Consider the following 144,179-nt stretch of genomic DNA (forward strand, 5'->3'; position numbering starts at 1 on the left):
TCTCAGATTAGAATTTCTCCAAATAGGTTATTTTTGGACGTTTCCTTGCTTTTCTTGAGTAAATTTAGGGACAAATATCTAGATATTTGTGAGTCAATTCATTGGTTTGACCCTTGGAACTTCCCTTAGTTTCACTAACGTTGTCCCCTAACTAGCAACATGCTTTAGTAGGGTCACTAACGCACCTCCAAGCTTGGTAACAAGCTTTATAAAGCAGGTTGTTAGTGTACAACCAGCGTTAGTGTGGAATCAAGGCTTGTAATTGTGGTCTTTGCTTCAGTAATCATGTCTTTCATCTCTGAGTTGATGAAGAGGTCATTTTTTTGTATAATAGTTGCCCATGGGGGATACCAAGTAAGTCTTGAATAATAATGTTGTGACTGTGTTGTAGCAACTAGAACCATCCTCCAAAATTTTTCTTGTGCTTCAATTATGAAGCCTTCCTTCTTATCCATAGGAGATCATCTTGAACTAATCAAGGTATCCATGCTTCGATTGAGGCTTATATTTTTCATTTGTGCTTGTGTTCTATTTTTTTTCACACTTATCTTATCTTTATAAGTCACAGGCTGATCTCCCAACTTGGTCTCAAAGAAATTATGGGATTGCCTCCAGAAGTTGCACAATCCTTGAGCGAAAGCAACCTTGATGATAGAATTGTGCAGTCTTGGCTGGAAGTTAGCTTTAAGCTCATAAACTACACATTCGTGGAAGGCATCCGCACACTGAGCCTAGAAACTGCACAACCCCCACTAAGCTTAGAAACTACGGAGTGCACACTGAGCCAGAAATTTGCCCAATTCCCCAAAACTATGCAGTCTTTCCCGATAGTGTGCATGACAAGTCACCCCCATAAATGAAAGAAAACTAAAGGGAAAAAAGCATCCCCAAGAAGTAGGGATATATTATTAGTTTCCTGAAGATGGCACATTTCTATTTTTAGAAGTTTCTGCCAAGTGTCGCCTTTGTCCTTGATCGGTGGTATGCGCACCATAAAACCTCATTTGCTCAAATATATTTAATAAATGCCTCTAGAGTTCATTTTAACATACAATCTTGGAGCTCTAGCATTCCTGAAGAGATCAAGGAACCTTTGGTGGGGTCATCGTCCCTTTTCCAAGTGAGTTTTGCTTTTATTGCCTTTTGCCGCCTTTATGTCGCTTTTTGTTGTTTTGCATGTGTGAGTGTTGTTTTTCTTTTTCTCTTGATGGTTGTTGGCATTTCAACTTGTCTTAGCTTGTAGAGGTGTTGCTTCAATTTATCACTTTCCTTTTACAAATGTCACATCGGTTTTCTTGTTTTTTCACTAATGGTTGTCATTGCGATGACTCTACTAACATACTTGATTTTCCTTTTGTTTGATCAGTTTTTGCACTTGATCCACATTGATTCATTCACACTTAGTCATTTTTTAGATCAATCTAAAATCATCATTCACTTCTTCTCATTTTTCACACTTCTGCAGGGAAAACATGCACATTCCCTGACTGTTTTGCCTTGCCTAACTTGGAACTACGTAATCCTAAGGTTCAAACCACAAGCATGGACTCTGGAACTAAACAATGCACAGTACATGCTTGCTCCAAATGCAATCTGTGTAGTTCCAAGGCTTAGTCTGTCACCTTAGCCACTGGGACTACACAATGCGCAGTCTCTCCTAGTCTTTGCCCAGGATGGGACTGCACATTGCACAGTCCCAAGCCTCAAGCTTCATCCTTGGCTATTGGGACTATGTAGTGCATAGTTCCCACAGGTAGCTAGTCCCTCTTGCCAATGAAAATTGTGTAATCCTTTATGGGCCTCTAAATTAGACATAAAGTAAGGCACATGCCTCTAATTTAAAACATAAATTAAGGCCTATGACCATCCTTCAGCACATTAAACCTCTCTTTTTGCATTAGATAATTTATTTTTAACTCTAATATATTCATTAGGAAGGTTTATGAATAATAGAATATTTGTGCCTAATATTATTTATTTTTATGGAATATTATGAGAATATTGGGTAGATTATGAAGAGTTGGACGAGGAGATAATTTAGGGACTTGTTCCCTACTATTGGAGGATCAATAATTAATAATAATTCAACAAGATATTATGGAATTATGGCACAAATTGTGGAACTCCAATGATTGAGAAAATCTAGGAATGTGTTCCACTAATCAAGGGAGCAGATCCACCAATCAAGGGAGCATATCCACTAATCAAGGGATTTCAGTGGGGGAATCTTCCTCCATCGATGGGGAATGATTCGTAATCATTTTTTATAAGTACCAAGTCGAATTTGCCTCTAGGGAATGATTGAGAAAATCTAGGAATGCGTTCCCTGCCATTTAATGCAAATTCCTAGTATTGGGGACTAGATCCACTAATCAAGGGATTTTGGTGGGGAAAGCTTCCTCCATTCATAGGGAATGATTCCTAATAATTTTGTATAAGTACCAAGTCGAATTTTCCTCTAGGGAGATTTTTTCATTAGTGTTATTGTGGAGAGAGCTTGTATTTTTGTAGCTCCATTGTATTTTCTTGCAGGGATGCAATGCTATTGATGAAAATATGAAGATTGGTGTCATGTTCAGCTTCTAAATCTTGTTCTCCTCCATAGGTCTATGATTTTTGTTGGGCTTGGCCATCCCAGGAACCTCAGATCTCTTTCATATCATTTTCTTTCCTTCTTTTCATTGCTTATTCACATGCATCTATAGTTTTTATTTCTTTCTACTTCTGCAGTTAGTATTAATGATTTCTTGTTTCAGGATTGAGTTAAATGGTTGATGAAAGTTCTTTTGCAGGATCACAAGCATTATTTCATCCTTGGAAAATCCTTTAAAGTTCAAAGTAATAGTTGAGTTTCTTGGATTAGTCTTCTTTTTCCCAAATCTAGATTGTTGGACCTCCTTTTCAGTGAAGAACGGTAAATTTATGCTATTTTTAAGTGCATCCTAACGAGCTTCAATAAAATTGATTCCACTTCAATTAGATCACAAAAACATTCTATTTCATAACAAAAATTACCCCATTGCATTTTCACTTGATTTGGTTAGGCATTTCTTAGATTTACTAGCTCACTAGTTCTCAAATTTCTAGATTTTCGACTAGTAATGTTTTATTTTTTATTTTTTTGCATGGGTTAACGTAGGTCCTTTTGAGTAATTCCACTTGGAATAGGAACCTAAGACATCCTAGTTAATAAAAAAATTTGTCCCATCCAATTTGGATTTGATTTTCTTGGTCATTAAACCTTCACCAATTTCATCATTTCACAAGGAAACTTCTCCAAGATTTTTTAGCGAATCCATCAATATCCCGACTCTGGTTTTGAGTTCTGAGTGATCCTAGGAATTTTCCCACTCCATTCCACCCATCACACAGCTTTCCTAGGCCTCCCATCACCTCCAAAGCCTCACATTTTTCTCTCGGCTATATCCTGTAGGTTGTTAGAGGATCCAAAATAAATATTATTATAGGTTATTAAGTTAGAATAAAATTATTATTAATTTAAGATATTAAATTAATACTTTTAAATCTAGAATATTTAATTATTAAATGGAGACATTTAGAATTAGTATACAGTTGTAAAATGATATGACTCTACAAATGTGTCGTATCTTAGGCTCTAATTTAGGAGAATTGTTAGCAAGTTGTTTGAATAGCTTTTATTGTAAGTGGACACTTGTTATTTAATAAGTGATCCATAATTAGAGGTAGTTAGGACATTGAGCTTATAAATAGCTCATTGCAAGAGTGTTTTGTTGTTCGGGTGTAAACTCTTTCCAAATTCCTGATGTAATTGTTTTTCTTATTAATAAAATTACATGTCTGAGGACACTTCTTCCATTATTGTGGTATCAGAGCTTCAGTAATGCTGCAGCTGATGTGAGGAGGAGATTCCAACTCTACAAGTTTTTGGAAAACTCCATTGAATTGATCAGCAAATGATTGGTATGGAAATTGTCTAGTTTTGTGTTCAACAGAAAATAAATTTTATTATTTTATTGATTTTAGATTTTTAATCTGAAAATCAATTTTTGTATTATTATAAAAATTGTTGTGTCTTATTTGCTCCGCTTCAACAATTTCTCTGTGTCTTAATCGTTGTTCTATTTATTCACTGCATGGCCTTGCCTTGCCCCAATGCCTCTGAGCGCTAAATCAATCCAACATCTCAACCCCGGACATATTAATTCCCGTTTTTGGTAGGATAAATCATATCAGTGAAGATCCCACACGGTCCTGCCCCACCAGCGCTGCCGTCAAGCTTGACATATCCATCTTCTCCCTAGCTACTACCCTATGAATTCTTTCCAATAAGGACCCCATCGCTGTCATAACCAACTATTAAAATGGCGTGCTTCTCTTCGATTCCACATCTCCGGTGAATGATGACCCGTCACAGTATTTAACTAGAACGCGGTTCCATTTTTTTTAAACAGAAGGGCATTGTTGTGTCTGCAGGATAAATATTTATGCGTCTACTGGGAATCGTATCTGGGTGTATTTTCAAGGTTATTATAAAGGAAATTCTATTAGGAAAATCAATGAATTTGTTCCTGCTTATGATTTCATGGACTCAAACACAAAGAAGTTCAATGTGACTGTCGAGTATAATTCAACATTTAATAATGGGACTGGAAATGCGCCATATGCACTGCTGCGGATACCATGGTCTATGAATCTGGTTTCGAAAGCGTTTCTTCATCTACTAAAAAGAGCATATACAGAGTAAAATGAAGCTTTGGGCTTCAACAGCCGAATTCAATTTAATGTTTTTTTTTGGTTTGATACTTGAAAATCTAAACCGTTGTCATCACCATTTATTTAGCTGACGAGTGCTCCTTCTCCTTCACCTGAAGAAAAGGTCCTGCAGAATTGTTGATTGTGGGGAGCTGATCCATCGTGGTTGCTGAGACAGAGGCTTTAATTGTTTCAATTGAGTGATCGTCTGAGAAAAAATTATGTTTCATCTGAAAAGCGGCTTTAATTATCACAATTTTATTCTAGCTATCTTGATCATTCATGGAAGTCCCGAGAGTCAATTTTCCAAGTATTCCTATTAAAATCTATTGCTCTTAGAATTGATTTAAATGCCTTTATAGGACGCAAACCTGTCTGCAACATATTTTACTTTTGATTTTGAAGTCATGAGTGAAAACAATAAAGGAGGTTTTAATATTCATTAAAAATTTGTATCTTGGAAATAGGAAATTTTTTGTTTGTAACTGGGAGAAATAAGGAAGTTTCTATTAATTTGTAATATTTTTGGATAAATAAGCTGTGAAAGGTGTAAGGCTTATTTTTAAATACTAGGGTAGTAAATTTTGTAAATTTATGGGGTAATAAGAAGATTTTATTTGTAATTTTTTTTTGGAGAGATAAATGTGGTATTGTAACTCAAAGTAATTTTACTTTGAAGGGGTGGGTAATTTTTTTACCAGGATTTGCAAGAGCATTGTAAAAGTCAAATTTTGAAATTTACCTTGTAAATTTTTGAGAAATTGACTAAAGCCAAGTGGAAAGCTCAGTCATTTTTGCTCTTGTTTCAACGACTATACGAGGGTCAAGGCCAAGCCTCGATAGATCATTTCTTTTTGCGTAGTGTGCTGCATGTTTTGTTGCCCATCTTCATATTTTTTTGAGCTTGATTCTTGGTGTGAAGCTTCAACACTACAATGTCAAAATTGATTAATTTGTTTTCTAATTACGACAAACTTGAAGGAACAAAATCTTGCAAAACATGGCAATGCCTCTTCGAAAGCACTCTCATTTATAATGAACTATGGCACGATATGTGTGATGGTGATATTAAGCCAAATAAACCCATAGATGCAGCTGCACTAGCAAAATGGGAAGTTAAGAATGCCAAAGCATTAGCTCTCATTAAATCTTCTGTTAATGATGAAATGTATGTCCATATAGAAAATGTTACAGATGCATGGTCGGCTTTGAGAATTTTTAAAGACTTCTTTGATACTCATCCTGAATCAAAGAAAGTTGATCTACAATTAAAATTGTTGCAACAAAAATTGACTGAAGGAGGTGATGTTCTTGAATATATCTACAGACTTAAAAATATTACGCACGAAATCATTAATCCTAGTTTTCAAGTAGTAGATGACAGTTTTATGGTCATAATTTTAATTGTTGGACTTCCTTCTTCCTACACACATTTTTTGGAAACTCTATGATTAACTAGAAAGTTAGAGAAGCTAAAGTTTGATGAATTCTACGAAATTTTGACCCAACATGATAAAACCTTTGGGAAGAAAAATAAAGTAGGTGAAGATGTCTTTTTCACATAGGCCAGCACTAGTAAATCATCAACTGATAGTTCTAGAAACAGAGGCAGAGGGAATTTCAATCAGAATCAAGCAACACATAATGTACAAAGTCGAGGTCGAAGCCAAAGCAGGGGAAAAATTTTTAATAGTGGAAACAATTCAGGCAGGAGTAATTTTCAAGGTAGAGGAAATAGTCAAATAAGAGGTTATTTTCAAGGTAGAGGAAATAATAATCAAGGTAGAGGACCGCCTCAAAACAGAAGTCAAAGCAGAGGCAGAGGACAGTCTCCAGGAAGAGGAAGAGACTTAAGTAAAATTATGTGTCGAAGGTGTAACAAAGTTGGAAATTATGTTGAAGATTGTCAAACTTCTATTGACAAAATCCCCAAGTTTCATTAGCACTCATCACAATTTTCAAATGATCAAGATGATGGTAGTTCAAAATATGTCTTTACTTCTTCACTGGCATTATAACTTTCATCCCATCTTAAAAGTGATTATGAAGATGCTTGGATCTTGGATTCAGGGGCAACTCAAAACATGACTTGTCGACGTGACTTTTTTTGGAATTTTCAAGATTACCAACTTAATTCCATTTTTCTTGCAGATGATACAAAACATACTCCTTATGGAAAAGGAGCAGTTAAAGTTTTTCTCCCTGGAATTGGAGAAAAAAAATATTTCAAATGTATGGTATGTACCAACATTTAAGAAAAAATTATCTTTAGTCACGATTCGACAAATAGGACATCAAGTAATAATGGAATATGGCCTAGTTAAGATTAATTCAGTCAAAAAGAGCTTGCAAACAGTGATGACAGGTTATGAAGATGGAAAATTGTTAAGGATGAAAGGGACAATTATTCCTAGGCATTCTGACTTTGTAGGGGCAGTGACTATAGGAATTTCATCTATAAGATTATGGCATGTAAGATATGGACATTTAAATTTTCATAGTCTTTCTCAATTGAAAAAACAAGGGATGGCTAAGGGACTTCCAACTTTCAAAAAGGAAAATGAAAAATGTGAAGTTTGCATTTATGGAAAACAAAGTCAAGAAAGTTTTCCAACAAGTTCATGGCGCGCAAACAGGCTGGTACAACTAGTTCACAGTGATGTTTGTGGACCACTACAAACTTCATTCAGTGGTTGCAAATATTTCTTACTATTCATTGATGATTTCACTATAATGACTTGGGTTTATTTCTTAAAGAAAAAGTCAGAAGCATTTGAAAAGTTTAAAATTTTTCGCCAACTTGTTGAAAATGAAGTCAAAGAAAAGATAAGTACTCTTAGGACAGATAATGGGGGAGAATTCACTTCAAATGAATTCAAAACTTATTGCAGTGATCATGGCATAAGAAGACATCTTACAAATGTTTACACTCCACAGCAAAATGGAGTATTAGAAAGAAGGAATCACACTTTGTTAGGAATGGCGAGATCTATGTTAACTTTCAAAAGGTTAAGTCCAACATATTGGGCAGAAGCAATTCATACAGTTGTCTACTTAAGAAACAAATCTCCAACTGCTTCTTTAGACAGAATCACACCTTATGAAGCTTGGTTTGGTTTCAAACATCGAGTTAAGCATCTTAGAGTTTTTGGATCAGTATGTCATGACTTAGTTCCAAAAGAAAAAAGAACTAAGCTTGACTCAAGAAGTTTGAAATGCACAATGATTAGATATTCTGATGAGAAGAAAGGGTACCATCTTTTGATCAATGGAAAATTTATTGTGAGCAGGGATGTCATTTTTGATGCAACAAAGAGTAAGAGTGCTGAAGAAATCGAAAGTCTTCTTCAAAAGTTAGAAACTAAAGGCAGTCAAAGAAAAGGAAATATGCAAAGTCAACCAAATTCACCAAATTGGTATGAACTTGATTTTCCTTCATCTGAAGATGACTCATACAATCCATCTACTTCAATAGCACCATCTGGATCTTCCAACAATTCATCCGCATCTCCAAGCAGCAGCAGTTCTTCTAACAGTGATTCTCCAGAATCTTCATCTGATCGACGAACATCAGTTTACATTAATCCTCTTTACAATGATGGTGACTTTTCAGAATCTCAAACAAGTGAGCATCAACTACCAAAATGGGCAGTTCAACTTTTGAAAGATGTAAAACCTGATGAGCAGAATAAAACAGGAACAAGGAAGTCACACAGAAGTGAAGGAAATTTTTCCTTGATAGCAAATGATTTTACTGAACCTTCCACATACAACGAAGCAGTAAAACATAAAGAATGGCAACAGGCTATGATTGAAGAATATCGAGCAGTAATTGATAACAACACTTGGAAACTTGTTGATTGTCCTCAAAATGTTAAACCCATAGGATGCAAATGGGTTTACAGAATTAAGTACAACCAAAAGGGAGAACTTGAAAAGTATAAAGCAAGACTTGTGGCTAAAGGTTTTGCGCAGCAAGAAGGCATTGATTATGAGGAAACTTTTGCTCCTACAGCTAAATGGAACACCATCTAATTAACACTTGCATTGGCCGCTCAGAAAGGGTGGAAAGTTCATCAAATGGATGTCAAAAGTGCTTTTCTCAATGGGGATTTATAGGAAGAAGTGTATATGACACAACCACCAAGTTTTGAAATTGAAGGGAAGGAACATAAAGTTTGCAAATTGATCAATGTTTTATATGGGTTAAAACAAGCTCCCTGAGCTTGGTATACAAAAATGGATGAATACCTTAGAAAAGGTAGTATTCAACGAAGTGAATCTGATGATACTTTGTATGTGCAACAACAGGGTAAATATCTAGTGATTCTTGTTATGTATGTATATGATTTGATCATTACTAGAAATAATGATGATCATATTGCACAGGTGAAAACAGAGTTACATGTAGGTTTTAAGATGACATATTTGGGATTACTTCACTACTATCTTGGAGTTGAAGTCTTCCAGTGTCCACATCATATTTTCATTTCTCAGAGTAAGTATGCAGTAGAGGTTCTTCAGCGATTTGGAATGCAGGATTGCAAGCCCGTTCTTACCCCCATGGAGCAAAACTTGAAACTTTCAAAATTTGAAGGGGGGAATGGTGGACAGCACTACTTATAGAGAGTTGATTGGCAGCTTGATTTATTTGACAAATACTCACCCTGATCTATCTTATGCAGTCAGTATTATTTCACATTTTATGCAGGAACCACAAGACAGCCACTGGAATGTCGGCAAAAGAGTTCTTCAATATATCCAAGGAATAAAAGATTTTGTTCTTCTTTACACAAAGACTAAAAACTTTGTACTTGGTGGATATTTAGATGCCGACTTTGCTGGAAGTATTGATGATCGAGCATCAACATCAGGTTATTTAATGAACATGGGGTCAACAACAATGTCTTGGAGTTGTAAGAAACAAGCTACAGTGGCCACTTCTTTAGCAGAAGCAGAGTACATTTCATCATGGGAAGCAACATGTGAAATTGTCTGGTTGCGTAGAATTTTGTAGGACTTGGGCATTTCTCAAGCAGAAGCTACATCATTATTCATTGACAACCAGTCAGCCATCAAACTTGCCAAGAACCCAATTTTTCATTCAAAGACAAAGCATGTGGACACCAAGTATCATCATATCAGATCTCTCATTGCCAAAGATGTCCTCGAGCCAGTTTATTGTCCTTCAGAAGATCAGATCTCCGACATTTTCACGAAACCTCTTGGCAGAATAAAATTTACTAAGTTCAGGGATGAACTTGGTATCTGTTGTAATGTATCTTTGGATCATAGGGGGGAATGTTAGATGATCCAAAATAAATATTATCATAGGTTATTAAGTTAGAATAAAATAATTATTAATTTAAGATATTAAATTAATAATTATTAATCTAGAATATTTATTGATTTAATGGAGACATTTAGAATTAGTATATTGTTGTAAAAGGATATGACTCTACAAATGTGTCGTATCTTAGGCTCTAATTTAGGAGAATGTTTAGTAAGTTGTTTGAATAGCTTTTATTGTAAGTGGACACTTGTTATTTAATAAGTGATCCATAATTAGAGGTAGTTAGGACATTGAGCTTATAAATAGCTCATTGCAAGAGTGTTTTGTTGTTTGGGTGTCAGCTCTTGCGAAATTCCTGATGTAATTGTTTTTCTTATTAATAAAATTATGTGTGTGAGGAAACTTCTGCCATTATAGTTTTCTTGTAATTCCTACAGGATCATCTTGTAGGTTTCTAGTACATCCTGCAAGTTTTCCTGAAATGGACTGTTTTGAGGCCGAATTGATGGAAAAATTATAGGAAGTCACCAAAAGCCTCCCAAGGGTCTCCCATACCATCCAACCATCTCCTAACACTTCCATCCAACCTCCAACATCCTGAATTCACCTTCTCACCAAAAGACATTAGTTTGCATACTTGATTTTGCATGAAAAGACAAATAGATTTATTTCAGTCCCTTTACTTGCACATTAGTGATGTTTGATGCTTCTTACTTCCATTCATAGATAGTAGCATTTGTTTCATGATAATTTAGCGTGATTTCAAAGCATAGTTTCTTGGCAGTTAATTAGGACATGGTGTGATTTAGCATTGAATTTCTGTCTCTTTCTTTATACTTTCTTTCTTGCAATAGGTTAAGGTTCCATTTGAAACATTTCATTTTCTGCAATTAGTTTAGGATTTGAATTCAGTACATGCACTTCATTACATCATGACAACAAAGGAAGAACACATTGTATGCCGCACATATAGTGCCGACACCTCTTAATTTTTCATGAACCCCAGGTTGATAATTAAAGTTCGTAGCCTTGGGAGTTTCATCACTTTTGTTGCAATACTGAGGCGCATCACTTTTTGGTGTCGTTGCCGGGGAGGTGTCAAAGTATGCATTGTTTTCTTCCATATTTGATTCATTTCTTTTTAATTTTTGCAAGAAAAAAAAAATCATTAGGCATATATAATTTCAAAAGTGGAAAATTGCATTGCATTATAGTTTTCATTCAACCATAAAAACAAAAACAAAATTCTCCAACACCAACCCACCCCCCCATTTGATCGCATGTTGCAGTAAGAGCCATATCACCATTCACTTTTGCAGGTATAAGAAGAAAATGGTGAATAATGTAGAATAAATTGATGGTGATGATGACAATGAGGAAGATCCTATCGGATTTCCCATTCAAGATACTGATGGAAGTGTGCACATGAAGAACATCCCTCCATCTTTTCTTCCAAAATTTCATGGTCGAAGGTCCCAGAAACCTTCTCTTTGAATTTGAGATTGTTTGTAGATCTTATGGTTACTTATTAAAAACTCAAAAATTGAGATTGTTTCCGGCAACATTGAAGGATAGAGCTCTTAAATGGTTCATGAATTTAGAGACTAATTCAATAAGATCATGGAATGATATGCAAAATATATTCCTAGAAAGATATAAAGAGCATGATCTTAAAGAAGAAATATTTAGAATGAATTAAAGAGAAGATGAGAGCCTTGAGGATATAATATAGAGGTTCATGTATAATGTTAAGAGGGGAGAACTATATCATTTAGGATCTGATACACTAAAAACCCTCTTACTTAGAACAATTAGGGATGGGTGGATTAATCTCCTTAATATCACAAGTAGAGGTGATGTATATCAATTACCATTTGACGAAATTTGTGAAACATTTCAAACACATATCAAGAGAAAAAGCAAGAGTAGGTAAATCAACATCAAGATCGGTAAGTCAAGCTAAACTTGGAAATTTGTTTGACGACTTTAAAACATAAATTCTTAGTAATCTAACAAAACAAGTAGAAATGTTAAGAATACAAAATGAGAAAAAAGAAGATGTTTGTGTTGTCCATGAAGAATCACATGATGTTAAATGTTGCTCCTCGTTACCAAGGTTGAAGGAAGTTCACCAAGAGGACAATGGAGCAAGTCAATTTCCAATGTAGCAATGTTATGTAGATCCAAGAGGACCATGTCAACCTATTCAGCCTAATATGATGCAAGAACCCAATTCACAATTTCAAGATTATGCACATCCACCTCAAAGTAATTGGAACACATCGTTTCCTTGGAAACATTGGCCATCTCAATCCCAAAACCAATATTGGAAACAAGGTTGGAAAGGAACTTGTGGGAGCAATCCACAATATCCTCAATATTTTCCTCAATATCCTCCATGCCAAACTCCATGTTATCCTTACCATTCACCTCCACCACAACCACAACCCCATCCACATCCATCTCAAATATACACTCCCACTAAACTACCTGTACCACCATTTCCAAATCCACACATTGAAGTAGCTCAACCCACTTACAATTCTGAGGTACAACACTTCCAAACAACTCCTATTGAACTCAATGGTATTCACCATAGCTCCGGAAGAGTATTGCAAAAAAGAGATTAGATTGATATTGTTATCACTCAGGTTGTTCCCCAAAAGTTGTAAGAAAAGGGAATACGGCCGAGGTAACCACAGACCAATCTTTTAGATGCAGGTTCTAGCCAATCAACATCCAGAGAGGGCTCTCTCTTTATGATTTAGCTTTGTTTTGTGGTATATTAGGCTAGTTATGAAGCACAAGGGTTTGTTTGGTTTTTGGATGGTGATATTCTGTAGAACAGGGGTGTAAATCTGAGAATTTCAGTCCATTGGGCTAATGGAGTCCATGAGGATGAACTGTTGGATATGGTTTCTTTGACAGAGAGGGTACTACAGAGCAAGGTAATCAACCATGGAACAATTTGTAAGCTGGAATCATATGGTATGGGGTCAGTGGGTGAAGGGCAATTAAGAATCCTTCATCATGCTGACAGAGGGAAAGTGAATGATTATTGCCAGGGAGCAGTTAAGAATTCCCTAGCTAATATTCAAGATGTAAGAACCAGGGGAAACAGGAGCAGTTAAGAATTCCTGCTTATTCTAATTCTGAAGAAAATATTAATAATAACAGAGATTGAACTCAGAGTGCTTTCAAACAAATTCTAATCCATTCTTTTTCCATATCATTCAGATCATGAAACATATATGATATAGTAAACACAAAAATTGAAAACACAAGTAAGAGAGACTTATTGATCCACAAAATGATTCAGGAATTCTGTAACATAGTCCTCTGCCATCAATTCGACATCCAGAGAGTTTAGCAACAACGCATTCCAACAGCTTTTTTATTCAGAAGATTTTCAGAGTTACAACACAGTTCCAGAAATGCATCAACAACCCCTAATACTTCACTTGGGGAGGTATTTGTACAAAAATGTTTACAAAATATCTCAAAGAGATAATATCTAGTAATAACTTCTTCTACCTACTTTACAGCAGAAGTAAATGATCTTGGGAACAGGAAGAAATAAATGCAGAAGTAAACGCTGATGCGCTGGCTACTCAGTTGGTGAGATGCGTTGACTGTTAGCTTAGCGAGCAGGCCAGTGGCTGTTTCTGTTGATATTCCGCGCTACTGGCTCAGCTTTCTCGAGTGCATTTAATTTTGATTTAATACATCACTACCCCGCGAGACTCTCACCCGTTCCTTTTATCCGCTTTATGATATCTGTTGTATTCTGGGAAAAAACAAAAGTTTGAAACCTATCTACAGGATTTCCAACATGCTTTTCCACCACTGCTCTTCTGATAATTGATGTCTCAGTAACTTTCTCAAAGTCTCAGCGGCGTCTGTGTACTTGTAGAAGTTAGGCTAGACTGAAAAAAGATGTTTCACTTCATGTTCTATATAAAATAGATTTTCCAAGTTGCTGTAAAGAGTTTGGCCATATGGAAGGGTCTTCTCTGTTGGAGTACTTGATGATGGATTTAGTTGATCAGCAACATGTTTATTAAACCTGAGTTGGTACTCAGCTTGCCTCAATAGGTGTTCATTGTTTCCCACCAGACATGGCAAGCCCCTCTCATGCAAGACTACAATTCCTTCCATAAAAGAGTCTATCTCCACCTGCATATCCTAGCTCTTCCTTTCCAAATTCGGCATCAAGGTTCTCATGGTCATAACTCTTTTGATTGTTAGAATGGTGGTTGTCCTGTCTCTGATGTCCAGTGCTGCTAGTTCTTCACTGGTCTTAGTGTTCAAAAATTGTATTAACCTGTTGGCCTGTTTGGGCATATGTCCCAATAAATTTCTGGCCCTTTGAATTTCTACTTGGGCTGCTGCTATCAAGTCAATATGCTCATATATAATTTGAATAGATCTCCAGACATTACTAATGGATTCACTGATGTTAGCCCACAAAATGCCCTTGATTTCTCCCAGAGGCTTATCTAAAGAGAGGTCCTTTTCCAATGCTTTCACTTTGTTCTCTAATGCCTTTACCTCTCTTGTCTTTTCTACCACAGTCATTTTAGATTTGTCATAACTTACTTCTAATTTTGCCAATTTCTCTTTGGCCTCTTTTAATTCTCACACTTGGAGTTTTAAATCCTCCATAGCCTTTATCAACTCCTCTGTGGTCATGGTAGTGCTGCTACCTGCTGCTGTTGTTGTTGCTGAAGTACCTAGTGTTGTTGAAGCTGGGACAGTGGGAGGCACTACTGTTGTAACTGTGGGAGGAGCAGTTGTAACTACTGGAGTTACTTCAGGTGGCTGGGAGGTCGACACTCCCTACTTATCTTGTAAAGCTTTCTCCAAAGCCTACTCAGTCTCACTTAGTCTTTGATTCATTCTCCTCAGCAAGTCCATCATGTCCTCCTCTGCTTTTTCCTGCACAACCTCTGTATTTTGTGGGTGCATGGTAATAGGCAGCTTCAACTATTTCTTGAGGGCAGCAATGTCCTCTTCCTTCTTCTTAATCAATGCTTTTATTCCTTTAGCATCCTTGGGATCATGTCCCAGCTCAATGATAATCTCTTCCAAGGACTTTATCCTGTTGTCCTTGGCTAAAGAAGATGCCTTTTCCAAATCTAGTTGGGCAGATGTGTTGTTCAATGAGTTCTGCAATTTGTGAGCTAACATTGCCTTATCTGCCAATGTAGAGTAGACCATCTCTCCAGTTTGCTTATGCAACTCAATCTGGTCCATAGGATGAATGTCTTTGGCAAGGACCTCCAGATTTGTTCTTATGTAGTCAGCTGCTGACTGTGGCTGCTGCACTTTAGGCCTAAAGTGGCTTAAGATCATTTTTCCTTCTTTAATGTCATATGCAGACATTAACCTTTGTTGTTTGGTGGGGGTCATCTTGAGAAACTAATCATAAAGATGCAGTCTTATTGGCTCATTCTGGGCCTTGATGTCCATGAATGTTGTTTTGATATCAGAACCTTTCTTGCTTTGTGGCCTTGTGGAGGAAACTTCCACACTATGCTATTTCTCCAATTCCTACCTATGAAAGCTGGTGGATGTTTCTACCACTGGGGATGTCTGTGGGCTGGTTGCCCTCTCACCTCTTAGACTTTCTACAATTTCCTCAATAATTTCCTCTTCAGGCAGAGGATTTATTCTTTGCCTTTTTGCCCCTGGTTGCTCTGCTAGTCCACTTATAGGTGTGGTCTCTTCTCTGTCCCTTTTCTTTCTCCTTTCCTCATTTAGAGGAGTCTGTAATGCTGGTATTTCTGGTGCTTCGGTTTGGACAGGAGGAATTTTCCCTTGGCCTTGTTGCTTTGATGATGGTGGTTGATCTGTAATTATATGATGCTCTGAATCCAACACTTCTTTGCCCTTTGATGTCCCTGCAGCTAGCGTAGTGCTTTCTTGGGCAGGTTTCTGTGAAGTTCCAGCAGATGATGTGCCCACTCCGATTTGCTGAGGTAGTTTGAAAGACACATGTCCAAAAGAGTCCAGGTCAAGAGTCTTTTCAAGATTTTTCATTGCTTGTTCCATATTTCCTTCCTCAGTGAGTTCTTTAATTAATGTTCCCTCTACCCACTCCTCTTGATTAGCAAACTGCTCTATTTCAGGGATCCTACAATGTTTATGGGCTGATAGCCTGTTTTTTACTTTTCTTTCAGTAATAAAGCCATTTGGGTCATAGGGTACCCACCAAGAGCTCCTCTTTAATTTCAGTTGTTCACCCAATATCTTGTCAGCATCTTGCCATGCTTCCTTTTTGTTAATGATGAAGGGGCCTAACTGGTTTCTCAATTTCGGCTGGGCTTTTTTCTTTGCACCGTAAAAATGAGTCAAATCTGAGTTGATAAATTGCGTAAAATATTCTAGAGCAAACAATCTCATAGGCACATATTTTGGCAGTTTGTAGGGGCACAGCTCACAACCATATATCATGATCTCAGTGTGATTCTGGTAGAAGTACCAGTCACCTATTTTGTAGCTTTTGGAGAGCTGTAAAATTTTCTGCATATCACCAGAGAGTCTAGGAGGAGGAGTTCTCATCAGCAGAGAGGAGACCGGATGTATAAACAAATCAATGAATTCACAGTAAGTGTAAGGAGAGTTATGGACTTCATGGAAGATTGAGGTCCAAAAGATCACAGACCTCCTTTCTCCTTTAGAATCCAATTTTCTGATGGGAAACTGAAAACTGTCTGTTTGATAGTACAAGAACAGATGATATATATATATATATATATATATATATATATATATATATATATATATATATATATATATATATATGATGTGTACTTGAAGACTCCTTCTCTATCTAGATTTATGAATTGGTCATGGATCTTGTTGGCAATGAAAGTAGCAAAGTCATATTTGACAGCAGGAGGATGTCCTGGAATAAACATGGACAACAAAGCTAAAATTGTCTCATCAACATATTCACTTGTCTTAAATCCTAGGACATAGGATATCATATCAATAATGAATCTTCCAGCTTCATTGAACCAGACATGGTGAAAAGGAGGTGGCTCTCTGGGCTGGCAATCTGGTCTCATAAATAACTTGGTAATCCGGCCTATTTCTGCAGTGGATAGTTTAGAGCCTTGCTCTAGCAAATATCCCATGGAAAGAGGAGCCAGAGGTTGAGTATGTTTGAAGTGCAACATCTCATTTATGGACTCAGGAGTTATATGAAAAAGGACAGTTCCAGTTGGGGTCATAACTGCTCTTTTGATAGGTTCATAATTGGCACAACACAGGAAAATTACATCTGGGAATACATTTACTGAGGGGAGATAGTATCTGGGCAGATTGGATTCCCATATCCCATAGAGATCAGTTTTGCTTATGTGACTATTTCTAATTTCACAGAATGCTTGGAGGTGGTTTTTGTCACCAGTTAAGTCCTATATTTGAAAATCCCTATCAGCCAAGGGCAACCACTCCAGGTCCTTATGAGGAGCATTAAGGGGAGCAATGTTTAGGGCCACTGGAGCTTTCATTGCTCATTTTTCTTGTGATTTTCAAATTGAATTTGGGTTTTTGTAGCACAAGTAGGCAAAACAACAGTTCTGGGGATTTTCTTTGGGAATTGCAGACCACGGTGGATTTGAACTTAGCTCGCTGGGTGAATTTATAGAAAAAACGAAGTCTGAAGGGTTTTTTTTTGGGGAAAAATGGGCAAAAACAGTGGTTCTAGTGTGCTTATTTGAAGGTGGTATGGTGAATTGAACTCAAATTTGGGCGCTTTGGACAATTTTGTAGAGGAAAGCTAAAAAACATAGTTTTCGGAGGTGAAACAGGTAAATACTTGTGTTTACAGCGCACTGTGCAGATTGCAGGCTGCAGGACGAGCTGGAAGACTGAATTGTGGACTCTATTTGGCTTGGTGGTGAATTGTATGGTCGAGCGTTGCTTTGGACGTAAACTGCATGCAATGGTCGCACAGAGGAAACAAGTGAAAATGAGTGAAAATTATGTTTTCATGTCCTTTTTAACAAACAATTGGTTTGGCGGGCTTTTGCCACCTTTTTTTAGATGACGTCAGCATGATGTAATGGCTTGTTGTGTAGCGGGGTGACGTGGCGCTGACGCAATGATGAAGAGGAAGTGATGTCACGGATGGGGTGGCGATGACATCAGCGGGGAGGAAGCGGGGGGCGGTAAGCGGTTTTTGACCCCACACTGCTTTTGGACAAAGGTGGTATCGGAGGGGAGGGTAGCGAGCAATGCGGGAGGCCGCCACCTGTCGAAAGGTATGGTGGGAAAACCACCATTCCCCGGGTGCTAAAGGTTGGCATGAAAGGGTGCCACAATATTGATCTGGGCCATTGGATGGGCAGGCCCAGATCCGACGGCAGGCGGTCAACGGAATATGGCAGAGCCTACAGCGCGGTGCCCATCAATTAAATCAACATTTTTTAATGTGGGACCTTTGGTTATTGGGATCACAGATTTGGTTATTTATTTAACCGAAGGTTAAAATAAATCCCATGGTCGCGCACGAGGGTTATTACAAGGTTTATGATAAACCTTTAATTTCCAAAAATATAATAATATGGTTGATATTACAACCGAGGCGGGGAATATTTAAATATTACGGGAGTTTTTATATATTAATATAGTACGGGAAAAGGGAAAGCGCATAGGGATTTACATAATAAAGTTAAAGTGTTAATATGAAAATGAGGTAGGAATTAGCGCTAAGTTTAATGTTTGAGATACTTAGGCTGAGAGGAGAAAAGTATTTTTACACAAGAAATGTGGCTTCTTCTGCCTAAGAAAAAACAGAGTTTCACTTAGTCCTTTTCATGAAATGGAGTGTTTTAGGAACACTAAGCAGATCTCAATATCCTTGGGGGGAGTTTAGTAAGTTATTTGGGAGAAATGTGAGGGGAAGTTAGACATGCATCATTTGATCTGTCACCACATAGTTTCCATGGTATTTATGATATCCATGAGATGAATCACCTTTGAAAGACAAATTTGCTCATAAGCCTGCTTCTGCAACATCAAAACTTCCTACCCAGCCTATTACACCTAACATTTTTTCTTCCTTTTCCTTGGGTGCATGTAAACTAGCAAACCCTTACTCTCTTCTTTTCTTTTACTTGCCATCCTATCTAAGTTTGCCCTTATTTCTGCCAGGGGATCAGATTTAGCTGTTGAGCACCTTTGCTTCTCTACCTAACTACTTATCTGCCAAGCTTGAACTGTTTGGACAGATTTTGTTCTCTATCCCTAAAACAGGAAATTTAAACATGGACTGGCCAAGATTAAGCTGTTTGGCCACCCATCAGGTGTGGCAAGAGCCAACTGATTGCACACAATGAACTTCTTTGCAAAAATAGAATAGTAGTGGCATTTTGAATTAGCACACTTTCCTGGTCTTTTCTTTGGGGTTCACTTTCTTTCTTTTTTAACCATTTCATTCTTTTTGCCCTTTGATCTTTCTTTTAGGGCATACCCTCTTTTCATTTTTTAATTTTTTTGGTTTTTCCAAAATATGGAACGTTTGCAGCATGGAAAGGATGAACATATTTGACATTTTATCAGTCAATCATGAAATATGACACCTATTGGTATAGGAGCATAACACTGGCTCCACTTGGGGATGGCTTTTCCTAGAAAAAATCCAAGAACAGCAGGTTAGATGGCCTTATGTTCAATTCTTGCTGCATTCTGAAATTTCCCATTTGCTGCAAGTAAACAAAATTGTACCTCTGTAACATATATACATTTCTCATAAGCTCATTCAAACAATTGCAGCCCTGTTTTGGATAGTTGTTTGAATGTTTGTCATCATATTTACAGCTCCCAAGTCTTCTTCTTCAATTCTTCTGATAAACTAAAAAGGTAATACAAAAAGGTGGCACAGTTCCTTGAATTTTTCTCAAAATTTCCTACATCTTCCTTCCTATATTATTGCTGTAATAAACTGCAGAAAGTAGACATTTTTATGTACAAGTTAGAGTCCTGACATCTCAACAAATTGGATCAAAATAATGCTTGAGCATATGACCATTGACTGACCCATCTTCTGCTTCAGTGCCATCCAGGTTTTTCAAAAAGTAGGTGTTGTTTCCTTGTGAAGCCTGAATAGTAAAAGGTCCCTTCCATAAGAAGTCAAACTTCCCATGTTTTCCTTTATCTTCCCTTCTGGAATCCCATTTCAGTACCTTGTCTCCTATGAAAAAATACTATGCCTTTGTCCTCTTGTCAAATATCTTCTTAAGTTTCTCTTGTAGAATTTGAGATCTTTGATACACCTCTTCTCTAGTCTACTGTAAATAAATAGTCTGATTGATCCTTCTCTGAATGTCATTGGGTTCTGCCCGCACTTCTTGCAGCAAATTTATCACAGGGACTCCCAAAGATGAAGGGAATACAGCCTCCATGCCATAAACCAATTCATAGGGGCTTGTTCCAATAAATATCTTTGTAGTCAATCTGTCTGCCCAAAGTGCATTGATAAGCTTCTTATGCCAGTTTTTCTTATTTTCCCCCAATATTTTCTTAATGATATTGATCAGGATTTTATTGGATGATTCAGCTAGACCATTACCTTGAGGGTAATAGACTGTGGAGTGGCCTAAGGTAATATGGTATTTGTGATAGAAAATAATCATTCTCTTGGATTTAAAAGCAGCAACATTGTTAGTTATAATCTTTTCCAGACAGCCAAATCTAGACAGGATATTGGTTTCTAGGAATTGCATGATCACTGAATCATTAGCTTGTCTACAAGGGATGGCTTCTATCCACTTGGTGAAGTAGTCTGTGGCAGTCAAAATCCATTTATGCTAGCCAGAAGAGGGAGGGTGAATTTCCCCAATGAAATCTAAACCCCATTGTTGAAATGGTCTTTCAGTGGAAATTGGTTTGAGGGGTAGAGGTAAAAGCTTTCTCTTGCCTTCAAAGATTTGACATTTATGGCAAGAAGTAACAAATTTCTTTACATCAGCAAACAGGGTGGGCCAATAAAATCTAGCCCTTAGGATTTTATCAGCAGTTTATTTCCAATACAAATGCCCACCACAGTCCCCTGGATGAAATTATTTCAGCACTTTGTCAGTTTCATCCTTTGTTAAGCAATTGAGTAAAATGCCTTCATGATTTTTCCAAAATAAAACATTATCTAGAATACAAAATTTTGAAGCTTTCATTTTCATAAATCTCTTTTTAGTTCTGGATAACCCTGGAGGAGCCTACAGTTTGGGCAATACATAAATTATATCAGCATACCAAGGTGATTGTAAACAGTTTTGATTGATCTGTGGAGTCGCCATCTCCTATTCATTATCCAGTTCATTGATATCAAGGGCTTGAAAATTGGTTTCAGTCATAAGTTTAGCTAATCCTTGTCCTTTTATAAGCTTTGTTGGTTTAATTTCAATGTCATATTCCAAAATGTTAGTTATCCATTTGCCTCTTTTACCTTCAATTCCTTCTTGAGTTAGAATATCCTTAACCATAGTACTTGGTACATAAGCTATTACATGCGAGAATAAGATATAAACTCTGAAGTCCTTGATAGCTTTTACAAGGACATAAGCCTGTTTTTTCATGATTTGATATTTTAAAGGTGCATCTCTCAGTGCTTTGCTAAAGAAGGCTATGGGTTTTTCACATCCTTGATCATCTTTCTGTAGCAAAACAACAACAATAGTATGTTCAGATGCAAACGAGAAGATTATGAAGTCTCTGCCAAATTTTGGGCTTGTAAGGACCGGTGTTTTGGTTAGAGCTATTTTGATTTCTTCAAAGGCTTGCTTAGCTTCTATTTTCCATTTTAATTTGAAATCTTTATTTAGCATATTGTTCAGCAATCTTATCAGTTCAGCCAAATTGGGTATGAATCTTCTTAGAAAATTGATTTTCCCTAGGAAAGCTTGAATTTCTTTGATATTTCTAGGGCGAGGAACTTGTAGAATGGCTTGTATTCTATCTGGATCAATTCTAATGCCATATTTTGAGATTATGTGTCCTAACAGTTTGCCCTCTTCTAGGCCAAATAATTATTTCCTTGGGTTTAGTGATATACCATATTTTCTGCAGATTAACAACACATGTCTTAAATGTTCTAAATGCTGCTGATCTGATTTGGAAAATGCAATAAGGTCATCTAGATATATGACCAGAAATCATGAATCTCTTTTGCAAAGGCTATATCCATTGCTTGTCGAAATGTTGTCCCTGCATTCTTGAGTCCGAATGGCATTTTTACATACTTGAAGGTTCCCCAAGGTGTTGTAAAAGAAGTCTTATCTTGATCATCAGGGTGAACTAGGATCTGGTTGTAGCCTGAAAATCAATCTAGCAGTGAAATTCTAGAAGCTCCCACTACCCTTTGTAAAATGTGATCCATCTTAGGTAAGGGGTAGTGATCTTTTAAAGAGACTTTATTCAGATTTCTCAAATCAACACGCAGTCTTATTTCTCCTGTTTTCTTTCTAGTGGGCACTAAATTTGAGACCCATTCGGAAAATCTAATGGGTGCAATTATCACAGCTTCATACATTCTCTTGACTTCTTTTTCAATTAGAGGGAGGAGCACAGGGTTGACCCTTCTAAGTTTCTGTTTGAAATGTTTTTGATTTTCTTTGAGAGGTGTGGTATGCTGAATCACAGAAATTTCATAGGATTTAAGATCTTCATAGCTCCATGCAAAGACATCTTGAAATTCTTTGAACAGTTCAATATATTTCAGCTTTTGGTGAGGAGGCAAAGTTTTAGACAATTTTATCATTTTAGGATTTTGCTGAGTTCCTATCTTACAATCCTCAATTTCTGCATTTAAAGGCTGCATTTTGGGTTTCCTTGGGATGTCATTAAAGTCAAAAATATCTTCCAGAGGAGTTAATCCTGTGGGTAAAAAATTATCCTTTAAATCAATCACTTCAGACTCTCCTTCAGCAGTTTCATCAAAGTCTATTTGTTTCAGCTCTTGCAACTCCTTGTTGGTAAATGTTGTTGGATGTAGTATTTGAGTTGCTGCTTCAGCTGAAATGTGAGTTTCAATTTTGTCTATTTGGTCATCTTCACAAATGGTGCTTGTGTCTATATTTGTGCTGAAAAATTCTTCTTTTAAAGTCAGGAATTTATTAATATGAGTGTCATTGTCAAACACCTGCCAATTCCTTACATTGTCTGGTACGATCGACCTGTGTTTTATTTCAGCTGTAAAATGATGATTAGGCTCAAATGGCAACTTACAAGTGCTGACAAATGTTGCCAAACTATGAGCATGCAAATTGTGGTTCCTTGGAATTTTGGTAAGTTATGATTCTAGAAAGGTATTGAGTATTTCAACTGCTACTCCTCTACAAGCTCTTAACCTGAGGTCATTTGTGAGAAAGTTTCCTTTCATTTGTTGAATAATCAAATCAGAGTCTCCCAAAATTGATATCCTAACGGCCCCTAGGTTTTTGATCAATTTGAGTCCTAGCAAAAGGGTTTCATATTCAGCCATGTTATTTGTGCATCTGAAATTCAGCCTGTATGCATGTCCTTCAGCATGATCATTTTGCATGTTATGTATCCAAATCCCTGCCCCTACTCCTAGTTTATTGACTGATCCATCAAACTCTAGATACCATAAGTTTTCTTGATTACAGCTAGCATCAGGAGTTTTTAAAATTTGCTTAGTAGGCAGATTTGGATTTTCAGTTTTATGTGGTTTCCCTTGTGAGTCTGTTATATCAATTATTTCAGCTATTTCTAGACTTTGAACAATAGATTCTTCATTTATGCTTTTTTCTTATGCTGATGCTAAAACCTTGACATCAGTTGGGGGGCAAATTTTAGCATTGTATAGGATGAAAGAGTCCATATCAAAATGCATGGAATAGATGGGAAAATTTTGGGGTTTCTCTTGACTGCTGACCACATATTTCATCAAAGTTTCCCGGTACAATCTCTTTGGCTGACCAAATACTGAAATGGTAGCATAGGACATGTCCAACTGTAAAGATCCCTGGAGCTTTGCACGCCAAGATCTGGATAATAACATGCCATATTTTGGTGGGATATTAGCTACCACTACATCCATTAAGATTGTCTTGGTAGGGTATTGGACTAGTGATACACATAAATCTTTGATTAGGCCTAGACATCTGACTTGGCTAGAATCAAAAGAGAACAAGTCTTTTTATGGCCTGGTGATATCTAGGTCCAACTTTTCCATCACAGATTTGGGCATTAGATTACGGGAAGCTCTAGAATCAAACATTGCATTGTGAAGTACTTTGTCATGAATGTTTAGACTTACATAGAATGGAGGAACTCCTCCATCTACTGATTTTCCATTTACTTCAGGGTCAAAAATTAATTATGGTTGGTCATCTAGGACATTTACTGCATCTCTATTTTTTGAAATTTGAAGGGATCGACTGATTTTTTCTCTATAGACATCATGTTTAACCAATTCGGATAATGGAATTGCTATTTTTAACTTGCCTATTTCGGTTTCAAGATTGAAAGGTTTTTCTATTTGAATTTTTTCATTTCGGGCAGCAAGATTTTCTTTTAGATATCATTTTTGGGATTCAACTGCGTTAAGTAAGTCATTCAAAGTATGACCATTTCCATGAGAGGTAGTCGTAAAGTGACTAATTTCTCATGATTTTTGAATAGTTCACTTAGCACTCCTCCTGGGAAGTCCTGGTTACCGGGTGCAAGCCCCGGAAGTGATGATTGATGCTATGTGATTCGTTCTCCACATTTCACTAGTTTCAATCCCACTTCTTCACCCTTGTGAGCATCACCCGATGCAATGAGTGCTAAGTGAACTATTCAAAAATCATGAGAAATTAGTCACTTTACGACTACCTCTCATGGAAATGGTCATACTTTGAATGACTTACTTAACACAGTTGAATCCCAAAAATGATATCTAATATAATGCACTGCGAAAATCCCCCATACTTAAATTCAAAAAGAGTCAAGGGATCTCTACCTGAATGGTTCATGAGGCACAATACTTGCTAAGGTTTTGCAAATGGGGTAGCAAGCTAAGTGGGCTTGATTGTGGGGAAAAACTCCACAGTTAAGCGCGCTTGAGCCAAAGGAGTTCTGGGATGGGTGACCTCCTGGGAAGTCCTGGTTACCGGGTGCAAGCCCCGGAAGTGATGATTGATGCTATGTGATTCGTTCTCCACATTTCACTAGTTTCAATCCCACTTCTTCACCCCTGTGAGCATCACCCATGCAATGAGTGCTAAGTGAACTATTCAAAACTCATGAGAAATTAGTCACTTTACGACCACCTCTCATGGAAATGGTCATACTTTGAATGACTTACTTAACACAGTTGAATCCCAAAAATGATATCTAATATAATGCACTGCGAAAATCCCCCATACTTAAATTCAAAAAGAGTCAAGGGATCGAAAATCCCCCATACTTAAATTCAAAAAGAGTCAAGGGATCTCTACTTGAATGGTTCATGAGGCACAATACTTGCTAAGGTTTTGCAAATGGGGTAGCAAGCTAAGTGGGCTTGATTGTGGGGAAAAACTCCACAGTTAAGCGCGCTTGAGCCAGAGGAGTTCTGGGATGGGTGACCTCCTGGGTAGTCCTGGTTACCGGGTGCAAGCCCCGGAAGTGATGATTGATGCTATGTGATTCGTTCTCCACATTTCACTAGTTTCAATCCCACTTCTTCACCCCTGTGAGCATCACCCGATGCAATGAGTGCTAAGTGAACTATTCAAAAATCATGAGAAATTAGTCACTTTATGACTACCTCTCATGGAAATGGTCATACTTTGAATGACTTACTTAACGCAGTTGAATCCCAAAAATGATATCTAATATAATGCACTGCGAAAATCCCCCATACTAAGATTTGCTTTTTCTGCTGTGTTTTCAACGCTTTTTTCTTTATGAGGAGTGTTGTTATGTGTTGAATCTGTTTTAAAATTAATTTCAGGAGATTCCTTTGCATTTTCTTTGGGAGAAAAGGAAGTGGAAGGCTGACTGTTTGATGGTTGTAAGTCTGATATATCATCAACCGTTGGTTCTTTTGGGTTGAAGTCTGTTCTAGCAGGGAGTTGTATGGGGGGGGGTATTAACCTTTGCTTTTTTAGGTTGCTTGGTATCTTTCTGCTTGTTGGTTTCAGGAACATCTATTGTTCTGTTTCTCAACTTATATTGCTTTTGGACCTCGTAAATAGCAACATCATATCCCTCTCTAAAATCGAATGATTCCCCAGATTGGGTTTGGAATTGATTAAACGTATGAGCTTCTTGGTCATCCTGGGTCAAGAAAATTTGTTGTTCACTGTTTAGACCCATTAAGTTGATTTGAGTGTCCTTTGTTGGCTCACTAGAAGTTGAAGCTTTAGCATAGTTTTCCTGGAATTGAGGTCTACTGTTTTGGTCAGGACCAACCTTTCCAGTATTAGGATTCTGATTTTTCCTGAAGTTTGGATTTCTTCCGGTGTTACTTGGTTGACCCTCCCAAGAGGATTTCCTCTCAATTGTCTATACTCTATCACCTAGTCTATCCATTCCTTTAATAATTTCATCTAACTTTTGTTCAAATGCAGAAGGTTATTCTTTGAAAGGTGTTCTCCTTTCAGCTCTAGCTCGAGCTCGTTTAGAAATTAGATTGGCCTCTACACTGATAGCTATACTCTGCATGTCTTCTAAGCTTGGAGGAGCTCTTTCCCTAAGCTGATAAGCCATGTCAGAATCAAATCCATCAGGGAATTTGATCAAGGCCAGGTCTGGTGGGGGTCTAAGATTCTGAGGAATAACATTGTACACATTATTAAATCTGGCACAGTAATCTTGAACAGTTTCTTGTGGGCCTCTTTTCAAGCTTTCATATTCTGATAGGATGTGTAATGGGTCCTTCTTCTTTTCCCATATGTTCAAGAAAGTTTGATAAAGGGCATTTGGGTCAGCAATAGTGTTTACAGGGAGTGCCCTAAACTAGGTCCTTACATCACCAGTTAAACTTTGAACAAAGATTTTCATTCTCACATCATCAGCATCAATCTCATAGTTTTCAAAATAATCTGTCATTTTCTTAGTATGTTGTTGAGCTGTGTAGGTGCCAGTACCATCAAAATAGGTGATTTTGCTTTGATAATCTTGAGGCATAGCCCCTAGATTTGCAAGTAACTGCAAGGGAGCATATCGGTTTGCCATATTTACAGAGAAAAGTGTAACAACTGGAAGAACAGGGATAACAGTGGAAATATATGTTGTGGATGGGGGAGTGGAAAAGATGGTTTGAACTGCTGATGGTGAACTAGGAGAAGCAGCAGTAATGGAAGAAAGGACTTGTGATTTTCTAGCAGTAAGCTCAATTTGGATAGGGTTTTGCTGAGATGTGTCACGGTGTTAATCAGCAGAATTTTCTTGCTTATCTCGGCTTCTAGGGTTTTTAGGGATAAAATTAGGATTTTCAAAAATAGGTGGAGGATTTGGATCTGGATTTGATCTGGTATAACGGATCTTCTTCTTTGGAGCCAGCTTCTAACTCAATTTTTGGTTTTTTTCTCGAAATATTTTGAAGAATACAACTTTTGACAATATTTTGAAGGAAGCTTATGAAATATAGGAGCTTTTAATTTTCCTTTAGATATGTTCAAACAAGGAAACTGATCAAGTCTTTGAGACCGTTGTTCAAAGCCTAAAACTAGGCTAGAGATAGACTGAAGCAACTTTTATTTACTCCTGTAATTGCATAGAAAAACAGTTTCAAAGGCTACCTGGATAACTTCAGGCTCCATCTGTAGCTTTAGAAAATAGACAGCAGTAACAAACAATTATTCAGGTCCCCAGCGGAGTCGCCAATGATGTTATCACTCAGGTTGTTCCCCAAAATTTGTAAGAAAATGGAATACGGCCGAGGTAACCACAGACCAATCTTTTAGATGCAGGTTCTAGCCAATCTACATCCAGAGAGGGCTCTCTCTTTATGATTTAGCTTTGTTTTGCGGTATATTAGACTAGTTATGAAGCACAAGGGTTTGTTTGGTTTTTGGATGGTGATATTTTGTGGAACAGGAGTGTAAATCTGAGAATTTCAGTCCATTGGGCTAATGGAGTCCATGAGGATGAACTGTTGGATATGGTTTCTTTGACAAAGAGGGTACTGCAGAGCAAGGTAATCAATCATGGAACAATTTGTAAACTGGAATCAGATGGTATGGGGTCAGTGGGTGAAGGGAAATTAAGAATCCTTCATCATGCTGACAGAGGGAAAGTGAATGATTATTGCCAGGGAGCAGTTAAGAATTCCCTAGCTAATATTCAAGATGTAAGAACCAGGGGAAACAAGAGTAGTTAAGAATTCCTTCTTATGCTAATTCTGAAGAAAACATTAATAATAACAGAGATTGAACTCAAAGTGCTTTCAAACAAATTCTAAGCTATTCTTTTTCCCTATCATTTAGATCATGAAACATATATGATATAGTAAACACAGAAATTGAAAACACAAGTAAGAGAGACTTATTGATCCACAAAATGATTTAGGAATTCTATAACATAGTCCTCTTCCATCAATTCCACATCCAAAGAGTTTAGCAACAACGCATTCCAACAGCTTTTTTATTCAGAAAATTTTTAGAGTTATAGCGCAGTTCCAGAAATGCATCACCAACCCCTAATACTTCACTTGGGGAGGTATTTGTACAAAAATGTTTACAAAATATCTCAAAGAGATAATATATAGTAATAACTTCTTCTACCTACTTTACAGGAGAAGTAAATGATCTTGGGAACACGGAGAAATAAATGCAGAAGAAAATGCTACTGCGTTGGCCGCTCAGTTGGTGAGATGCGTTAACTGTTATCTTAGCGAGCAGGCCGGTGGCTGTTTCCGCTAATATTCCACGTTTCTGGCTCAGCTTTCCCGGGTGCATTCAATTTTGATTTAATACATCGCTACCCCGTGAGACTCTCACCCATTCCTTTTCTCTGCTTTATGATATCTGTTGTATTCTAGGAAAAAAAAAAAGTTTGAAACCCGTCTACAGGATTTCCAACATGCTTTGCCACCATTGTTCTTCTGGTAACTAATGTCTCAGCAGCTTTCTCAAAGTCTCATCGGCGTCTGTGTACCTGTAGAAGTTAGGTTGGACTGAAAAAAGATGTTTCACTTCATGTTCTATATAAAATAGATTTTCCAAGTTGCTGTAAAGAGTTTGGCCAGATGGAAGGGTCTTCTCTGTTGGAGTACTTGATGATGGATTTAGTTGATTAGCAGCATGTTTATTCAACCTAAGCTGGTACTTAGCTTGCCTCAACAAGCGCTCATTGTTTCCCACCAGACTTGGCAAGCCCCTTTCATGAAAAACTACAAATCTTTCCATAAAAGAGTCTATCTCCACCTGCATATCCTAGCTCTTCCTTTCCAAATTCTGCATCAAGGTTCTCATGGTTAGAACTCTTTTGATTGTTAAAATGGTGGTTGTCTTGTCTCTGATATCCAGTGCTGCTGGTTCTTCACTGGTCTTAGTGTTCAAAAATTGTATTAACCTGTTGGCCTGTTCGAGCATATGTCCCAATAAATTTCGGGCCCTTTGAATTTCTACCTAGGCTGCTGCTATCAAGTCAATCTGCTCATATATAATTTGAATAGATCTCCAGACATTACTAATGGATTCACTGATGTTAGCCCACAAAATGCCCTTGATTTCTCCTAGAGGCTTATCTAAAGAGAGGTCCTTTTCCAATGCTTTCACTTTGTTCTCTAATGCCTTTACCTCTCTTGTCTTTTTTGCCACAGTCATTTTAGATTTGTCATAACTCACTTCTAATTTTGCCAATTTCTCTATGGCCTCTTTTAATTCTAATACTTGGAGTTTTAAATCCTCCATAGCCTTTATCAACTCCTTTGTGGTCATGGTAGTGCTGCTGCCTGCTGCTGTTGTTGTTGCTGAAGTACCTAGTGCTGTTGATCCTGGGACAGTGGGAGGCACTGCTGTTGTAACTGTGGGAGGAGCAGTTGTAACTGTTGAAGTTACTTCAGGTGGCTGGGAGGTCGACACTCCCTACTTATCTTGTAAAGCTTTCTCCAAAGCCTCCTCGGTCTCACTTAGTCTTTGATTCATTCTCATCAGCAAGTCCATCATGTCCTCCTCTACTTTTTCCTGCACAACCTCTGTATTTTGTGGGTGCATGGTAATAGGCAGCTTCAACTATTTCTTGAGGGCAGCGATTTCCTCTTCCTTCTTCTTGATCAACGCTTTTATTCCTTTAGCATCCTTGGGATCATGTCCCAGCTCAAGGATAATCTCTTCCAAGGAATTTATCCTGTTGTCCTTGGCTAAAGAAGATGCCTTTTCCAAATCTAGTTGGGCAGATGTGTTGTTCAATGAGTTCTGAAATTTGTGAGCTAACATTGCCTTATCTGCCAATGTAGAGTAGACCATCTCTCCAGTTTGCTTATGCAACTCAATCTGGTCCATAGGATGAATGTCTTTAGCAAGGACCTCCAGATTTGTTCTTATGTAGTCAGCTGCTGACTGTGGCTGCTGCACTTTAGGCCTAAAGTGGCTTAAGATAATTTTTCCTTCTTTAATGTCATATGCAGACATTAACCTTTGCTGTTTGGTGGGGGTCATCTTGAGAAACTGATCATAAAGCTACAGTCTTATTGGCTCATTCTGGGCTTTGATGTCCATGAATGTTCTTTTGATATCAGAACCTTGCTTGCTTTGTGGCCTTGTGGAGGAAACTTCCACACTATGTTGTTTCTCCAATTCCTGCCTATGAGAGCTGGTGGATGTTTCTACCACTGGGGATGTCTGTGGGCTGGTTGCCCTCTCACCTCTTGGACTTTTTATGATTTCCTCAATAATTTCCTCTTCAGGCAGAGGATTTATTCTTTGCCTTTTTTCCCCTGGTTGCTCTACTGGTCCACTTACAGGTGTGGTCTCTTCTCTGTCCCTTTTCTTGCTCCTTTCCTCATTTAGAGGAGTCTGTAATGCTGGTATTTATGGTGGTTTGGTTTGGACAGGAGGAATTTTTCCTTGGCCTTGTTGCTTTGATAATGGTGGTTGATCTATCATTATGTGCTGCTCTGAATCCAGCACTTCTTTGCCCTTTGATGTCCCTGCAGCTAGCGTAGTGCTTTCTTGGGTAGGTTGTTGTGAAGTTTCAGCAGATGATGTGCCCACTCCGGTTTGCTAAGGTAGTTTGAAAGACACCTGTCCAAAAGAGTCCAGGTCAAGAGTCTTTTCAAGATTTTTCATTGCTTGTTCCATATTTTCTTCCTCAGTGAGTTCTTCAATTATTGTGCCCTCTACCCACTCCTCTTGATTAGCAAACTGCTCTATTTCAGGGATCCTACAATGTTTATAGGCTGATAGCCTGTTTCTTAGTTTTCTTTCAATAAAAAAGCCATTTGGGTCATAGGGTACCCACCAAAAGCTCCTCTTTAATTTCAGTTGTTCACCCAATATCTTGTCAGCATCTTGCCATGCTTCCTTTTTGTTAATGATGAAGGGGCCTAACTGGTTTCTCAATTTCAGCTAGGATTTTTTCTTTGCGCCGTAAAAATGAGTCAAATCTGAGTTGATAAATTTCCTGAAATATTCTAGAGCAAACAGTCTCATAGGCACATATTTTGGCAGTTTGTAGGGGCACAACTCACAGCCATATATCTTGATCTCAGTGTGATTCTGGTAGAAGTACCAGTCACCTATTTTGTAGCTTTTGGAGAGCTGTAAAATTTTCTGCATATCACCAGAGAGGCTAGGAGGAGGAGTTCTCATCAGCAGAGAGGAGACCAGATGTATAAACAAATCAATGAATTCACAGTAAGTGTAAGGAGAATTATAGATTTCATGGAAGACTGAGGTCCAAAAGATCACAGACCTCCTTTCTCCTTTAGAATCCAATTTTCATATGGGAAATTGAAAACTGTCTGTTTGATAGTACAAGAACAGATGATATATATATGATGTGTACTTGAAGACTCATTCTCTGTCTAGATTTATGAATTGGTCATGGATCTTGTTGGAAATTAAAGTAGCCAAGTCATATTTGACAGCAGGAGGATGTCCTGGAATAAACATAGACAATAAAGCTAAATATGTCTCATCAACATATTTACTTGTCTATAATGAATCTTCCAGCTTCATTGAACCAGACATGGTGAAAAGGAGGTGGCTCTCTGGGCTGACAATCTGGTCTCATAAATAACTTGGCAATCTGGCCTATTTCTGCAGTGGATAGTTTAGAGCCTTGCTCCATCAAATATCCCATGGAAAGAGGAGCTAGAGGTTGAGTAGGTTTGAAATGCAACATCTCATTTATGGACTCAGGAGTTATATGAAAAAGAACAGTTCCAGTTGGGGTCATAACTGCTCTTTTGATAGGTTCATAATTGGCACAGCACAGGCAGATTACATCTGGGAATACATTTACTGAGGGGAGATAGTATCTGAGCAGATTGGATTCCCATATCCCATAGAGATCAGTTTTTCTTATGTGACTATTTCTAATTTCGCAAAATGCTTGGAGGTGGTTTTTTTCACCAGTTAAGTCCTGTATTTGAAAATCCCTATCAGCCGAGGGCAACCACTCCATGTCCTTATGAGGAGCATTAAGGGGAGCAATGTTTAGGGCCACTGTAGCTTCCATTGCTCAATTTTATTGTGATTTTCAAATTGAATTTGGGTTTTTGTAGCAAAAGTAGGCAAAACAATAGTTCTGGGGATTTTCTCTGGGAATTGCAGACCACAGTGGATTTGAACTTAGCTCGCTAGGTGAATTTACAGAAAAAACAAAGTCTGGAGGGGTTTTTTTGGAAAAATGGGCAAAAACAGTGGTTTTGGTGCGCTTATTTGAAGGTGGTACAATGAATTGAACTTGAATTTGGGCGCTTTGGACAATTTTGTAGAGGAAAGCTAAAAAACACGGTTTTGGGAGGTGAAACGGGTAAATACCTGTGTTTTACAATGCACTGTGCGGATTGCAGGCTGCGGGATGAGCTGGAAGACCGAACTGTGGACTCTGTTTGGCTTGGTGGCGGACTATATGGTCAAGCGCTGCTTGGACGTAAACCGAATGCAATGCTCGCGCAGAGGAAACAAGTGAAAATGAGTGAAAATGACGTTTTCACGTCCTTTTTAACAAACAATTGGTTTGACGAGCTTTTGGCACCTTTTTTTAGATGATGTCAGCATGATGTAATGGCTTGTCGCATAGCAAGGTGACATGGTGCTGATGCGGTGATGACGAGGAAGTGACATCACAGATGGGGTGGCGATGACGTCAACGGGGAGGCAGCGGGGGGCGATAAGCGGTTTTTGGCCCCGCACCGCTTTTGGACAAAGGTGGTATCGGAGGGGAGGGCAGTGAGCAATGCGGGAGGCCGCCACCTATCCCAAGGTATGGTGGGAAAACCACCATTCCCCAGGCGTTAAAGGTTGGCATGAAAGGGTGCCGCAATATTGATCTGGGCCGTTGGATGGGCGGGCCCAGATCCGACGGCAGGCGGTCAACAGAATATGTCGGAGGCTACGGTGCAGGGCCCATCAATTAAATCAACATTTTTTAATGTGGGACCTTTGGTTATCGGGATCGCGGATTTGGTTATTTATTTAACCGAAGGTTAAAATAAATCCCATGGTCGTGCGCGAGGGTTATTACAAGGTTTATGATAAACCTTTAATTCCCAAAAATATAATAATATGGTTGATATTACAACCGAGGCGGGGAATATTTAAATATTTCGGGAGTTTTTATATATTAATATAGTACGGGAAAAGGGAAAGAGCATAGGGATTTACATAATAAAGTTAAAGTGTTAATATGAAAATGAGGTAGGAATTAGCGCTAATTCTAATGTTTGAGATACTTAGGCTGAGAGGAGAAAAGTATTTTTACACAAGAAATGTGGCTTCTTCTGCCTAAGAAAAAACAGAGTTTCACTTAGTCTTTTTCGTGAAATGGAGTGTTTTAGGAACACTGAGCAGATCTCAATATCCTTGGGGGGAGGTTAGTAAGTGATTTGGGAGAAATGTGAGGGGAAGTTAGACAGGCATCATTTGATCTGTCACCACATAGTTGCCATGGTATTTATGATATCCATGAGATGAATCACCTTTGAAAGAAAAAATTGCTCATAATCCTGCTTCTGCAACATCAAAACTGCCTACCCAGCCTTTTACACATAACATTTTTTTTCCTTTTCCTTAGGTGCATTTAAACTAGCGAACCCTTACTCTCTTCTTTTCTTTTAACTGCCCTCCTATCTAAGTTTGCCCTTATTTCTGCCAGGGGCTCAGATTTAGCTCTTGAGCACCTTTGCTTCTCTACCTAACTACTTATCTGCCAAACTTGAACTGTTTGGATAGATTTTGTTCTCTATCCCTAAAACAGGAAATTTAAACATGGACTAGCCAAGATTAAGTTGTTTGGCCACCCATTATGTGTGGCAAGAGCCAACTGATTGCACACAATGAACTTCTTTGCAAAAATAGAATAGTAGTGGCTTTTTGGACTAGCACACTTTCCTGGTCTTTTCTTTGGGGTTCACTTTCTTTCTTTTTTGACCATTTCATTCTTTTTGCCCTTTGATCTTTCTTTTAGGGCATACCCTCTTTTCATTTTTTAATTTTTTGGTTTTTTCAAAATATGGAACCTTTGCAGCATGGAAAGGATGAACATATTTGACATTTTACGAGTCAATCATGAAATATGACACCTATTGGTATAGAAGCATAACAGATATCACTGAAGGACCACATCCAGAAGAAGAAGATTCAAAAGAGAAGATCAAAGAACCATGGGCTGCATTTGATGAAGAGCAAACAACAAAATTGGAGAGTGAGAAAGCTCCCTCATGGTTACCATCAAATCCTCCATGTATTCAAGAGATCAATCAGAAAAAAGAGGAAGACTTGAAGGTCATGATAGAAGAAGACATACAAGATGATCTAAATCAGCAAGTGGACCAGAGGCATCACAACTATATTGAAATATGGTTCCAGATAGTCACTAAGTTGCAGCATCACTCTCTTCCTCAACTATGCTTGATCCTTTCAAAGTCAAATCATTTGGTCTCTGAAATCCAGGTACATGTCAAAGCATACATTTCAAGCCTCCACATCATTTTGTCTGTCATCTTGATGTGCACATGGCTCCATTAGAAGTATTCTTATACTTGAAAGTGATTTTGTTTTTCAAGTAGGGTAGGGTAAAAGAAAAAAATGAAAAATAAGACGAAAAAATAAAAATCTAAGGTGAAAAACTCCTTCGAGGCACCTCAGATTGGCTCATTGATTGAAAACCTCCATGAGGTAGTCAATGGGTTGGAAAAAAAAAAGAGAGAGAAAAAAAAGAAGATCCTAGGTGAAAGCCTCCTTTGAGGCACCTAGGGAGACCTACTAGTTGAAAACCTCATTGAGGTGACTAGTAGGCCTAGAAGAAAAAAAAGAGAAAAAATAAAAGAATCCTTGCTCCATGCATGTATGTACTCTCCAACATCTGCAAGAAACAAGAACAAAGTTGGTACCAAAAGGAAAATTGGTCAAGCCTAGTCAAAAGAAGTCAAATTTTGACTTTCTCTTTCTTGCTCAAATTCCAACAAGGCCAAGGCCATGCCAATCCATCACCCTCATCTATTTCCACTATCCACCCATCACTTTCAAGCTTCTACCATTCAATTTGCTTGTTGTGCTAAAAAACTACAGGATGCTCTATTTTACTATAGGATACAAAAATACATAGAGAAAAAAATCATTTTTCCCATAACTTGAAAACCATGTATCCATTTGCCACGCCGTTTCAAGGGGAGATGCATATGGATGATGGTAACATACTCAAGCAATTTCAGAAAATTCTAGTGAATGGTTTCCAAAAAATTGGTCTCCATCACCTTTAGCCATTTTTTTCATTTTCTTAATATTCGTGCATCCATTTAAAAACATGTCTCATGGGGAGATGCATATGGATGATGGTAACATGCCTAAGAAATTTCAGAGAATTCCAATGCATTGTTTCCAATAAATCTACCTCCATCACTTTCAGCCATTTTTAGTTTTTCTCGAGATCCGTGCATCCATTGACCAAACATTTTTATGGAGAGGTGCATAATGATGATGGCATTATGCTCAAAACGTTTTAGCTCAATCCAATCTACCGTTTGGGAGATATGGACAAAACAAATCATTGTCCTGTAAACCTACAGGATACAGAACAACACCTACAGGATTGGTGAAAAGTTTTAAAGGAGATCCAAAGGTCAAAGAAGCTCCTCCATAGCTTAGCAGCAACATCAAGATCATCAACATCACCATCCAACACCTGCACATCAACATCAACTCAGTAGCAGCATGCATGTCTCTCCAACAACCATCAGGTAGGTACAGGTATGCAATATTCTTGACCTCTTCTCTTGAGCATATTATAGTTAGAAATTTGTTGTCAATGCATGAGAGATGAGGTTTTATAAGCTAAGGATTGGTCAGTAGTCTCAGCCGCCTTCAGCTAGTTAATTGCAACTCACTCCTTCACTCATGCAATGTTGAAAAGTCAAATTATGAAGAGTGATCATTTCAAGGAATGAGGACAGTAGTTAAAAGAATAAATTTTTGCAAAGCCAAGGCCACCACAACACTCCAAGCCCTCCATCCACTTCATATTCACTATCTATTCATCATTCATCCATCCCATTTCATTCTTGAAAAAAAACAAAGAGAGCATCCTCTCCATTTTCATGAAATTTCCATTTGCAGGTCAGCAAGAAGGACGGCCAAAAAGTGAAGGAGGGTCACAAAGAGACCCCTGTGACTCACATCTTTATTTTACCACTCATTACCATTCATTCATCCACCATTTATGTCATTTTTTCCACTCCTTTACTTTAGTTTAGAAAGGGATTGTGCTTTCTACAGGATGATCCTGTAGGAATTACAGTGAACCAAAAATCCTATAGGAGGTAGTCTTAAGGCAAATAAATGGTGGAACAAGGTAGTAGAATGTTGATAAGGGTGTGGAAGACCTTGCGAAACTGAAAAAAAAAAAAAAAAAAAAAAAAAAACAAAAAATAAATAAATAAATAAATAAATAAATAAATAAATAAATAATAAAAAATAAAAATAAAAATAAAAATAAAAATAACTAAAATAAAATAAAATAAAATAAAAATAAAAAATAAAATAAAATAATAAAATAAAATAAAATAATAAAATAAAATAAATAAATAAAAATTCTTGAATAAGGGGAAGAAGGCAAACTAATGGTCTCAAGAAACAAGGATTTTTCTTTCCACAAATATGTTTTTTAGCTTGTCCTTGCAGAGCTTACAGCCAAGATTCTTAATGCACAAGAGAGAGGCCACCAAAGCTACGGATGATGCACAATGAGGTCACCAAGTTTCTCAGAGGATGAACAACACTTTCAGCAGGGGGTATGATGGGCCTCTAAATTAAACATAAATTAAGGCCCATGTCTCTAATTTAAAACATAAATTAAGGCCCATGTCTCTAATTTAAAACATAAATTAAGGCATATGACCATCCTTCAGCACATTAAACCTCCCTTTTTTCATTAGATAATTTATTTTTAACTTTAATATATTCATTAGGAAGGTTTATGAATAATTGAATATTTGTGCCTAATATAATTTATTTTTGTGGAATATTATGAGAATGCAAATTATGAAGATTTGGAGGAGATAATTTAGGGACTTGTTCCATACTATTGGGGGATCAATAATAAATAATAAGTCAACAAGATATTATGGAATTATGGCACAAATTGTGGAACTCCAATGATTGAGAAAATCTAGGAATGTGTTCCACTAATCAAGGGAGTAGATCCAACAATCAAGGGAGCATAGATCCACCAATCAAGGGAGCATATCTACTAATCAAGGGATTTCGGTGGGGAAATCTTCCTCCATCCATGGGGAATGATTCTTAATCATTTTTTATAAGTACCAAGTCAAATTTTCCTCTAGAGAATGATTGAGAAAATCTAGGAATGTGTTCCCTACCATTTAATGCAAATTCCTAGTATTGGGGACTAGATCCACTAATCAAGGGATTTTGGTGGGGAAAGCTTCCTCGATTCATGGGGAATGATTCATAATCATTTTTTATAAGTACCAAGTCGAATTTTCCTCTAGGGAGATTTTTTCATTAGTGTTATTGTGGAGAGAGCTTGTATTTTTGCAGCTCCATTGTATTTTCTGGTAGGGATGTAATTCTATTCATGAAAATATGAAGATTGGTGTCATGTTCAGCTTATAATTATTGTTCTCCTCCATAGATCTATGATTTTCCTTGGGCTTGACCATCCCAGGAACCTCAGAGTCTTTTTGTATCATTTTCTTTCCTTCTTTTCATTGCTTATTCACATGCATCTCTAGTTTTTATTTCTTTCTACTTCTGCAGTTGGTATTAATGATTTTTTGTTTTAGGATTGAGTTAAATGGTAGATGCAAGTTATTTTGCAGGATCAAAAGCATTATTTAATCCTTGGAAAAGCTTTGGAAGTTCATATTAATAATTGAGTTGCTTGGATTAGTCTTCTTATTCCCAAATCTAGATTGTTGGACCTCCTTTACAGTGAAAAACAATAAATTTATGCTATTTTTTAGAGAATCCTAACGAGCTTCAATCGAATTGATTCCACTTTCATTATATCACAAAAACATTCTAGTTCATAACAAAAATTTCCCCATTGAATTTGCACTTGATTTGGTTAGGCATTTATTAGATTTACTAGCTCACTAGTTCTCAAATTTCTAGATTTTCGACTAGTAATGTTTATTTTTTATTTTTATTTTTTTGCATGGGTTAACATAGTTCTTTTTTAGTAATTCCACTTGGAATAGGGACCTAAGACATCTTATCTAATAAAAAAAATTTGTCCCATCCAATTTGGATTTGATTTTCTTGGTCATTAAACCTTCACCAATTTCATCATTTCAAAGGGAAACTTCTCCAAGCTTTTCGAGTGAATCCATCCATCTCCCGACTTTGGTTTTGACTTCAGAGTGATCCTAGGAATTTTCTCACTCCATTCTACCCATCATAAACCTTTACTAGGCCTCCCATCACCTCCAACACCTCACATTTTTCTATCGGCTATATCCTGTAGGTTTCCTGTAATTCCTACAGGATCATCCTGTAGGTTTCTAGTACATGCTGTAGGTTTTCCTGAAACGGCCTGTTTTGAGGCCAAATTGATGGAAAACCTATAGGAAGTCACCAAAAGCCTACCAAGGGTCTCCCACACCATCCAAACATCTCCTAACACTTCCATCCAACCTCCAACATCCTTAATTCACCTTCCACATCACCAAAAGACATTAGTTTGCATACTTGATTTTGCATGAAAAGACAAATAGATTTATTTTAGTCCCTTTACTTGCACATTAGTGATGTTTGATGCTTCTTACTTCCATTCTTAGATAGTAGAATTTGGTTCATGATAATTTAGCATGATTGCAAAGCATAGTTTCTTGGCAATTAATTAGGACATGGTGTGATTTAGCATTGAATTTCCGTCTCTTTCCTTGTACTTTATTTCTTGCAATAGGTTAAGGTTCCATTTGAAACATTTCATTTTCTGCAATTAGTTTAGGATTTGACTTCAGTACATGCACTCCATTACATCATGACAACAAAGGAAGGACACATTGTATGCCGCACATATAGTGCCGAAAACTCTTAAGTTTGTACGAACCCTAGGTTGATAATTAAAGCCGGTAGCCTTGGGAGTTGCAATACCGAGGCACATCAATCCTTCCCATCAAATGTTCATTTTTCTTCTTGATCATTCTTTGAAGGTAGATTTGTTAAAGCTAATGTTTTCTTGCCATGAGTGTCCTTTTTCTCCCAACATTAATTTTTACCATGACACCAAAGCGAGCTGCTTCAACAAGGACCACTGAAAGAATTACTAGGGAAGAAATTGAGAAAACACTAGTAGACTCTTCAGTATATGTGGAAATTCAATTGTTATAGAAAAGGAGTCAACACTAACATGGCAGCAAATTAATGCAGCTCTTTCAGCAAAGATCATTGGGGAAAATCTAGAGGACAAATCTGGAAGTAACACCAGCAGAAAACAACAATCCCATGCAGGATAAGGGAAAAATAAATGTTGTTGATAGTCTAAAGGGAGAACAAAGATGTAAAGTGAAAGCGGGTGCAAACCGTATGCAAGAAGATTTGGCATCGGAAGTAAAGAGGAAGTAGAGGATACAAAGAGAAGAGTGGAGGAACAGAGAACATAGATCTTGCAGGAAACAAAAATAAGGGCACAGAAAACATAACAAGGACTGGGGAAATAACAGGAATAGAGAAGGAGAGAACAAGAGGAGAAACAAAAGCATGAAGAAGAAGAAAGGCAAGGCACAATGGCAGAAGAAGCAGCGTCGATTCATGTTGAAGAGAAAGAATAGAACCATCCAGCAACAAAAGGAGAGGGCGAATATGTGTAGGATCTAGAGCTTACTTAGTAGATTGAAGACTAGATTGAAGTTGTGGACATGGAGTTGGAACTGGAACTGCAAGATAAAGATGTTGACCTAATGCCTAGTGCACCATAGGTACCATTCAGTCTCCACCACATCCAGTCATAGAGTTAGCCTGATTAAAGAAAGGGACATAGTTACTCTTGACGATGATCCAGTAATGGATGTGTACAATCTGTCATATAATGAACTTTAGAATAGGATTGTACAAGTGTGGAGAGAGAATTTTCCAGATGGTCATGCATCACCTGCATTCATTAGAGAAAGAGCGTAGAGAAAGAGTGATAGTGGAAGACACCAACAGGAATCTAAAATACCAATGCCGAAGTGAAATTGGCCTTCGCGAGTGAAAAAATATCAAACACTCACTATTTGATGGCCAAGAGTAAGAAATTGATACAGAATCTAGAGGTTTCCCAGCAAGAGATAGAACAACTCCACGAAGCAACACAAAATGTAGCTATCGCATAGGTCTGCTTTGGGGAAATGAGAGTAGTGATACCTGGTGAAGTATCAACACCTGGAGACACCACATGGGATGTCTATGAGGAGTTCATGACCATACATAAGGCAATTGTCCACTTTCATATCTTGCAGTTGCAAAGCAAGGAATTTGTTAAGAATCTTAGGAATGTACAAACTGCCATGACCACCATGCAAGAATGGACAATGTGATACAAAGGGGCACCACTTACTTTGGTAAAGAAGATGAAATCATAGACAAAGATAGAGAAAGAATTAGTTTGAATGTTGATTCATAACAACAAGAATCTCGCCTCATTCATTGGAAACATTCAGGCCTCATATGTATGGTTGTACAACAATTTGGATTTAACGATGAGAACCCACAAGATCCCATCAATCATCTCACTCACTGAATATAAACACAAACACTAAGTCAAGAAGGAGATTGAAGAGTACTTGGAGAAGATAATATAGGTTTCCACCAAAGAGTATTTAGAGTTGAACAGATAAGACATGCAAAACTACATCGATGGTCCTATCTAAATCAGAACCATGTTGCTCCTGCTCGAGAAAGAAGTTAAGACTGGTTCCAAATCATTGTACCCGGATGCTATGGAGGCTAGAGTCCACTTCTAGCCTGACACCATCATGTAGTTTAAGGATGTCATCACACAGTACCAAGCTTAGCATTGATACGTGACCAAGAAGCATCAAGTGGAAGTTGTCGAGCTAGAGTGTTCCCAAACTCAAGCATCATAGTGTCTTGTCTTATTAGGCTATCAAGTTGTCTCTACCCTATTTTTTCTTATATGGGTATGAGTGTAAAATGTAATATTATTTGTAATTATGTTGTAAGTGAAATTCCAAGTTCCAATATTGGAATATGAAGAGTCATCTTGTAATTTAATGTGTCATTTTGTAAAGAAGTTGAAGAGTCATGAGGGTAGTCCAAAGGTCACAAAGGGGAGTTGAAGAGTCACCCCCTCTTGTTATAAATAGAACCTCATAACCCACATAAATGGCTTTTGGGAGCCAAGATTTTGGCTAGGCTTAGGCTTAGGTGAAGAACCTTGGCTTCTCCATAGCGTAGAGCTTGTATACTTCTTTGGAGGAGCAGGTGTTCTTGACTATAATGTTCGAATATTAGAGCTAGTGGTCATCAATGATGTATGCATGATTGGAAATCTCACTTATAGTAATAAAGTACGATCCAACATGCTTTCATGCATATGTTGTAAATATATTGGGACTACTCGTGGTATATTTTCAATGTATGTTATTTAACTTACGCCAATGTTTATGAACTATTTCATTTGCATTTGTATGAATATTGTTGAACGTGTGTTGTTGTATTAACTCATCACTTTAACTTGTGGCCTATTCTGCATCTTAGCTTGTGATGTCATTATGCTCGTGTGTTCCTTTCAAGCTGCGTACTATTACAGGATTCCAAGGGGTGCACTACCTCTTCCCTTCGTGTGTTGGAACCTTTTAAGCATCACACTTGACTCTCCATAGGGTCACAACCTTGCTCTCACCCAAAGTTATCATACTTCCCTCTACATGTTTTCGCAGTCAAGGAATAACATTACCACCCACTACTAAGACTCCTACTCCAAATGGTGTGAGGTCTAGTTGGGACTTCATATCAAGGAGATTCGTTGAACGTTGGAAGGTCCAGCACCATCAACACACAATGACAACAACCCTCCAAAAATTTTGCATATGTCAATTTTGGAGCCTACATCAATTTTCATTTCAAGCCCCGTTGAGTTGTCATGTTGTTTGATTTTCTATTCATGTGTTTTCTCCTAGTGTGACATCCTCCTAAGTCAATGTTTCCTAAGCATCATCACTTAACCATTAGAATCACTTGAGTTAGTTATCCCATAGTTAGGTGAACTCATGATCTTTCTTGACTTAGAAACTTGCCTTCTCACCAAGAACAAACTCGAAAAACACTCAAAAATCATAGAAAAATCAAACAAAAGAAATAAAATCACTCAAAAAAGAAAATGTGCACTCCAAGTTTGTGAATACATGCACTGAACTTGAATGCACTCCTTCAAGCTGAAGAAGTGTGCCCTCCTTGAGCACACTCCTTCATGTTGAGAAAGTATGCCCCCATGAGTGCACTTTTTCATGTCAAAAACATTTTCCCTTCCTGGATGCTTGCATGAGCCATCTTGTTGCATGTGGGTGCACTCCTAGAAAATAGGAGCCCACTTATATTCTTTAAACTAACCCATTCATGCGATGACAAGTGGAAATCATGCATGAATTAGTTTTGTATGTAAACTTCTTTAAATCAAATCAGTTAATCATTCTTTTGTATAGTAATTCCATTTGAGTTGGGCACGCAATTATGGATCAAGAAACTCTTCATCAACCAGTGCTGCAAGTAAGTTTTGCATGTCAAATCTCTTCATTATATTTCATGATTTCGTTGTTTTTCTTTCTTTTCTTGTTGTTTGTTATTTGTTTTTCAGTTTGGTTGCTTGTGTTTATGCTTAATCTTGAAGCTGCAAGTGTTAATCTATTGTCACATGTAGAAACTCTTCACCTTCTTCAACCTTTAATATTCCAGCATGAATGTGACAGCAACTATATAACCTTGCAAATATTTCTTCTCCTCATCCTATCATCAAATCATGTTGTTCTTGAGCTTCTAATAGGTAGAGCACACTTCTTGAGCTCGAAGCCCAATCAGTATCAAAAATAGCACTCCCAAAGACTAAGTTTTCCTCTTGAGAACACTTCTTCACCATGAAGAAATGTGCCCTAGATTGATCCCATGAGTGCATCATGAAGACACGAAGCATCCAACCCTTCATAGTGTGACAGTGCACCCTCCTTTCCTTTGAGCACATGAGGGCGTGTGAAGGTCCAAAATATTGTCAAGCCATTAGTTCATCCCTTCAAAGTGTGATAGTGTGTCCTCTTTCTCTCCTTGAGTGCATGGTGAAGGTTTGAATACCCAAAACCTCACCCCTTCTACTCTTAAGAGTGTGACAATGCTCCATTGAGGAATTTCTCCACTTTATTGAGCACATGACTACACTGCAAAGCCCTGAATGACCATGTACATATCTTTGTGCTTTGAAAGTGCACCCTCCTAGTTTTCATGCCTATTTTCTCATGCATGCAAGTTATTTTGGGCTATTGTTCATAGATTTTCATGTCCAATCATAGGTGATGGATATTTGTACATGATTTACAAGTATTTCTACATAAGTGGGTTTCTTTAAGCTAATTTTGTCATTATAAGTGTGTTTCCCCAAATAGGTGTTCGTGCTACAAGTATTGTCACCCATTCGTCATCTGTTGGAGCCATGCTACTTCACAAATTCGCCTCCAAAGGACTATCAAAAAAAAGCATCAATGAACCTATCGAAGTTACAAACCCAAACATTCCCATATATGTAGACACCCTATGATTTATTGATAAGAATATAGAGGTCACATGGAGCAAGATATACAACACATCCATGCAGGAAAGTTTTGCTAAAGACTTAGAATATTTTTATACATACATCAACATCAAGAATTCCATGATACATAGGATCACATGTAGATTCCCGTTCATGCCATGTGTGGAGGTTATTGAATGGATCATTACACATATGGATGACTCTCACCTTGTGCTTCACAATAAGAGTGGCAGGCAACTCACCACTTATTATGGTGAAGACATCAAGACATATTATAAGATGCTCAATGTTGGGTTGTGTTATATCCTTTCCATGACTACCCTACGTAGTGAACCAGGCGGTTAGAGGGCCCCCCCCTTCGTTGCGCTGATTGCACAGTGAGGGATAGGTAGCCCCCCTCTACGGGGTCTGAGGTAGCACCCCAGGAATTTGTTTTTGGACCCTATATTAGGTTGAGCGAACCTACCTATGGTTTTCGGTCCATGGTTTTGGACGTGATGGTTTTCAATCCATGGTATTGGATACTTCGGCATGTATAAATATGTATTGTAACATTGAAAGGAACATAATGAAAAATCAAGCCGGTAGTTCTGGTTTTGGGATCCAGCGGAAAATCTTCATGTATATGTGTTTTATGTGTTATTCTCTTGCATTGTTTATTTTTTGTGTTTTAGAATTCATATGCAGGTAATTTTTGTACAGGGTTAAAACCTACATTTGGTATCGGAGTTGTTTTTGGTTTCAAGGGGACGCCTTTATTGTTGAGGGGTTTTGCTCGGGCCTATGGTAGACCTTGTTCAGTGGGAGATATACAAGATCGATTCTGGTGGTGAAAGAAGATGGCGAGCAAGATAGAGATCGAGAAATTTAATGGTTAGAGTTTTGAGTTGTGGAAACTCAAGATGGAGGATCTGTTGGTGGATAAAGATCAGTGGATCGCGGTAGATCCAGGTACTAAACAAAAGGAAGTGTCTGATGAAGAATGGAAGAATTTAGATCGGAGGGCAAAGAGCATAATATGATTCTATGTCTCAGATTCAGTATTGTTGAATGTATCAGGGGAAGCTACAGCGAAGTCTTTGTGGTACAAGTTAGGGACTTTGTACCAATCTAAGTCTCTAGTGAATAAACTGTTCCTGTGAAAAAAGCTATATAACCTGAGGATGAAAGATGGAGACTCGGTGACAGAGCATCCGAATGCATTTAATACTATGGTAAGTCAGTTAGAATCTATTGATATTAAAATTTCAGATGAATATAAGTGCATCAGTTTGTTGTGTTCTCTACCAGATTCGTGGGATAGTCTAGTTATTGCAATAGGTAGCAATGCAACTGCCTTGCAGTTTGATGAAATAGTCTCAGCCTTCCTGACGGAGAGATGAGACGGAAAAATATGGAGAGCTAGAATGATGACGCCTTGTCTATATGAAGATGGTCCCAGAACATAAACAAAAATAAGTCATCGAGTGGGAGATCTAAATCTCCAGGAAAACCTGTAAAGGTGGTGTGCTGGAAATGCGGAAAGGAAGGGAACTACAAAATGGACTGTAAATCTAAATTTCATGACAAAGGAAAGGGATCTGATGAGGCTCCTTCTATAGAGGTGAAAACCACCTCAGATGAAGGTGGGGATGTGTACTTGGCTTCTTCAAGTACACATGTAGATCAAGAGGCATGGTTGATTGACTCAGGTGCATCCTTTCACTTCACTCCCCATAGAGAGTGGTTCTGCGAGTATGAGAAATACGATGGTGGTGATGTCTTCTTAGGGGATGATAGGAAGGCTAGAATCATTGGTCGTGGAAAAGTAAAGTTGAAGTTGCAAGGTGGAAGGGTTAGAACACTTCCGGGTATTTTGTATATTCCTGCATTAGCTAGAAATCAGATTTCTGTAAGCAAGCTGGATGATGCAGGTGTAAAACCAATGTTTGAGAAGGATACCTGCAAGATGGTTCAAGGAGCACTGGTATGGATGCGGGGAGTCTGAACTGGAACTCTGTACAAGCTGCAAGGTAGCACTGTTGTTGATGGGTGCAACAATTTTGTGGTTCCTAAAAGTGGAGCAGAAAATCTAGTGTTCTCTGGAGAGAAGACCATGTTGTGGCATCAAAGGCTTGGACATATAGGAGAGAAGGGCCTTCAAATACTTCATGGTAAAGGTATGGTAGAAGGTATGAGTAATAGCTCTCTAGATTTTGATTTCTGTGAAAATTGTGTATATGGGAAGCAGAATCGGGTGAGTTTCCTCTTTGGTGGTAAGAGGGCGAAACAAAAATTAGAGCTTGTGCACAGTGATGTGTTTAGACCTGTGAAGGTTCCATCATTGGGTAAGTATGTGTACTATGTATCATTTATAGATCACTTCTCAAGGAGTACATGGATATATTTCCTTCAGAAGAAATATGAAGTCTTTGATAGGTTTAAAGAATTTAAGGCTCTGGTGGAAAACCAGATAGAGAAGAAGATAAAGGTACTGAGGATAGATAACGGTGGAGAGTTTTGCAGTAAGGAATTTGAATAATTCTGTAAGAAGTGTGGTATAGCACAGTAGAAGACTACTCCATATACACCTCAGCAAAATGGAGTTGCAGAAACAATGAACAAGACGTTGATGGAAAGGGCAAGAAGCATGCTCAGTGGTCTCGGGTTAGGATAGGAATTCTGGGCAGAGGTGATGGAGATAGCATGTTACCTGGTCAACAGATCACCTTCATTAGCATTGGAGGATAAGACTCCATAAGAGGTATGGACTAGTAAGAAACCCTCTCTTTCACATCTGAGGGTATTTGGATGTGATGCATATGTACATGTTCCAAAGGAGAAACAAACCAAGTTGGATAGTGTTATAGACATTTTTGTGCCTTACAGTATGAAGCATGAAATGTCCATAATCTAAGGGATCCAAAGTCCCTAAACATGTTGTTCCTACCCCTAGAGGAACAAGGTCAGCAAACCACAGCACTGAATAGCAGTTCTCCACCTGAAAACACTCAAAAACAAGCTAATTCTGGATCATGTCAACTGCTCCACTGAGCATCTGCGTTGAATGTCAACTGCTCCACTGTGTACCTGCGCTGAATGTAAACTGCAAAGAAGGCTACCTGCTCTGGGCGAGTTTGGACAAGTGGCACAGTCATTCCTCAAGGTGTCAATGCCCAGGAAGCTTCCAAAATGACACTTGGATCAGGGAATTCGACTGGTGATGAGTAAGAGGGTCTAGATCTCCAAGTGGAAGCAAGAACCTCCAAGTGGACTCAAGAACTGAAGAATAACTTAAGTGAGAGAGGACACTAGTCAGCTTCATGCCAAGCTCAAGCTGACTCATCCGTTCTCCAAAAATCCTATATATAGATCTCTCTCATGAGGTCTAAGGGGGGCTGGAATCTTGTGAAGGTAAGGAAGTGCTGTTGGTTTGAGTTTAGAACTATTGGGTGATTTGCTTTGAAGGAGGTGAAGAGGAGATTTCTTTCTGCTGGGAGGTGATGCTGGATTGGGCCTTTTATGGTTGTATCATTTCCTGAACTTTACTTCTTCCATTAATAAAGCATTTGAGGTTCTTCTATATGCATGTGTCTCAATGGTGTATTGTTATACTTGTGTATTTGATTTATTCTAATCCTTGAATCAATTATGAATGTATGCTTCTTGTAGTTTCCCTCTCTTACCATTTTGCAGGATCTTGGTGTAGCTGGGCCAGCGAAAGAGCAAGGAGCTGGGAGAAAGCAGCAAGGAGAGAAGATTGGATCAACCATTAGCGAAAGACATCGGTTAGTGGATCTCTTTCTCCCCTCTTTTACATCTCATAAAGAAGTAATCTCAAATAGCTTTGCTTTGATTGTTGCTGAGGTACTATCACCCTTAGATTGGGATAGGGTCATTCCGTATTGGATACTTTTCCCAACAACAAATTGGTGACTCCGCTGGGGATCGTATCTTGTTGGTTGTTTGTGTTTTTGCTATTCATTTCATAAACACAGGGAGTACCGAATCGAACTGCATTTGGAGCTTTCAAATGCAAAGTAGAGGGCAGCTACTCTAGCTCAGTTTCTGGGCATGTTTATGATTTGAAGAGCTGATCCACAAGGACTCTGAATAGCTCTTAGTGATAGCTTTTAATCCTCCTTTTCATCCCTTAGTGTGTACTTGATTGATAGCTTCTGATTTGGCGAAAAACTGTGAATTTTTTAGCAATCTGTAACCCGGAAACTGAGAAAAACGAAAGTTTATCTCTTCATTGCAGACACTGTGAAGGCAGTCTGCATTTCATCGCAGGTCCCAAAGGGGCTACCTGCGCTGAATGTCAAACTGACAGTGTACTACCTGCGCTGAACCAGTTTTGCCTAGTGCTACTGGGGTTCCCTGCTGTTTACTGCCCTGTTTTCATCCTTGTTTTTGCAGCCTGTTGTCAGTCAATGTGCCTATCTGAAACCAACTTTCCTTGCCACTATTCCGCCTCGGTTGTATAAAGAAACTGTATTTGTTCTTTGTGTATTTCTTATATCATTTGCAGTTTCCCATAACGAAAAGTGAACTAGTCTTGTTGTGGCCTCTTAGATCTAGACCTGTGATAAGTGTCGTTTTGATCTTAAGAGTTAGTTTGTTTGCTATTCATAGCTGATTGAGCTTTTGCTTTCGTCATATGGTTTGAATTTATATATTTCTAGTTTTGAAACAAGTAAATCTTAAGGTGTCTTTTGATTTTGGACAAGCTTGTTTGCTTTCACTTGAAATTGAATTCAAAGTTATACAACAGCTTTCTTTTTGTAGTACATCAACATTAAGAAAGAGAAAAGAAATACCTGCATCGTGCATGTGCATTTTGACAGCTTGTATGTTGATTTAGGGAAAAGTGCATTAGTGTGTGCTCTATGATCTGTGTGAAAAGATGATGCCTTTCTTTTCCCTCAGTAGTTAAGATTTTCAAAGTTGAAAGATTGAAAAGCTTGCTTATCATCTTAGACTGCATTTAGGAAGTTGTATTATACATCTCGTGGTGATCCATAAAGGCAAACTGCTAAACAAGATCAACCTTGAAATAAATTGAATTTACATAACAACGCTTTGAAACATAACGCAAACACATAGAGGTCTAAGCTAGAGACGTGTTCCGGCGTCGTTAAACGTGATATCTTAGCGTTGAGTGGTTGGGTGATTCCTCCACGGTGAAGCGATAAGTATCAATACAGACTTGTGCTCCCACGTACCGTCGCGTATATATTGGGAGACCCCTATAGGAACAAAGCCTTTATCCATAGGAAGCCGTGTCGGGCGCCCTACTGATCGCAATGCAGTGAACATAGCATTCACGAAGATCGACCACTCGTACCATAAAACGTATTCTGTGGTTTTGCGAAAAGTTTGGCACACCCTCTGCCTAGAACTCCATAGTAGTTTCTTTTGGCCTTTTTCAAACTCTATAACTGAAAAAGTCCATCCGAGCATTTGTCACTTCGGGCTCGTTAAAACATCGAAGGAGACTAGAGTCATCTTTAGCTTTTTCTCGACTCTTAAAAAGTGAAAAAGCAAGTTGTGTCTAAAGCGTCGTTATAAAATTTATTTTAAACGGAACATAATCACCTCCTATTCCTGCGTTGATCTGTAGGTTGAGAACATGGAACGCACCAACCAAGGAATTCCACATGATGGAAATCCTAGTCCTTTCTCCTCTTGGGGAGAAGTTGGTGCGCCCCACATGGCCACATTGTCGCTTCCAGGACTGAAAATTGGCCTGCCAATTTGGCTTTTCTCAACCAATGTAGTTCAGAACACCATGGTTCCTGAACAGTCGAGTCAACAGTTAGATCAGTCTAGAGCTGCCCACCAGCCTTCTACTTCCTATAAATCTTCCTCCAATCCTTCATCTTCGCAAGGTAGAGCCGGCAAAAGCCAAGCTCCCATGGAGAAGAAGGAGAAGAAGAAGAGAGAGAAGAAGAAGAAGAAGGAGCCTAAGGTGACTGGGGGCAAGCAAAAGACATCTGACAAAAATCCACACACAGCACAGACCGGGCCTAAATCGCCATGTGTCATATGTAGAGGATACCACTTCCATAGAGATTGTCCCTGTATTCCCCGGATACTAAGGGACTGGTCCCCTCGGTTTCACAGTTCGGGAGCATCAACCTCTGATAGCCATGTTGAATGTTTACCGTCAACCAGCGAAAGTGAAGGTTCAAGACAAAGAGGGGGAGCAAGATCCCCCTGCAGACTGTGTGAAGGCGATCACGCCATCCACCGTTGTCCCTTCTTAGACGAAGCGAAGAGAGTTTTGGAAGATCGTCCGGTTTCACCGTTGAGACTTCCTCCTGGATACAAAAAACTCGTGCCAAGTCCTTCGTTGGTTGAAAATACAACTGGCCCGCTCAAGTGGTCAGCTGAAGCGTCAGTCATTGAAAATGAACCTACTGAATCCAGACCGGACGAAAGTCCAAAGTTCGAAACGGCAGTTGACCCGGTTCTCCCTTCAGAAGTTTCATCCTCAAATGACACCGTCACTGAAGATTCATCTTCAAATGACACCCTCACTAAAGAGAATAAGGATGACACCATCCAGATTCTTTTCATCAACACCGACTCTGATGAGCATCAGGGCAATGCGCCCATTCCTTTATCGCAGGAAGGAACATCGCCAGGGTCATATCCGGCCGTATATTCGGTCCCACCACCTGTTGGAAATAATACTGAGAGGGGGGGTGAATCAGTATTATCAAATTCTTTTAATAAATCTTCCTTATTTGTTCTTTGAATTATTTTGCATGTCAGTACCATAAAATAATGAACATGAACAAGGAAAACAGATAGTCACACCAAAGAACACGAGATGTAAGGTGGAAACCCAATGTGGGTGAAAACCACCTGCTGCAATATGTCTCTATCTTCTTTCAAATTAGAAACTCCTTTTACAATGGTTTTGTACTGGTGCAGTCCTTTACCAGTACACAGGCTGCAACCTGCAGAGAGCTACAACTCTCTCTCTCGTTTTCCAGTCTCTCCTGGAAGGGAGCTACAACCCCCTACTTCTTTTCATAAAGCATCAAGTACATAAAAGTTACAGTCCACTACAGTTATCAGATCAGCAATAACAGAACTAACCCAGAACACCTTATCAACAGAAAAATTCAATCAACAGAACATTTTAAGACAGGTACACAGTTTTCCCTTCTGTGGCCTGCGTCGCTACACAGTTCACCTTCTGCTTTCCTGCGTATACCCACAGAGATCCTTCTGTTGCACTGCGTGCCCACGCACTGTTCCTTGAACCGCGTTGCGTACTATTACTGCAGGTACGCACCCAGAGACATTATCGCGCCGCATACTGTTACTGCAGGTACGCACCCAAAAATACTATCGCGCCGCGTACTTTTACTGTAGGTACGCACCTGAACCTTAGTTGCTCTGCGTACCCACGCAGCTCTCCTTCTTCTGCTTTGTGTACCGACGCAAATCTCCTGTTTCTGCTCTGCGTACCGACGCAGATCTCCTGTTTCTGCTCTGCGTACCGACGCAGATCTCCTGTTTCTGCTCTACGTACCGACGCAGATCTCCTGTTTTTTCACTGCGTACCCACGCAGCTCTTCTGTTAAACACCTGCGGCCTTTTGATTAGGGCCGAATAGGCACAGTTGCTTAGATCTGATCATGCGCTCGAGAGATCACCCTTCACAGAGTCGCCTTCAACTTCCCTTTCATATAGATCAAGCTTTTAAGACCATAACCCAATATTTCAGATCTAAAGATATTCAATTGCCAAGGATTCTTAGCCAAGTGATCTCCTTTGCTTTATATAGGCAAGCTCCTCCTAAAATCATGGAACAATACCACGAGCCAACACCGTAATAAAACAAATATCGTCGGCTAAATACTAAGAGTAAAACATAAGAAACCCCACATGTGCTTTTCTCTACCTTGAAATGTGTGCACTGGGGGTACGCACCTCCTGAACGCCTGGCTTGCGTATCTGGACGCGGTCCCTGCATGGTGTACCTGCGGGTACGCACCTTCTGAACTGATTTCCTGCGTACTTTTTAATTTTCAACATATTGAGAGCCTTGCCATGGGAGTTGCCATCAAGTACAACATCTGTAACATATAGCCATACCAGAAACATAATGCCAACAATCTCCCCCTTTGGACTTGATGGCAACCTCACAATCTTCAGCTTTATTCTCCCCCTTTGACATCAAGGGCAAAGGGGTATGCTCCCCCTAAGAACATGCTCTCCCTGAATATGAACCAGATCTGTAACAAAGAACCATAATCCACCATGAAAGAGATAGAGACATATTGCAGCTATTTCCAAGATCTCCTTCTGACCATCCTCCATAATGCCAACAATGCATTATATGCTCCCCCTGAACCTGTACCATCAATCAGAAAAGGTTCAACAATAAGATGATGCATCAACAACCCCCAGTTTTTGCCTGAGGTATTCAAAAGTGTCCCTAGGCAATGGTTTGGTGAGAATATCAACAACTTGTTCCTTAGAAGGAACATACTCCAACTTGACCTTCTGTTCAAGTACTTGTTCCCGGAGAAAATGGTACTTGATTGGTATGTGCTTGGTTTTCGAATGCATAACAGGATTCTTTGAGATGCTGATTGCACTTGTGTTATCACATAAGATGGGGATTGGTGGTGTACAAGTGATTTGAAAATCCTGCAAAGTCTGCATCATCCAAAGGAGTTGGGTGCAACAGGATGCAGCAGCAACATATTCCGCTTCAGTTGTAGACAAGGCAATTGAACTCTGTTTCTTGCTGAACCAAGATACCAGTCTGGAACCCATAAAGAACGCACCACCACTTGTTCTTTTCCTGTCATCCACGCTTCCGGCCCAATCTGCATCTGTATAAGCATGAAGTGTAAGATCTGTATCTCTAGGATACCATAAGCCATAATTTTGAGTCCCTTGAAGATATTTGAAAATTCTCTTCACTGCTTGAAGATGCGTCTCCTTCGGATTTGCCTGAAATCTTCCAACTATTCCAACTGCATGCATGATGTCTGGTCGGGTATCTGTCAAATAAAGTAAACTTCCAATCATAGATCTGTAGGTTGGTTGATGTACTGCTGCAGATTCATCATTTGCACTGAGGCTACATCCTATGACCATGGGTGTACATACTGGTTTTGCATCTTCCATACCATATTTCTTCAAAATCTGTTTGAGATACTTGGTTTGAGATAAAAAGATTCCTCCTTTTTGTTGGATTTGCAAACCAAGGAAATATGTCAGTTCTCCTAGCAAGGACATTTTAAATTCTTTCCGCATGACCAAGGCAAAGCTTTGACTCATAGTTTCTTCATTGCTCCCAAAAATAATGTCATCTACATACACAACAAGTATTAGCAATTTGTCATTTTCAAATTTTATATAAAGATTGCTATCTGCTGATCCTTTTGAAAAACCTTGTTGATGAAGATATTTGTCCAAACGGTAGTACCAAGCCCTTGGAGCTTGTTTGAGACCATAGAGAGCCTTTTTCAATCTGCATACAAGATTTGGATCATTTCCAAGAATGAACCCATCTGGCTGTTCAATGTATACTTCTTCTTCCAAGTCTCCATTTAGAAAAGCTGATTTCATGTCAATTTGAAATACTTTGAAGTTTTGAAAACTTGAGAGAGCAAGGAACATTCAGATGGCCTCAAGTCTTGCAACAGGAGCAAAGGTTTCTTCAAATTCTATTCCTTCTTGCTGCGCATACCCTTTACAAACAAGTCTGCCCTTGTTTCTAATTACTTCTCCATTTTCATTCAATTTGTTTTTGAAGACCCATTTTGTTCCAATAACATTCTTATCCTTTGGTCTAGGAACCAGCTCCCAAGTGTTGTTCTTTTCGATTTGCTCAAGTTCTTCATCCATTGCTTTCACCCAACATTCATCTTTGCATGCCTCTTTCACATTTTGTGGTTCAGTGGAGGAGAGTAATGCCAAATAGCTTGAGGCTTCTGCAACTGTTCTCCTTGTTTGTACACCTGCTTCTTTCTGCCCCACAATCTGAGATTCTGGATGATTCTTCTAAACATATCTGGATGGGGTTTTCTCTTCTATTCTTGTCTGCTCCACTGGTTCTTCTTGAGGTTCTTCTTGAGGTTCTTCTTCTTCATCATTCTGTCTTTGAGGATAGCCTTCATCTTCTCCGATGTCTTCATGATGAACTTGCCTAGGAGTGTATCCCTTCTCATCAACCACTACATCAATGCTGTCAACAATTCTACCAAGTCTTTTATTGTAGCATTTGTATGCTTTGCTATGTGGAGAGTAACCAAGAAGAATGCCTTCATTTGCTCTAGGTTCAAGTTTTCCAAGCTGCTCATCAGTATTCTTGATATAGCATTTGCTCCCAAAGATTTTGAAGTGCTTTACCGAAGGAGTCTTACCACTCCAGAGCTCATGAGGAGTTTGAGTGCTGTTTACCCTGACATTTGTTTTGTTGAGAATAACAACCGCAGCATGTGCAGCTTCACCCTAGAAAGTTGCGGGAGTTCCTGATTCATCAAGAATAGCACGAGCCATTTGTTGGACTGTTCTGTTCATTCTTTCCACAACTCCATTTTGCTGAGGAGTTCTAGCTGTAGAGAATTCTCTTCTTATCCCATGTTCTTCACAGAAATCGAAAAATTCATTTGAGGTAAACTCCCCACCTCTATCGGATCTGAGGCACTTAATTTTGTGACCTAATTCATTTTCAACCAAAGCTTTGAAGGATTTGAATTTTTTGAATGCTTCATCTTTGTGCTTCATAAGTCCTAGCCAGACAAACCTGGAGAAATCGTCAATGAATAATATCAAGTATTCTTCTCCTCTAGGTGTTCTTTTCCTGAATGGACCGCATGTATCTGTATGTACTAGCTCAAGAGGCATGCTAGCTGATCCTTCCTTCTCTGGAAAGTTAGTTCTGGTTTGTTTTCCAAACTGACATGATTTGCATATGGTGTTGTCAGGAATTTTGATATCTGGAAGATCGCGAACTACCTGATATTTGCATGCTTTCCTTATTTGTGAAAAGCTTAGATGCCCCAACCTCCGATGCCATAGCCAGTGCTCATCATCCTTGCTCAGATAGCATTGTTGTTGTCCTTCTTCAAATATGTACAGATTATTTGGAGTTCTTTTGCCTTTGATCACTGTTTTACCTGTATCAAGATCACGAACAAGACATCCATTTGATCTGAATATAACCTCGGTTCTTTGATCACACATCTGGCTGACACTTAGAAGATTATGCTTCAATCCATCAACATACAAAACATTTCCAGCCTTGACCTTTTCTTTTAACTGAGCAATGCCCTTTCCTTTTATAGTTGCAGGAGTATCATTTCCAAAAGAGACTTTCTTTCCCTTTTCTAGAGCAGAATAAGACTCAAGTTTTTCTTTATCACCTGTCATATGCTTCGAACATCCACTGTCAATGTACCATAGATTTCCCTATCCTTCTGCATAAAATGCTATCCCACATCTTTCTGTTTGAGGTTCCTTTATTCTCCATGTTTTGGTGCTTGAGGCTTGTTCCTTTTTCTGCTGAAACCTGCTCCTGCATTCAGAGTCTTCATGACCAAAGTTATTGCAAATAGAACATTCAGCTTCATTTTCAAGAACCGAAAAGTTGTTATAGGTCCTCTTTGTAATCCCTATCATACTTCTTTGTTTTTGAGCTTCCCTAGTCATGATCCTTTTATATGCAACACATTGAGCTGCTTTGTGACCAAAGTTATGGCAAGAAAAGCATTGTCCATTGAAGAAACTTCTACGGTTATCGAATCTACCAGCCAACTGATTGTAATTTCTATTTTCATCTATTCTTGAACCAAATTGAGAAGATTTTACCTGTGGTTGGTTTTAGCTTTTGTTCACCCTCAAGATGGATTGCCCCGGTCTCGGTTGCATCTGTAGGAGTAGCTGAAGGAAAAGCATAGCCTGTCTATACGACGTCCCAAACTTCTGTACCAAGAGATTGAAGATAGGCAGTAACTCTTACCTTCCAATAATTGAAGTTTGTCCCATCAAAAACCGGTGGCCTGATTGATGCTTCTCTCTCATAGTTGCTCATGATGAACGATCTACCTTCAAGCGATCAAGCTTCTCTGAAGGACCTGCTCTGATACCAATTGTTGGAAATAATACTGAGAGGGGGGGTGAATCAGTATTATCAAATTCTTTTAATAAATCTTCCTTATTTGTTCTTTGAATTATTTTTCATGTCAGTACCATAAAATAATGAACATGAACAAGGAAAACAGATAGTCACACCAAAGAACACGAGCTGTAAGGTGGAAACCCAATGTGGGTGAAAACCACCTGCTGCAATATGTCTCTATCTTCTTTCAAATTAGAAACTCCTTTTACAATGGTTTTGTATTGGTGCAGTCCTTTACCAGTACACAGGCTGCAACCTGCAGAGAGCTACAACTCTCTCTCTCGTTTTCCAGTCTCTCTTGGAAGGGAGCTACAACCCCCTACTTCTTTTCATAAAGCATCAATTACATAAAAGTTACAGTCCACTACAGTTATCAGATCAGCAATAACAGAACTAACCCAGAACACCTTATCAACAGAAAAATTCAATCAACAGAACATTTTAAGACAGGTACACAGTTTTCCCTTATGTGGCCTGCGTCGCTACGCAGTTCACCGTCTGCTTTCCCGTGTATACCCGCAGAGATCCTTCTGCTGCACTGCGTGCCCACGCACTGTTCCTTGAACCGCGCTGCGTACTATTACTGTAGGTACGCACCCAGAGACATTATGGCGCCACGTACTGTTACTGCAGGTACGCACCCAAAAATACTATCGCGCCGCGTACTTTTACTACAGGTATGCACCTGAACCTTAGTCGCTCTGCGTACCCACGCAGCTCTCCTTCTTCTTCTCTACGTACCGACGCAGATCTCCTATTTCTGCTCTGCGTACCGACGCAGATCTCCTGTTTCTGCTCTGCGTACCGATGCAGATCTCCTGTTTCTTCTCTGCGTACCGACGCAGATCTCCTGTTTCTGCAATGCGTACCCACGCAGCTCTTCTGTTAAACACCTGCGGCCTTCTGATTAGGGCCGAATAGGCATAATTGCTTAGATCTGATCATGCACTCGAGAGATCACCCTTCACAGATTCGCCTTCAACTTCCCTTTCATATAGATCAAGCTTTTAAGACCATAACCCAATATTTCAGATCTAAAGATATTCAATTGCCAAGGATGCTTAGCCAAGTGATCTCCTTTGCTTTATATAGGCAAGCTCCTCCTAAAATCATGGAACAATACCACGAGCCAACACCGTAATAACACAAATACCGTCGGCTAAATACCAAGAGTAAAACATAAGAAACCCCACATGTGCTTTTCTCTGCCTTGAAATGTGTGCACTGGGGGTACGCACCTCCTGAACGGCTGGCCTGCATATCTGGACGCGGTCCCTGCATGGTGTACCTACAGGTACGCACCTTCTGAACTGATTTCCTGCGTACTTCTTAATTTTCAACATATTGAGAGCCTTTCCACGGGAGTTTCCATCAAGTACAACATCTGTAACATATATCCATACCAGAAACACAATGCCAACACCACCAAGCAACCTAGTTGTATCCTTTGATTGGAACCAACTAGGCAGACCCCGGTTGCCAGCCAGTATACCATTCAGAATTATAGTCCAAATTTATAGAATGGTAATGGCTGGCACTATCATTGATGAAGGGGCATCTGTGAGTATCCTTTCCTCTATTGCTTGGAAAGCACTGGGTTCCTCGGCGCTTTTTCCTGAGATAAGAAATCTCTCGGGTTTCGATAAAGGAACCAGTCGACCATTAGGGATCCTCCCCAATGTGCCTGTTACATTGAAAGGGAAGACCATTCAAATGAACGTGATGGTCGTTCAAGGACCCTTGGATTATAACCTTAGGAAAATTTTAAGGATGGAAAATTTTCTTGAAGTTTAAAACATTGGCGAATCTCACTAATCCCTAATATGCAAATTATAAATGTTTATTGATATATTTGTAAAATTATTCAAATTTATAATTATTTTATATATAGTCTCTATATAATGTTGGCGATTTTTAAGGTAAAATAATTTTATATTCTAAAATTTGGGCGAATCGTCTTTTATAAAATTGGAAATTGGCGAATCTTTTTTGTGGAAAAATCATGGAAAATTAGCCCACTGGGTGAACATTAGCCCCTAAAATTTTCCATAAGGTCCTACTCCTTGGACGAGACTATATATATTGCATGGGAGCAATAGTCTCCTCACTCTTTAGAGTAATGTGTTTTCCACACGAAGGAAGGATGGTCAAGCTCGTAGACCAACTTTCATTTCCGGGATAACGCATCACAAATAGTCACATACCAACCCTGAATGGTCTATTCAATCAAGAAATGTCTCCACCCCCAATCCTCCTTCCCGATGAGTGCGAGTGATTCAGAAAGATGGGACTGGAACCCAGGGGGCATGCATCCTAGTCTGCTTCGGGCAGAGAAAACCTTGGATATAAGATAGAATTTCCGCGAGAGAATATGACCAGTCTGTACCCCGTCCGTGGATGGAAGAGGGGTTGTTCTGGAATAAGATTCTTTTGTCAAAGTTACGTGTTTGACAAGAGTCATTCACCCTTTTCTATTTCGGTAGACAGTGCCGAAGAAATGTTTTCGTTTGAAGAAGTTAACAAAACAATCTTTGGGTAACCAGAAAGAGGCAAGCCTCCCTCAATAACACAAATGTTTTGTCTTTGAGTAGTGTTCTTCTCTTGTCGCAAGTAGCTGCTCTCTTGTCGCAAGTAGTTGTTCTCTTGCGATCTTGCAAAAGATCTGTTAAAAGTTGGGCTGATGGGAAGACAAGTACCGCATAAGACCCGTTAAAAATAACGAGAAGACAAGTATCGTTAACATTAGACTGGCAAGACGACAAGTAGCTGTGAACACCCAAAGAAAAGCAGAGGTGGGGGAGAGGAGGGGCAGCCTTGAAATTGTATTTTATACCTGGGGGCATGCAAACCTTTTGGAGTGCAAGCTAAGAGCGGTTATTTATCTGTTTTTGGGATTAGCCGTTTCCGAACTTGCATAAAGAAAGGATATGGAGTAAAGCTTAGTGAAGATGAAACTCCTTAAAAAATAGAGATCTCACAGGGGACATTTCTTATCTTATGACTGGTATATTGAGCAGTTTTACCGCGGAATTTATGCTTCTTAAAAAATAGAAAAGCGAGATCCGAGCAGTTTTAGCACATAGTTCATGCTCGTTAAAAAATAAACATAAGATTGAGCAGTGTTTTGGCGCATTCAAGCTCGTTAAATAAAAAATGAACCTATCCCGGTAAATAACCACTGTGATCGTAAATTTATCAGCCATAAAAAGCCTTGGTCGTGTTTTGCACCTGCCACCTCCACTGTCATTTGGCCGATCGTTCACTTCCATATGATTGTTTACCCATTTTGAGGAACAGCTGCGAAGAGTGATTTCACCTAGCCATCCTTGTGACACTGCCGTGATTGGAAAATTCCAACCTGTACCTGGAATCTGTTGCTATCCCTGTTTATCACTCGTTCCTCAAAAGACGAGTCTTCTTTGAGCTCTTTTCAACTGACTCGTAAAATATGAAAATTTTGCCGAGTTTTGGCCTTCCAGCTCGTTAAAAGGACCGGAAGAGCTATCCCTCCTCTAGATTTTAATCTTTTTGGACCTGAGGGATTATTGCACAAAAAGGTCGAGCGCTTGTTTTATTCGGCTCGTTAAAATTATCGAAAACTCATCCCTTCTGTATTGTTTTATACTTTTTCGGACTTAAGGAATTAGATGACGAAAAAGGAATTTTGGAGTTAAATTTCTGTACCTTTTCAGACTCTCTAAAAATGAAAAGGACCGAGTTTTCCTTGTCGTTAGACTCGTTAAAATGATTAAATAGCGACAAACTTGTCTTTAGACGAGAACGAGTTTCCCTATCGCTAGGCTCGTTAAAACATAGTGATGGGCTTGCCCGAAGGGCAGGTTATAGAACAAGCATATGTTATCCTCCTCAAGCTTGACAAAAATAAAGAGGTACTGGTCAGAAATGACTGGGGAAAAATTGGGAGAACCTCAAAGCTTTAATGGTAGCAAGTCGCTCTTGAACATGACACTTTTCCTCCGTATCACATCGGGTTGGGTTGTTTCATTCACCGGTCTCATCACCATGGTCTCGCCAAACCATCCACATTTGGGGTAATGCTACCGATCCATCGCATTAGTGTCGTTATATGTTCAAGAGATGTTGTTCAGAAAGAGTCAACCATGTCCCATCCACTGCCATGCATTATCCTTCATCCATCCATGATCGCCACCCTGAATCATATGTCACAGATTGTTTTCACCTCCATTAAAATCATTAGCTCCGTTCCGTGTCACTGATGAGGGATTCATTAAGGCCCTCCTTTGACAGATCGCTTCTTGTCGACTTCAGCTCATTATCCAAGAAGTTGATCTAGGAACACCCCCCTCAGTACTTTGAAGCTTGCATGCCTCAATGGCAAGTTTCTCACTTCTGGCGACAGGTATACATCAATGACCTTCGACTAGAAGATTTTGCGTGGTGTTCGACGCCAAGTCCTATATTCACACCACGTGAATTGTACTGCAGTACCTTGAGGGTCATTATCATTATCGGTGATTCCTCTCGCGCTTGTTAACGGTTTACATCATTGACCGGTAATCAAGCGATGTATGTCCATGTTCGACTTCAGCGCAATTCTCACATGGATCGACTTGTACTTAGAGTGAAGATCGAACGAGTTTGAAGACCCCGGATCTAGTTTCATCCATCCGGGCTGCGATATATATTCAGGAAATATAAAAACATTTGACATGTACATCATTGCAGCAGATGATCATCCTATTCAAAGGATGATAATTTCAGCAGAGAATTATCAGTCTACCATCAGACGATCGTCTGTTCTATGTACTAAAATGAATTTATAAAGCTGAGCATGGGAATGCCCGCCTCAGCTAGATCATGAAAGCAGAATGAAAAATAATGTATTGTATTGTATTTTATTACAGGTCACCTCTCAGCGATTGAATGAACTTCGGATCCTCCTGATAAAGCATTTCACCCGATAAACGACCTCATACTTTAGGGGGCAACTGTTATAGACATTTTTGTGCCTTACAGTATGAAGCATGAAATGTCCATAATCTAAGGGATCCAAAGTCCCTAAACATGTTGTTCCTACCCCTAGAGGAACAAGGTCAGCAAACCACAGCACTGAATAGCAGTTCTCCACCTGAAAACACTCAAAAACAAGCTAATTCTGGATCATGTCAACTGCTCCACTGAGCATCTGCGCTGAATGTCAATTGCTCCACTGTGTACCTGCGCTGAATGTCAACTGCAAAGAAGGCTACCTGCGCTGGGCGAGTTTGGACAAGTGGCATAGTCATTCCTCAAGGTGTCAATGCCCAGGAAGCTTCCAAAATGACACTTGGATCAGGGAATTCGACTGGTGATGAGTAAGAGGGTCTAGATCTCCAAGTGGAAGCAAGAACCTCCAAGTGGACTCAAGAACTGAAGAATAACTTAAGTGAGAGAGGATACTAGTCAGCTTCATGCCAAGCTCAAGCTGACTCATCCTTTCTCCAAAAATCCTATATATAGATCTCTCTCATGAGGTCTAAGGGGGGCTGGAATCTTGTGAAGGTAAGGAAGTGTTGTTGGTTTGAGTTTAGAATTATTGGGTGATTTGCTTTGAAGGAGGTGAAGAGGAGATTTCTTTCTGCTGGGAGGTGATGCTGGATTGGGCCTTTTATGGTTGTATCATTTCCTGAACTTTACTTCTTCCATTAATAAAGCATTTGAGGTTCTTCTATATGCATGTGTCTCAATGGTGTATTGTTATACTTGTGTATTTGATTTATTCTAATCCTTGAATCAATTATGAATGTATGCTTCTTGTAGTTTCCCTCTCTTTCCATTTTGCAGGATCTTGGTGTAGCTGGGCCAGCGAAAGAGCAAGGAGCTGGGAGCAAGCAGCAAGGAGAGAAGATTGGATCAACCATTAGCGGAAGACATCGGTTAGTGGATCTCTTTCTCCCCTCTTTTACATCTCATAAAGAAGTAATCTCAAATAGCTTTTCTTTGATTGTTGCTGAGGTACTATCACCCTTAGAGTGGGATAGGGTCATTCCGTATTGGATACTTTTCCCAACAACAGATAGTAAATCTGAAAAGTGCATCTTTATTGGGTATAAGGATGGTTTAAAGGGTTAGAAGCTTTGGAACCCAACAATAAGAAAGGTTATGTACAGCCGAGATGTGGTGTTCAGAGAGGTGAAATATGTTATTAAACATGAATTCCAACCAAAGGAACCTGAGAAGATAGAGTTTGAGCTAAAGGAGAAAGAATCAGACTCTACAGCAGAGGAGGAATTATAAGATGAAGAGCCACAAACTCCGGGTATAAGAAGATCAGTTCGAGAAACAAGGCATCCAGAAAGGTATAGTCCATCTTCTTTCTGTTCAAATTTTGCTTTATCTATTACTAATGATGATCCTAGAACTGTGAAGGAAGCAGTAGATTCAGAGGATGGAAAACTCTAGAAAGAGGCCATGGTTGATGAAATGGCATCTTTGCACAAAAGTGAGGCTTGGGATCTGGTGGAGTTGTCGACTGGAAGGAAACCCATTAGCAACAAATGGGTGTTCAAGAAGAAGAAAAATGCAGAAGGAAAGGTGGAGAAATACAAAGCTCAGTTGGTAGAAAAAGGTTATTCCCAGGTGCCGGGAATTGATTTTGGTGATATTTTTTCCCCTGTTGCCAAGGTAACTTCTATTAGATTACTTTTATCTATTGTTGCTGCTTTTGATTTTGAGGTAGAATAGATGGATGTGAAGACAACATTTCTTCACGGGGATCTGGAAGAGGAGATCTACATGAAGCAACCTGAAGGCTTTGCGGTGAAGGGTAATAAAGAACTGGTATGAAAGTTAAATAAGTCTCTGTATGGGTTAAAACAGTCACCAAGGATATGGTATCATAAATTTGATACATTTATACGGGGACTTGGCTTCACCAGAAGCAAAGAAGATCACTGTGTGTATTTTAAATTAATTGGTGACCATGTTATTTATCTGGTCTTGTATGTGGATGATATGTTGCTGGTTGGAAATGACAAAGAAATTATCCAGGATTTGAAGACCCAATTATCCTCCAAATTCGACATGAAAGATCTTGGTGCTGCAAACTATATTTTGGGCATGGAAGTTAAAAGAGATCGGGCAAAGAGGAAGCTCTAGTTAAACCAGAGGAAGTATGTCGAGACAATATTGCAGAGGTTTAATATCCAAGATAGTAAACCGGTGAAGGTTCCTATTCCTGTAGGTGTAAAGTTATCTGCTAAATAGTGTCCCAATACACAAGAAGAGGAAGAGGATATGTCTCGTGCTCCATATGCAAGTGCAATCGGTAGCTTGATGTATGTAATGGTCTGTACTAGACCAGACATTGCACATGTAGTGGGAGTATTGAGCAGGTTTATGTCAAAACCAGGGAAGGAGCATTGGACAGCAGTGAAGCAGGTTTTCAGGTATTTGCGTGGCACTAGAGATTATGGTTTGTGCTGCCAAGGAAGACCAGGATTGGACAGAGTTTTGGATATCCATGGCTTTTTTGATGCAGACTGGGCTGGAGATTTGGATCAGAGAAGATCTACAAGTGGGTATGTGTTTAACCTATTTGGAGGTGCAGTCAGTTGGATGAGGAAGAAATAATCTGTAGTGGCACTATCAACTACAGAGGCAGAATACATGGCAACCACTCATGCAAGCAAGGAAGTAGTTTGGTTGCAGAGATTGTGTTCAAGTATGGGGTTAGTACAGGGAGCTATAAGGATAGACTGTGACAGCCAAAGTGCAATTTTCTTGGCAAAGAACCCTGCTTATCATTCAAATACAAAGAACATTGATTTTCAGTATCACTTTGTGAGGGATATGATAGAAGACAAAAAGGTGTCGCTGGTAAACGTGGACACTTTGAAGAATATTGAAAATGCATTGACAAAATCTGTGAGCTCTAAGAAGTTCTCTTGGTGTAGAGAAACAATGGGTATTTTAGGGCTGAAAAAATGACTAAGCTCTCCTGTGGCCCCTAGTGGAAAGAAAACAACAAGTGGGAGAATGTTGGGTTATGTTATATTCTTTCCATGACTAACCTACGTAGTGAACCGACTGGTTAGAGAGGGGGCGGAGCCCCCCCATTCGTTGCGTCGATTGCACGGGAGGGGGGGCGACAACCCCCCCTTCATTGCATCGATTGCGTAGCGGGGGGGTGGAAGCCCCCCCTTTCCGGGGGGTTTGAGGGGGGCGGGTAGCCCCCCTCTACAGGGTCTAGGGCAGCGCCTCAGGAAAAAAAAATTTGGACCCTATATTAGGTTGGGCGAAACTACCTATGGTTTTCGGTCCATGGTTTTGGACGCGATGGTTTTCAATCCATGGTATTGGATGCTTCGACATGTATAAATATGTATTGTAACATTGAAAGGAACATAATGAAAAATCAAGCTGGTAGTCCCGGTTTTGGGATCTAGGGGAAAATCTCTATGTATATGTGTTTTATGTGTTATGCTCTCGCATTGTTTATTTTCTGTGTTTTAGAATTCGTATGCAAGTAATTTCTGTACGAGGTTAAAAGATATTGGTGGCCACCCGCTAGTTTCACACCACCCGCCAATTGCACTTGGACCCCCACCATTGTTTATTTCAATTTTTCAGTTTCCTTAATTGTAGCACAATTTACTATTTCTAGCAATTTTTCGGGTCCTAAACTTCCGGAGCCATTTTGAGGCCCTAAACAACGTTTTTTTGGCAATCTACCACCAACAATTTGTTGTTAAAATCGTATTTTCCATCATAGTCCTCGGAGATATCTTTCCAATAGGATATCATGCACGTAAAACAAAGATAATATGACCAAGTCACGACCCCGAGAATTTTTTCATCCAACTAACCCCAACGGGGCCCATAAAATCTTGGTGTTATATCTCCTCGGGTTAGGGTTTTGGTTGTTTAGGGTTTCCTCTTATTGTTCAATAATAAAAAGGCCCTTAAGCCTCATCATAAGGTAGTTCAAAGGCATGTAGCCGCCACATCTCTTCTCAGGGATAAGCTACCATTGCCCGAGCTAGTTTATTTCCATTTCTATTACTAGGCCTATTTTAGTATTTTATATTAACGAAATGAAGCATTATTTCTGCCGCATCTCTGTATTTATGGTTATATCTGTAATTTTTTGTGTTCCTGTTTAAATCTGGATTCTATCAGAAGGGTCTTCTCTTTCTCTGTTTTTCTTTGCATGTCCCCGACGAGGTCGGGATATAACAATTTAGGGCTTGAACTAGTCGAACCTTTGCAAGACCCGCCTCGCAAATCCCGGCATCCTCCGATGGCAGATGAAAAGAAAGACGAGGGGGCAGGATATCCTATCAAAATATTGCTCGAAGAGGCCCTCAAGCAACAAAGGAATGCGATGATGGACAACTCTGCCCAGATCCTTTAGCAGCTACCCAGAGGCGACACATCTACTTCCAGCAGCTACTCTGGAAGCACCACACCCTTTAAGGTACAAGTTAACGTTGACATTCCCACATTTGAGGGTCAGATAGATGCAGACGTTGTAGATAAATGGTTAAATCTGCTAGAAGGGTATTTTTTTGTTCATGATTTTTCCGGATGGGAAAATATTAATTTCTCTCTTCTCAAAGCCACCCCCCACGTCAAGGACTGGTGGGAAACCTACGGCAAGCAGAAGGATGAAAGTACAACCTCACTGTTTTCATCCACACCCACTTGGAATTCATTCCGAGATGCCATCAAGGAGAAGTACTACCATGTTGGAAGCTATGAGGATAAATACTTAAATTGGACCATGATATAGCAGGGAATGGACCAAGACGTGCCAGAGTTTACCAATATTTTTCATACCCTTCGCACAAAGTTAGGTATCAAGGACACTGAGCAACATTTGGTACCAAAATATTGTGGTTGCCTAAACAGGTACATTCAGGATGAGATGGAGTTCCTATACATCTTCTCGCTCAGCACAGCGTACCGATAAGCTGTCAAGATCAAGCAGAAGTTTAAATAGAAGAAGTGAGAAATTGGATTTGCGAATCCAAAGCAAGGGAAAAATGCCCCCAAACCGCAGAACAAAAGACAAAGCCAAGGTGGGGTGCCCAAGGAAAACCTACCAAATCCACAAGAAAAGAACAACACCTCAATGTCAAAGAAGGACATAGGAAAGTGTTGTGAGTTCCATAAGAGCTCCACTCACAATACAAGTGAGTGTCGGGCCAACCAGTCACTGGTTGCTGAGCTAAGGGCTTTGGAATCATATGCATGTTCCAACTCTGAGTCAGAACTCAACAAGGGGAATGTCAAAAGGAAGCAAATTATTGATGCGGAGCCCAACGCCACTGTTGCCACCACCAAGATCCAGAACGAGGAACCTGAAGATCTAGAGGAGGAGGAGCGCCTCTTCCACTCCCAGATGTGGGTAAAGGTTTCCCTGATATAGTTCATTGTCAACAGCGGGAGCCAAAAGAACCTCATTTCGGTAGAGGTCATGAAGAAGCTAGGCTTACCGACCACAACACATCCCCAACCATACACCATCGGGTGGCTTCACCAAGGATGAGATCTTCGCATGAGCCAACAGTGTCACCTTCCATACAACATCAAGCCCTTCATGGATGAGGTATTATGTGACGTTGCTTCCCTTGATGTTTCTTATGTATTTTTTAGGAAAACCATACTTGTTGAAGCGACATGTTGTGTATGAATCAAGGCCTCGTGCTATTAGTGTTACTTTGGGAAATAATTTGTATAGGATACCAGAGGTAGCACCACCTACTGCCATCTCTTTTGTCACTACAAAACAATGCAGTAAGCTCATTTCCAAAACCAGGAAATTTGTTTTCCTGATGATACACCATCAAGGAAAGAAGAAGAAGGTGGCCATGACCTCCAGACAAGGCCCCTCCACATGACAACTACAGATGGACAAGGTCATGGAGGAGTACAAGGATATCTTAAACTCCCCCATAGGGGTTCCTCTGTGCTACCAGTTCAAGCACTCCATCGATCTGACCCCAGGTGCGTAGTTTCCCAATGAACCAATCTATCAGCACTCCATTCTAGAGAACGATGAAATCAAGAGGCAAATTCAGGAGATGATGCAGAAAGGTCACATTCAACCGAGTTCATCACCCTGTGGGAGCCTAATCATGTTGGTACAGAAGAAGGGAAGGACTTGGAGACTCTGTATTGACTATCGCGTGTTGAACAAGATCATTGTCTGGAATAGGTACCCGATCCCACAGATTGATGACCTTCTGGACCAACTAAAGGAGGCAAAATATTTTAGCAAGATCGACTTGAAGTCAGGATATCACCAGGTACCAATCAAACCCTCTGATGTGTGGAAGACTGCCTTCAAAGCCAAGGAGGGCCTTTTCGAATGGTTGGTTATGCCTTTCAGGTTGACGAATGCTCCTACAACCTTCATGAGGCTGATGGATGACATCTTGCGTCCATTCACCAACTCATTTGTAGTGGTATACTTGGATGACATCCTGATCTTTAGCTAGAGTTGGGAAGAGCACCTCCACCACATCCGACAGGTTCTCCAAACACTGCGGCAACAAAAACTATGTGCCAATTTGGAGAAATGCACTTTTGGCATGACCCAAATATAGTATCTTGGATACATTATTAATGAATGGGGGGTGCATGTGGATCCAGCCAAGATCCAAATCATTCGAGATTGGACATCAACAACCACTGTGACAAAGCTCTGCAGCTTTATGGGTCTTTCCAATTTCTACCACAAGTTTGTGTTGGGATTTTCTCATATCACTTGGCCCTTGAGTCAAGTCACCAAGGGAGGAACGAAAGAAAAATTCTTTTGGTCTGAATCTCAATAGAAGGGATTCACAGAGTTGAAACATTGCCTCTGCTTGGCACCAGTGCTCTCATGACCAGACTTGCAACAACCATTTGAGATCGAGACAGATGCCTCTAACTATGCTATTGGGGCAGTCCTTACTCAACACAGGCATCCAATGGCATATCACAGTGAGACACTTTCAGACACATTTTGGAAGTATCCCACTTATGACAAACAGATGTATTCCATAGTGCAAGCCTCTCAATAATGGAAGCACTACATTTTGGGGAAGGAAACGGTCATCCACACAAACCACCAACCCCTGCAGTTCATACAGATGCAAGGGAAGTTGCAAAATGATTGCCATCAGAAGTGGTCCACATACCTGCAACAGTTCCATTTGAGTATCAAGTATAAGAAGGTTAGCACCAATAATGTTGTAGATTGTCTCAGTCAACCACTAATTGTTGAAAATGCAACAAGATGATGGAGCTTAGTGGAAAGGAGTCGCCTTCACTAAGTGTGCCCGTAGGCTATTTTTGGTGCAAAGTCTATTTTTACACTATGTCTATTTTTAGACATATGGATCATGGTCTATGAGTTGCAAGATGCTATTTGTGGATGATTGGTCATGTTGGTAAAAATAGATGGACTTCTATTTTTAGAAATATGGGCGGAGTCTATTTTTAGACTGCCAGTCTAAAAATAGAACAGTCGAATATTATTAGCTCTTAATAATATTTGGACTATAAACATTATCTTATCCTCTTGGAGCACTTCAATTCGAGCTACAGACGTGGCACATGCAGCTGTCAGAAGGAAATACGCTTTTCTTATGGGTCAGTTGAGCTATTGCATGATGGACTTCAGTTAGAACTCAAGTGGTTGAGTTTGGTGGAGTTGATTGTGGAGTTGATGGAGTTGTGTTCAGCTTGACTTGGTTAAACTAGTTGTATTTAGTCTAACTGCAAATACACTAGTGATGAGTGATGTGAATTAATCATTAAATTAATTCACTAATTATTAACTCATAAAGCAACTAAAGAATACATCAGTTAACTCAGTGCATGGACAGTTCAGTGGAGACAGGTGTTAGAGGTTGAGATTGCTATCAGTTGTGACTATAGTTGTGCATGAGATCTTGCACAATCAGTGGGATTGAGTATTGCCAATAAGGATTGTGTGGTTCAGCCAAGGGAAATATAGTTTGCTTCAGCCATTCATCATTATTCTCTTGCAGGATTGCGCAGTGGAGGCAGGCAAACAGTGGAGGAGATTTGAGGCATCAGATCTGAGCTAGTTTGTGTGTAACAGGTGGAGATAGTACTGAGTACTTGTGAGGAGTATTGTACTATGTATTGTTACATGTTCTTAATCATTATAATATATAGATATTGTGGGGTTTTCAGCTGTATGCTTTCCTCGGGTTACATACTGTGTTAATGTGCGCATGAAATTGATGTTTCATTGTTTTTAATTTCGCAAAATTGATGATCAACGTAGAGGAGGTTATGTATTATGCATGTATTCCGCAATAGTGTATAATCGGGATAATATCTGTGAGTAAGTGTCATATTATTCAAAATTTCTACATGGTATCAGAGCTGTTGATCATCATATCTATTATTCAGAAAGTGTTTACATTTTATTTCTTCAGGCAGAGTCTGTAATCGGGCCAGGTAGCCTCTGGATTCATCCTTCCTTTGGAAGGTGAGATATCCGGTAAAATCCCATACAGTCAATCTCTGTACAAGAAATAATTTGTTCTCACAAATTTTAGATCAGAGGCGGTTGAGTTTTGAGCTGGTGGAATTCGAATTTGCAGCAGTGTTTTCTTGGTGTCAAATTTGAAATGTCTTTCAACGGATTGCGATTGGAGTATGCTCTTGAAGGTAGCTCAAATTATATTGCATGGAAAGATAGGATGGAGGCGGTGTTAGATGACAATGGGTTGAAGGAGTTCATAGAGGTTGAGGTCCCAAAGCCTACTGACGCTGCTAAAGCTGTGGTTTGGCAAAAGAAGACATCAAAGTGTCGAAGGATTCTGTTGGAGGGTGTGAAGGATCACATTGTATCTAACCTGCATGGAAAGGATTCTCCATACTTGATGTGGAAAGCATTGACAGATCTATTCCAAAGCAAGAGCGACCAGAGGAAGTTGGCACTCAAGGATAAACTGAGAAACATTAAGTGTGAGAATCGAGACAGTATGCCCAGGTGTTGTGGGGAAAAGTATCCAACACGGAATGACCCTATCCCACTCTAAGGGTGATAGTTCCTTAGCAACAGCTGAAGCAAAGCTATCTAAAGTTACTTCTTTATGACATGCAAGAGATGAAAGGAAGAGATCCACTTACCGATGTCTTGCGCAAATGGTCGATCCAATCTCCTCTATTTGCCGCTCGCTCCCAGCTCCAAGTCTTCTCACGGGCCCAGCTACATGAGATCCTGCGAACAAGACAAGAAAAGGAGACTACAAGAAGCATGCATTCATAATTGATTCAAGTATTAGCATAAATCAAATACGCAAGTAAGACAATACACCATTGAAACACATGCGGATAGAAGAACCTCAAACGCTTTATTAATATAAGGAAGTAAGGTTCAGGCGGTGATACAACCGTGAGAGGTCCAATCCAGCATCACCTTCCTGACGGAAAGAAATCTCCTCTTCACCTCCCTCAAGCAATCACCCAATACTCTCAACTGTAAACCAACAGCAATTCTTTGAACCAAATTCCAGCCTCTTAGATCCCATGGGATGAGATCCTTATATAGAGTTTTGGAGTGAAGATAAGTCAGCTCGATGTGTGACTTGTTGTCCTCTTCAACTCCAGTTGTTCTTCAGTCCTTGAGTCCACTCGGAGTTTCTACCTTCCACTTGGAGTTTTAGAAGCTCTTAACTCATCATTAGGCGAATATTTTGATCCAAGTGTCATTTTGGAAGCTTCCTGGGCACTGGCACATTGAGAAAAGATTCCTCCACATGTCAAAGTACGCCCAACGCAGGTAGCCTTTGTTGCACTTGCTATGCAGCGCAGATACACCATAGAGCTTTTGACATTCAACGCAGATGCTTAGTGGAGCAGCTGCTTTGATCCAAAATTGACCTGTTTTTGAGTGTTTTTCAGTGGAGAACTGATCTGAAGTGCTGTGGTTTGCTGACCTTGTTCCTCTAGGGGTAGGAACAACATGTTTAGGGACTTTGGATCCCTTAGATTATTGACATTTCATGCTCTATGCTGTAAGGCACAAAAATGTCTATAACAGTTTCCCCCTAAAGTATGAGGTCGTTTATCGGGTGAAATGCTTTATTAGGAGGATCCGAAGTTCATTCAATCGTCGGGAGGTGACCTGTAACAAAATACAATACAATACATTATCTTTTCATACTTTCTTTTCATGATCTAGCTGATGCGGGCATTTCCCATGCTCAGCTTTATAAATACATTTGTTGTACATAAACAGACGATCGTTTGATAATAGACTGATAATTCTCTGCTTTTAACTATCATCCTTTTAGTAGGATGATCATCTGCTGCACATGTCTATGTTTTTATCTCCTGAATATATATCGCAACCTGGAGGGATGAAACTAGATCCGGGGTCTTCAAACTTGTCCGATCTTCACTCTAGTACAAGTCGATCCATGTGAGAATTTCTTGAAGTCGAACATGGAAAGACATCGCTTGATTACCAGTCAATAATGTAAACTGTTAACAAGCGCGAGAGGAATCACCGATAATGATGATGAACCTCAAGGTACTGCAGCACAATTCACGTGGCGTGAATATAGGATCTGACGTCGAACACCACGCAAAGTCTCCTGGTCGAAGGTCATTAATGTATACCTATCGCCGGAAGTGAGAAACTTGCCATTGAGGTATGCAAGCTTCAAAGTACTGAGGGGGTGTTCCTAGATCAACTTCTTGGATAATGAGCTGATGTCGACAAGAAGTGATCCGTCAAAGGAGGGCCTTAATGAATCCCACATCAGTGACACGGAACGGAGCTAGTGATGATGGTGAAAACGATCTCTGAAATATGATTCAGGGTGGCGGTCATGGAAGGATGAAAGATGATGTATGGTAGTGGATGGGACCCGATTGACACTTTCTGAATGACATCTCTTGAACATATAACGACACTGATGTGATGGATTGGTAGCATTACCCCATGTATGGATGGTATGGTGAGACCATGGTGAAGGGACCGGTGAATGATAATAACCCAACCCGATATTTACGGAGGCAAAAGTGTCATGTTCAAGAGCGACTTGCTACCATTAAGCTTTGAGGTTCTCCCAATTTTTCCCTAGTCATTTCTGACCAGTACCTCTTTATTTTTGTCAAGCTTGAGGAGGATAACATATGCTTGTTCTATAACCTGCCCTTCGGGCAAGCCCATCGCTATGTTTTAACGAGCCAAGCGATAGGGAAACTCGTTCTCATCTAAAGACAAGTTTGTCGCTATTTAATGTTTTTAACGAGTCTAGTGACAAAGACAACTCAGTCCTTTTCATTTTTAGAGAGTCTAAAAAGGTACATAAAGTTAACTCCAAAGGCCCTTTTTCGTCATCTAATCCCTTAAGTCCGAAAAAGTATAAAACAATACAAAAGGGATGAATGTTCGATAGCTTTATCGAGCCGAACAAGACAAGCGCTCGATCTTTTTGTGCAATAATCCCTCAGGTCCAAAAAGATTAAAATCTAGAGGAGGGATAGCTCTTCCGGTATTTTTAACGAGCTGGAAGGCCAAAACTCGGCAAACTTTTCATATTTTACGAGTCAGTGAAAAGAGCTCAAAGAAGACTCGTATTTTGAGGAACGAGTGATAAACAGGGATAGCAGCAGATTCCAGGTACAGGTTGGAATTTTCCAATCATGGCAGTATTACAAGGATGGCTAGGTGGGATCACTCTTCGCAGTTGTTCCTCAAAATAGGTAAATAATCAAGTGGATGTGAATGATCGGCCAAATGAAAAGTGGAGGTGACGGTGCACAAACACGACCAAGGCTTTTATGGCTGATGAATTTACGGTCTCAAATGGTTATTTACCAGTTCATTTTTCTAGATGAGCTTGAACTCTGGGGGGAAGCTTGCTCACATGCTTATGTTTATTTTTTAACGAGCATGAAGTCCGCGTTAAAACTGCTCGGTTTTGCGTTTATTTTTTAACGAGCATGAACTATGCCAAAACTGCTCGTTTTTACCAGTCATAAAGTAGGAAGGTCTCCTGGAAGATTGCTATTTTTTAAGGAGCTTCATCTCCCTACGCTTTGCTCCATATCCTCTCTTTATGCAAGCTGGGTATCGGCTAATCCTACGAGTTTAACGGGTTAGACCTACAGGTTTAAAGGGGGGGACCTAAAAAACTAAAAAACAAAATAGCCGCCCGTGCTTGCATTCCAAGAGGTTTGCATGCCCCCAGGTGTAAGTCTAATTTCAAGGTCACCCCTACTTGTCCGTCAAAAACCCTTGTTTTCAACGGGTGAGGCTTACCTCTTTCTGGTTACCCAAAGAATGGTTTTGTTTGCTGCCGCAAATGAAACTCTTTCTTCGGCGATGTCTATCATTAGGTTACACAAAGATGGTTACAATTTGTTGCAGCAATAGAATCTCTTTCTTTGGGGGCTGCCCCTACTTATCCTTTAAAACATTTGTTTTAATGGGTGAGGCTTGCCTTTTACCCAAAGATGGTTACTACTTGCTGCCGCAAACGGATCCCCTTCTTTGGCAGAGCCTACTTATTTAGACAAAGGTGAATGACCTTTGTCAAACAAGAAACCTTGACAAAAGAATCATTTTCCAGAACAACCCCATTCCTAACTGCCCCTTCTTCTGCATGAGAGCTCTTGCCGGCTCTTCTGTTTTACGAAGATGAAGGAGGGGACGGGGTACGGACTAGTCATATTCTCCCGCGGAAATTCTACTTTACACCCAAGGTTTTCTCTGACCCCAGCAGACCAGGATGCATGCCCCCTGGGTTCCGGCCCTACTTTCCCAAATCACTCGCACTCATCAGGAAGAAGAACCAGAGGTAGAGACCTTTCTTGATCAAATAGACCATTCAGGATAGGTATGTGACTATTTGCGATGCGTGATCCCGGAAATGAAAGTTGGTCTACGAGCTTGACCATTCTTCCTTCGTATGGAAAACACATTATTCGAAAGAGTGAGGAGACTATTGCTTCCATGCAATATATGTAGTCTCGTCCAAGGAGTAGGTTATAATCCAAGGGTCCTTGGATGACCATCAAGTTCATCTTGACAGCCTTCCCTTTCAAGGTAATAGGCACATTAGGTAGAATCCCTAATGGTCGACTGGTTCCTTTGTCAAAACCCGAGAGATTCCTTATCTCGGGCAAAAGCGTCGGGCAACCCAGTGCTTTCCAAGCAATAGAGGACAGGATACTCACAGATGCCCCTTCATCAATGATAGTTCCAGCCATCACCATTTTGTATATTTGGACTATAATTCTAAATGGTATACTGGCTGGTAACCGGGGTCTGCCTAGTTGGTTCCAATCAAAGGACACAACCAGGTTTCTTGGTGGTGGGACCGAATATACGGCCAGGTATGACCCTGACGATGCTCCTTCCTGCGATAAAGGAGTGGGCACATTGCCCTGATGTTCATCAGAATCGGTGTTGACGAAAAGAATCTGGACGGTGTCATCCTTACTCTCTTCGGTGGGGGTGTCAGCTGAAGATGAATCCTCAGTGACTGTGGTATTTGAAGATGAATCCTCAGTGACTGTGGTATTTGAAGATGAAACTTCTGAAGGGAGAACCGGGTCAACTGCCGTTTCAACCTTTGGAATTTCATCCAGTCTGGATTCAGTAGGTTCACTTTCAGTGACTGACACTTCAGCTGGCCCTATGAGCGGGGCAGCTGTATTTTCGACCAACGAAGGACTTGGCGCGAGTTTTTGATATCCAGGAGGAAGTAGCAACGGTGCAACCGGTTGATCTTCCAAAACTCTCTTTGCTTCGTCTAAAAAGGGACAACGGCGGAGGGTGTGATTGCCTTCACACAGTTCGCAGGGGAATGTCATTCCCTTTCGTTGTCTAGAACCTTCACGTTCGCTGGTCGACGGTAAGCATTCAACCTGGCTGTCAGAGGTTGACGCTTCCGAACTGTGCAAGCGAGGGGACCAGTCCCTTAGTATCCGGGGAATACTGGGACAATCACGGTGGAAGTGGTCTCCTCTACATATGACACATGGCGACTTGGGCCCGGTCCGTGCTGTGTGTGGATTTCCGTTAGATGTCTTTTGCTTGCCCCCAGCTGCTTTAGGCTCCTTCTGCTTCTTTTCTTTCTTCTTCTTCTCCTTCTTCTTCTCTATGGGAGCTCCGCCTTCGGCGGCTCGACCTTTCGAAGAGGAAGGATCGGAGGAAGATCCATAAGAAGTGGAAGGCTGGAGGGTAGCTCTAGACTGGTCTAACTGTTGACTCGACTGTTCAGGAACCGTGGTGTTCTGAACTACAGTGGTTGAGAATAGCCAAACTGGCAGGCCAATTGTCAGCCCTGGAAGCGACAATGTGGCCATGTGGGGCGCACCAACTTCTCCCCAAGAGGAGAAAGGGCTAGGGGTCCCATCATGTGGAATCCCTTGGTTGGTGTGTTCCATGTTCTCAACCTTAAGATCAACGTAGGAATTAGGGGTAATTATGTTCCGTTTAAGATGAATTTTATATGACGACGCTTTAGACACAACTTGCTTTTTCAATTTTTAAGAGTCGAGAAAAAGCTAAAGATGACTCTAGTCTCCTTTGATGTATTAATGAGCCCGAAGTGACAAATGCTCGGATGGACTTTTTCAGTTATAGAGTTTGAAAAAGGCCAAAAGAAACTACTCTGGAGTTCTAGGCACAGGGTGTGCCACACCTTTCGCGAAACCACAGAATATGTTTTACGGTACGAGTGGTCGATCTTCGTGAATGTTGTGTTCACTGCATCGCGATCAGTAGGGCGGCCAACATGGCTTCCTATGGATAAAGGCTTTGTTCCTATAGGGGTCCCCCAATATACGCGACGGTACGCGGGGGCACAAATCCGTATTAGCGCTATCGTCCCTCAGGAGGAATCACCCACCTTCGTAGAGATCGACAGTCACTATGTTTAACGACACCGGTTCACGTCTCTACCTAGACCTCTACTGTGTTTCGTTATGTTTAAAAGTGTTGTTAGATAAATTCAGTTCTTTTTAGGTTGATCTTGCTTAGCAGTTTGCCTTGATGGATCACCACGTGATGTATGATACAACTCCTAAATGTAGTCTAAGAATGATAAGCAAGCTTTTTTCAATTCTTTCAACTTTATGAAAATCCTAACTACTGAAGGAAAAGAAAGACATCATCTTTTCAAACAGATCATGGAGCACACACTAATGCACTTTTCCTAAATCGACATGCAAACTGTCAATATGCACATGCACAATGCAAGTATTTCTTTTCTTCTCTCTTAATGTTGGTGTATTACAAAAAGAAAGCTGTTGTACGATTTCGAATTCAATTTCAAGCGAAAGCAAACAAGTATTTGTCCAATAATCAAAAGAACACCTTAAGATTTACTCGTTTCTACACAAGAAATACTGAAATTCGAACCATATAACGAAAGCAAATGCTCAAGCAGCTATGAACAGCAATAAACTAGCTCTTAGAATCACAACGACACTTTCTTACAGGCCTAGATCCAAGAGGTCACAGCAAGACTAGTTCACTTTCGCTACGGGAAACTGTGAATGAAAGCAAGAAATACAATAAGAACAATCACGGTTTCTACATACAACTGAGGTGGAATGAAGGCAAAGAAAGTTAGTTTCAGCTGGGTATACAGGTTGACAGCAGGCTGCAAAAACAATATTGAAAACTGGGCAACAGACGGTAGGGAACCCCGGTTGCACAAGGCAAAATTGGATTAGCGCAGGTACTGCACTGTCAATTTGACATGCAACGCAGGTAGCCCCTTCGGGACCTGCGTTGCAGCGCAGGTAGCCTTTGCTGTAGCTGCACTGATGAGACAACTCTCGTCTCTCTCAGATTCCGGGTCACAGTTTGCTCAAAAATCAATGGTTTTTGGCCAAATCAGAAGCTATCAATCAAGTATACTCTAGAGGGTGATTAAGGAAGATGAACACTATCACAAAGAGCTTAAAAGAGTCCTTGTGGATCAGCTCTTCAAATCATGAACATGCCCAACACTGGGCTAGAGTAGCTGCCCTCTACTTTTCATTCGAAGGATTCGAATGCAGTTCGATTCGGTACTCCCTTTGTTCAAGAGATGAATAGCAAGAAACACAAGCTACCAACAAGACACGATCCCCAGCGGAGTCGCCAGTCTGTTGTGGGGAAAAGTATCCAACACGGAATGACCCTATCCCACTCTAAGGGTGATAGTTCCTTAGCAATAGCTGAAGCAAAGCTATCTAAAGTTACTTCTTTATGACATGCAAGAGATGAAAGGAAGAGATCCACTTACCGATGTCTTGCGCAAATGGTCGATCCAATCTCCTCTATTTGCCGCTCGCTCCCAGCTCCAAGTCTTCTCACGGGCCCAGCTACACGAGATCCTGCGAACAAGACAAGAAAAGGAGACTACAAGAAGCATGCATTCATAATTGATTCAAGGATTAGCATAAATCAAATACGCAAGTAAGACAATACACCATTGAAACACATGCGGATAGAAGAACCTCAAACACTTTATTAATATAAGGAAGTAAGGTTCAGGCGGTGATACAACCGTGAGAGGTCCAATCCAGCATCACCTTCCCGACGGAAAGAAATCTCCTCTTCACCTCCCTCAAGTAATCACCCAATACTCTCAACTGTAAACCAACAGCAATTCTTTGAACCAAATTCCGGCCTCTTAGATCCCATGGGATGAGATCCTTATATAGAGTTTTGGAGTGAAGATAAGTCAGCTCGATGTGTGACTTGTTGTCCGCTTCAACTCCAATTGTTCTTCAGTCCTTGAGTCCACTCGGAGTTTCTACCTTCCACTTGGAGTTTTAGAAGCTCTTAACTCATCATTAGGCGAATCTTTTGATCCAAGTGTCATTTTGGAAGCTTCCTGGGCACTGGCACATTGAGAAAAGATTCCTCCGCATGTCAAAGTACGCCCAGCGCAGGTAGCCTTTGTTGCACTTGCTATGCAGCGCAGGTACACCATAGAGCTTTTGACATTCAGTGCAGGTGCTTAGTGGAGCAGCTGCTTTGATCCAAAATTGACCTGTTTTTGAGTGTTTTTCAGTGGAGAACTGATCTGAAGTGCTGTGGTTTGCTGACCTTGTTCCTCTAGGGGTAGGAACAACATGTTTAGGGACTTTGGATCCCTTAGATTATTGACATTTCATGCTCTATGCTGTAAGGCACAAAAATGTCTATAACACCAGGTATCTCACGAAGTTCACCCAGTGCAGGGATGAGTTGGGAAGTGTGGGGATGATTGTCGATGATGAGGACATGGTGAGCTTGGCTCTCCTTGGTCTTCCGAAGAGTTGGCATTCCTATCAGGACTCTGTCAATGGTCGGGAGAAATTGCCAAGATGGGAGAGACTTTGGTCGAATCTTGTGCAAGAGGAGATCAGACGGAGCACCAGAGACAGTTCTTCATCCATGCATGATGAGGAGAATTGTGCCTTAGCGAGTAAGGTGAAGAAGGGGAAGGAGAAGGGTTCTCTTTTCGAATCTAGTTCTTCCAATAATGGGAAGAAGGTTGACAAGTTGAAGGTGAGATGCTTTCATTGTCATGAGTTGGGCCATTATACGACTAATTGCCCAAAGAGGAAATCCAAGAAGGGATCCGGGGAAGGATCTGAAGGTGAGGCACTTGCTTCACAATTTGAGTTGGATTTCACACTCTTCGCATGCATGGTTTCATCCATGGTGGGAAGTGGTTGGTTTCTTGACAGTGGAGCTTCTTTCCACATGACCGGTGACAAGAGTTTGTTCAGTACTTTGGAGGAGAAAGATCTCCAGATACTGATAGGGATGGGTAATGATGAGAAGTATAGTGTCTCAGGTGTAGGCACGGTTATTTTTCAGAGGGAGCATGGAGATCGCCTTACCTTGACCGATGTCAAGTATGTACCAGGACTGAAGAGAAACTTGGTGTCGATTGCAATGCTGGAAGACAGAGGCTATGATGTAGTCTTCAGTAAGGGAAAGGTTTTCCTTAGACACATCATCACTAGACAGGTGAAGCAGATTGGTTCACAGGTCAAGAACTTGTATGCTCTTGAGGTTCAAGATGCATGCAAAGCCTTAAGCAGCGAGGCAACTGATGGAGACTTGGTGGTTGAGAGGGAGCGTATATTGCCTCTCAACATGCAGAGCCAGAAGAAGTCTCAAACGATTATGGAGGAGCCACGATTGGTGCAACAGCTTCAGGAGGTTGTGGAGCAGCCACAACAAGGGAAGCTAAGAGGAGATCGAGTAGAGACATCTACTCATGCAGAGACCTCCAGTAGGGGGAAACTTCAAGCCAAGTGGGCTGAGGGATCACATGTAGCCATACCTCCAGGTAGGAGGTGGGGCAATATAGAGTGATCGTCCCAAGGAGGAGGGGCAGGATCCTTGAGGTACCCATCCTCTTGGATGAGACCTTGCTACAGGAGCCCCGATGTGGAGTAGCAGGAACTGACTGATTAGGTAGGGACAGATGCGGATGGAGCAGCAGAGAGAGAAACATTGTAGGGAATCCCAGGACAGCGCATAGCTAGCAGGCTGCAACAATGCGAGAGGCACAAGTGTTTTGCATAGTGCTAGGTGGCACAGAGAAGTGTGCAATGGTGTGAGATGCATGGAGATGTTGCAGTAGCGCAGATGTCAGAGAGGGAGCACTTTTCAGCAACAGGTAGAGCTTCAGCATCAGAGTGTGTTCCTAGCCCAATAGAGTGGTTAGTTGGGAGTGTTTTTGTTCCAAGTGTTGTTGGAGCAAGTGGACCAAACAAATGAGTTGCATGCTGAACATTCTAGAGTTGCAGGATAGGGGTTGCTGATAATCCATATCTTTTTGAGAGGGAGTGTTGAAAATGCAACAAGATGATGGAGCTTAGTGGAAAGAGTTGCCTTCACTAAGTGGGCCCGCAGGCTATTTTTGGTGCAAAGTCTATTTTTAGACTATGTCTATTTTTAGACATATGGATCATGGTCTATGAGTTGCAAGATGCTATTTGTGGATGATTGGTCATGTTGGTAAAAATAGACGGGCTTCTATTTTTAGACATATGGGCGGAGTCTATTTTTAGACTGCCAGTCTAAAAATAGAACAGTCGAATATTATTAGCTCTTAATAATATTTGGCCTATAAACATTATCTTATCCTCTTGGAGCACTTCAGTTCGAGCTACAGATGTGGCACATGCAGCTGTCAGAAGGAAATACGCTTTTCTTATAGGCCAGTTGAGCTATTGCATGATGGACTTTAGTTAGAACTCAAGTGGTTGAGTTTGGTGGAGTTGATTGTGGAGTTGATTGAGTTGTGTTCAGTTTGACTTGGTTAAACTAGTTGTATTTAGTCTAACTGCAAATACACTAGTGATGAGTGATGTGAATTAATTGTTAAATTAATTAACTAATTATTAACTCATAAAGCAACTAAAGAATACATCAGTTAACTCAGTGCATGGACAGTTCAGTGGAGACAGGTGTTAGAGGTTGAGATTGCTATCAGTTGTGACTATAGTTGTGCATGAGATCTTGCACAATCAGTGGGATTGAGTATTGCCAATGAGGATTTCGTGGTTCAACCAAAGGAAATATGAGTTTGCTTCAGCCATTCATCATTATTCTCTTGCAGAATTGCACAGTGGAGGCAGGCAAACAGTGGAGGAGATTTGAGGCTTCAGATCTGAGCTAGTTTGTGTGTAACAGGTGGAGATAGTACTGAGTACTTGTGAGGAGCATTGTACTATGTATTGTTACATGTTCTCAATCATTATAATATATAGATAGTGTGGGGTTTTCAGCTGTATGCTTTCCCTGGGTTACATACTGTGTTAATGTGCGCATGCGATTGATGTTTCATTGTTTTTAATTCCGCAAAATTGATGATCAACGTAGAGGAGGTTATGTATTGTGCATGTATTCCACAATAGTGTATAATCGGGATAATCTCTGTGAATAAGTGTCATATTATTCAAAATTTCTACACTAATCATGGCATTAACCACCGTACTCAACTCTTGTGGGCACGAGACTTCTAATTCACCACTTCTCTACAAAAGCAACCCGAAATTTGGCCACACATACCAGACACTCTTGGAGGGTCAGCATGTTCCATACTTTACCTCCAAGATGCCCTATTATGCCACCTAGGTCACCTTTGTGTTCCTTCAAGCAAACGTAGATGATTTGGGAAGCACACTACAGTCGAGCTGCTGGGAATTTTGAGGTCGAGAAAACGGTGGCAGTGCTACAAAAGTATTTCTATTTGCCGAATACTCAACAGGATTTTGGGAAGTACATTAGAGCCTACATTCCTATGCCATTGCCAAACCAACCATCAAGAAGCAAGGCCTCTATACTCCGTTTCCTACCCCTAGTAGATCTTGGGAATCCATATCCATGGATTACATGTCAGGCCTTCCTTCTACTAAGCATGGAGACGATTATGTTTTTTTGGTTGTCAATAGGTTCTCGAAGATGGCCATTATGATGGCCTGCAAGAAGAATATCATAGCAAAAGCCACTGCTAAACTTTTATTTGAACGAGTGTGGGTACACTTTGGGATCCCAAAGTCTATCGTCTCAAATCAAGACAACAGGTTCCTCAGTACATTTTGGTCTAGTCTCTGGTCGATGCTGGACACCAAAGTCACTAAGTCCACAACCTCCCATCCCCAAATTGATGGCGAGGAAGAGGTTGTCAACAGGATGATCGTACACATTCTGCACATGTACAACTAAAAGCATCCATGCACATGGGATGAGAGCCTCCCCTATGTTCAAAATAGCTATAACTGGGCTCTCCATAGCTCGACTGGCCACAATCATTTTCAGGTGGGCTTGGGATTCCAGTCACTATGTCCCATTGATGTGGCCATGCCATTTGCAGCTACTCAGTGAGATTCAACACATGTCCAGTCCGAAACAGGTAAGGCAAACAACTTCATTGAGCACATCCAACATATCTACCAATGGGTCCATGACATTCTGGAGAAATCAAATGCCAAGTACAAGCAGCGACATGATCAACATCGGGTGCCACACAAGTTTTAGGTGGGCGACAAAGTCTGGTTGCATTTGCAAAAGGAATGCCTTACCGGAGCCTATCAGAAACTCAGACCACTCTAATATGGTCCTTACACCATTACCAAGGCTGTGGGAGATAATTCATTTGAGCTCGGTATTCCCCCATTCCTTGGCCTACACACAGTGTTTAATGTGTACTGACTTAGGCCATACTTTCCACCATTACTAGACACATCTGACATTGCAGAACAACTCACACCAATAGAGTTAAATCCAGATTGCATGGAACAAGCTACAACTGATTGGATCATGGACATGCAGATCAAGCACACTTGCCAGCAGAAGATCCAACTGTATCGAGTTGTCAAAGTAGTCCAACTCCTTCACTAGGGCAAGTGGCTCACCAGGGACCAAGTTCAGCAAAAGTTTCCTCATCTCATGAAGGAACTCAACGCAATGGGGACCACTACTTCCTAAGGGGGGAGGAATGATCCAGGTGGATATTGGTGGCCACCCACCAATTCCACTTGGACCCCCACCATTGTTTCTTTCAGTTTTTTAGTTTCCTTAATTGTAGCACAATTTACTATTTTTAGTAGTTTTTTGGGTCCCAAACTTCTGGAGCCGTTTTGAGGCCCTAAATGGTGTTTTTTTGGCAATCTACCGCCAATAATTTATTCAAAAAATCATATTTTCCTTCGTAGTCCTCTGAGAGATCTTTCCAATGGGGTATCATGCACATCAAATGGAGATAATATGACTAAGTCACGATCCCTGGAAGTTGGCTGTCCAACTAACCCCAACGGGGCCATAAGCTCTTAGTGTTACATATCCTCAGGTTAGGGTTTTGGTTGTTTAGGGTTTGCTCTTATTGTTCAATAAAAAAAAGGTGCTTGAGCCTCATTGTAAGGTAGTTCAAAGGCATGTAGCCGCCACATCTCTTCTCAGGGATAAGCTACCATCATCCGAGCTAGTTTATTTCCATTTCTGTTACTAGGCATATTTCAATATTTTACATTAATGAAATGAAGTATTATTTCTGCTACATCTCTATATTTATGGTTATATCTGTAATTTGTTGCATTCCTGTTTAAATCTAGATCAGTGGTATCAGAGGGGTGTTCTCTTTCTCTGTTTTTCTTTGCATGTCCCCAATGAGGTTGGGATAGAAAGAGTTAGGGCTTGAGCTGGTCGAACCTTTGCAAGACTAGCCTCACAAATCCTGACGGCCTCCCATGGAAAATGAAAAGAAAAATGAGGGAGCAGGAGATACTATCAAAATCTTGCTCGAAGAGGCCCTCGAGCGACAAAGGAATGTGAAGATAGATAACTTTGCCCAGATCCTTCAACGGCTACCCAGGGGTGACACATCTACTTCCAGCAGCTACTCTGGAAGTGCCACACCCTTTAAGGTACAAGTTAACTTTGACATTACCACATTTGAGGGTCAGATAGACGCAGACATTGTAGATAAATGGTTAAATATTCTAGAAGGGTATTTTTTCATTCATGATTATTCCAAACAGGAAAATATTACCTTCGCTCTTCTTAAAGCCGCCCCCCATGGCAAGGATTGGTGGGAAACCTGCTGCAAGCAAAAGAATGAAAGTACAACCTCACTGTTTTCAGCTGCACCCACTTGGAATTCATTCTGGGATGCAATCAAGGAGAAGTACTACCGTGTCGGAAGCTATGAGGATAAATACATAAAGTGGACCACGTTGCGGCAGGGAAGGGACCAAGACGTCTGAAGTGTATGTTTTAAACCCATACAAAAATTAGCTACATACGAATTCTAAAACACAAAAAGTAAACAATGTGAGAGCATAACTCATAAAACACATATACACAGAGATTTTCCCCTAGATCCCAAAATTGGTACTACTAGATTGATTTTTCATTATGTTCCCTTCAATGTTACAATACATATTTATATATGCAAGCATCCAATACCCTGGACTGAAAACCATTGAATCCAAAACCATGGACCGAAAACCATTGCATCCAAAACCATGGACCGAAAACCATCGTGTCTAAAACCATGTGCGAAAATCATGCGAAAAACCATAGGTAGGTCCACCCAACCTAATATCGGGTCCAAAAAGCAAAATTTTCCGAGGCGCTGCCCCGGACCCTATAGAGGGGGGTTACTTGCACTCATCAAACCCCCTGTGACCTCCCCGCTACGCATTCGGTGCAACGAATGGGGGGCTCCACCCCCCTTCTAACCCCACGGTTAACTACGTGGGCTAGTCGTGGAAAGAATATAACACAACCCAACATTCTCCCACTTGTTGTTTTCTTTCCACAGGGGGCCACAAGAGAGCTTAGTCATTTATCCATCCCTGCAACGCCCATTGTTTCTCTACACCAAGAGAACTTCTTAGAGCTCACAGATTTTGTTAATGCATCTACAGTATTCTTCAAAGTGTCCACCTTTACCAGAAACATATTTTTGTCTTCTATCATAACCCCCACAAAGTGATAATGAACTTCAATGTGATTTGTCTTTGAATGATATGCAGGGTTCTTTGTCAAGAAAATTGTACTTTGGCTGTCTCAGTCTATCCTTATAGCTCCCTTTACTAACCCCATACTTGAACACAATCTCTGCAACCAAACTACTTCCTTGCTTGCATGAGTGGCTGCCATGTATTCTGCCTCTATAGTTGATAGTTCCACTACAGATTGTTTCTTACTCATTCAACTAACTGCACCTCCAAATAGGTTAAAACACATACCCACTTGTAGATATTCTTTGACCCAGATCTCTAGCTCAGTCTGCATCAACAAAGCCACAAATATCCAACACTCTGTCCAATTCTGGTCTTCCTTGGTAGCAAAAACCATAATCACTAGTGCCACACAAATAATTGAAAACCTGCTTCACTGATGTCCAGTGTTCCTTCCCTGTTTTTGACATAAACCTGCTCAATACTCCCATTGCATGTGCAATGTTTGGTCTAGTACAGACCATCGCATGCATCAGGATACTAACTACACTTGCATATGGAACACGGGACATGTCCTCTTCCTCTTCTTGTGTCTTGGGACACTATTCAGCAGATAACCTCACACCTACAGGAATAGGAACCTTCACCGGTTTACTATCCTGCATATTTAACCTCTGCAGTATTGCCTCAACATACTTCCTCTGGTTCAACCAGAGCTTCCTCTTTTCCCGATCTCTTTTATTTCCATGCCCAAAGTATAGTTTGCAGCACGAAGATATTTCATGTCGAATTTGGAGGAAAATTGGGTCTTCAAATCCTGGATAAATTCTTTGTCATTTCCAACTAGCAATATATCACCCACATACAAAACCAGATAAATAACACGATCACCAATTAATTTGAAATACACATAGTGATCTGCTTTGCTTCTAGTGAAGCCAAGTCCCTGTATAAATGTATCAAATTTCTGATACCACATCCTTGGTGACTATTTTAACCTATTCAGAGACTTCTTTAACTTGCATACCAGTTCTTTCTTACCCTTCACCGCAAAACCTTCAGGTTTCTTCATGTAGATCTCCTTTTCCAAATCCCCATGAAGAAATGTTTCCTTCACATCCATATGTTCTACCTCAAAATCAAAAGCAGCAGCAACAAATAAAAGTAATCTAATAGAAGTTACCTTGGCAACAGGAGAAAAAATATCACCAAAATCAATTCCCGGCACCTGGCAATAACCTTTTGCTACCAACCGAGATTTGTATTTCTCCACCTTTCCTTCTGCATTTGTCTTCTTCTTGAACACCAATTTGTTTCCAATGGGTTTCATTCCAGCTGGCAACTCCACCAGGTCCCAAGCCTCATTTTTGTGCAAATATGCCATTTCATCAACCATGGCCTCTTTCCAGAGTTCTCCATCCTCTGAATCTATTGCTTCCTTCACAGTTCTGGGATCATCATTAGTAATAGATAAAACAAAATTTGAACAGAAAGCAGATGGACTATACCTTTCTGGCTACCTTCTTTCTCGAACTAATCTTCTCACACCCGGAGTTTTTGGCTCTTCATCTTCTAATTCCTCTTCTGTTGTAGAGTCTGATTCTTCCTACTTAAGCTCAAACTCTATCTTCTCAGGTCCCTTTGGTTGGACTTCATGTTTAATAAAATCTTTCACCTCTCCGTACACCACATCTCGACTGTACACAACCTTCCTTGTTACTGGGTTCCAAAGCTTATAACCCTTTAAACCATCCTTATACCCAATAAAGATGCACTTTTCATATTTACTATCCAACTTGGTTCTTTTCTCGTTTGGAACATTTACATATGCATCACATCTAAATACCTTCAGATGTGAAAGAGAGGGTTTCTTAACAGTCCATACCTCTTGTGGAGTCTTATCCTCCAATGCTAATGAAGGTGATATGTTGACCAGGTAACATGCTGTCTCCACCGCCTCTGCCTAGAATTCTTGTCCTAACTTGGCACCACTGAGCATGCTTCTTTCCCTTTCCATCAATGTCTTGTTCATTCTTTATACAACTCCATTTTTCTCAGGTGTGTATGGAGTAGTCTTCTGTCGTGCTATACCACACTTCTTACAGAATTCTTCAAATTCCTTACTGCAAAAATCTCCACCGTTATCTGTCCTCAACACCTTTATCTTCTTCTTTGTCTGGTTTTCCACTAGAGCCTTAAATTCTTTAAACCTGTCAAAGACTTCAGATTTCTTCTTAAGGAAATATATCCATGTATTCCTTGAGAACTCATCTATAAATGATACATAGTACACAGACTTACCCAGTGATGGATCCTTCACAGGTCCAAACACATCACTATGCATAAGTTCTAATATATGTTTTGCCCTCTTACCACCAGAGGGGAAACTCACCTGATTCTTCTTCCCATAAACTTTTCACAGAAATCAAAATCCAGAGAGTTATTACTCATACCTTCTACCATACCCTTACCATGAAGTATTTGAAGGCCCTTCTCTCCAATATGTCCAAGCCTTTGATGCCATAGCATGGTCTTCTCTCCAGAAACCACTAGATTTTCTGCTCCACTTTCAGGAACCACAGAACTGTTGCACCCATCAACAAAATTGCTACCTTGCAGCTTGTATAGAGTTCCAATTCGAACTCTCCGCATCAATACTAGTTCCCCCCAAACTATCTTGTAGGTATCCTTCTTGAACACTATTTTTACACCTGCATCATCCAGCTTACTTATAGAAATCAGATTTCTGGCTAATGAAGGAATATGCAGAACACCCGGAAGTGTTCTAACTCTTCCACCTTGCAACTTCAACTTTACTTTTCTGCGACCAACAATTCTAGCCTTCTTGTCATCCCCCAAGAAGACATTACCACCATCATATTTCTCATATTCGCAGAACCACTCTCTATGGGGAGTGAAGTGAAAGGATGCACCTGAGTCAATAAACCATGCCTCATGATCTACATGTGTACTTGAAGAAGCCAAGTACACATCCCCACCTTCATCTGAGGTGGTTTTCACCTCTACAGAAGGAGCATCATCAGACCCCTTTCCTTTATCAGGAGCTTTAGATTTACAGTCCCTTTTGTAGTGCCCTTCCTTTCCACATTTCCAACACACCACCTTTACAGGTTTTCCTGGAGATTGAGATCTCCCACTCGATGACTTATTTTTGTTTCTGTTCTAAGATTGTCCTCATAAAGACCTCATAAAGACAAGGCATCACCATTCTGGCTCTCCATATTTTTCTGTCTCATCTCCTCCGTCAGCAAGGATGAGTCTATTTCATCAAACTGCAAGGCAGTTGCATTGCTACCTATTGCAATAACCAAACTATCCCACAAATCTAGTAGAGATCACGACAAACTGATGCACTTATCTTCATCTAAAATTTTAATATCAATAGATAATAACTGACATACCATAGTATTAAATGCGTCCAGATGCTCTGTCACCGAGTCTCCATCTTTCATCCTCAGGTTATACAGCTTTTTCCGTACGTGTTATAGCTCCAAATATCACTCTTGATATTTGTGATGTTGCACTTATGGCCTAGGGAAACCCCTCCTTCCAGACCTGGTCCAAATACTTAAAAAACAGTTTTTTACTCCCTATATGCGATATTACCCTGAGCTAAACACGTGTGTACACGGGTCTGTGTATACCCAACCCGCATATATGTCTTAAAACACTTAAAAAAATTAAATCTCCTTAATTTTGGGCAGAGATCATGGGTTTTACATGTTGATTACCTATTAGTGCCCATGGCCCAACTGTTCCCAACGAATTCCCAACTAAAAAACTACTTTGGGAGAAGTATAAAAATGCTTCAATGGGAAGGCCTAAAGGAGGAGAGAATAGACAGAAAATTACTCTGCTGAGATTATCCCTGATCAGGTTTGAAGATACTTGTGCTTCCAATACTCCCCCCATTACAGGAAGCCCTTGTTTCTTTGATCTTTGATGTTATTTCATTAGTTGAGATATCTTTGTATGAGTCATGGAAGGAGCCTTTTGAAGACTTGGGATTGGACGGATCCGAAGGACGATTCCACTTGGAGCCACCAAGAGGAAGATTCAGGTGATATCATTCCTTGCTTTGTTTTAGTTATCTGCAATAAAGAAACATTTGTCTTGTTCCCGAAAATAATCTTCTTCATGCATATGATGTTAATTTTATGGTTTGCGTATGAATAATTGTTTCAATTATATATCTAACTACCTTTCAATATGTTATGAAGTTGATTTCTATATGATACTTGGTCTATATATTTCTATGCTTATTTGAATTGGTTTTATTGCAGGTCTAAGGATCAAACATAACTCCAAGAGGGTTTGGACCCTGGCTGGATCTACCCGAACGAAGGACCCCCAGGTGCACCTCTCTTCACCTAGTTTTCTTATTTAAGTATCATGGCTCTGTGGAATGCTTGTTTTTTACTATAGATAACCCTCGCTCTGCTAGGGTGTTGACCCAAAGCCCTAGGGGATTTAATCCGTCAACAATAGGAACAGTTTATTCACCAGAGACTTAGATTGGTACAAAGTCCCTAACTTGTCCCACAAAGCCTTCGTCGTAGCTTCCCCTGATACATTCAGCAATACTGAATCTGAGACACATAATCGTATTGTGCTCTTTGCCTTCCGATCTAACTTCTTCCATTCTTCATTGGACACTCTCATTTGTTTAGTACCTAGATCTACCGTGATCCACTGATATTTATCCACCAAAAGATCCTCCATCTTGAGTTTCCATAACTCAAAACTCTGACCATTAAATTTCTCAATCTCTATCTTTCCACTACTCGCCATCCTCTTTCACCACCAAAATCGATCCTGCGGATCTCCCACTGAACAAGTTCTACCACAGGCCCGAGTGAAACCCCTCAGCAGCAAAGGCGTCCCCTTGAATCCAAAACATCTCTAAGACCAAATGTAGGTCTTAACCCCGTACAAAAATGACCTACATACAAATTGTAAAACACAAAAAATAAACAATGCGAGAGCATAACACATAAAACACATATACACAGAGATTTTCCCCTGGATCCCAAAACCGGGACTACCAGATTGATTTTTCATTATGTTCCTTTCAATGTTACAATACATATTTATACATGCCAAAGCATCCAATACCATGGACCGAAAACCATCGCGTCCAAAACCATGTGCGAAAATCATGCACAAAACCATAGGTAGGTCTGCCCAACCTAATATAGGGTCCAAAAAACAAAATTTTCTGGGGCACTGCCCTGAACCCCATAGAGGGGGGTTACCTACACCCCTCAAACCCCCTGTGACCCCCCTACTATGCAATCAGCACAACGAGGGGGGGCTCCACCCCCCTTCTAACCCCCCAGTTAACTACATGAGCTAGTTGTGGAAAGAATATAACAAAACCCAATAGTTTACAAATATTTTTCATACCCTTCGCACAAACTTGGGTATCAAGGATACTGAGCATCATTTGTTACTCAAATACCATAGCTGCCTACACAGGTACATCCACGACAAGATGGAGTTCCACGACATCTCCTCGCTCGACACGACGTACGATACACTATCAAGATCAAGCAGAAGTTTAAACAGAAGAAGTGAGAATTTGGATCTGCGAATCCAAAGCAAGGGAAAGGTGCCCCCAAACCATAGAACAAAGGACAAAGCCAAGGTGGGCTGACCCAGGACAACCCGCCAAAGTTGCAAGCAAAGAAAAACAATGTGAAGTCGAAGAAGGACATGGGAAAGTGGTGTGAGTTCCATAAGAGCTCCACTCAAATACAAGTGAGTGTCAGGCCAAGCAGTCACTGGTGGCCAAGCTAAAGGCTTCGGAATCAGATGCCTGTTCTGAATCCAAATCAAAACTCAACAAGGGGAATGTCAAAGGGAAATAGATTATCAATGCGGAGCCAAACGCCACCATTGCCACCATGAATATCCAGAAGGAGGAACCCAAAGATCCAGAGGAGGAGGAGCACCTCTTCCACTCCTAGAAGTGGGTAAAGGTTTCCCCGCTATAGTTCATTGTCGACAACGGGAGCCAAAATAACCTCATTTCGGCAGAGGTCATGAAGCAGCTACGCTTACCGACCACAGCACATCCCCAATCGTACACCATCAGGTGGCTTCGCCAAGGACGAGATCTTCATGTGAGCTAGTAGTTTCAACTTCCATATAACATCAAGCCCTTCATGTATGAGGTATTATGTGACGTTGCTCCCCTTGATGTTTGCGATGTATTATTAGTCCACCCATACTTGTGCAAGTGACATGTTGTGTATGAATCAAGGCCTCGTGCTGTTATTTTTACTTTGGGAAATAAGTTGTACAGGATACTGGAGGTACCACCACCTACTGCCATCTCTTTGGTTACTACAAAACAATGCAGTAAGCTCATTTCCGAAACTGGGAAATTTTTTTTCCTGATGGTATGCCCTCAGAGAAGGAAGAAGCCGGTGGCCATGACCTCCAGACATGGCCCCTCTACATGAAAACTATAGATGGACAAGGTTGTGGAGGAGTACGAGAACATCTTCACCTCCCCCGTAGGGGTTCCTCTGCACTACCAAGTCAAGCACTCCATCGATCTGACCCCGGGTGCGCCGCTACCCAATGGACCAATATATCGATGCTCCATTCTAGAGAATGATGAAATCAAGAGGCAAATTCAGGAGCTTTTGCAGAAAGGTCACATCTGATTGAGTTCATCACCCTGTGGGAGCCTGATCGTGTTGGTACAGAAGAAGGATGGGACTTGGAGACTCTATATTGACTATCGGGTGCTGAACAAGATCACTATCTAGAATAGGTACCCGATCCCACGAATTGATGACCTTCTGGACCAACTGAAGGGGGGAAAATATTTCAGAAATATTGACTTGAAGTCAGGATATCACCAGGTAACAATCGAATCCTCCGATGTGTGGAAGACTACCTTCAAAGCCAAGGAGGGCCTTTTCGAATGGTTGGTTATGCCTTTTGGGTTGACGAATGCTCCTGCAACCTTCATGAGGCTAATGGATGACATCTTGCATCCATTCACCAACTCATTTGTAGTGGTATACTTGGATGACATCCTGATCTTTAGCCGGAGTTGGGAAGAGCACCTCCACCACATCTGACAAGTTCTCCAAACACTGCGGCAACACAAGCTATGTGCCAATTTGGAGAAATGCACTTTTGGCATGACCCAAGTTCACTATCTTGGATACATTATTAATGAACATGGGGTGCATGTGGATCCAGCCAAGATCCAAGTCATTTAGGATTGGCCATCTCCAACCACTCTGATAGAGCTCCATAGCTTTCTGGGTCTTGCCAATTTCTACCGTAGGTTCGTGTTGGGATTTTCTCATATCACTTGGCCCTTAAGTCAAGTCACCAAGGGAGGAGCGAAAGAAAAATTCTTTTGGTATGAATCTCAATAGAAGGCATTCACAGAGTTGAAACAACACCTCTGTGCTGCACCAGTTCTCGCATTACCAGACTTGCAACAACCATTTGAGACCAAGACAGATGCCTTTGATTATGCTATTTGGGTAGTCCTTATTCAACACAAGCATCCAGTGGTATATCACAACGAGACACTTTCAGACACAGTTCATAAGTGTCCCACTTATGACAAAGAGATATATTCATTATGGAGGCCTACCGCTAATGGAAGCATTACATTTTGGGGAAGGAAATAGTCATCCACACAGACCACCAGCCCCTGCAGTTCATACAAACACAAGGGAAGTTGTCGAATGATCACCATCATAAGTGGTCCTCATACCTGTAAGAATTCCATTTGAATATCAAGTATAAGAAGGGCAGCACCAATAATGTTACAGATTCTTTCAGTTGACCACCGATCATGGCGTTAACCACCGTGCTCAACTCTTATGGGCATGATACTTCTGATTGGCCACTTCTCTACAAAAGCGACCTAGAATTTGGCCACACATACCAGACACTATTAGAGGGTCAGCATGTTCCAAATTTTCACCTCCAGGATGCTCTATTTTGCCACCTGGGTCACCTTTGTGTTCCTTCAAGTGAGCGTGCCAAGATGATTTGGGAAGCACACTACAGTCGAGCTTCTGGGCATTTTGGGGTCGAGAAAACGGTGGCAGTACTGCAAAAGTATTTCTATTCGCATAATCTTTGACAAGATGTCAGGAATTACATTAGATCATGCACTGCCTGCGCCATTTCCAAACCGGCCATAAAGAAGTAAGGCCTCTATACTCTGCTGCCTACCCCTAGTCAACCTTGGGAATGCATCTCCATGGATTACATGTTGGGCCTTCCTTCTACTAAGAATGGAAATGACTGTGTTTTTGTGGTCATCGATAGATTCTCGAAGATGGCCATTATGGCGACCTGCAAAAAGAATATCACAACAGAAGCCACTGCTAAACTCTTCTTGTACACTTTGGGATCCCAAAGTCTATCATCTCAGATCGAGACAATAGGTTTCTCAGTAAATTTTGGTCCAGTCTCTGGTCGATGTTGGGCACCAAACTCACTAATTACACAGCCTTCCATCCCCAACTGATGGCCAGACAGAGGTTGTCAACAGGATGCTCGTACACATTCTGCACATGTACAACTCAAAGCATCCACACACATGGGATGAGAGCCTCCCCTATGTTTAGCACAACTATAACCGGTCTCTCAATAGCTCGAATGGCCATAACCCTTTTCAGGTGGGCTTGGAATTTCAGCCACTATGTCCCATTGATGTGGCCATGCCATTTGTAGCTACTAAGGCAGATTCGGCTCATGTCCAGTCTGAAACAAATAAGGCAAACAACTTCATTGAGCACATCCAACATATCTACCAACAGGTCCATGACATTCTAGAGAAATCAAATTCCAAGTACAAGTAGCGACATGATCAACATCGGGTGCCACACAAGTTTCAGGTGGGTGACAAAGTCTGGTTGCATTTGCAAAAGGAACGCCTTACCGGAGCCTATCAAAAACTCAGACCACTCTGATATGGTCCTTACACCATTACCAAGGTTGCGGGAGACAATGTAGTTGAGCTCAGCATTCCCCCATTCCTTGGCCTGCACAGTGTTCAATGTGGACCACCTTCAGCCATACTTTCGACCATTACTAGACACATCTGACATTGCAGAACAACTCACACCAAAATAGCTAAATCCAGATTGCATGGAAAAAGTTGCAACTGATCGGATCATGGACACGCAGATCAAGCACACTCGTAAGTAGACGATCCAACTATATCGAGTTGTCAAAGCAAGCCAACTCCTTCACCAGGGCAAGTGGCTCACTAAGGACCAAGTTCAACAGAAGTTTCCTCATCTCATGGAGGAACTCAACACAATGGGGACCATTGCTTCCTAAGAGGGGAGGAATGATCCAGGTGAATATTGGTGGCCACCCACTAATTCCACTTGGACCCCCACCATTATTTCTTTCTATTTTTCATTTTCCTTAATTGTAGAATAGATTACTATTTTTAGCAGTTTTTTGGGTCCTAAACTTTTGGAGCCATTTTGAGGCCCTAAACGACGTTGTTTTGGAAATCTAACACCGACAATTTTCTCATAAAATTGGCTTTTGCGTCATATTCCTTGGAGAGATATTTCCAATGGGGTATCATACGCATCAAATGGAGATAATATGAACAAGTCACGACCCCGGGAAGTTGGCTATCCAACTAACCCCAACGGGGCCCATAAACGCTTGGTGTTACATCTCCTCGGGTTAGGGTTTTCTCTTATTGTTCTATAATAAAAGGCCCTTGAGCCTCATTGTAAGGTAGTTCAGAGGCATGTATCCGCCACATCTCTTCTCAGGGATAAGCTACCATTGCCCAAGCTAGTTTATTTCCATTTATGTTACTAGGCATATTTCAGTATTTTACATTAATGAATTGTAGTATTATTTCTGCTGCATCTCTGTATTTATGGTTATATTTGTCATTTGTTGCCTTCCTATTTAAATCCAAATCAGAAAACCCCTTGGCCTGTTTTTATGTTGAGGATTAGATTATATGATTTAAAGAGCCACAAGGTGACAAGAGAAAAGATACAAGAGTTGGACCGCCTACATTTTTCCACTAAATACTTTCATGGATATGATCCCAAGCAAGTGGTGATACAACATTGTGAAAGGATTAGTCACAATACATGATACTGATCAATGTCCTCAACAAAATATGAGAAGATAAAGAACTAGTACAACAAAAACATGAAGGCACATCCAGGGATGGAGACCATTTCACCCCACAATCCACCAAATCAAGATATGCAGGTGAAGGAGGATGAGGACCTAAAAACTCAAGTAAGGAAAGTAGCTCCTAAGAGAAGGTTTAGGTATGACTCGATGGGTTAGAGAAACAAGAAATGGAAATTTGATCCTTTAAACATAGGAGCTATTCAAGCTGAGCATGAGAGAAGAAAAGTAGAAGAAGAAGAGGAGAAGAGGAAGCAAGATGAGTTACTTCAGAAGTAACAAGAATAAGAAGAAGAGAGGAGAAGGATAGAAGAACAACAACAATAAAGGCATTCCTAGATGGATGAAGTAGTGCAAAGAATGAAAGAAGAGAGGTTGACTCAGGAGATGGAAGAAGAAGCATTGGAGGAAGAAGATACCATCCAACCCATGGATGATGTAATAGGCATTCTCGAGTAACCTCCCATTATAGGTGGTCATATTCCATTTGAGGAAATGAGGGTCACAACTTCGCCAGCTGATAGAGTCATGGATGTATGCAGTGTAATGCTAGATAAGCTTAAAAAGAGGATCATGTAACAAAGGCATAGATACTTTCCTAATGATCCTCAAAATATAGTCTTAGTTTCTACCGAGAAGGTGATAACATCCAACACCATAAGGAATCCCAAAGCTATTATGGTAGAAAATGTTGCATTTACTACAATGACATAGGATAATTGTGAGTACTTGTTGAATGAGAATGGCAGGCTGCAAACAGAAATTTCTACGGTGAAGTAACAACAAGAACATCTTCACCAAGAACATCTTGTAGAAGAGAATCAATGGTTGTCATCACAAAGCTTTAGCACCATTGAGTGGCAGTCATCCATGCAAGAGGAATTGGGGCCAATGGAGGACACCATGTCATAATGAGATGATCCTTTTACAACAAATGGTGTCTCCTCTTGTTGGCATTCAAAACGAGGCACAGGAAGTGGTGAAACTCCTAAAGGTAGAAAATAGAGTAGTCGATCATCTTCAAGAGTGGACTACCAAGTATCTAGATGCTCTGCAGCATTTGGAGGAAAAGGACAAGATTTCCACAGAAATGGAGAGAGTTCAGTTAAGACTCCACCACCAAAATTACATGAGCCTTGGAGAAAAAATTGATTATTCCTATTTCTACATATAATTAAATGCATAATGATCGTGAGTCTCTAATACAGAAGCATGGGATGCCTTCGATAGGTACAATGGAAGAAATAATAGGCAGGGAGATCATCTTCCCAAATATCCAACATCACATTGAGAAGATCAAGAAGGAAATAGAAAGGGGAGGCTTAGACATACCCAAAGAAATTATTCTATAGTACACCATTGCACTAGTCAAAGCTCATATGATGCTCTAATGATTGTGGAATAATGTACAGTCAAACTCCAAGAATATTTTGACGGAGGAGGTAGTGGAGGTTAAGATGTGATACACTTGGGACTTGCCAATTCGGGTCAAAGACATCTTCACGAAGTTCATAGCTTTGCACACTTACATTACAAACGAGCTCCATGTAGAAGAAAATAACTTATCCATTTGATGATTCTTTGCCCCATTATCAATTTTGTCTTATATAGCAATTGTCTCATTTGTAATTTGTCTTATGTAATAAATGGTATGTAATGAAGTCTAAGGGACATATGTGGAATGTGAATAGCCACAATTCAAATGTAATGAGTCATGTATAGAATATAAATAATCATAGAAGTCAAAGATTCATGAGGAAGCTCAAAGGTCATTATTACTTGTTATAAATAGCTCCTCATAGCTCAAACAAGGGGTTGGGATTCTATATTTTAGAGTTCTTTCCTTGGATTATATTGTAATGCATAGGAGATAAATCATTATTTGGAGGAGGAAGTTGTGCCTTCATGTTCCACTATTGGATACAGTGTTTCATCTATGTAACAATGTACTTGGGATCTTGCACTCTTAATCAGAAGTTCAATGAGTTGACATTTCTTCATACATGTATCGTAGATATAGTTGGACTATTTTGGTTATGTTTATGGTATATGTTTCTTTAATTATATACTAAGTTAATGAACTAATTTGTTGCTTAGCTATGGCTATTATTGAATAAGTATTGTTATGATCTAATGATTGTTGTTTAATATGTGGATTAATCTACAAGTATTCAACAAGCCTTTCTCTTCCTTCCCAGGCCCCCCTTTAGAACAGTACTATTACATTTCTAACTAGTGGCTCGTTTCCCTCACCATTCGTGGAAGTCTCCCTCATACACCTTACATTGGGTGTCTCACAGAGCTCACATTCTAACTGCCCCAAAGAGGTGTTGTGTTCTCTTGTGTCTGGTCATAACCAAGGCATACGTTTAAAACCTTTCCAAAAGTGGCTAAGCCATATGAATGGATGGGACTCCTACAACAAACAATGTGAGATTTAATTAGGAATTCACATCAAGGAGATCCCCTTAAAATGTTGGAGTCATCCAACATCGTCAACACCTTTGGTGCTAGAAGGAGGGCCAGATGACAAGTTGAGCCTGTGAAGTCTGTTCAAACATTCATCCCATAGCATAATCTCAAGGTCTTTTTCTAAAGCTTTAAACCTTTCAATCTGCACGAACTTTTTACATAACTTGTCACGTCTCAAATCCGATGGAAAGGGAACAATAACGGTCATTGATTAAGTAATTGAATTTGTTCAGTGTCATTTTTTAAGTGGCATTTATTCTGAATAAATCCTCGTGTGGTCGTTTACCCTTACATTGGATGGTCGTGAGAAGAAATGGTGTTATTCTATACCCACTTCTTCTATCTCATCTTTCAAGCACTTAGTTAATGAACTTCATCGTGTTTTTTAAAAATATGAATATGAATATGTTCTCAATGAAATCAATCAACCTAGAATGGAACCAAATAAATCTATTGAACATTTCGTTGATTGATTCCTACATATTTATTATGAATTGCTAGACGAGGATGTGGATTGGAAATTCTTGGATGAGAAGTTTTCTTTCGTAGTTCGGATGTCAAGAAATATTTTGAATCTAATTCTTTATATCCTCCTGATTCAAAATAATTTCAGCATCCTAAGGAAGAACCAGATCTGCCTTTTGTTCCATGTCCTCCTCCTTTTGGTGTTCTATGTTATGAACCTCAATCAATCATTAAATCGGAAGATCGATTCACCGATGAAGAAATGGTTTTTATCTCAAATATATCTCTTGATGGTGATTCATCTAATCTTATCAATCAACCACATTCTAATCTTGATATTCCGCAAGTCAATCTTTCACCCGTTAACCAAGTTGAACCCTTGGATGATCATTACCTTGAGTATTTCTTGTTCTTTGAATTATACGGTGATGGTTGTTCAAGTAATATGGATGAATATTTGTTCTTAAATGAATATTTAGGCTTGTGGTAATTTCAAATGGAGTTTGGTGCGATTATTAAAAATTTCCTTTTACGTATATCTCCTTTTGATCAATAATATGACAAGCTTATCATTGAAGATTTATACAGTAATCTTGAAAATCTATCTTCTGTTGAGCCTGATTATTTGATTAATGAAAAATGTTTTGATAAGTAGCTAACCCTCTTTTCCTAGATTGATTATCATTCTTGTTAGGATTCAAAGATAATTCAAGTGATTAGGACACTTCAACCTATGCTGATGGTTATGTCAGGTTCCTGTCACCATGACGATATTTGTGATTTTAGTCAGTTTATCATTCTTTTGCACAATTTTGTCATTCATGTCATCACATGGGATTTTAACTCCCTCTTGAGTGATTCTTATATTCTTCATGTAAAATTTTTGAACTACCAGGGGAGGAAATTTAATTTGACTATTGAACTTCCACCGTTACATCCCATCTTAAGAAAATCTCTAATTTGTAATGGAGAAACGGAGAAGGACCTTAATGAATCTTTTTCATCATCCATCAAACAATATCACGTGCACGGAAACTTGGATTGTGGTCAACCTAATAACATTTCTTATGATTTGGATTTGTCATTGTTCAGTATTTCTTGTGTAATTTTTCCTAAAGGTTGCCTACATGATCCTATTGTGGGCTCATTAGAAGATTCTTTTCAGAATGGACCCATGTCTCGTGGCCTGCACTTGCATGTGCTTCATCAAGCATTATTTGGCCACAGGTCTAGTGATTGTTGTTGTAACTTGTTGTGGATTTTTTTTATTTGGTAGAGCATATGAGTGTAATACACCGTTGTGGTTTCAATTCCTGTTTTCTTCAGTCAGTGCAGATGTTTTCATGATTTCTCTTGGTCACTACACTACTTTTTGTTTTAATTCTACACAATCATATCTTATATTTTAAAGGTTGGGAGAAAATTCTATGGCTACATGGGAATTTCCACTTTACATGACCTGACCCTATTTTATTTAGGTTAGGTTAGGATATGTTGCATGTAGTTAGATGCACTTCATTCTTGTTGTGAGTTTTCATATTTCATATTTTGATTGATTTTTTGGTTTTATCTCTCTTTGAATAAAGTCAGTTTGAGCTTTAAGATGACATGGCTAATATTTTGGAAAATGGAAATTTGTAGTAACACGAAACCATTGGCTTATCTGTTACCCTCTTCAATGATTTGATTTATCACTTTCGAGACAATGTTTTCTCAATGGAAAATATGATCCTTTAGTGGGGAAGTTGTAAGTAAACCATGAAACTCACATCTATTTAGGATTCACATTCCTGCACATGGTCCTATTTATGAATAATGTGCTCTTGCTTATCTAGATGGGTAGAGTAAGATAAGGGGAAAAGAATAGCGAAAAAAGCATTAGAGGTCTAAAACCTGTCTCTGAAGGTGAAACCTCCTCTTCTATCAATAAGTCAGGATCCCTCATCTGCCCATGAAAAATAATAAGTTCCTATGCAAAGTCCTATGAAAAAGAAAGAAAAAAAATATAGGGTGAAAGAAGAGAAAGGCTTATTGCACAGGGAGGTGAAGTAAGCGACTTCACTGGGGTACTATCTAGGCTCGCTGGTAGTGAAGCAATGTTTGTGTCCCTAAAGCAACTCTATCGGGGTACTATCCAGGCCTACTAGCAATAGAGCAATGCTAAAGATGTAAAACTCACACTCTAATTGTTTTTTAATTCGTCGTACTATATTACCCTTACTTACATCGATAGCATAATGATATGAATTTTTATATCTTGTGTTATATCAAGTAATGTAACAAGGTGATATTATATCTTTAAATAGGTAATAATGTGGAGATAAGTTAACCTACTGACTGAATCAATACTTGTTGGAGAAATGAGACTTTGTGTGTACAATGAAAACATTTCAAAGAAGTTAGCTGCTCCCAGTGTGTCTCCATGCGTTGTCGCTATGACAACGACCCTCCAAAAAAATTTCCTATGTCAATTTTAGAGCCTACATCAACTGTCATCTCAAGATCCCTTGAGTTGTCATGTTGTTTTATTTTTTATTCTTATTTTTTCTCCTAGTTTCACATCCTCCTAAGTCAATGTTTCCTAAGCATTGTCACTTAACAATTAGAAGCACTTGATTTAGTTAGCCTATGGTTAGGTGAACTCATGATCTTTCTTGACTTAGAAACTTTCCTTCTCGCCATGAAAACACTCGAAAAATACTCAAAAGCTCAAAAAAAACAAACAAAGGCGATAAAATCACTTAGAAAAGAAAAAGTGCACTCTAAGTTGGTGAAGACATGCACTCAACTTGAGCGCACTCCTTCAAGCTGAAGAAGGCTGCCCTCCTTTGGCACACTCCATGTTGAGCAAGTGCACCCCCATGAGTGCACTTGTTCATGCCAAAGACATGCACTTTTCCTAGATACATGCATGAGCTAACTTGTTGCATGTGAGCACCCTCTTAGAATATAGGAACCCACTTAAATTCTCTTAACTAACCCATTCATGCAATGACAAGTGGCGATCATGCATTAATCAATTTTTCATGTAAACTTCTTTAAATCAATTCATTTAATAATTATTTTGCATAATCATTCCATCTAATTTGGGTGCATAAGTGTGGATCAAGAAACGCTTCATCAACCAATGATGAAAGTAAGTTTTACATGTCAAATCTCTTCATTGCCTTTCATTATTTCATTGTCGTTCTTTCTTTTCTTGTTATCGGTTCTTCATTTTTTAGTTTATTTGTTGGCGTTTATGCTTAATCTTCATGTTGCAAGTGTTAATTTTCTATCACATGCAGAAACTCTTCACCTTCTTCAACCTTTCATATTCCACCATGAATGTGACAACAACTATATAACCTTGTATATATTTCTTCTCCTCATCCTATCATCAAATCCTATTGTTCTCGAGCTTCCAACAGGTATAGAGAACTTCTTGAGCTCGAAGCCCAATTAGTCTCGAAAACTATGCCCCGAAATACCAAGTTTTCCTCTTGAGCACAGTTCTTCACCACTAAGAACTACACCCTTCCTTGAGCGCATGAGCGCATTAGGAAGACACGAAGAATCTTCCTTCGACCCTTCAAAGTGCAATAGTGTGCCCTCCTTGCCTTTGAGTACATGAGTGCATGGTGAAGGCTCGAAGACTTGTCATCCCATTCCTTTATCCCTTCGAAGTGCGACAATGTACCCTCTTTCTCTTCTTGAGCGCATGAGTGCATGGTGAGGGCCCAAAGACCCAGCAACTCACCCCTTTGACCCTTTTGAGTGTGATAGTGCACCCTTAATTATTTTCTCCACTTTCTTGAGTGCATGAGCACATTGAAAAGCCTTGAATGACCCTGTACATCTCTTCTTGCTTTGAAAGTGCGCCCTCCTAGTTTGCATGCCTATTTTCTCATGCATGCAAGTTATTTTGGGTTGTCGTTCATATATTTTCATGTCCAATCACATGTTATGTCTCTTTTTATTTGATTTGCATGTATTGCTGCATAAGTAGGTTGTTTTAAGCTAATATTGTCATTATGAGTGTGTTTCCCAAAACAAGTGTTCATGCTACTAGTATTGTCACCCTGTTTTCATTTGTTGGAGCCATGTTTCCTTACAAAGTGGCATCCAAATAACTCTCAGAAGAAAGCACTGATGAATCTGTCAAAGTTACAAAGCCAAACATTCCCATATTTGCAGACACCTAGGTCACGTGGAGAAATATATACAACACATTCACGCAGGAACTTTGTTTAGGACTTAGAAGATGTGCATGCATACATCAACATAAAGAAGTATAGGATACACACGATCGCATTCAGATTCATGGTCATGCAATGTTTGGAGGTGATTGAATGGATCATTACACATATGGATGACTCTCACCTTATGTTTCGTAGTGAGAGTGGAAGACAACTCGTCACTTATTATGGTGAAGACATGTAGACATATTATAATATTATCAAGGCCATTGAATATGCAAACATGGAGGCACATCCAAGGATGAAGACTAGTCCACCCTGTTGAGCCTTGTAATAGGTATGTATTTACTCTTGATTATTATCTTATTCCTCCTTTATTATCCATCTTGTTCCATGATACAATAACAAATTGATAGGAATTTGATAAGGAATGAATAAAACTGCTCTTGATAGAAAAATAGTAGAAGGAACAGTTGTTGTTCCCAAGTCGGAATAGCACAAGCTAATCGAGGAAAATGAGACGTGTTAGGTGCAGTCGAACCAAGGAACAAGTCAAGGAGATCAACGCGAGATAGAGGAATTGTCTGAAGATAGCATCTAGTTGTGAATCCCTCAGGATCTCCTGATCCTGAGGGATCACATTTATCTTTTGCTTTTGACTATAAAAGAGAAGACTGAAGAGGGATCTCTCGTCTTTTACTTGATTTTAATTGTAATTTACAGATGGGTGATTCTGAGGAACAAGATTGTTTTGTAATGATAAGTGACTTTGATGATTAATATACAAATTGCATTGTTGTTCGTTCGGATATTCTAAAATCGTTAAGTAGTGTTCGTTGGTGGCTAGGGCCCGGTCTCTGGTGGAACTTACTGTTGTTCTTTGTTTTATGCATTTTCTGTTTCCTGCAAGTTATTATACTTTATAGCTTTTCAGTTGATGTATTTTCAATGAATCAGATTTCTGGTATTCATTTCACTAATGCACAGTCATAGTTGGTTTTATTTAAATTCATGTCGTGGATTGAATTAGTTATCAGTTAAAGAATCATTTCGGTTTAATTACAAAATAGAGCGTGATTGTTTAACTACTTTCCTTTTATCCAATAGTTTAAGTCCAGCTGAAAGAGCTCAGTTAATACTACGTTGCTCTCTGTTGATTGTCATTTGAATTTGGTTTATTAAGATTGAATTACGGTATTTATATGAGTTATTTCCTTTAGAGTTACAAGCTTGAGATTTATGATTGCATCTGTTTACTCTTGTATTGAATTTCATAGCTTAGTTTAAAGCATTATTCTCTGGATTTATAGCTTTCACATATTGTGTACACTCTTGGAATAAAAAGACTTACCTAGGTTGATAATTAATGTAAGGCAATTAGGATTTTTCAAAGACACCTTTTAGCACCCAACATTTTGGCACCATTTCCGGGGAGAGTGTTGTCATTTTACAAAGAGTGATGTCTATCTACTGAGAGAGAATTGGGTATTAAAAATGGGAGGTAAGAACCTGCATACTGAGTGAATACAATGCTAGCTCCTCCGCCCACTTTCCAGTAAAATTGCATAGGAATTTAATATAGAAATGAATGTTTGTATTTTTGTATGAATGACTAAGAAGAAAAGACTAGAAAAAGATATAATTCCTCCCCAAAACCTAAAAAATCCAAGGGACCAATGACCCTTGGATGATCAACCTTCATTGACGAAATCATAAAAAAATTTGAGTCTCAGTCATCAGTAGGACTCCAAACTATTGCTACCAAACACCCTACTGTTTCCCTTTAGGCCACAGGATCACCATCTATAGCTAATGTTGAGATTCACAATAAGACTGAAGGGTCTGAATAGAGTTTTCAAGATATTGAAAATTCACATTCACAAGAAGGGAATTCTTGTAACCTCTATGAAGGAGAAGGAGAAACACCTAATCCTGAATTAAATCATCAGAACCTAGATCTCCTAAAGTAGTGATTGAAAAGAGGACACCCAGTGTTTTGGATCGAGGTAGTGTTGTTAAAATCATTCCAGCCTCTTTTGGACATCTTAGGAACAACTCTCCAGCTCCAGAGATTCCTAAAGAATATTGGCATATTTTTTACCAAATGGCCAATAATCAACGACAACCCTAGACATCTACGTTACAATACCCTATTGTAGACACAGCTGTTAATGCCCCCATGAAAGCTATTCCATTACATAATATTCCTACCTTTCATGGGTTAACTTCACAAGACCCTGATGCATTCCTTTTAGAATTCAATGTCCTATGTAGGGGTTATGATTACACCACTGAGCCCCAGAAGTTGAAACTGTTCCCCTCTACTCTGAAGGGATCAGCCTTGCGTTGGTTTATGGGACTTGGTGGAGGTACCATAAATTATTGGGAATAGATGAAAACATCCTTCCTTAAAAAATACCAAGATTATTGCCAAACTAGAGAACTAAAAGATGAAATATTTCAAATGGTAGCTAAGCCTAATGAGACTCTGGAAGAATATGTGGAGTGTTTCCAATATAATCTGCAAAGATCTCCTTATGAAAATCTGCCTGATAATGTTCTAAAACCACAATGATTAAAGGTATTAAAGACGAATGGGTAGAAACATTGAATATAATGGGTAAGGGTGATATTTATCAAGAATATTATGACAATATTATAGACTTGTGCATCAGGTGCTCCAGGGGCAGTACAAGGTTGAAACCAGCCAGATGCGATGCGATCACTAGAGACAACAAAGCCTCAGGAGGAAGCATTACAAGAGTCAAAATCGACAATCTATTGGAGGATTTCAAGACTGATATCCTGGGGACCCTAACGACACAATTGGATATCATGCAAGCTAAATGAAAGTAGGTTGAAGCATAACAGAACCTGGCTATTTTCTGTCCCCATTGCAGAAAAAAAACACAGCCATAAAGAATGCCTGCTAGATACGATACAAGCATGTGCCATATGTACCAAGAAGCATGCCACAGAAAGTTGCCCATCACTCCCAGGATTAAAAGCAGTCTTCAAGGAAGCGGAAGAAGAAGTGGAACCAGTATATCTGTTGAACCAGCATCATCAATGGCAAGCACATCAAATAGGTATGCCTACCGATCCATCTTCGTTCTTTCCTCCCTTGCAATACAATTCTCATCAATATTCAAGGGCAGCATGGCAGAACCAGCCACCTTTTTCTACTTTGCCACCACAAACATTTTCTATGCCACCATGGCCCAACCAGTCAAATCCAAACAATAATTGGTCAAATCCCTCTTAGCCTCCACCATTCTAGCAGAACAATCCCTATTCATCCCAATGGTCCCCTTCCACCTCACAAAATCAGAACTACTAATCAAACTGGCAAAGATCCATGAACCAGCCTATGGGGACAATTCCTCTGTCTCAACCTACTTTACTAGCACCTTATACGTTGCAAAAGAATCCTCAATCTAATATACGACCACAATTCCCAACCCAACCCAACCTAAATCCCAACAACAAACCAATCCATTCAATACAAATCATTGAAGGTCTGGACCCTGAAGTAGAGTTGAGAGAGTGTAATGAACTCAAGCTAATATATGGATGCATAATCGCTCCAGACGAGGATTAAAATCTACAACCTGAAAAACCACACCCAAATAAGCTGTTGATTGTAAACAATCGACAAGGGGAAGATACAGTCAAGCAGGAAATTCTAGAATAGATCATAACTACTTCCCCACCATTCCCAAAAAGACTGATGATACCACACCTAATTGAACATCTCGACTTTGATCTTTTGGGTGAACTCAAGAATATCTGTATAAAAATACCCCTCCTCCAAGCTATTCAAGACATTCCAATATATGCCAAAACTATTAAAGAATTGTGTATAAAGAAGTCTGTGAGGCAAACAAAAATAACTCCAACTGGCCATGTTGTCGGGACTTTGTCTGATTTATTACTAGGCAAAGAGACACCTGTAAAATATGAAGACCCGAGAAACCCCATTGTCACAGTACAGATAAATGGCCACTCTTTTCCCAATGCTTTAGTTGATTTAGGGGTAGCCATTAACATTCTCACAACAACAACTTGTGAAATACTTGGCATCATAGCCTTGGAACCAACAAATACCTGCTAGAACTTACTGAACGCTCAGTCATTAGGCCAGAAGGAATATTACCAGATGCGATGGTTTTTGTAGACACTTGGGAATATCCGGCAGATTTTTTTGATTATTAACCTGAGGAACCGGCTAGATGGACATCCTTTAATTTTAGAAGGCCTTGGTTAGCAACTATTGATGCTTATATCAGCTGTCGGATAGGCAGTATGACCATAACCAGAGGGAATGATGTGAAGAATCTAGCCTTATACCCTCCTGCTCAACCAAACCTAACCATTGTAAAAACTAGGAAGAAACCTGTAACATATTTAACAGAAAATATTCGGTCACCATTGACTGTGGCAGATGCCCTTGAATTTAAAAACCAAACAGAAGATGATGTCATTAATACTTTTATCAATCATCCTACTACAGTATCTAGTTTGAAATGTCACATGATTAAAGCAGTCCTTAACAATGAAATTGAAGAAGATTCCCTAAGAGATATCAATGACCAACCAATACCAACAACCACTATCTATAATATCAAACCTATTGAAATTGAGCCAGGGAAGATCTTGAATATTAACAGTAATCTGAGTGATGACCAGCAACAGAAACTTATTCAAGTCCTTAGGAAATATAAAGGAGCTTTTGCTTGGGATTACCCATACATGAAAGGGATTGACCCTCAGCTATGTATGCACCACATTTACACTGAAAAAGATGCAAGACCCATTCGACAACCTCAACGTAGATTAAATCCTTACCTAAAGGATATTGTTAAAGAAGAACTTCAAAAACTATTAGATGTGAATTTTATCTATCCTATATCTGACAGTAAATGGGTTTCTCCATTAGTAGTGGTCCCCAAAAAGAATGGGAAGTGGCGAATATGCGTTGACTACAGAGAACTCAACAAAGCAACGCAAAAAGACCATGTTCCCCTTCCATTCATTGATCAAGTCCTAGATACGCCGGTAGGGAAGAAATTCTTCTCTTTCCTAGATGGCTTCAGTGGCTACAACCAAATTCAGATTGCCCCTAAAGACCAGGATAAAACTACTTTTACCTACTTGTGGGGAACATTTTCTTACAGGGTATTACCTTTTGGATTGTGTAACGCACCTACCACATTCCAAAGAGCCATACTCAGTATTTTTGCAGACTTAATAAATGAAGGATTGGATGTATACATGGATGATTTCACACCTTATGGAGATGACTTTGAATAGGCATTATAGACAATGGAGAAAGTCCTAGAACAGTGTATCACTACTAGGCTATGCTTAAGCCATGAGAAGTGCCATATGATGATGACAGAGGGCCTGATCCTGGGTCATTTCATTTCAGAAACTGGAATTCAGGTAGATCCAACAAAGATACAGGTAATCCTCTTATTAGCTACTCCCTACACTCAAATAGAGGTACATAGTTTTCTGGGATTTATAGGATATTATCGTAGATTTATTAAGAACTTCTCACATATTGATGCACCAATATATGCCTTAACAGGAAATGTTGATTTTATATGTACTGACAAATGTGACATTTCCTTTATAGAGTTGAAACGAATACTATCAATAGCACCAGTATTACGAGGGCCAAAATGGGATATATCATTCTAGATTTCATCAGACACGTCAGATTCAGCTGTTGGAGTAGTCCTTCACCAAGAAGACGACAAGAAACCCTACGCTATATATTACATTAGCAAAAAATTAACTCCTGCTAAGTTGAACTATACAGTAACAGAGAAAGAGTTTTTAGCTGTTATTTATGCTATTTACAAATTTAGACACTATATAACTGGATACCCTATAGTTCTATATACTGATCACTCTGTTATCAAATATTTAGCTAATAAACCCATTACGAATGGAAGAGTGACACGTTGGTTACTACTTTTGCAGGAATTTGACATAACTATAAAGGATCAACTGGGGAGGGAAAACCTTGTGGCAGATTTCCTCTCTCGAGTGCCAAGAACAGACAATGCAATGGTGGTAGAAGACCAATTTCTGGATGAACACCTGTTTGTTGTGGCCGTAAAAACACCATGGTACACAGATGTGGTGAATTATTTAGCAGTAGGAAAATTGCCCAAACATATGACACCCGGAGAAAGGAAATTAATAGTGCAGTGCAGCACTTAGTTCTCCTGGATCGGAGGATACCTTTTTCACACATGGGCTGATATGCACATCTGCAGGTGTATCAGGGAAGACAAAATTTATGATATCTTAAAAGCCTACCACGATGGACCTTGTAGTGGACATTTTGCAAACCACAAAATTGGACATAAAATTTTGCAAATGGGCTACTATTGGCCCATGATTTTTAAAGATGCTAAGAAATTTGTCCAGGCATGCAATAGTTGCCAAAGGAGGGGCCGCCCTGACCAGTATGATGAGATGCCCCTACATCCTCAACTAGTGATAGAACCCTTTGAGCGATGGGTGTTAGATTTCGTCGGGCCTATCAACCCACCATCCAATTAGAAATCATACATACTGGTTGCAACAGAATATGTGACTAAATGGGTGGAGGCAGTAGCATTACCAAAAGCGATAGAGGAAACAATGATTAATTTTCTTTTCAAAAATTTTCTGCGATATGGCTTACCCAAAGAAGTAATTACTGATGAGGGACGACAATTTGTAGGCCACAAGATTGTTGCTACACTAAAGAATCATCACATTATTCACACAATTACCTCTCTGTATCACCCGCAAGAAAACGGGCAGGTGGAGAGTACCAACAAAGTAATTGAAGCTATTCTAATGAAGACAGTCTCATCACACAAATGGGAATGGGTGACACAACTGCCGGAGGCCTTGTGGGAATATCACACGACTTGGAGGAACACAACGGGATACTCTCCATATCAGTTGGTATTTGGTAAGGAACCCATTTTCCCCATAGAATTTGAGATACAGACACTAAGGATAGCCGAGGAAGTGGGACTGGATTTAATTGAAGTCCATATTAACAGACTACAACAAATAAATGAATTAGATGAAATTCGGCTATTGGCTCTACATCATACTACATTTATTAAACAACAAAGAGCCAAGTCGCACGATTCCCTGATTAAGAAGAAGACATTTCATGAGGGCAATTGGGCTCTTCTTTACGATTCCAGGTTTCAAGACTTCCCTGGTAAACTGCAGACTAAATGGTTAGGCCCCTATGGAATAAAGGAAGTACATGACAATGGCACTCTTACATTGGCCACCATTGATGGGTCTGGTTTTTCCTTCAAAGAAAATGGGCATTGGGTACGCCTCTACCGAAAACCACTTACAAGAGAATCCTTTTACCAACAGATACGTGAAGACTCCACCATGAAAATCCTAGCTGCAGAAGGAAATCCTTCGGCAGCTTCATTATTGTAAAAAGTTATTCCTTTTTTTTTAAACTGCAAATATGATTGTTGATCTAATTTTCTTCGGTTTTTTTTTTTTTGTTCCCTCTTCAGAACAGCACGTTTGATTTTTGTTGTTCCCTCTTCAGAACAAAACTTTTGATTTTCGTTGTTCCCTCTTCGGAATGACACTTTTGATTTTTGTTGTTCCCCCTTTGGAACACCACGTTTGATTTTTTTTGTTCCCTCTTCGGAACAACACTTTTGATTTTTGTTGTTCCCTCTTTGGAACAACACTTCTGATTTTTTTTGTTCCCTCTTTGGAACAACACTTTTGATTTTTGTTGTTCCCTCTTCGGAACAACACTTTTGATTTTTTTTGTTCCCTCTTTGGAACAACACTTTTGATTTTTTTATTCCCACTTCGAAACAACATTTTTGGTTTTGTTGTTCCCACTTCGAAACAACACTTTTGATTTTTGTTGTTCCCTTTTTGGAACAACACTTTTGGTTTTTTTGTTCCCATTTCGGAACAACACTTTTGATTTTTGTTGTTCCCTCTTCGGAACAATACTTTTGATTTTTGTTGTTCCCTCTTTGGAACAACACTTTTGGTTTTGTTGTTCCCACTTCGGAACAACACTTTTGATTTTTTTTGTTCCTTCTTTGGAACAGCACGTTTGATCTTTGTTGTTCCCACTTCGAAATAGCATGTTTGATTTTTTTTGTTCCCACTTTGGAACAACACTTTTGGTTCTGTTGTTCCCACTTCAGAACATCACTTCTGATTTTTGATGTTCCTTCTTCGGAACAACGCATTTGATTATTGTTTTTCCCTCTTCGGAACAACACTTTTGATTTTTGTTGTTCCCTCTTCAAAACAACACGTTTGATTTTTGTTGTTCCCTCTTCAAAACATCACATTTGATTTTTGTTGTTCCCTCTTCGGAACAACACTTTTGATTTTTGTTGTTCCCACTTCGGAACAACACTTTTGATTTTTGTTGTTCCCTCTTCGGAACAACACTTTTGGTTTTGTTGTTCCCACTTTGGAACAACACTTTTGATTTTTTCCATTCCCTCTTCGGAACAACACTTTTGATTTTTGTTGTTCCCTCTTCGGAACAACACTTTTGATTTTTGTTGTTCCCACTTTGGAAATTGCTATTGAATTTCTACAGCATCTGCAGAATGGGCAATCCCTAGTGAGAGGTAGAAGAATTATAGTATCAGAAATTGTAATCGCTGAAGTATTTGGGCTACCAGCGGAAGGAAATACATGGCCAAAAAAACAAATAATGTTACAAGATGGGGTAGACATTTTCAGAGATGCAGGCGAGGAATTAACCAAGAAAGGCAAGGGCATACAACCATCTTCTCTGGCAGAACCATGGCATGAGTTGGAAAATGTTGTCCAAAGGTACATTACCTGTGATGGATGACAAGACGTGGTAAGACCACGACAACTCAAACTTTTAGTTGTTTTGAAACTAAAGATCACTGTTAATCTACCATATTTCTTGAATTTATTGCTGCATGATACCGTCGATAGAATAAGGCGGGCTAGGCACCCGAAAACCATAGTTAGCCACCATGGATTGATTAGACTAATTATTACCCAAAACCTCTTTCAAAAAAACTTAACTTGGGATGGTCTCATAGTGCCCCTAGAGATTAGTCAAAGCCTTGTAATCTAAAATCCTGAAATTTTGACGATAAGCCAACAGGGCCCTGTTCTGAAAAGGAAAAGGACTACCCACTCAAACATTGAACCCCATAAGTGCAGGCGATCTACAAGGTTACATCTAGTCCAGAGAATGTCTGTAGATAGCGCCGAACAATCTGTAGAACCATCCAGACAAATTAGTATTCAGGACTCTGAGTCATAACCAGAGGAAGAACTTGAACAAGGGGAAGGATGTCATCCAGAATCAGAACCCGGGGAAGAGGCCAATTCAGGACAAGAACTCGAGGGAAGACCGGACTCAGAACAATAAAGGGCACAACACCTTGATGATGAATTGGGAAATGAAGAAGAACCTCCTCAAACATCAACCATGAGTCCCCAAAATGATATTCTGCAGGATTTTGAGACAAGGATGGCTTAGGTCCTGGCAAACATAAATGCATACATGTAGCTTGGAGGATCACTTGATCCTAACCTAATAGAAGCTCAATCTCAAGAAGACTCTAGGCATATAGAAATTCTGCCCTCTAACCAGGAAAAATAAGCATACACAGAAGTTATTCATGAATCAGACAACCAGTCTAGTGACATAGTTCTATTGGAACACAACCATGATAAAAAAAAGGAATCTTTAGATGCAGAAGCTATTGACAAGCTTATTAGTGTAGAAGATTCTCCTCGAAAGATGCAAGTAGCCGGAGCAAAACTAAAGAAGCTGAGACACAAATATCAAAAGCTTCAAAAGACTATTAAAAGGCTATGTAGCAAGCTTAAAAGAATTGCAAACAGCAAAGCCCAGAACACTACTCTTGAGGTAGTCTCTATGGCTACACAAACAGAAATATGTAAGAGTAGGTCAACAGAGACCCAAACCGAACTCATTCCTACTCGAACAATAGCCACCCAGGAAAATTTGCATGTAGATTTAGTGGATGCAGTCGTTCAGATGGAGGGTTGGTCCTCCCACAATAAGGAAGTACAGACCGAGGAAATATCCTCTTGTAGCACAGGCACTCAAACAGAAGAACAAGCCAAGGATATCCTGTCAAGAAAAGACCCTATTCTCCTAAAGCTACAGGAAGAACTGATGCAAGCCCAGCTTGCTCTAGAATGATGTGAACAAGAGACAGTCCCTCTGAAAAAATATCAAGAGTTGCAGAAACAGTTTAGGGAATTAACCATAACTGAAAATGGGACTTTTGACAGAATTAGATAGGAAGAAGAAAAGTTGAAGAAGGTAAAGACCAAGCTGGATAGAACTAGGAATCAGATAGACACCATTTGCTCGCTATATTCAGATGTCTTGACATGTAGGTCTCCGACCACAAATTATACCCAGTTCTTATTAGAATGGTACTTATTGTTAAAGGTTAAAGTCGTAAGAGCTGGCAAGCCAATCGAGTTAAAGACAATTGAAGATTTTATAAGTTGCTGCAAGGAACATGGGGAAAAATTCAAAAGGCTTCTTTGTGAATTTATCCTGCATAATTTCATATTAGAAGGAGAAGTTGATAAGAACCCTAGCCCTTTTGTTGGAGATATTCAATTCCGGGATTTTATCTCTTTTGCAGTTAATCAACTTAAGTGGTTTAAGGCGTATAATTCATTCTAAAGACAAGAACACGGGTTGGATCTCTGGGTAAGATGTGAGCCTACTCACCCTTTGCAACTATTTGCTAGACATAAAATGCTGATGACACAAGAAGGCGTGATTCAAATTTTAGGGCCCATACATAAGGAAATTGTGTAATAAGGAACAACATATTTCCTCTCTATCTAAGAAAGATCCCTTACTACAACCAAAATGAGATGGACGATCTCAACTAACAATGATAAGGAAATATAACCATTTAATTATGGGAACTTCAAAGCTGTTGCAAGTTGGTTAATCACATATAGCAATCTTATTTTGAGGGAAGGGCTTTATTGGTTGGGATGTCGATTTAGATGTCCCATTATTTGATATCCTCCTGAAGGGTATCAGTTTGACTATGAGTTCCTTGAAGGACATGAATATACAACCTTTGCAAATTTGGCACAAAATCTCGGTTTCGGGCCTGATAAAGAAACCTTTTTTCCAACCTACTCCTTAACTACATTACATAGGAACTATTTATTTGTCATGAGGACATGAAAAAAGGTAAGCAGGGGAGTATGTTGAGCCTTGCAATAGGTATGTATTTACTCTTGATTATTATATTTTTCCTCCTTTATTATCCATCTTGTGCCATGATATAATAACAAATTGATAGGATTTTGATAAGGAATGAATAAAACTGCTCTTGATACGATTTTACCGACCAAACTAACTCTCATTACTTTTTATGTAGAAAAACAGCAAAAGGAACAATTGTTGTTCCCAAGTCAGAACAGCAAAAGCTAATCAAGGAAAATGATACGCGTTGGGTGTGGTCGAACCAAGGAACAAGTCAAGGAGATCAATGCAAGATAGAAGAATTGTCTGAAGATAGCATTTAGTTGTGAATCCCTCAGGATCTCTTGATCCTGAGGGATCACATTTATCTTTTCCTTTTGACTATAAAAGAGAAGACTGAAGAGGGATCTCTCATCTTTTACTTGATTGTAATTGTAATTTACAGAAGGGTGATTCTGAGGAACAAGATCATGTTGTAATGATAAGTGACTTTGATGATTAATATACAACTTGCGTTGCTGTTCGTTCGGATATTCTGAAATCGTTAAGCAGTGTTCGCTGGTGGCTAGGGCCTGGTCTCTAGTGGAACTTACTGTTGTTCCTTGTTTTATGCATTTTCCATTTCCTACAAGTTATTCTGCTTTATAGCTTTTCAGTTGATTTATTTTCATTGAATCGGATTTCTGGTATTCATTTCATTAATACGCAGTCATAGTTGGTTTTATTTAAATTCATGTCATGGATTGAATTAGTTATCAGTTAAAGAATCATTTTGGATTAATTACAGAATAGAGCGTGATTGATTAACTACTTTCCTTCTATCCAATAGTTTAAGTCTAGCTAAAAGAGCTCAGTTAATACTACGGTGCTCTTGGTTGATTGTCATTTGAATTTGGTTGATTAAGATTGAATTACGGTATTTAGATGAGTTATTTCCTTTAGAGTTACAAGCTTGAGATTTATGATTGCATCTGTTTACTCTTGTATTGAATTTCATAGTTTAGTTTAAAGCATGACTCTCTGGATTTATAGCTTGCACATATTGTGTACACTCTTGGAATAAAAAGACTTACCCAGGTTGATAATTAATGTGAGGCAATTAGGAGTTTTCAAAGACACCTTTTAGCACCCAACACACCCCACAATCCACCAACTCAAGACTTGCAGGTTTAGGAGGAGGAGAACGTAACCCCTCAAGTAAGGAAAGTAGCTCCTAAAAAAAGGATCAGGTATTACTCGACAGATGAGAGCAACAAGAAATGGAAATTCGATCCTTTAAACATAGGAGTTATTCAAGTAGAGAAGGAGAGAAGAGAAGAAGAAGAAGAAGAAGAGAAGATGAAGTAGGATGGTTTTCTCCTAAAGAAAGATGAAGAAGAATAAGAAAGGAGAAGGATAAGAGAAGATCAATAAAGGAAGTCCCAGGAGGATAAAGCAACGTAGATACTAGAAGAAGAGCAGTTGACTCAGGAGGTGGAGGAAGAAGTGTTGGAGGAAGAAGATACCATCCAACACATGGATGCTAAACTAGGCACTCTAGAGGAAACTCCCCTTATAGGTGGTCATCTTCCATTTGGGGAAATGGGGATCACACCTCCACAAGGTGACATATGCATGGATGTATGTAGTGCAATGTTTTATTAGCTTAAGAAGAGGATCATGCAATAGAGGCATAAATAACTTCCAAATGATCCTCAAAATCTAGTCTCATTTTATACTGAGAAGGTGATAACCTCCAACATTAGAAATAATCCCAAAGCTATTATGGCCTCAAATGTTGCATTCACTACAATGACACATAATAATTCTAAGTACTTGTTGAATGAGAATTCCATGCTGAGAAGATAACTTGTTGCGGTGAAGAAACAGGTAGAACAACTTGCAGCGGAGAATCAACCATTGCCATCACAAAGCTTCAACATTGTTGAGAGGTAGTCAACCATGTAGGGGGGATTGGGGCCAATGGAGGACATCATGGTGCGGATGAGATGATACTTTTACAACAAGTGGTGTCTCCTATTGTTGGCTTTCAGAAGAAGGCATAGGAAGTGGTGAAACTCTTGAAGGTAGAAATTAGAGCAGTCGATAATATTTAGGAGTGGAATGCCAAGTATGCATATTCTCCAAAAAGATTTAAGAAAAAGGATAGGGTTTCCACAGAGATGGATAGAGTTCAATTGAGACTCCAACACCAAAATTATATGTACCTTGGAGATTAATCAATTAGTACTATTTTCTAAATATAATCGACTACATAATGATTTTGAGTCTCTAACAAAGAAGCCTGGGATACCTTTGATAGGTACACTAGAAGAAATCAGAGGTAGGAATATCATCTTGCCGGAGATCCAACAACACATTAAGCAGATCAAGCAAGCAATAGAACAGGAAGGTTTGGAGGTAACCAAAGAAATTATTCTATAGTACGCCTTGCACCAATCAAAGTTCATATAAAGCTCTCATGGTTATGGAATAATGTACAGTCAAACTCCAAGAACATATTGATGGAGGCACTAGAGGTCAACATGCACTACATTGGGGATTTTCCAGTTTGGGTCAAAGACATCCTCACAGAGTTCATAGCTTGGCACACTTACATAACAAAGGAGATCCATATAGAAGAAAATGACTTATCCATTTGATTATTCTTTGTCTCATTATCAATTTTGTCTTATATAGTCCTCGTCTCATTTATAATTTCTCTTATGTAATAAATGATATGTGATGAAGTCTAAGGCACACATGTGGAATACGAATAGCCACACACTAGAATGTAATGAGTCATATAGAATATAAATAGTCATAAAAGTCAAAGATCCATGAGGAAGCTCAAAGGTCATTATTACTTGTTATAAATAGCTCCTCATAGCTCAAACAAGGGGTTGGGATTCTAGAGGTCTTTCCTTGGCTTCTCTTGTAATACATAGGAGATATATCATTCTTTGGAGGAGCAATTTGTGGCTTTGTTTTCCACTATTGGATACAGTGTCTCATATATGTAATAATGTATTTGGGATCTTTCACTTTTAATCAGAAGCTCAATGAGTTTCCACTTCTTCATACATGTATCACAAGTATAGTTGGACTATTCTAGTTATGTTTATGGTATATGTTTCTTTAATTACATACTAAGTTAATGAACTAATTTGTTTCTTACCTATGGCTATTATTGAATGAGTGTTCTTATGCTTTAATGATTATTGTTTATTATATGTAGTAATTTGCAGGTATTCAACAAGCCTTTCTCTTTCTTGCAGGGTCCCCCTTTAGGATGGTACTATTAATTTTCTAATTTTTGGCTCATTTCCCTCATTAGTTGTGGAAGTATCCCTCGTACACCTTACATTGGGTGTCTCACAAAGGTCATATTATTGCTTCCCCAAAGAGATGTTGCATTCTCTTGTGATTGGTCATAACCAAGGCATATATTTAAAACCTTTCTAGCAGTGGCCAGGCTATATGACCAAAAGGGATTCCTACACCAAAAAGTGTGAGTTCTAATTGGGAATTCACATCAGGGAGATCCCTTAAAATGTTGGCAGCATCCAACATCATCAACAAATAGATAAGATAGTTGATGGAAGAATAATAGAGAAGGGTGTTCAAGCTTGATGAGAAAATCTTAGAACAAAGCATAGAGGACGAGATTCTAGTAAGGGAGAGAGCTGGAATAAAAGGAAGAAATCCCAAAAAAGTGAAGAGATTTGAGCCTGTACATAGATCTCATAAGTATAAGGACTTTAACAGGTATTTGGTCATAGGATTTATAGAAAGTGACAACAAAAGGAAAAGGAATATGGAAAAGGACTTGCAGTAGAAATGTTTCATAAAGAAAGTGATATTATAGCGGAGGTTGGAAAGGAGAGGGGCCAAGGGAAGTCCTCAAGGAGAAGAGAATCATATGATTTTACAAAAGGTGATTAAGGTACAACAACCAAACAGGAGCAAGGATTTCTCAAGAGGTTCTAGGGGAGTGAACCGAATAAACACCAATACCCACGGTGAGGTGAGGTGTTCATGTAACACGTGAGGTGAGGCTTGTTACAGGGCTAGGTTGTAGCTCACAATGAGAAAGGAGAAGATCATGCAGATGGAGAAGAAAATGACCATTATTGGTCAGGAGGAAGGTCCAAGAGTAGGCCATAATAAGAAAAAAAAAGGATGCCAAAGTAAATGACATGGGGAGAAGGATGATTTAGCGAGGAGTTTTACCTTGAAATGGATTATTTAAAGGAGAGAGTAAACATAATGATGCAAATGTTAGAAGATTGGAAGAATACTATAAAGAAGGTTGGGTGTTAAGGAAGAAGAAGTTGAAATGGCCTCTGCTACAAAAGAAAATTAAGTGCTTCATTAGAGGAGAATGAACATAGGGAAACTAAGTGTGAAGGGGAGGTTGTTCACTTTTGTGAACCAAAACAAGGATCAATCCTAGAAGAGGATGATGATGGTAATGAGATGATGATGTGCTTAGCTCAACACAAGGAAAGGATTTCAATAACCTTATATGAGGAAGAAGAAATTAATGTATTCCTAGTTAATGTTTTGTGTGAGTCTGTAGTTGTACGTACCAAATACAATGAATTTTAACAAGTGCCACAGGTTATGGAGGAAGCATAAACTAAAAGAGAGATGAGTTATGTTGATGAAGAACAATAAGAGGTAGCAGACTTAGAAGATGGACAATCTCAAGGAACTATCATAGAAGAAGGGGATACAAAGTTATCTCATGAAGGCAATGTGGAAGAAGGCCATGAAAGAGTTTAGGTTGAAACTCTCCAAGTTAGTGAGAGGAAGAGTATACTCAGAGTCATAATTGATTGATTTTGTTTTCTATAATTAAATGTTTGTTGGATAATTTATGAAAATATTTTGTCATGGATTAAAGGCCTATGGAAATTGGGAAAAGATAGGAAACCACGTTTTTTGCATATTTGTGCATTAGATCAATGCGAAGATGGTAGAGGAGGAGCTAACAAGAATAACTCAACACAACATATTTTAGCTAATTCAAGGGAGGTCAAAAGAAGTCAAGAACGGGGATACAATCAAGAACATTTCATTAAAAAGGAGACTTCATTGTCTCATACAATCAAGAAAATAAGAAGACTGAATATTGAACATAGTTATGAAGTAAGGTACATAGAAGTACCTCAAGGAAGAGTAAACCAAAGCATAGTCTGGAGCAACAATGAGAAGTTTTATGAAAAGAAAGAAATTGTTATGTGGAACAATGACAAGAGTGTCATTTAGAAAGTTGCAAGAGATGAGAAAAGGGTTCAAGGAGGAACTAACTTGCCTAATGAGACTATTGGAAACATTATTAAATACTGAGAGGGGGGGTGAATTAGTATTTAGGATAATTTTAAACTTTTATGCTAATTTACATTCAACATTCAAACTTGGTATTCACTATATGAGCAACCATTAACAAATCATAACAACAACCATATGAATAAAAAAAAATCACACACATCATGAGCAACAAACACATGAGACACAAAGGTTTAACATGGAAACCCTTCGAGGAGAAAAACCACCAAATCTTGTTTGCTATTTGATTTAAATATGAGCTCCTACTCTTTTCCATCAATTTTATTTGTGATCCACCACTCAAAGGAAGCACCAACTCCCTTTGATTTTTTGTTAGCACCCACTCGCAAGAAGCACCAACTCCATTCTTTTGTGGACACCTGATTCGCCTACCATGAACCACCAACTTCATGGATTTATGCAAGCACCCACTTGCATGAGGCACCAACCCCCAAGTTCTCCTTAGATACCCACTAGATCAAAGTACCAACCCCCTAGTTTGCAAGCTCCAACCCACACTCAATAAGGAACTAATGTTCATTGTCCTTGGCACTCATTTTTCCTTATTTCAACTATTTTTTCTTCTTTGCACCCTCCTATTTACTCAACCCATGCAAAATTCTAGTTTTTTCTCACTCTATTGTAGAAACGCACATATACACAGCTATGAGCCCTCTAATCTCAACAACATATACTCAACTCTCAGCTTCATTTATCCCAAAGGATCTCTTGGCCTCTCAAGGGAGCAGATGCACACGCTTGGCCTCCATTTCTACACTAGCACACTTGTTACAGGAAAATTTGGGCACATCAACCCCGGCTTCCAGATCCATATTATTAGGGTCCATCAACCCCTAATTCAGTTGTTTTCATTCCCTAATGAATTTAACCTACATCATGCTTGCCTCCTAAGAGTTTCATGACACCATTCATCCAAAAAAGTGCCCCTAGAGAGATCAGCATAGATGGTCCTTTACCAAGTTGCAATGCATTGCAGGAACTACACTGTTTGGGTGCTATGCATCACACCTAGCCTTTTTTTCAACTGCGCCGAGCGAGATTCATCAAATTTTTGAAATGAAACCATTGGATTCCTCATCCAATGGATCCTTCTGGAAGTTTCTAGATGAATGGAGCTCACTTTTGGATGAGGAAGAGGATGAATGAACCTTAATCCATTATCCCTTCCTCCATGGAACCACTTCCAAATTTTGGCAAAGCATTCATGAGGGCCATTAATGACTTAACCTCCTCCATTTAGCTATAAATGGACCAAGCATTCAAAGGCTGGTCTAGGTTGGAACTTCTTGAGTTAAGGAAATGTTGTTTGAGTGAGACTTCCAAGAGAGTAATGTTATCATGTCAAATTGTTGCTTCATGAGGAGAGAAGGATTTGAAACTGGAAGGAAGACATTGAATCGAACATAGCTTCAAGGGTTGTAATATTTCCTTTATCAATAAAGAGTTCTATGCTTTTTCCCATTCATGTGCTTATATGATGTATATTGTACTTTTGATTCTATAATATGTTTAGTTAATAGACCGATATGTATGCTTTGATGGTTTTTTGTCTCGGCTTGTGTTCAGGTACCTTCCAAGCGAGTTAAGTACAGAAGGGAGTGGCGAAAGCAATCAAAGTGAAGAGGGATCGAGCGAGAGATTCAGGTTGGTTCTTTTGTTCCTCTTTCTTTTATCTGTTAGCTATAGGAAAAGCAATGGAATTACTTTAGCTGTTGTTCTAGACTATCTACTAGGTCTAGGGGTTAGTCGTTTAAAGAAACACTAAATTTGCCCATAACAAAATGGCAACTCCGTTGGGGAGCCTTTTAACCCTTTTAATAGCTTATCCACCTCCTTAGCTAGCCAGCCCTACCTTGATTGGATTGATTAATGTTTCTTTAATATTTTCCTTGTCATTATCAGTCTATAGTCAAAGTTAGAATATAGTTGATCGATTGTTTTGACGATAGAAAAGTGTTGTAAAATTGTCATTTTCTTTGAAAATTGAAGTGTCGTAAAATCTTCCTTCATAAATTATCGATTGATTTATTTGTGCATTTGATTTTTTTTTTCATTTAAAGTGTCGAAAATCTTCATTTCTTTAAAATCGAAAGTGTCGTACAGTCTTCCTTTCCCTTTAAAAGAAATTGTCGCAAATCGTCAATTTTATGAAAAGATATTTGTGGGGCACCTGGAAGGTATGCTTTTTGACAAGCAATCTAGTGGTTTTTCAATACTATTTCTAATCTTTTCTGAATTATGAGCCTAAAAATATAAGGGTTTTGGTAAATTGTGTGAAAATGGACAAACGAAGCTCAATCACTAATAATTGATGTTTTCTATGCAGAAGGAAGCGGAAATAGGGAATTATCGAGTAAAAACGAGAAGCGAAAGGAAAGTAACTGTTGTCCCGTCGACAGGGAACCGGATGCAGACAAGATCAAGTAAAATTAGAGCCGAATAATCCAGGAAAGGAACGCAGGATACCGTGACGGAGAACGCAAGAAGGAAAGAGGAGAACTGAACGATTAACGAATCCCTCAGGATCTTCGATCCTGAGGGATTGCTGCTTTAAGCTTATCTTTTGTATCTAGACACCTCCGTCATTGCTGTTATATAAAGGTACCACGCCATCGAGCGTGGGGGACGACTGTAGTTATAATTATAAACTCATAACAATTTTGATCACTGAGTTTTGTAAGATATGATTTTGTATACTTTTGTTAATGCAATCAATATAAAGGACTTGGTTTTCATTTCGTTTCTGCATCTGAAGTAACTCTAAGCAGTGTACCATTGGTAGCCAAGGGCCCAGCTCCGACGGTCACTTGTTGTTGTATCATACGGTGATTTGTGTGGTTTGCTTATTTCTCTTGTTTCAGTAATCCGATATATCTTTTATATGCTAGACTATGCTTCTTAATTAATATTTGAATCTGAATAAGTTCTTTAATTCACGTCTCTGTATTACACAAACTGAATCTATTCAAATTGCATTCATTTCTACAGCAAGTTATTGGTATGAATGTTATCATTATTGGATTCATATAAAATAAGTATTTGTGAGGCTTGAAGATTATATCACTTTGTTCAGAAACATAGTCACAACATACATTACTCTCGGATCGCTACAGTAGTATAGACCGCGTACATACTTCGGGGTTTGCTGTTTCATTTGGGTTTGCTGTTCCATTTGGGTTTGCTGTTCCATTTGGGTTTGCTGTTCCATTTGAGTTGTTGTTCCAATTTATATGATTGACGTTTCCTGTTTATGATAGTTTGCTGTTCCATTTCATTACTGTTGTTCCATTTGATTACTGTTGTTCCATTTCATTACTGTTGTTCCATTTGATTACTGTTGTTCCATTTTAAGAATTGTTGTTCCATTTTACTTTCACTAATCTGCCTTTATTGCTTTCGCGTGATAGCAGGCCTAAGGTTGTCGTGAGCCTAGCAAGACGCTGCCTAGCTCCCTGACCTATAAGCCCATGCTTTGGTTTTCTTTCTTTATCAGTTTCTAAAGGGAAGGGTTATTGGTTCCGTACCCTTGACTGATCATCTGCCTTGGGTGATTTCATTTTCTGAATTGGTTTAGTTACAGCTTAGTGTTTGTTTCCTTTCAAGTCATTAGAACGCTATACTACCGAGCACTACTTGGACAGAACAGCCTCGGATTGAGTTACTCCTTGAAAGAACAAAACGATCCCGGATTGACTTAATAATGTGGAATAATTGGTGGTGTGCGAGACCCTAGTTATCGCTCTACATTTTGGCGCCGTTACCGGGGAAGGGGTAATAGCCATTTGTCCTTTATAGAGTAGTGCGCAAATCTGCTAGGAGGGAGTTGGATTTTAAAAACGGAAGGTAAGAACCTGCGTACGGAGCATGTAAAAGCCCTGCTCCACCGTCCGCTCTCTTAGCAGAATTGCTGGTTAAATAGGATTTAGCAGTTTAATTGGAGTGCATGACTAAGCAGAAAAAGTTAGAGAAAGATCAAAAGCCTCCATCCAAAGCTAAGGGGCCGGTGACCCTTGGACAAACGACCTTCATAGACGAAATCTATAAGAAAGCCGACTCTCAGCCATCAGTAGGTTATAAGAAAGTCAATTCTAAACAGCCTACTAGTTCCCTTCAGGCCTCGGGATCACCATCCGAAGCCTTTGCTGAGGTGCACAGTCGAACAGAGGAGCAGGATTTTCAAGAAATTGAAAATTTGACTCCTGGACCATTGCACGAAGGGACCCAAAGTAACCTTTGTGAAGGAGAAGGAGAAACAGGGGAAATTGAGGAACCTAGATCTCCTATTGAATTAAACCAGCCTTTGAATAGCCCGGACAAGGGAAGCGCTGTGAAAATCCTTGTTGAAGGAATTCATTCACCGCAGACAATTGGGGCCATTATCATCCCTGATCAAGGGAGTGGTGTCAAGACAATCCCTGTTAAGACTACCCCTCCTCAACCAAGGAACACTCTCTTGGAAATTCCTGAAGATTACTGGCATATATTCGATCCCATGGCGCAGAATCAGCCAAACACCCATACCTCCACATTGCAATATCCGATAGTAGATTCTGCAGCAAATGCGCCCATGAAAGCCATCCCTCTCCAGCATATTCCCACATTTCATGGCCTTACATCAGAAGATCCGGACGCATTCTTGTTCGAATTTGATGTATTATGTAGAGGATACGATTACACCACCGATCCCCAGAAACTGAAATTGTTCCCCTCTACATTAAAAGGGGTTGCGTTAAGATGGTTTATGGGCTTAGGTGGTGGGGTTATTAACAATTGGGATCAAATGAAAGAAGCCTTTTTAAAGAAATATCAAGATTACTTTAGGTCGAGAGAACTAAAAGATGAAATCTTTCAAATGTCAGCCAGACCAAACGAAACCTTAGAAGAATATGTGGAACGTTTCCAATATAACTTGCAAAGATCCCCTTATGCATCACTACCTCTGCCTGATAACGTGTTGAAAACTGCATTAATTAGAGGTATGAAAGAGCAATGGATCGAAACGTTAAACATCATGGGGAAAGGAGACATTTATCAGGAAAATTTTGTTGATATCATTGATCTGTGTATCAGGAGCTCAAGAGGCAGCACGAGGATAAAACCAACGGAATATGATCGCTTCCCCAGAGATAACAGAACATTAACAGAGGGAGTAACACGGGTGGAACTTGGAAATTTGCTAGAAAATTTTAAAACTGATATCCTGGGAACATTAACTACACAACTTGACATTGTGCAGGCTAAACAGAAGCAAGCCGAGGCAGAGCAGAATCTAGCCATTTTTTGCCCACGATGCAGGAAGAAACACAGCCATAAGGAATGCCCGCTGGATACAGTCCAAATATGTGCTATCTGCACCAAGGACCACCTGACCGAAATCTGCCCTTCACTTCCTGGTTTGAAGGCAGTGTACAAAGAAGTAGAAGAGGAGTCAGAACCAGCATATTTTGTTAACCAGCGTCGTCAATGGCAGCCTAGGCAATCAGGTATGTTTCCAGACCCCTCCTCTTCTTTTCAACCCCCGCAGTTCAATACTCAGCAACAGAACATGTGGCAAAACCAGTCTCAACCCCCGTTTTCAAATTGGTCACCTCAAATGTTTCCTACTCCGAATCCTTGGATGTCCCAATTTGGTTGGCCAAACTGCCCTTATCCTCCACCATATTGGCAGAATAGTTCCTATCCTCCACAGTGGACCCCTTCCACTTCGCAAAGCTCATCCTGGCAGACAAGCTGGCTAAGATCGACATATCAGCCAGCAGGATCAATCCCACTCCCTCAACCAACTCTGCCAGCTTTACAACAAAATCCCTAGTCTAATCTGAGACCGCAACTCCCAGCCCAACCCAATCCCAATCCTAATAATAGGCCAGTCCAATCCATCCAAATCATAGACACATCAGAGATTGAGTCTGACCTAAGGGAGTGCAACGATCTTCAGTTAAGATCTGGACGAATAATAGAAACAGAGGGAGACAAAACAATTCATATTGAAAATCAGTTACCAATAGAACAACCCCCACAACGGGAGGATGAAAACAAAGAGCAAAACAATAAACAAGAAAGTACATCCTCTCCTCCTTTCCCAGAACGATTAGTCATATCTCGACCTATACAACCTCCAGACTTTGACATTTTGGGAGAATTACAAAATTTGTATATAAAGATTCCATTCCTCCAAGCCATACAAGATATTCCTATATATGCGAAAACCATAAAAGAATTATGCATAAAAAAATCAAGGAGGAATACAAATACTAACCCTAGAGTCCAAGTAGTTGGTACTTTATCCGACCTATTATCAGGAAAAGAGACACCTATCAAATATGAAGATCCCGAGAACCCAATTGTAACCGTTCAAATCTATGGCCAAACCCTGACTAACGCTCTAGTCGACCTGGGAGCTGCAATCAGCATTTTGACAACCTCCACCTGCCAAAAGCTTGGCATCACGTCAGTAGAACCTACCTCTACTCTGTTAGAATTGGCAGATCGATCTGTAGTTCGACCAGAAGGTACTCTGAATGATGTCATGGTTTCCGTAGATTCCTGGGAGTATCCCACAGATTTCCTAGTAATTAATCCTAAAACCCGACTAGATGGACATCCGTTAATCCTAGGCAGACCCTGGCTTGCTACTGCCGATGCCTACATTGGCTGCCGGCAGGGAAACATGACTATAGCTAAAGGACCAGATGTTAAAAATTTAATTTTATATCCTCCAGCTCAGCCAAGCCTGCCAATGATTAAAACTAACTCTTATCCTGTATCATATCTTGCTAACAACATCAGATCTCCACTAACTATACAGAAGGCTTTAGACTTCAAAGATCAAACAGAAGACGACGCCATTAACAATTTTATTAGTCAAACTGAAGCTAGAACACATATGCAGTGTCTTATGATAGAGGCAGCATTTGACAGTGAGCTAGAAGAAGATCCCTTAAAAGATCCGCATGATCAGACAATACCAGTAACTGTTGTTGCTAATAGTAAAGTAGTGGAAATTGAACCTGGTAAAACTCTGAATATTAACGCCAATCTTACACCAGATCAAGAAATAAAACTTGTTAATCTATTACAAAAATACAAGGATGCATTTGCGTGGGATTACCCCGTCATGAAGGGGATTGATCCTCAATTATGCACCCATCACATCTATATAGAGAAAGATGCAAGACCTGTCCGTCAGCCACAAAGAAGACTCAACCCTCACCTAAAAGAGATAGTAAAAGACGAACTTCAGAATCTCTTAGATGTTAACTTTATTTACCCTATCTCTGACAGTAAATGGGTCTCTCCCCTTGTGGTGGTACCCAAGAAAAATGGAAAATGGAGGATTTGCGTCGATTACAGGGAGTTAAACAAGGCTACACAAAAGGATCACTTTCCCCTCCCATTTATAGATCAAGTATTGGACACGTTAGCAGGGAAGAATTTTTTCTCCTTTTTGGATGGCTTCAGTGGATATAACCAAATCCAAATTGCCCCTGAAGACCAGGATAAAACTACCTTTACGTGCCCCTGGGGAACGTTTGCCTATCGTGTATTACCCTTCGGCCTATGTAATGCCCCTGCTACATTTCAAAGGGCTATTCTTAGTATTTTTGCAGATCTAATAAACGATGGACTTGAGGTGTATATGGACGACTTCACACCATATGGGGATGAATTTGATCCAGCTTTGGATACCCTGGAAAAAGTTCTACAACACTGCATTGCTACCAGACTCTGCCTGAGCCACGAGAAGTGCTACATGATGATGATGGAAGGGCTCATTCTAGGGCACTACATTTCAGCAGCTGGCATCCAGGTAGACCCTGCTAAAATTCAGATTCTTTTGCTCATCCCTACCCCCACTACTCAAACAGAGGTACGTAGTTTCCTTGGATTTTTTGGATATTACAGACGGTTTATAGAACACTATTCACGAATTGCAGCACCTCTATATGCTTTGACAGGTAATGTCGATTTTTTGTGGACAGATAAATGTGACCAGGCTTTTAAAGAATTGAAAAAGCTGCTGTCAATAGCTCCAGTCCTTCGAGGACCAAACTGGAATCTGCCATTCCAGATCTCATCGGATGCCTCGGTTACAGCAATCGGTGCAGTCCTAGGACAAGAAGAGGATAAAAAGCCATACGCTATTTACTATATTAGCAAAAATTTATCCTCTGCCGAACTCAATTATACTGTTACTGAAAAGGAATTCCTGGCTGTAATTCATGCTGTTAATAAATCTAGGCATTATATTACAGGTTATCCTGTTGTGTTATATAAAGATCATTCTGTTATTAAATATCTAGCAAACAAACCTGTCACGAATGCTAGAGTAACTCGATGGTTGATCCTGTTGCAGGAGTTCGACATCACGATTAAGGATCGACCCGGCAAGGAGAACCCTGTAGCCGACTTCCTCTCAAGAATACCCAAATCAATCGAAGCAGCAGCCGTGGAAGATCAATTCCCTGATGAACATCTGTTTGCCATTGCCATTCGAACACCCTGGTATGCCGACGTCGCCAATTACCTTGCAGTGGGTAAGTTACCAAAACACTTAACCCCTCAGGAACAAAAGCAAATTGTTCAAAAAAGCACTCGATTTTCGTGGATTGGAGACCATTTATTCCATACAGGGGCAGACATGCAAATCAGGAGGTGTATTCGAGAGGATGAGATCCTAGACATCCTAAAGGCTTGTCATAATGGACCATGTGGGGGGCACTTTGCCGACAAGAGAACAGCACATAAAGTACTACAGGCAGGGTACTATTGGCCTACAATCTTTAAGGACGCGAAAAAGTTTGTGCAGGCCTATGATAGCTGCCAGCGAGCAGGAAAACCTGGTCAAGCTGATGAAATGCCTCTGAGACCACAAGTGGTTATTGAGCCATTTGAACGATGGGCTCTCGATTTCGTCGGGCCCATTAATCCACCATCAAACCAAAGGACATACATCCTGGTAGCAACAGACTATGTTACTAAATGGGTTGAGGCTGAATCATTAGCTAGGGCTACAGAAGATTCGGTAATACAATTTTTGTTCCATTTGTTTGTACGTTATGGACTTCCGAGAGAAGTAATTACAGATGGTGGACCACAATTTGTTGGAAATAAACTAGCTGCAACATTTAACAATTATCATATCCAACATAAGATTACTACCCCCTACCATCCGCAGGCAAATGGACAAGTAGAAAACAGTAACAAGATAATTGAGTCAATCTTAACAAAGACTATCGCATCACACAGGCGTGATTGGGCTGCGCGGCTACCTGAAGCACTGTGGGCTTATAGAACCACATGGAGAAGTACGACAGGCTATTCACCTTATCAATTGGTGTTTGGGAAACAACCAATCTTTCCTATCGAATTTGAGATCCAAACACTACGAACTGCACAAGAGGTCGGCCTAGATCTGAATGAGGCACAGATCAATCGACTACGACAAATCAACGAATTGGATGAGATTAGGCTCTCTGCATTACAAAACACAGCATTAATCCAACAGCAGCGAGCTAAGTGGCACGATGCACTTATAAAGAATAAAGTCTTACATGAAGGGGACTAGGCTCTGTTATACGATTCTCAGTTCCAGGACTTCCCGGGGAAACTCCAGACTCGCTGGCTAGGACCATATGAGATCCAGAAGGTGCATGACAATGGGACCCTCACTCTGATCACGATTGACGGTTCTGGACATACGTTCAAAGTAAATGGCCACTGAGTTCATCTCTATCGAAGACCTCTTACTCGGGAATCCTTTTGTCAACAGCTTCAGCAAGATACTGATTTGGAGATCTTAGGAGAGGAAGTGAAATCTTCCTCACCCATAACTTAAGCAATCTGTTTTTCATAATTTGTACATAACATCCTGTACATATGTTTTTTTCATCTTTGTTTGTAGTATTTTGGTTACCTTATTTTGCACAGCACTGGTTTGATTTTGCTGTTCCTTTTCAAAAGGAACAGCACTCGTGTGATTCTGTTGTTCCTTTTCAAAAGGAACAACACTCGTGTGATTCTGTTGTTCCTTTTCAAAAGGAACAACACTTTTGGTGTTTTGTTGTTCCTTTGCAAAAAGGAACAGCACTTGTTGCTTTGTTGTTCCTTTGCGAAAAGGAACAGCACTTTTTGCTTTGTTGTTCCTTTGCGAAAAGGAACAGCACTTTTTGCTTTGCTGTTCCTTTGCGAAAAGGAACAACACTTTTTGCTTTGCTGTTCCTTTGCGAAAAGGAACAACACTTTTTGCTTTGTTGTTCCTTTGCGAAAAGGAACAACACGTTTGTGTTTTGGAATTTTTACTATTCCTTTGCGAAAAGGAACAGCACGTTTGTGTTTTGGAATTTTTGTTGTTCCTTTGCGAAAAGGAACAGCTCTTTGGCATTTTGGAATTTTTGTTGTTCCTTTGTGAAAAGGAACAACACTTTTTGTTTTGTTGTTCCTTTGCGAAAAGGAACAGCACTTTTTGGCTTTGTTGTTCCTTTGCGAAAAGGAACAGCACGTGTGGATTTTTGCTGTTCCTTTGCGAAAAGGAACAACACGTGTGGATTTTCGCTGTTCCTTTGCGAAAAGGAACAACACTCTTTGTGCTTTGCTGTTCCTTTGCGAAAAGGAACAACACTCGCATATTTCTTTTTTCAACATGCAGAATTTGGCTAATTCCGCTATTTCTTTTTCGCAAGATGAGTCATCCACATGCTTAGTGCAGAGAAGACACCATCAGAACCTTTCTGCTCCTATTTGGACGTTTTGCGATTATGCTCTCCTAAATCCTTTAGATAGAGCAATGACATTATGCAATGAACACAAAAGCATGATATACCGAAACCTGCATATCATAAATCGCTATTATTTTAACAGTCAGCATATATAAGAAGACAAGAGGAGGGACATTAACTTTCGTCTTTACTGTCATTATCTTGTTCCTGAACCATGGTTTGGTAATTTTTATCATGTTGATCTCCCTAAAAACTTTCTTGATCATTACTGAGGAATATGAGCAAACGATTTATATCTGTCTGTTGGAATTGTAAGACTTCTTCCACCATTCCCCGCTCTTAAGGAGTGCGGAACCACCCTTATGTGTAATTGAACAAAGAAAAAAGAAGTGTGCTACAAAAAGAAGAATAAAAGAAAAAATAAAAACAAGATATAAAATCGTCAAATGCAGGATAGGGGGTCTCATTCAGAGCCAGCCTACCATGATCATAAGGATGGAAGCGAAGTGGCATTCCCATTACGGCCACCACACCAGGGATATGGTCCAAAGGTAAAATAACAAGAAAACCTTGGAACAGGAGGTCTCATCACGAGCCGGCCTGACCACGTTTCATGCCTACCTTGTGAATGGCATTATGGTTATCTGGTCACCAAGCCAGCATAATGGCCTGCATTTTGACAAAGCACTCTTCAGTAGATACACAAAGGATAATGGTTCCGGAGGGTGAGATAAACAACTTTGCCAAGGTTATGAACACCTATTGGCAGCAGAGCTCTGTTAATGGCATTGGAGTCGTAATATTTACACCAACAGGTATGATATTAAGTCTATTTGTCTTTTATATCCTTTGCATGTATCATATGTCACACCCTGATATAATTATCGCATGAACATTATCACCAATCATGGCAACGGAATTGACAATGACTACTGGAGACTTGGTACAGTTGACAGACGTCCAACCCTCAGTTCCTCATTATATCACACTGGCTTATCTTAAAAGCGATCCATTTTTCTGCCTCGGTTTCGGTACTCCATTGTCCTTTTACAACATGGCATAATTTCTACCTGTTGTACTTTATGATTTGACTCCCGACTGGCTGCTGCTCCTCTCTCTGAAGGTTGGGGGCAGCCTATCAGATCGCGGGGGGGGAGGTGACCTCATTACTCCAATGGTTACGTGGCTGCACACCATTCGGGCAAAATAATGACACGATTTAACGGTATGATGATCTCATTCTACGGACTGCCATCCACGATCTTTCTCTTTGTTGCATGCTCTGCGAAAATCCTTCCTAAAAATAGCATCGAGTATCCTCTCTGTTCGGTAAATACTGCGGACAGTTGCTGTTTCATTCCCGAGTTTATTTCTGAGAGTAAGCTATGGGCGGGAAAACAATCCGAAGTGAACCACACAAGCTGACCGCGTCCGCTGCTGCCCGCGAAATTCTGGAAAATGCAGGATGGTTGAATTACTTCAACCGCCTGCAAGAATCGAATGAGGCTGTAGCATTGGAATTCTTGCAAAATTTGCAAGAAAACCACTCTATAGTTGGAGGAAAGCAGATAGAAGTTACGGAGGACATTATTGCAGAAACCTCAGGATTACCAGCTGTTGGACCCAGATGGGAGCTGAAGAAGGAAAGACTGCAGAAAGCAATGGAAATTTTCCAAAGCGAAGGCCAAAGTCTGACAGTCAAAGGGAAAGGAGTTCTGCCGACAACACTGGGGGAACCCTGGACCGAGCTGGCGAAGATAGTGCAGAGCTATATCACCTGCGAAGGGAGAAAAGATGTGGTAAGGGCTCGTCACTTAAAACTTCTAGCTGTTTTGAAGGGAAAATGTTCTGTAAATCTCCCTGCCTTTTTAAATTCGTTATTACATGATGCGGCCCGAAGTCTGAAGAAGGCTCAGCACACAGAGACGGTTGTTAGCCACCATGGACTGATTCGGCTAATAATAAGCCACAGTCTGGCCCAACAGCAAGACACCTGGGAGGAATTGGTCGAAACAGTTAAAAAGGGACTGGTTTTACCACGAACTTCTAGCACACTGGAATGTTCAGAAGAACACAAGAAGCCAGCAGCAGAAAAGCATGCTGTTTCAAAACGAAAGCAATCCTCCAGCACGCCGGAACAATCAGAGAAACGTAAGTAGTCGGCGACAGAAAAGCATGCTGTTTCGAAACGGAAGCGATCCTTCGATACTCCGGAACGACCAGAGGAACCTAGAGAACCTGTTGGCACTCCCAACCTGCCTGAAAGACCCAGGAAGTCAGCTCGATTGGTTCGAATACGGGGAAGGTTGGAAAAGATCCAGAAAACTGCGGCCCAACCAATTGAAATCGAGGACGAACCTTCGGAAGAGGAAGGTGAATTACCCGAAGGAAATGCTGAGCAATCAGAGGCTGGAACTAACCAGCCAGAAGGAGGAATTGGAGAAGAAAATGCACAATCTATGGGTAACCCGTTGCAAGACCCTCCAGGAGAAGAGGAATTGGCAGCAGTTCTGGCCAATATGGGAGGATACGGCCAAGCCTCCAGTCCAGGAGGCGTCCTTGATGGCCTCGCAGAAGAAGAATTACCTGAGGAAAGGCATGCAGAAAAGGCAGGGGAAGAAAACCTGCCTGGTTATGGTAATGAAGCAGAAGACATCAATTCGGGACAATCTGTCCCCAGGGCGCCGGAAGATGTTCCAGGAGAGGAAGAAGAAGTAAGATTGAAGGCCAAACCCTCTGCCGAGGCTAGGGAAATTGCAAAATTGAGGAAGAAGCACCAGAGGATGCTGGGCACGATAGCCAAACTTCGGCAACAAATTAGAATGTTGAAAGCCAGTATGAGAATACAAAAAACTGCAAGGAAAAGGAAAAGGACCACGGCAGTAAGAACCACGAGGGTTAGGGTTCGTTTTGATGGACGAAACCCCATCAAGAGACCTACTGTTGAGGAACAGTCTGCTGTTCCGAATGATAATGAGGAACAGGGTGTTGTTCCAATAGAAACTGTTGTTCCATCTGGCCCGGAGGAACGAATGGACATTCCAATGGAACAGCAAGAGGCTCCGGTGATAGGAAGACCGCAGCAACCCTTTGTTCGCATTAAAAAGGAAACTGATAGCAAAGAGGTTCAAACAGAAGCACCCCCCTCGGGTGTAATTCGGGTCCAAAATTCCAAACAACGCAATAGGAAGGTCCAGGTTAAACTTCCAACTTCTACGGCTGTGTGGAAGAAAGACCCGAAAACCAGAACCTTGCATAAAATGATGAAGGAAGCCCAGCAGGAGGCCGAGCAGTTGCGAGAACAGACGGTCCCCAAGGAAAGATACGAAGAACTCCAACAGCAACTTCGAAACATCAGTCAGTCTGAGAGCCAGGCCTTTGAAGGATGGCAGAAGGAGCAGGAAAAGGTTGCTAAGGTAACTCGTCGACTAGATAGTGTTGTTAAGCAGATGGACACCTTGTGTTCCTTGTATACTGATGTTTTGACTTGTAGAGCCCCTGCTAAAAATTATGCTTTGTTTTTGCTTGAACGTTATTTGAGATTAAAAATAAAAGCTGTTAGGGCAGGAGCACCTATCCATATCAACACTGTTAATGATTTTATAGACTGCTGCAAGCACTATGGAGTTAAAGTTCAAAGGTTGTTATGTGAATTTTACCTGCACAATCTTGTCTTAGACCAGGAAACTGATTTGAATCCTGGCCCTTTCGTTGGCGATATACAATTTCAAGCCTTTATCTCATTTGGGGTGAATCAGTTAAAATGGCTTAAAGCTTACAACATCTTCCAGAGGCAAGAAAATAGTTTAGACCTTTGGGTACGAGCTGAACCTAGGGACCCAGCAGCATTATGGAGAGAGCATAGGAGTATGATGAGGATCCCAGGTGTCATGAAGATATTAGGTCCCATGCATCGAGACTTGATCCAAAATGGTCTGGAGTATTTCCTGACTATTAAAGACCATGCCCTCCATGCTGCAAAGTTTCGCTACCGAACCTCTAACCCAAACATCCAGCTCAGGGAACCCTTTAACTTTGAGAATTTTGAATTGGCTGCCAGTCGATTGAGTCTCTATGGGGAACGGATTCTGCGAGCAGGACCATTTTGGTTGGGGTATCGGTTTCGCAGCCCAATTATTTGGCATCCTACACCTGGATATCAGGTCCTATATAAGATGCCTGCAGATTAGTTAGATCAGTTCTTTGACCATCTAGTTGCTAATCATGGTTGTCGGCCTCTTCGTGAGATCCCTTCTCCGGCCTACTCTCTCACAGCCCTGCATGTCAATTACAACGTTTTCATGAGGACATGAAACAGGGTAAGCAGGGGGGTGTGTCGGGCACCTGGAAGGTATGCTTTTTGACAAGCAATCTAGTGGTTTTTCAATACTATTTCTAATCTTTTCTGCATTATGAGTATAAAAATATAAGGGTTTTGGTAAATTGTGTGAAAATGGACAAACGAAGCTCAATCACTAATAATTGATGTTTTCTATGCAGAAGGACAGGGAACCAGATGCGGACAAGATCAAGTAAAATTAGAGCCGAATAATCCAGGAAAGGAACGCAGGATACCGTGACGGAGAACGCAAGAAGGAAAGAGGAGAACTGAACGATTAGGGAATCCCTCAGGATCTTCAATCCTGAGGGATCGCTGCTTTAAGCTTATCTTTTGTATCTAGACACCTCCGTCATTGCTGTTATATAAAGGTACCACGCCATCGAGCGTGGGGGACGACTGTAGTTATAATTATAAACTCAGAACAATTTTGATCACTGAGTTTTGTAAGATCTGATTTTGTATACTTTTGTTAATGCAATCAATATAAAGGACTTGGTGTTCATTTCGTTTCTGCATCTGAAGTAACTCTAAGCAGTGTACCATTGGTAGCCAAGGGCCCAGCTCCGACAGTCACTTGCTGTTGTATCATACGGTGATTTGTGTGGTTTGCTTATTTCTCTTGTTTCAGTAATCCGATATATCTTTTATATGCTAGACTATGCTTCTTAATTAATATTTGAATCTGAATAAGTTCTTTAATTCACGTCTCTGTATTACACAAACTGAATCTATTCAAATTTCATTCATTTCTACAGCAAGTTATTGGTATGAATGTTATCATTATTGGATTCATATAAAATAAGTATTTGTGAGGCTTGAAGATAATATCACTTTGTTCAGAAACATAGTCGCATCATACATTACTCTCGGATCGCTACAGTAGTATAGACCGCGTACATACTTCGGGGTTTGCTGTTTCATTTGGGTTTGTTGTTCCATTTGGGTTTGTTGTTCCATTTGGGTTTGCTTTTCCATTTGGGTTTGCTGTTCCATTTGAGTTGCTGTTCCAATTTATATGATTGACGTTTCCTGTTTATGATAGTTTGCTGTTCCATTTCATTACTGCTGTTCCATTTGATTACTGCTGTTCCATTTCATTACTGTTGTTCCATTTGATTACTGCTGTTCCATTTTACTTTCGCTAATCTGCCTTTATTGCTTTCGCGTGATAGCATGCCTAAGGCTGTCGTGAGCCCAGCAAGACGCTGCCTAGCTCCCTGACCTATAAGCCCATGCTTTGGTTTTCTTTCTTTATCAGTTTCTAAAGGGAAGGGTTATTAGTTCCGTACCCTTGACTGATCATCTGCCTTGGGTGATTTCATTTTCTGAATTGGTTTAGTTACAGCTTAGTGTTTGTTTCCTTTCAAGTCATTAGAACGCTATACTACCGAGCACTACTTGGACAGAACAGCCTCAGATTGAGTTACTCCTTGAAAGAAAAAAACGATCCCGGATTGACTTAATAATGTGGAATAATTGGTGGTGTGAGAGACCCTAGTTATCGCTCTACAATATTTTTGATCGATTGTACATAATTCCTTTTTGTTCATCGTAACATTAAGGGATTTGTAAATAAAAACATGCATTGTGAATATTAAAGTTTGTGAATGCTTGAAAGGAATGGTTTAGGGAATTGAATCTAGTTTGTTCTCTTTTCTGATTGTTCAAAAAGTACTTGTATGCTCTATCCCTCATAGCTAGGATTTTCATTGCTGAAATTAAATGGAAAGAGTGCTTCTCATTCTAGTTTCATTCTTAGGAATTTCGGAAAACATCACGTGGTGAACCTTGAAAGGAAAATTCTAAAGAAGATCAACTTAAAATTTATCTAAATTAATCTAATAACGCATTGGAACTTAACGAAAAACATCTAGAGGTCTAGGTTAGAGACGTATTCTGGCATCTTAAAACCTAGTGGCTGTCGTTTTCATTAAGGTTGGGTGATTCCTCCTCTTTGATTCGATAAGTACTAGTACAGACTTGTGCTCCCTGTACCGTCGAGTATATAGTGGGAGACTCCAATAGGTTGAAATCCTTTATCCCTAGGAAGCCAAGTCTGCCGCCTTACCAATCACAATGCACCGAACACAGCATTCGGGAAGACTGACTGTCGTACAGTAAATCCTTCATAATTTGTCTTTCATTTACCACCAAGGTGTATATTGCAGTTTTGTGATTAGTTTGGTAAACCCTCTTGTTTAGAATCTCCAGAGCAGTCACTTTCGCTCCGTTTGGACTCCTTAAAAGAAAAGTTTCATCTGAGCACTTGTCCTTTCAGGCTCATTAAACATCGAAAGTGACTAAAGTCATCTTTTGCTTTTTCTCGGCTCTTTAAAAATGAAAAAGAAAAGCTGTGTTCCAGTGTCGTAAAAATTAATTGACCGTGGATAACATCCTCCACTCGCTCTTTAGTTGATTTTAGGTTGAAGCATATGGCGACAAATCCGAAGTCCACCAATCAAGCAATTCCTTTTTATGGGAATCCTAGTCCTTTTCCTCCATTGGGAAATATTGGTGCTCCATATATGGCTACACTGTCCCTTCCGGGATTTACCATTGGCTTGCCAGCATGGTTGTTTTCAACCTCCTTGGTTCAAATTGTCGTGATTTCTACGCAATTGAGTACACCTCTAACTAGACAAAATCAACCTCCAGTTGATCCTAAAGTTGACCCTTTGCCTTCTTCCTCATTTGTTTCTTCCTCCCCTTCTTCCTCTTCGCCTGGTGAAGCTATTGGTACTAGTAACCAAGTGGTTAAGAAGAAGAAGAAAGGGAAGAAGCAGAAGAAGAAGCAAATTCAGCAAAGGGGCAACCAAGCAACCATTGCTTTGAATGCAACATCAGATGAGAAACCATCCATCAAGCCTCACAAAGTTTGATATCCATGCAAAATTTGTGCCGGAGACCATCTTCTTAGAAATTGTCCCGATATTCCTCAGATCTTAGAAGAATGGTCTTCTCGTTCACATCATCCTGTGTCATCAACTTCTGGAGATCATGTTGGTAATAGACCATCAACTAGCGGTAATAAAGATCATGGAAAGAAGGGAAAAGTTAAGTTTCCCTGTTGGTTATGTGAAGGGAATCACCCCATTCACCTTTGTCCCTATCTGGATGAAGCCAAAAGAGTGTTGGATAATCGTCCTGCTTCACCGCAGCAATTTCCATCTGGTTACAGGAAACTTTCCCTAAATCCTTCACTAGTTGATGAATTGACTAACCAAAATCAACCGTCAATCAAACCCATTCTCTTTGAAAGTGAATCCTATGAGTCTATACCTGACCCAAATCAGTAGGTCGAGGTAACAGTTGACTCGATTTCACCTTCAGTTAATCGTACCTTTCCCGAAGAGAGTGAAAATGATACCACTCAATTTCTTTTTGTTTCTTTAGATTCAAAAGAGCTTGGGAAAAATCCTCCTGTTCCATCAAGACAGGAGAAAAATCCTCCAGTTCGTGTAACTCAAGGGGTTAATCTTCCCATTTCTATGGCACCCCCTCCAAGTAGTCTGGTCACTTCCTTTGATTGGAATCGACTAGCAAGATTCTGCCTTCCTTCCTATGTGCCTTTCCAAATCATAGTACAAGTTTTTAATATGATTATATCTGGCACCATTATAGATGAAGGTGCATCAGTGAGCATCCTTTCCTCAACTGCTTGGCAAGCGCTTGGTTTGCCACCGCTTGTGCCTGTTACACAGAATCTGTTGGCTTTTAACAGAGGAATGAGTCAACCATTAGGGATCCTCCCTCAGTTATCCATTACTTTGGGAGGAAAAATTGTTTATCTGAATGTGATGGTAGTCCCAGGCCCTTTAGATTACAATTTACTTCTTGGGCGCGACTATGTTTATGACATGGGAGCTATTGTTTCAACACTCTTTTGAGTGATTTGTTTCCCGCCTGAAGGCAAAATCGTCACCGTTGACCAGCTTTCATTTCCTGGTCCGAATATGGCTTCCAGTCAACCATCTTCCCTAAATGGTCCATTTATACCATTGGTATCATCCCTGCCATGGATTAATTATGTGGCAACTTGTTCCATACCTACATCAACTAACGATCAATTCAGTGACGTTGTACATCATGTACTGGGGGCATTGGAACCAGATCTCTCCTTCACGACCTCTTATGAGTTGTGATTGAAACAAGGGTCTATGAGGATAGTTCTTGGTCTTGTGTCAACCTTGTTAAAAAATGAAACCAAGGATATGAGCATAGTTCCTTGTCTTGCGTCAAGCTCATTAAAAAATGAAACAGGGAATATGAGCATAATTCCTTGTCTTGTGTCAAGCTCATTCAAAAATGAAACAAGGAATCCGAGGATAGTTCCTTGTCTTGTGTCAAACTTGTTAAAAAATGAAACAAGGGTCTTGGAGGATAGTTTTTTTACTATGTCAACTTCATTAAAAAATGAAACAGGTACGAGGATAGTTCATTGTCTTGTGTCAACCTCGTTAAAAAATGAAACCAAGGAATATGAGGATAATTCTTGGTCTTGTGTCAACCTCGTTAAAAAATGAACGCAAGGATATGAGGATGGTTCTTTTACTGTGTCAACCTCGTTAAAAAATGAAACAGGTCCATGAGCATAGTTCCTTGTCTTGTTTCAAGCTTGTTAAAAAATGAACCAAGGAATCAGAGCAGAGTTCCTTGTCTTGTGTCAAACTCTTTAAAAAATGAAACAAGGTCCCCTAGAGCAAAGTTTCAAGTCGAGTCTTTGAGTAGATCTCGTAAAATCCTAGTTGAGTCTTTCACTTGATCTCGTAAAAGAACCTTCATTCCATCCACTTGATAGCCGTGAGTAGTCTACTTAGGTGAATGTAAAGAAGCTTGGGGGGCATGCACCTAGTGGTAAAGTTAAGTTTCCCTATAGGTTATGTGAAGGGAATCACCCCATTCACCTTTGTCTATCTGGACGAAGCCAAAAAGGTGTTGGATAACTGTCCTGCTTCACCGCAGTGACTTTCATCTAGTTATAGGAGACTCTCCCTTTCATCATGTTGGGGGCATGTAAATTGAATTCAAGCGTAGTTTTTCCTTGTTTCAAGCTTGTCTAAAAATAAAACCAGTTCCAAGCATAGTTTTTCATTTCAAACTTGTGTAACAATGAAACCGAAACCAAGCATAGTTCCCTATGGTTCAAGATTGTGTAAAAATGAACGCATTTCCATTTTAAACCCTCGTGATTACCATTCTATCAGCCTCTTTCGTTAGATGAACCTTGGTTGTTTTCATCCCATCGCCACCATCCTTTTGGCCGATCATACGCTTTCACTTGGTTTTTTTACCTTTTTTGTGGAACAGTTGCAATGAGTGGTCTTATTAGTGGCCTCTTCACTTAAATCAACATGTTTTGAGAAGTTCCAACATCACCAGAACCAGTTGCTATCCTAGACACCACTCATTCCTCAAAATGGAGTCCTCTTTAAGCCCTTTTTAGACTCTCTAAACATTAAAATATTGTCGAGCACTTGTCGCTTCTAGCTCATTAATGGATTAGAATCGATATCTACTCAGTATAGTTTTACCCCTTCTTCAGGCTGAGATAGATTAACTACGAAAAAGGTACTCTTTGGTCAAACATGATCAATAGGTTCTCTCTTAGATTGTTTTATGCTTTTTCAGACTTGAGAGACTATTGTACAAAAAAAAACTTGTGGAGTTTCCTTTTAGTCCCTTTTCAAACTCTCTGAACATGAAAAGGACCGAGTTTTCTTTGTCGTTAAACTTCTTAAAAACATTAAATAGCGAAAAACTTGTCCATCTAGACAAGACCGAGTTTCACCTTTGCTAGACTCATTAAAACATGAAATAGCGATGGATTCACCCGAAGGGTGGAATTATACAACAAGCATATGTTATCCTCCTCAAGCTTGATAAAAATAAAGAGGTACTCGTCAGAAATGACTGGGGAAAATGGGAAAAAGCCGAGAACACTTTATGGTAGCAGGTCGCTCTTGAACATGAAACTTTCACCTCATCACTATGACTATGTGGGTTGGGTCATTCAGCTTGATGGTTATCATACCGTTGGTCTATCATACCATCCATCACTTTGTTTTGGGTCAATGCTACCAATTCACTTCAATGTCACCAATATGTTCAAGAGAAGTCATTCAGTCAAAACTTCATCCGTTGCAATACAGTAAACCATCATTTTCATGCCCGACATTCCTGAACCTTGTGTCATCAGTTGATGTTTCATCTCCAAAATCATTTACCTCGTTTCGTGTCGTTGATGTGGGATACATCAAGGCCCTCCTGCAACAAGTCACTTCTTGTCGACATCAGCACATCATCCAAGAAGTTGACATAGAAACACTCCTTCAGTACCTTGAGACTTGCATACATCAATGGCAGGTTTCTCTCTTCCGACAATAGGTTGACATCAATGGCCTTCGACCGAAAGACTTCGTATGGTGTTCAACATCAAATCATTTATTTACACCATGAGAAATGTACTATAGTACCTTGAGGGTCATTACCATTATTGGTGATTCCTCTCACGTCTGTTAACGGCTTACATCATTGGCTGGTAATCAGACGATGTCTCTCCATGTTCAACTTCAGATCATCTATTCACATGGTTAGACTTGTACTTGAGTGAAATATTGGACGAGATTTAAGACCTCGAATCTAGTTTCATCCATCCGGGCTACAATATATTTTTCAGGAGTACTATATCAAATGTACAAATGGACTTACATTCATGGTCATCCACTCATGGGTCTACATCTATAGACGACTATATTTGTACATGTAATGAAAGTTTATAAAGTTGAGCATGGGTATGCCTTCCCTCAGCTAAATTGTGAGAAAAAATCAAAGTATCATGATATATGTATTGTAATTGATGCAGATCCTTCCATTCTGAAACCTTCTCTCCAAGTGGTAAAGCATCTCACTCAACATGTTTATTTTTGACTTCATGCTTTAGGGGGCAACTGTTATAGGAAAATTTGGGCACATCAACCCCAACTTCCAGATCCGTATTATTAGGGTCCATCAACCCGTAATTCAATTGTTTTCATTCCCTAATGAAGTTAACCTACATCATTCTTGTCTCCCAAGAATTTCATGACACCATTCATCCAAAAAAGTGCCCCTAGAGAGATCAACGCAGATGGTCCTCTACCAAGCTACAATGCATTGCAGGAACTACACTATCTGGGGTCTATGCATCACACCTAGCCTTTGTTTCACCTACGCTGAGCGAGATTCATTGAATTTTTGAAATAAATCCATTGGATTCTTCATCTAATGGATCCTTCTGGAAGTTTCTAGATGGATGGAGCTCACTTTTAGATGAGGAAGAGGATGAATGAACCTTAATCCATTATCCCTTCCTCCATGGAACTACTTCCCAATTTTGGCAAAGCATTCATGAGGGCCATTAATGGCTTAACCTCCTCAATTCAACTATAAATGGACCAAGCATTCAAAGGATGGTCTAGGTTGGAAATTCTTGAGTTAAGGAAATGTTTTTTGAGTGAGACTTCCAAGAGAGTAATGTTATCATGTCAAATTGTTGCTTCATGAGGAGAGAAGGCTTTGAAACTGGAAGGAAGACGTTGAATCGAACATAGTTTCAAGGGTTGTAATCTTTCCTTTATCAATAAAGAGTTTTATGCTTTTTCCCATTCATGTGTTTATATGATGTATATTGTACTTTCGATTCTATAATATGTTTAGTTAACATATCGATATGTATGCTTTGATGGTTTTTTGTCTCAGCTTGTGCGTAGGTACCTTCCAAGTGAGTTAAGTATGAAAGAGAGCGGCAAAAGTGGTCAAAGGGATCGAGCGAGAGATACAGGTTGGCTCTTTTCTTCCTCTTTATTTTATCTATTAGCTATAGGAAAAGCAATGGAATTACTTTAGCTGTTGTTCTAGACTAGCTACTAGGTCTAGGGGTAAGTTGTTTGAAGAAACACTAAATTTTCCCATAACAACACTCTTGGCCTCTCTTTGCAGCAACCTCACACACTTAGATCTCTCCACTAAGCTCTAGAAACAATGTTGGAAACCCTTATTATTTGAATACCAACCTTGGTTTTTTTCAACAGCCACGCAATGGTCGATGTCATCCCTGCAGTAAAACACATTGCCCGAGAGTGAACTTTGCACATGGCTCTCCTTCTGATGTAGTGTCTAATACATGGAAATTGTAGCTAAATTAATACTGAGAATGAGCTTCGTTCACTCAACCACTGCAACCACATTAAATGACAGAATGGATACCTAATAATTTATTCATGTTGGGAATTAATTCTTAGTTCATCTGTGTGCTCAAAAAACGCTCTACATGCTTCTTAATTTCCCATAGGGCTCAAATTGTACTGCATACATGGCTCTCTTGGTCTGAGGTGAGATCTTTCTGCATTCGACAATCTCTTTCATTTAATTTTCATGACGTGCAAGGAAGAACAAAGGAGGGATGTTGTCTCTGTAGTCAAACACATTGCCCGAGAGTGTACTCTGCGCATGGCTCTCCTTCTTGTTGTAGCATGCAAGTAAGAATAGAGTATATTTTCTTCTATTCAAGAGAGACTCTATTAATTCATTCTATGCAATCGTGGTCCTCTTTATTCTTGAGTCAACACTTCTTTGTAGTCGCCATTAATCCAATGACACCAACCTTGCTATGAAAATTTACCTAGCTGCTTTATGATTTTGCTAATATAGCTATGGCCATGGCTAACTATGCCACATAGTTCCCAAGAGTTTTCGAATCATTCAAACTCCAAAAAAGTAGGAATATGGTGTGCTGCCACATATGACATCCCTACCAAAGATGGAGGACTTCTCCCAAAGTTGTCATTTCATCCATCCAAATGTCTAAGCACCTTATCAAAGGTCCAAAGCCTTTTTAATCTACCACTACCAACATAAGCTTTGTGTCTTCCTTTTATTTAATTAAGAGACTCACTACCAAATTCGTCAAAATGCCTTAACACATATCCCCTAGCACCTTTACTTGTTTTTGACCATTGGACCAAGTGTTGTGACCTCCAACTAGGCCTCTAGGCATGAAAATAATTTATTGGACCGAGGGGGCTTAATTCCCCTTATAATCTTCCTCACCCCTAGTTATGATATTCCACACAGACTAGGCCACACTCATATCCATATGCCACTACCCCGTAGCCTGAAAATTCTTTAAAATGAAATGCATACACCTTCCACGTACTTGCTTCCAGGCGTAGAACCTCCCGACTTCAAGACTCTTTATGTTGGGTCCCTATAATACTAGTGATTACCCCATTACTATTGTAGTTATACCCCTTATTTATATTTTTGTGCCCCTATTACCCCCATGTTGTTATTTCTGTGCCCCATAGAATCCCCCTATTGTTATTTTTGTGGCTTTATATTATTATTGTTAGGTCGGCTGGGTTATATTGTGACTCCTTAGACTCCTATATATAGAAAGGAGGTTTTGTCATTTGTATCATCCAAGAATTGTTCATTTATGTAATGTAAAGGAGGTTTCCCCCTAGAAGAGGCTGAATTCTAAGGCGTTGATCTATCTTTTCTATCTTTTCTTGAGCTGGTTTCATAACATTTGGTATCAGAGCTTTGGATTCTAGGGTTTCGCTGCTCCAAACAGGTCGTCGTGGCATTTTCGCTATAACTTTTTTTTGTGACGTTTCAGAAGTCGCAAAAAAAACCCATTTGAGAAAAAATCGCGCTGAACCTTGGGTCCGTATTTCAGAGCTTTTAGCGCGATATTCGCGGAGATATGATCTGAGGAAGTTGGTATTTTTGCACACTCCTGAATTACTTTCAAAATAGGTGACCTCGGGAAAATCGTCATAACTTTCTCTCTGGGGATCGGATTGAAATTTAGTAAGAAGTTACAGAAAGAGGACGGACTGTAGTTTCTTGTGTGCATGTTTCAGATCCAAAGGTTGAAACAGTGACTCGTGGCACGTCGTACAAGTTCGCCCTATTGAATTAGTCTAAATGAAAGTCACTGTGGGAGATTTCACATAACTCTTCCTTGGAGAATCCAATTTCGGTCAGACTTGTAGCATTGGAAAGAGGACATAGAAGGCTACTACAGGTCACAATTTCAGAACTAGATGACTGACATTACAGAGATACATCAGATTCAATATCAGGCTTATACAAAGTGAAAAAAGGTGTGTATTTTTTTAAAACTTTTGCCTAAGCTTGGTTTGAAAAATTATTTTGAAGGAATTCAAAGGGCATAGTAGAGCATTATTATCGGTA

Source organism: Pinus tabuliformis, chromosome 2_1 (genome assembly GCF_031772625.1).
Source record: "Pinus tabuliformis cultivar Carrire ecotype Pingquan chromosome 2_1, CPIR1, whole genome shotgun sequence".
Lineage (NCBI taxonomy): Eukaryota > Viridiplantae > Streptophyta > Pinopsida > Pinales > Pinaceae > Pinus > Pinus tabuliformis.